At 34.7% G+C, this 121,381-nt stretch overlaps 6 protein-coding genes across 9 annotated transcripts; 4 read left to right on the top strand and 2 right to left on the bottom strand.

The window, feature by feature from the left end:
• Positions 1–2,007: 2,007 nt before the first annotated feature.
• Positions 2,008–10,046, top strand: LOC126830018 (uncharacterized). The gene is made up of 2 exons (XM_050560221.2): positions 2,008–2,087; positions 2,952–10,046. Exon 2 carries the CDS (start codon positions 2,987–2,989, stop codon positions 8,846–8,848), a length of 5,862 nt encoding a protein of 1,953 aa, XP_050416178.1. The 5' UTR covers positions 2,008–2,087; positions 2,952–2,986; the 3' UTR covers positions 8,849–10,046.
• A 1,804-nt stretch (positions 10,047–11,850) lies between these two features.
• LOC126829709 (TBC1 domain family member 23) lies at positions 11,851–35,958 on the bottom strand. 2 transcript variants are annotated; one of them, XM_050559799.1, is made up of 16 exons: positions 35,916–35,958; positions 33,462–33,570; positions 32,745–32,850; positions 32,063–32,267; positions 31,362–31,485; positions 27,917–28,085; positions 26,616–26,719; positions 25,540–25,668; positions 25,265–25,360; positions 24,282–24,357; positions 22,961–23,098; positions 22,169–22,314; positions 21,354–21,466; positions 20,466–20,545; positions 19,898–20,036; positions 11,851–15,540 (listed from the first exon to the last, which is right to left on the bottom strand). In XM_050559799.1, the coding sequence occupies exons 1-16, from the start codon at positions 35,921–35,923 to the stop codon at positions 15,264–15,266; spliced, it is 2,019 nt and encodes a 672-aa protein (XP_050415756.1). In that variant the 5' UTR covers positions 35,924–35,958; the 3' UTR covers positions 11,851–15,263. The 2 variants fall into 2 exon arrangements, with proteins under 2 accessions (XP_050415756.1, XP_050415755.1); XM_050559798.1 differs by lacking the exon at positions 35,916–35,958 and adding an exon at positions 34,865–35,011.
• Positions 35,203–74,702, top strand: LOC126829708 (E3 ubiquitin-protein ligase CBL-B). Of its 3 annotated transcripts, none has more exons than XM_050559796.2 (12): positions 35,203–35,788; positions 48,999–49,145; positions 50,381–50,512; positions 58,403–58,540; positions 58,712–58,931; positions 59,938–60,063; positions 60,439–60,489; positions 61,165–61,286; positions 62,454–62,560; positions 65,668–65,841; positions 72,597–72,696; positions 73,373–74,702. In XM_050559796.2, exons 1-12 carry the CDS (start codon positions 35,250–35,252, stop codon positions 73,590–73,592), a joined length of 2,076 nt encoding a protein of 691 aa, XP_050415753.1. In that variant the 5' UTR covers positions 35,203–35,249; the 3' UTR covers positions 73,593–74,702. The 3 variants fall into 3 exon arrangements, with proteins under 3 accessions (XP_050415753.1, XP_050415752.1, XP_055958715.1); XM_050559795.2 differs by having other exon boundaries at positions 72,576–72,696; XM_056102740.1 differs by lacking the exons at positions 65,668–65,841; positions 72,597–72,696; positions 73,373–74,702 and having other exon boundaries at positions 62,454–62,789.
• Positions 74,703–88,159: 13,457 nt separating this feature from the next.
• On the bottom strand, positions 88,160–96,384 carry LOC126829705 (zinc finger protein Xfin). The gene is made up of 2 exons (XM_050559793.1): positions 96,248–96,384; positions 88,160–93,840 (listed from the first exon to the last, which is right to left on the bottom strand). Exon 2 carries the CDS (start codon positions 93,760–93,762, stop codon positions 88,621–88,623), a length of 5,142 nt encoding a protein of 1,713 aa, XP_050415750.1. The 5' UTR covers positions 93,763–93,840; positions 96,248–96,384; the 3' UTR covers positions 88,160–88,620.
• Positions 96,385–96,605: 221 nt separating this feature from the next.
• LOC126829707 (zinc finger protein 11) lies at positions 96,606–106,726 on the top strand. The gene is made up of 2 exons (XM_050559794.2): positions 96,606–96,717; positions 99,667–106,726. The coding sequence occupies exon 2, from the start codon at positions 99,772–99,774 to the stop codon at positions 102,364–102,366; it is 2,595 nt and encodes an 864-aa protein (XP_050415751.1). The 5' UTR covers positions 96,606–96,717; positions 99,667–99,771; the 3' UTR covers positions 102,367–106,726.
• Positions 106,727–114,136: 7,410 nt separating this feature from the next.
• LOC126829713 (serine/threonine-protein kinase OSR1) lies at positions 114,137–121,172 on the top strand. Its single transcript, XM_050559806.2, has one exon. The coding sequence runs from the start codon at positions 114,239–114,241 to the stop codon at positions 115,829–115,831; it is 1,593 nt and encodes a 530-aa protein (XP_050415763.1). The 5' UTR covers positions 114,137–114,238; the 3' UTR covers positions 115,832–121,172.
• The last annotated feature ends 209 nt before the right edge of the window (positions 121,173–121,381 follow it).

Genomic DNA, 121,381 nt, shown 5'->3' with positions numbered 1-121,381 from the left:
GGATTTCCTGTGTCGGATCTTCGCTTAACTCGGATCCAAATGTTCGGTCCATTTGATCTAATTCGGGCTTTTTTCCTTTGCCTAAGTCGGATCGGCAGTATGTTCAGAATTTGACTAAGTCAGTTTCGTACCGATGGCCTAAAACGCGGTTAGGTATTCCATGTGCAGAGCCCCAAAACGGACAATAACAGACATGATAATTTCATGGGCATTATAATACATGGACTGAATGCATGCTGCACGAGATGGGGAAGATGGCTGTGCTTTTTTACGAGTGATAAACTGCCAATGTAATTTTATAAAATACCGTTTTATGAAGAAGAAAACAATGCTCCAACAATATAATCGAAAGATTCCCTCAGAAATGCCTCCAGTATAAATTAATTTTAAATCCAGTTGTTATTTATTATTGAATTCACAATCAGAATGTGTACGAGACAACGAATAACAGAGTTCCTGACATTACCAGTCAGGAGGATCTTCTATTCACCCCCCTCGGAATATGTTGCCGCCTGTTTTAAATGACACATGTTTTTTTTTCTATTTGTACCGTCTTCTGCTGTTGTACTAGTGAATTGTAATCTATTGCCGGTATTGGATTTTTAATTAGCAGTTAAAGCTGTAGGGGTAAGACAGAACACGGGAATGTCTTACTCAGCTCAGTTATATATACAATCAGATATTCAGTGTTCACGCATCATTTTTCATTTTATAATTTACTTATCAACAAACAATCACAAGAAAAAAACTCGGAACGCAGTACAGATATTGACATTATAGAATTTTTACGGCATCCGATTAATTACTTGAATCAGTTATTATCCGACTCTTGCAGTTTATTTCTAATGAAGCTAAGACTGAATTTCTGTCTTCGGCTAACTCGGATCTTCGCTTAGATCTAACTTATGCGATGTTTACTGTATTTCATAAAAAATGTCTTCATATGGACAATTAAGATAAAACAGAAAAAAACTACAACGTACCCACCCCAACTTGTACATGGCAAATCTTGTTATACAGGGTGGGGGGGGTCAAATGATTAGTACGTGCCATAAGATCGGTCATTTGAATCAATCAACTTGCGTAGTTTCAATTCCACGGTTGTATGTGACAAAAAAGGGTCGCCTGTTCAACCTCGTGGGTTTTCTCTGGGTCATCCGGTTTCCTTCCACTGCTAAAGACCCCTACACGCAAGCAAATTAGGGAAATAAAATTGAACCATAAGTCTCGAAATGATCTAGTTTGTATCGAGTGGACATTAAACCCCATTTCTATCTCTCTTCCCTATTATATTGTTGTTTAAGTCATGGGCTTGATCCATTAATTGTGTGTAGAGGAGTAGGGGGTAATGTTGCTTTTATACCTAACTTTGTGGGCTTTCCCCAGGTACTTCGGTTCCCTCACACTTCTAATGATCTCTGTGCTCAAGCGAATTATCGATACTGTAAAAAATATAATAAATGTTATGTTGATCTGAAAATGGCCCATTGAGTATTTAGTGGGCATTTAGCCCATCCCATTTACAGAAAGAAACTTTTAGTTCTCTTAGCGATAGAATGGGATCCACTTCACATCTGGTTCAAATGAATCAAGCCCAAACGAAATGTAATGCAAAGCAACACAGATGTAGAAAGAAACAAGGGGTTAGATCGCCCGCCAGCAGGAATACCTTATGTACGAAACGACTATATTGTGGTACGAAATAACACTTGGGAACAGTTGGTATGAAACGACTATTGTGTATTCTAATTCTCGTTCGACAGCCATTTTTATTAATTTAGCGCAGCCCTTGGATTTAGGAAAAGGAACTAATCAATTTGAGGTACAAATCTCGTGCATATTCTAATTCTGGTTCGGCATATTTAATTTGTTTCAACTGATTTCAACAACATAGGAAAAGGTACGAATCAATTTGAGGTACGAATGAACTTAGTAACGAAACATCCAGGTTACGAAACAACTTGCACCCGGGGAGATAACTCGAATGAATAAATTTCCTTGTAACCGGAAGTTTAATGGACGACAAATTTATGTTGTTATCGAATTAAGCACGTTTGCTTGTGTTAAACAGGGGTTATTTTTTCAAGGTAGTTACTTATTACGTAGTTTATGTACACTAATTTGTTGCAAAGATAGTATTAATTCTGATTTCGAAGTCAGTTGGGTTGTCAGTTTCATTTTGTGGTATAATTCTTCCAAAAGATGCAGGTGTGAAGCGAAGGTTATTTTAATTAATGATGTCATACTTAAATGTTACTTTCAATTTCCGGAGTGTGGACCTATTATTTGTTTGTTTTGCGGCATGGTTTTGCTGTTTAAGACTTTAACTTTCTTTATGTAGCCAGTAGTCCTAGGCATTATTATTTTCAAGAAGAAAATTAACAGAAGTGTCAGACGTTACACTCCTTTCTCTTACTTCCTGATCCTTTTCTAAGTATTGCAAGGAATGAGGATTTCTTAACATCACTCACTCACTGTATGATGTCAGATAGCATAATTCTTGACACAGTAATAGAGTGTGAAAACTACAAAATTATTGCGCTTGACAATCCATTTACTGTAATTTAATCTGATGAATTCTATGTTAGACCGTCAATTTAATGACAAAAGTTAACAACAATCTGAAAATTGGACGGCTATTAACGGTATCAAATGCAAAATAGACCTAGAATAACCTATATGGTGTGGTATTTCAAGTTTGTTGAACTGTTTGTAACAAGGAGGAGGTTTGGTGAATGAGTAGTCTTACATGTAGTCGACTCTTGTTTATGATTCCATTTTTTGGGCAGGACTGTTTGCCCAACTTTCAGGGTTTTCCCTGTATTCCTTGTCACTTTTCCTATCACTCCTAAAAAAGACAAGCTTACATTAACAAGCAAATAAACACTTGTATTACCCTCTCTCAAATTGAATGATTTTATTTACCATGTATTCTTGTCTTTTTTTACTAGATGGATGGTTGATCTGAACTGAATGGAGAACAATTATGGATGAAGATCCAGGATTTCAGTTCAGCATTGATCCACTCGGCGATGGACTGGGTTGTCAAGGATGTGACAAGTTACAGAAACTTGTTGATAAACACCAAGAAGAAAAACAGGTCAATTATAAAACCCTGAAACAGAAAATAGTATCAACAGATCAGCTGATTAAAAGATTTCGTTCTAAATGCGAAGAATATGATCAGCAGAGTAAAATGTTGGAAGATGTCACAAGAAAATTAGAGAGAAGCAAACGCAACACAGAAACAGTAAATAGCCAACTACAGACATCCCTTCAACAGCTCGAACCCCTTAAAAAACAAGCAGAGAATCTGACCACCTCCTTACGGAGAAAAGATTCCACAATACAAACTCTAGAAGATAAACTGCAAGCAGCTGAGAAGCTTCGAGCACAGTTTGAGGCAGCCAGTCGCGTTCACGACTCTGAAAAACTGAAAATGGGAAAAGAAGAAAAGGAGCGGAAAGCTTTAACTAAAAAAATTGATTCGCTAGAAGCACTGAAACTAAAACATGAGAAAGAAATAACCACATTAAAAGAGTCAAATAAAAATTTAAAAAATGAAAATAAAACTTTAGAGAAAAAATTAGAAAAAGCTTCACAAATGAACTCGGGCTATCTTAGTGATGTACATTCTAAACCAAAGAAAAGCAGCAAAAAATCAAACACTAAAAATAAAACTCTCCTCACTGTTGATGATGTTTCTACGAACAAAAACATTCCCTTTACATCAAGCGATAATACTGATAATGAATTGAACGAACCGGTTGGTTTCATGGAACAAGATTCTTCAAGTGAAGAAGAAATAGATCTGGATCATGATTTTGCCATAAGCCCCTTAACTGTACTTTTATCCCCCCTCCCACCCACACCCCAAACCTTTAATTCCACAGATGAAGATGATTGGGATGATGGATTCGGTACAAATGATGTCGAAAATCTGTCAGATTCAGAAACTGAAGAAAATGCTAGTAAAAATATTGGAAGTCTAGAAGCTGAGAGAACAGAACATCCACAAGATCCCTCTTCTGACACAAATAGTAGTAAAATTATCGATACCCCTGGTGGAAATCTAGATGTTGAGAGAATGGAACATCCACCAGAGACCGATCATGGCAGTACAATACAATTTAAACCAGATGATAAAAAGATTTCAATTTATGGGGAGCCAGATAGTAGTCCGTCTTCTACCCAGAAAGATGAAATTATTTACGACCTTCCAAGTACTTCACGATTAACAACACAATGTAGCAGTCAACAAAATGAATGCTTAAATATTCCGAAGGACGACACGTCTAATCATATTAACAAAACAGAAATTTATGAAAATTCTATGAAACAAGATAAAGAGGACAGTGAGCAAGACATACATGTAAAACCTCTTAAGGATGTTCTGACTACTTCTTCAAATCATATTGACATCGATGGCCAATCAGACTTTAAAAAATGCACTGTATCAGATGCTTCCGTAATGAACAAAAATTTTAATTCTGAATCATTGTTAGAAAGTAATGTAAGTGACGTGAAAAACTCTTCAATTAGTTTTATAGATAGAAAATCCTTAGTTTTATCAGAAACAATGAAGCAAACATCATATACCAATGAACACAACCTTTCCTGTGATATTATAGACTCTAGTCCAGTTAATGATGATAAAAACACCATGAATAGTCCAACAGACATTCAGTCTTCAGTTATATCATCTAATATGAAACTGTCATCAGAGTTTGATAATACAAGTAAAGTTAATGAAGTTAACAATATGAACAGTGTAAAGAATGTTTCTTTGGTTCAGTCTGATTTACATAATTCAGAACATGCAGTAAACCCAGCTTTAAACAATAAGATTATCAATTCTTCAGAAATTAAGAGTAACATCACAAAAAAGATGTCAGCAGAAGCAGATAAGACAAATGTCACAATAGAATCTGTACCGAAAGCTGCACTCATTGATACTACAGTGACTGCCACTCCTCCAGGAATAAACAATCCTGATCCATCTACTTCAGAACACAGCACCAGTTCTTCTCTGGAACCTAGTAATGCATTCACTACCTTTCCAACTACCATATCAAACAGAATATCTGCACCAGCTACTAATTCCATTTCAGATTCTAGATCGATTACCAAACCAGTGTCCAACATCATATCTGCTCCAGCTTCTAACACAACTTCTTCCCTTGAACCTAGCACAGATTCAGTTTCAGAACTTATTTCAGCTAAAAAGCCTAGCAACATTACTGGTCTTACTCCAGATTCTTACAGCTTACCTTTTCCAGAGTCTAGTGCTAGATCTGCTAAAGCCACTAGCCCAATGTCTACTCCAAATCCTGGATCCGTGTTTGTGGCTGAGACTAGCAACAGATCTGCTAAAGACACTTACCCAACTTCAACCACAGAGCCTAGATCCACACCTGTTGCTGAAACTAGCATCATATCTGCTAAAGACATTTACCCAACTTCTGCTCCAAAGCCTAAATCCACATCTGTTGCTGAGACTAGCATCATATCTGCTAAAGATATAATCCCAACTTCTTCCCCAGAGGGCAGAGCCACACCTGTTGCTGAGACTAGCATATCTGCTAAAGATACTAACCCAACTTCTAACTCAGAGCCTAGATCCACATCTGTTGCTGAAACTAGCATCATATCTGCTAAAGAGATTAAACTAACTTCTGCTCCAGAGTCTAAATCCACATCCGTTGCAGAGACTAGCATCATATCTGCTAAAGATATAATCCCAACTTCTTCCCCAGATGGTAGAGTCTCCCCTGTTGCTGAGACTAGCATATCTGCTAAAGATTGTAACCCAACTTGTATACCAGAGCCTAAACCCACGTCTGTTGCTGAGACTAACACCAAACCCGCTAAAGACATTAACTCAACTTCTACTCCAGAGCGTAGATCCATATCTGTTCCTGGGACTAACACCAGAATTGCTAAAGATGTTGCCCCAAGTTATATTCTAGAGTCTAGATCCACATCGGCTGCTGAGACTAACACCAGATCTGCAAAAGGCAGCATCGCAACTTCTGCTACAGAGCCTAGATTCTCACTTACTGAGACTAGCACCAGATCTGCTAAAAATATTTGCCTAATTTCTACCCCAAAGCATAGATCCTTATTTGTTTCTGAGACTAGCACCATATCTAATCAAATGGTCACCGGCAGTTCAGAATCTTCTGCTGTAAGCAACCCTGCAACAGGTGATTTTTCTAAAGAGGACATTTCTCCTGAAATGACAACTTTAAATAATTATAATAATAATAATATCAAGACTGTTGTTAATGTGAAGGACATTGATGATTTTAAGAAGGGGAACATTACTGACATAGATGTAGACTTTAAAAAAGTTGATGACATTCCAATTAGCTGTGATAATGTTATTTTCAATGATTTGAAAGATAGTGAAAATAAAAGAATTCTTCCTGATAAAAATTTAGTCATGGAAACTAAACATGTAGATGATAAATCTTCTGAAAAAATGTTTGTGTCTGTCAGCAACATCGAAGATACACATTCAACTGAACATCTTGAAGACGAAATCATGACAACAGACACAACTCTCCGAACTGGACGGAAGAGACGAAAAGCTTCTAAACGTAAAATGAAAGATGAATTCACTAAAATAGTTGATAAAACAAAGCCTAGTGATATGGTTAATACCATCAATAAGGAGACTGAAGGACATAACCAACATCAAAATATTCTCAAGGGCAGAAACAAGAAGGTAACAGTTCCCAAATTCTGTCCAAATGATGATGAGACTGAATCAAAGAAAATATTTAAGCCTATCATAGTCACTCAGAAATCAACAGGATTTTTACTCAGTGGACAAGACTTGACAGATAATCTTACAAAAGGACAATCAAGTAAAACAAAAGGGAAGCAAGGTTTGTCTAAATCGTCTGATGTTAATGACGAGAAACCGACAACCAGTGATATCTTTGATGACATGTTTCAATGTTTGTCTCGGCCTATATCCCCTTTTGACCTTCTGCAGGTTCACAATCCCATCTCTCCCCTTCCACCATCACCTGCTATAACTACAGAAGAATGGATGGACAGTGAGCTTGCAGGTTTCGATGATGCAAACGTTGATGATACAGCTGTTATTGATGAGATGGACAGATCTAATATTACACTGCCCAGCTCCCTTCCTAAGACTAAAGATTTGGACAAACTTTCTGTTGAAACTGCTGATGGTTCTCATCCACCAACTGATAAAATCGCAGATGATGCCAATGTTAAAAATGTCACAAAAACCAGTATCTCTAACACGGAAAACACTTTGCAAACTACAGACAATGAATTAACATGCAATAGTGAGGTAAAGAACAAAAATCTGCCACAAATTTCACAAGAAGACGAAGAAGTCGAAAACATAAACGCTGATGTTAAAAGTGAACAATCAGAAACCAACAAATCTAGACCACAGAAAAACAAAAAACAAACCATTCTGATTTCAACTACAGAAATGAAAAATATGTCTCTCAAGAAAATAATCAAGCGAAAAAGCACAGAAGTTGATGACACAGGTTTGAATAAAATACTGAAACCGGAACCGTTTGAATCCGTGACTGGAAATTCTTCAAATCTTGGAGATACACTGCCTTCAGTTCAGCAAATGTCAGTGATCAGTCCGGAAACAAAACAAAGTATGAAGAATGATTTGGAAACATTAATGTCAGCTGGGCAACCAGAAATTATGACATTTCTGCATAAATATTTCCCTAACAATAGTTCATATTCGTCGTCATGGCATCATTTAGTGTTGGTTATTCATCAAGTTTTAAAGAACATTAACACCGAAATGGTGTATAATTGTTCACAGGGAGATAACTCTTTCAATACCCCCTTGATGTTAGACTGTGAACATCATTTAATACAACTCCTTCAGCATATCTCTAGTAAATTTCCTATGTGCAATTTACATTTCTTCTTAGACATTCTATGGACGAGTGCGATCATAGAGAGCGATGACGTGTGTTCAACAGCATCGATTTGTCGTGTTTATACGGCTATATGTAGATTAAATGGTGACCTAGAACAAGCGCGTGTGTTGATTTATCAAATAGTATATTCTACAAAGAATAGAAGTAATTTAGTGTTACGTTTATTAGCAATTGTTGGCGTGTGGCCGTTAATCTTAGATCGTGATTTTCCGAAAAACAGCATTATGCCCTCTGTGATTGAACATGTTGTGGTCAAATATAGTGGACAATATAAACAGAATCAGCCACAGATTTTCGCAAAGTTTTGTCAACTCTGTGGCTGGTCATGTGATCTCCCTGCCAATAACAATAAAAAACTATTATCTAACTTAATCCAACTGCTGAAGGATCATGAGAAACATCCAGATAAAGTGTATGAGATTATGGCTGGTCTGAAACTTTTATTACAAAAAGAGGACTGGTTGTTTTTATACACAGACTTTATTAATGTTCACATATCATCAGGATGTCAAAAATGGTGTTACAGTAAAACGACGCCGTGGGGCATAGATCCGGTGTATCTCGTATCCATTTTAAAAGTACTCGGTGACGTGCTGGTTCCTGAAAATTCAGAATACTTTAAGATTAAAAATCAGAATATCCAGAGTTTGTTGACGACTTTTCTAATACCGACGCTGCTTAAACAAACCCCAGTGACTATTGTACCGGACTGTGCTGTTGACGTTATAATGAAGTTATCTCCCTATGCCCCACAGTTTTCAATGACCAATTTGTATCGTTGGTACAAAAAGATAAAAGCTGTTATACCCCAGCAGATAAAACTTAGGTTACAACAGACGCGGCATCATTTACTAGAACATCTGCCTAAATTTCAGTGTGCAGAATTTGTTTAACAACCCACTAGTTGATACTCTTCTTTAATATATAAAGAGCTGCTGTTATTCAGGGATGTATATTAGGAATTTTAAGACTAAATCTTGCTAGTCATGTTACTCATTTAAACCATCTTTCTCTACAGTGTCAGATGAATTGTGGCTTGAATTATTTTAAATTTAGCATATCTGTTTATTTAATTCAGTTCAAAGTTGAGATGATTTGATGCTTTTTTTCAGAAAAATGTGATTATGTATAAATTGAGACCCAAATTTTTTGTTGTAGTTTATTGTACATTCAGTGTACATTTAAATCACAATATCTTCAAAATATATTTTGATGAAATTGCAAAATTCTAAATTTTGAAAATATAGGGTGGGGGGGTGGGTCTCTTTTTTTTTACATTTACATGACATACGCTTATATGTAGAATCTTTCTATTAGAAAGCAAAGACCCAACACTTAAGATCCATTTACAAATAATGATTCAATAATTATCAACTAAAAAAAATAGGCTTTCAACCTTTCGTCTATCTTTTACCCATGCCTAATCAGTTCTGTGTTCATTACCCTTGTATGAAATGAAATGGAGTTTAACATCCTACTGTTCTGCTCGGACTGGGCTAATGAATACAGGCATAAGCCATACAGTTTGCTACAATGGAAATTTTGCCCAGACAGTGGTGCTACGGCCCATTCTTATATTGAATTCAGTTTTTCCTCCCCAAACTTGTATAAAGTTGAATCTAGTCATTTCTAGGAATTCATAATCACAGATTGTAAAACCTGTTATATCATTAAAAAATTCACAACAGTTCTTATGGAAGACAATTATTACTAAATTTAATCAATCTACTATGATTCTCTTGTTATTTTCAAGCATAATACTGATAGTCAGAAAGAACATTGGTGGAATCACTTAAACAATTTGAATAGTTAAAATCACTTAAATAAACTTTTCATTGGTTTAAAGATTATGAAATCCTAATGTGTTACATGTATATCATGGACCTAATTTGTCCATGGTAATATCATCTTTTTGTTCAAATTATATTGTTGTGCGTGTATTTAAATTAGAGCAGTAGATCTACTATTTAATTCCTAGAGCATGTGAGTCCAAGGAAACGGAATAATAATTAATATTTTTGTAAATATTTTGTACCATGCATGGTAGACCTATGTTTGTTGTTATCGTTATATTTTGTTATGTATAGAAAATATCACTCAGATTGTATTAAAATATGTTTAAAATATATTTATAATATACACTCATTACAGTATTAATTGGTTGTATGGCTGATTGGTCTAATTAGGTTTGAATGCCCAAATTTGTATATTTCCCTGGTTTCATGCTTCTTTCCACATTTAAAGAATTGAAATGGGGTTTAACGTCCTATTTTTCTGCACCGACTGGGCTAATTAAGATGGGCGTTGCCATACAGTGTGCTATGAGGGAAATTTTGCACGGAGAGCAGCGCTATGGCCTACTCTTATCTTGAATTCCATCTGCCAGTGGTTCTTTTATGTGCATGCCAATGTGTATACAGGACCTAGGTTGTTTTGCCTCTCCGCCCTTCACCCACTGACAAGGGGAAGCCATGTTGGAAAATGTGAGGAATTTCTCGACCAACCCTGGGATCGAACCCCGGACCTCTTGTTTACTGTGCCAACTCCTGAGCCACCGAGGCTTACTCCATATTTAAAGACCATCGAGTGCAAGTGAGTTATTGCAATGGAAATATACCATGTTTTTTTGTCCCTAAATGACTTCTGCTTCTCACACTCTTTGGTTATTGTTTAAACAGATGTTCATCCAATTGGTCCACTATGCCAGGGATGTAACATAATATATGACGATTTATAACTATCACTATGAACACAGGTGGACCTTGCTTTGTCGTCACATCGGAACAACTAGTCTCACTTTGCTTGTTAGCCATGAAAAGTGAAGTCCAGACTTGAAAAACCCTGAAGTTTCTTCTAAGCCCTGTCTGCTCAACCACCACAACCCGAATGGTTAGCATGTGCGTGCTGTATCATATGGTCTGTCATTGAGTCGGCTGGCATGGTTTCGATTCCCCAGTTGTACGTGACAAGGAATAGGTTTTCTCCGGGTCTTCCCACTGCTAAAGATCTCTATGCGCAAGTAAATTATTGAAATAAAATTGAACCCTAATTTGTGTCGAGTGGACATTTAACCTCATTTCTCTCTCTCCCCTTCTCCAGAAGTTAGTGCTTGTTAGGCAATTAAATGATGTTTACTTCTTGGAAAATGAAATGAGGTTTAATGTCCTTCTCTTCTACATCAACCAGGCTGATGAAGACAGGCATATGCCATGCAGTGTGCTATGAGGTAAATTTAGTCCAGACAGTGACATTTCCACCTATCTGTCAAGTGTTCTTTTTATGTGCACACCATTGTGAACATGGGGGGAGGGAGTATCATTTTATCATTTCATCCAAATGACTACTACTCACTGATCCTTTCCAGGTCCTCTGTCCTACTTCACCGACAGGGAGAAACTGTGCTGAAAAACCTTGAGGAACTTTTTCGGTCAACACCGGGATCAAACCTAGGACTTGCTTAGTCAACCAGCTGGTGCTGGGTATTGCCATTGCAGTCACGATATGATACTTAGGCTATTGTGATTTGGGTACTGCGATACGATTCACATAACGATTTATAAGCAGGTCAATATTTACCAAGAAAAAGGAAAGATAAATTAATAATTGATATTTTTAGTCCTGCTGATCTCGAAGAAATAAGACTTGTTTTATATCGCTATTGATGTGGATCAAAATGAGGACCAAAACAATTTAAGAGTGTTTGTGTACCTATGGGTAATTAGGAGTGACAGGTTACTTACTGAAGCAACAAAACAACATAAGAAAGAATCGTGTAAAATCTATTCAGCATCTCGCGATTCAATACGCAAATCATGAGAAGGTGAATTCACGATACATCAATATATGGTACCAGTGCTATATTCACTGACCCGAACATAAACTAAATACAAGCAAATAAAAATTTGATATATATCTTTAATAATTATTTATATTTGATACAGATTAATTTAATACAAGTGTATAATTTAATAACATTTATACAATTACAAGATGATATAACAATAAATAACAGATTAATGTTCCTTCAGGGCTTTCACTTCAAAACTTTGGCAGTCGGTCAATTTTTTATATATTTCTTTACCTCAGTTTTTAACAAGGTATTTTTTTCAAAGAATATGACAACTGGCTAGCATAGACTAGGACATCAAGACATATGATAGCAACATGTTTCAAACAGATGTCCTGTCCTGATGACTAATACAAAGTAAACAGTAGCTTGACTGGATAAATAAGACTACACTATTAATGTTTGACTGAAACAAGTTTATAGAAGTTAGAAATGGTCATCATTACTATAAAAAGTAATTGTAAGTGTTATAGAAATGTAATAGTCAGCACCATGCATTTATATTTGCTCTTTTCATAATCATTTACTTGATAATGTTACCTTCTTCAGTTCTTGTGTTTCTAAACAACTAGAAGTCGGTATTATCCAGACACCTGTTACTGGTGTGTTAATAAAATATCTTATATTACAAATATGTAAATAATTTATTATTTACACGAAGACTATAATAACAGTTGCCCCCAATGCTAGAATAAAATTAATATGATAGATTATTTTTAAATACACATTCTTTCATCAACATATTGCTCTAGTATATGATAATATATCTATAAGAATTTTCTTTCGTTTGATGTCAGCATAACAGAACTTTTGGCATTGATTAGATCATTGGTGACCAATCTTCTCCCACTTACATTTTAAAATCACCCTGGCTTTTTCACGGACCCCCTATTTCCCCCTTGGACTACCTTCACCTTCCGAACTTCAGGTTAGGAAACACTGGACCAGTCTGCCATTTTAATTTAGGAGATACTACATGTAGTTCTCTTTGTTCATCAACAATCAAAGCGGTCACCCATCGACAGTTTACATATTTCATAACAATCTAGATAAAATCAGGATAGAAATGTCATTTAAAGATAAATATGCATCAGAGTACTGTAGTAGGTGATAAACGAGTTTCAAAATATGAAACACTGAATAAGTTATCAGTAATGTGACCTCATTATTACCAAGTAATATTGTACCAATTTGGTAGGAAAAATATACACCCAGTATTTATATTAAGAGATGTGTAAAAATAAAACTGAATCCAGTAGATAATGGGTAGCCTTCACAGGACATCCAAAACATTAATATTCAAAATGTGTTGGTCCTCATTATGAAATTTTTGTGTGTAAAATCCTGATGTCCAATTTCTTATAATAATTGATCTCTATCATTATTAACTTTTTTATCAATGTACCATAATAAAACACCACACTTAGTATTCTTTCTTTAATCAAGCGAATTCTTGACATAAAATTGAACCATACATGTATGTTAGTCCCGAAAAGACCTGGTTTGTGTCAAGTGGACATATTAGACTCCTGGAACTAAAAATAAATAATGTCTACATAATATACATCTCTATAAAACCCTCTTACTTTACCTAAAGTTATACTTTGAAGTTGTCAATCCCAATTGTGCATTTTCAGGTAAAATCTAATATTTTACAGCTTAATGTACCAAAATAAACAAAACCAAAATATCAACAGTAATCTCCTGCACTGGATTCAATCATCAAAGGCCCATCAAAAAAATTTTACCAAACATTTAAATGTGGCGCTGGGTAATTTATTTGTCTTCAGTCGATTCTTAATGTTGTGATGATCAAATTCCATTATTGGTGTTGAATTAACAGCCACCAAAAAGAAGAAGACTTAAACTAAACCAAAATATCAGCTTTACATGTAATAGCATTAAAAAACTATTTTATAGATAATTTTTGTGTAATTACTACTAAACTTGCAATAAAATACAACCATATCTAAACTAATGGGGTGAAGACAGCCCTTTTAATTAAACAACAACCCTCATTGATAAAATACAAAAACCTTGGCAAAAACTTAGTGCTAGGCTATATTTAGGTTTTTTGATAAAAAACCATGATATAAATTAGTTATATTGTTTTATATTCAAAATAGGTTTATTAGAGTATATATGGATATGGTACCAACATCGCAATAATATATTTTAATTTGTTCAGAGCTCTTATTACATGTACATGTACGTTATTAAAATCTAAAGTATATGTATTATCCCAGGTCCAAAAGAAAGTTAAATGAGTTATATTGAAACAGGCTCTATCTGTAGGTCCTGGTTTTGTTTCCGGAGCATAAACATTCCAAGATATCTGTAGAAAACTCAACACACATCGACCTATTAGCCTTTTGGTAATTATAAATGTCTTGGATTTAATCATTTTTTTTAACTATGGAACAAATTTGATTTGGTACATGTATAAAAAAACAAAACAGGATGTTTCATTTATTTCTTTCTCTTATAAGAAACAAAATCTTATAAAAACAGAAAATATTAACAGTATGGTATATTTTAAATTGTCAAGGAGTTAAGTAAAATATTAGAATTTTCTAAACTGATAACATCCCTTTCAATTTCTGAATAAATTATTGTTTTAAAAAAACATAGATTTCGCAGCCAAACATTTATGATAATAATTGCAAAATAGCTAAAAAAAAGAGCCTTCATTTAGTGAAATTTGAATAAGAACTAATTGAAATCTTTTTACGTCTGGAATTTCCAGCATGACTGCAGATATAGTTAAATCTTGTTAGTTTGAAAGTCAAGGGTTTTGGATTTACAGTACATAGGACTCCACAGTCAAATATTTTAACAAACTCAACAAACATATATTGATAATGTGTCAAAAACACTTTCACTTTTCATATAGATTGACGCATACATGTATACTTTTCTCTGTGTCATGGAAAAAACTCATAAATTATTTTCCCTCCAAATTTTAGGTAGTTGATTTATCTTCCTTGGTTGATTAACATGTATATATTAATGGGTGCAGAAAGAACACAAATGATTCAATATGTTTATTATAAAATAAAGTTCTGGAAGTGAATCATAGGATGATTGTGTCTTTCATCGCCTAATAACATCAAATTTTATTTATTCTTAATATCCTTTATCACTGAAATTAATTCAACAGTAATCCATCTTTTCTTCTAGAGATAATCACTAGCGGAGATCTGTATTTATAACATTGTCAATAAATATACAGTTAATCACATTTCATTTTCTTAAAATCAGTTCACTGATAAAATAATTTAACATAAATTGCATTTTTAGTAAATGGATTATAGAAAGCAGTTTGGTAAAACAATATTCTCTGATTCTTTGTGAATCTGACGGGAAATAAAAAGTCACGCATTTTGTAGAAATGTCATCACATCGTGCCGAGTATGTACATATGTCTATCTCTGTTAAAGAATCTTGATGCGATAAACATTTTAACTGTCTAACGCATCCAAAACTTTCATAATTTGTTGTTTCACGATTCTCATAGCATCTCCTGCTGTTGGAATTAAATATTTGTCCATATCCGTGATATTTAAGCCGTCATCTTCACTTGTTCCATATTTGAATGTGATTAATTCTGGATGTTTTTTCTTGGAAGTTATTTTAACGATGCTACCCAGTGCTCGGCGGGACTGTATATACACCATATTTTTCTGTTTAGGAATTTCTCGTAAAACATAAAGATGTGAACTGGTTATTAACATGTAGCTGAAATGTATAATAATGATAAAGATGTGAACTGGTTATTAACATGAAGCTGAAATATATAATAATGATAAAGATGTGAACTGGTTATTAACATGAAGCTGAAATATATAATAATGATAAAGATGTGAACTGGTTATTAACATGAAGCTGAAATATATACTATTCAAAAAAAGTAGGGGATATTTGATTTTGGGGGCATAATACTAAAATATGCAAATGACTACGAAAAAAGTCACTATAGAACCTAACAGAAGAAACATTTCCAGTTACATGTGACGCCCAAACGCACCAATAGCTACCGCATGGAATGCAGGTGATGCTTGGGATCATCATGGGGGTCCAACCCAAGATTTGCACGACTCTGACTTTGAATGTTACAGTCATTGTGGCATTGAATTCCAGGGTGGAAACATCAGTTTAATTGTTTTAGTGACCAGAAAACAAATTTTGATATGCGTCGGCTTACCCAAAATGAAAGGTTACGTGCCCTTGGCATGCTACAGATCGGCACAACACAGGCGGTTGTGGCGCGGACGATGAATGTTTCTCAGTCTGTCATAAGCAGGCTATGGTCCAGATACCGTGATACACAATCTGTACAGGACAGACCACGCTCAGGTCGACCAAGGGCGACAACTCAAGCCCAGGATCGATTTATCCGTACCTTGGCCTTGAGAAATCGTGTCATCACAGCAAATCAGATCAGCGCTCGTCTTCAAACAGACACTGGTGTGAGAGTGAGTGGCCAGACGATTCGGAATCGACTGCATAGGGGTCACCTTCGCGCCCGACGTCCTCGCGTGATCCCTTGTTTGAGAGATCATCACATTCAGGCAAGACGTCGTTGGTGTAGGGATCGTCAACACTGGGATAATCGACGCTGGAGCAATGTGATGTTTTCAGATGAGTCAAGGTTCACTGTTTTTGGACAGACGTAGGAGGGTGTGGCGTCGTCGAAACGAGCGCTTCCAAGACGTTAACGTCATCAGACATGATCGATTTGGGGGTGGTTCTGTTATGGTGTGGGGAGGCATCACTGTTGCTGGAAGAACGGCTTTACATGTTGTTGCAGGGCGTGTTACAGGCCAGTACTACCGGGACAACATCTTGGCAGTCCATGTTGTGCCGTTCGCACGACGTCATGGCCGCCGTTTCATCTTCCAGGATGACAACGCAAGATGTCACAGGGCCAGGATCGTTACAGGTTACCTCCAACAACAGAACATCACCACATTACCTTGGCCAGCACTGAGTCCCGACCTCTCCCCCATCGAGCATGTCTGGGACATGCTTGGACAGAGGTTACGTCAACGTCAACAACGTCCTGCCAATGTCCAAGAACTTGCTGCTGCGTTGCAACAGGAATGGGACAATCTGGACCAAAATGACCTTAGACGTCTCATTAGGAGTATGCCACGTCGGATCAATGCTTGTTTGGCAAACAGAGGAGGATTTACCCGTTACTGACTTGGTTGTGATGCTGTGGTAACTTTGCTGTTTGACCCCGGGTATCATTTTACCCTTATAATGGTCAGTCTGTGCCTTACTTAGTCTAACGATCATTTGGAATAAATCGATGAATGTGAACTTCATTTCATTTTGTCATTTGTTTCTTCGTCAGTTTCATTAGGTGACTTTAATAACACTTAAAAATCAAATATCCCCTACTTTTTTTGAATAGTATATAATAATGATAAAGATGTGAACTGGTTATTAACATGAAGCTGAAATATATAATAATGATAAAGATGTGAACTGGTTATTAACATGAAGCTGAAATATATAATAATGATAAAGATGTGAACTGGTTATTAACATGAAGCTGAAATATATAATAATGATAAAGATGTGAACTGGTTATTAACATGAAGCTGAAATATACAAGCCAACAGTGAGGCTGATGTCCCCCGCCGAAATAGGAAAATAATTAGAGGACACATATAAATTTATCACAAATTATCTTTTACAAAGTATTGAACAATCAAACAGTATATCTTTACTTATAGTCTAAGCATACAATGTTTTTGATGGAATAATTATAGCATATTAAGGGGAAAACATGCTCTATGCCTACAGATCTAGAGTTTGGTTGTATCAACGGGTCTATTTTCCATCTTGCTGCAAGTTGTGCAAAGTTCACTGTTTTCTTTCTGTCATTAAATGTCAATTCATTATTGCATACTACATATTTAATTAATTTATAATAGTTTCTTTTTCAATTTGTTTTTTCCATTTATTTGTTTATTTACTATAAAGCGGAACGGACAGACAGACAAACAGACAGACGGACGAACCCATTTTAATAGTTCCCTGCTTTCTTCGAAAGGCGGGGGACAATCAAAGTAGGAGAGTTATTGTTTTCCAAAGTCTCGACCAATCAAATTGCGTATCGCTCTGCTTACCCTGAGCAGAAAATGCTCATTATCAAACTTAGTCAAGGTATTACTGTAATGAAACTATACACCAAGTTTCATCAATCTCACTTAATTAGAACTAAAGTTATCGTGTCCCAAAGCATCAACCAATCAAATTGCTTATCTCTGCTTACCCTAAGCGGAAAATGCTCATCTTCGAACTCCATCAAGGCATTGACCTAATCAACACATACACCAAGTTTGAACATTCTAGCTCAATTAGGAAGAGAGTTATCGTGCCCCAAAGTATCAACCAATCAAATTGCTTATCTCTGCTTACCCTAAGCGGAAAATGCTCATCTTCGAACTCCATCAAGGCATTGACCTAATAAACACATACACCAAGTTTGAACATTCTAGCTCAATTAAAAGTTATCGTGTCCCAAAGCATCAACCAATCAAATTGCTTATCTCTGCTTACCCTAAGCGGAAAATGCTCATCTTCGAACTCCATCAAGGCATTGACCTAATCAACACATACACCAAGTTTGAACATTCTAGCCCAATAAGGAAGAGAGTTATCGTGTCCCAAAGCATCAACCAATCAAATTGCTTATCTCTGCTTACCCTAAGCGGAAAATGCTCATCTTCGAACTCCATCAAGGCATTGACCTAATAAACACATACACCAAGTTTGAACATTCTAGCTCAATTAGGAAGAGAGTTATTGTGTCCCAAAAAGTGTGACGGACAGACAGACAGACAGACAGACGGACAGACAGATGGACGAACCCATTTTAATAGTCCCCTGCTTTCTTCGAAAGGCGGGGGACAATAATAATGATAAAGATGTGAACTGGTTATTAACATGAAGCTGAAATATATAATAATGATAAAGATGTGAACTGGTTATTAACATGAAGCTGAAATATATAATAATGATAAAGATGTGAACTGGTTATTAACATGAAGCTGAAATATATAATAGAGGTAGAGCGAAATAGGGTTTAACATCCACTCGACACAAACTATGTCATTTTGGGACTAACATGGTTCAATTTTATTTCAATAAACCACTTTAGGGGTCTTTAGCAGTGGGAGGAAACCGGAGGACCCAAAGAAAAACCCACAAGGTTGGACAGGCGACTATACTTCTTGTCATGTACGAGCGGAGAATCAAAACCACCCCACTGGACTCACGTTTAACCATTCGGCACACAACACACATGTTAAATGGGGTTTAACGCTAACCATTCGGCCATTCAACCACCCCACCCCCTTCCCGAAATATATAATAAGAAACAAACATGTATGACTATGTCAGTGGAGAAGAGAAGAACATCGTGTTTAACTCAATATGTCAGGAGTAACATGCATTCTAGTATTTAGTTAGTTCATGCTACATGAATGATTCCCTGATCATGGAAATCGAAAAAAAGAGTACTTTATTTCACTGCTGTCGCGACGGAATTTCCCTGATAGCACCCTGCATGTTGCATGCCCTTCTTCATTAGTCTGTTTAATGCAGATACCCCGTATCATTAGTCTAATCACTCTACTATCAACCTAATATGATTGATTTAAATTGAGGTTTTGAATGTATAGATACCAAATATTTATCATACATGGTGCTATATAAAAATCCATAATAATAATGAAATGAAATGAAATGGGGTTCAATGTCCTGCTGCTCTGCTTCAACTGGGCTAATGAAGACTAGCATGCGCCATACAGTGCGCATTAAAGGAAATTTTGTCCCGGCAGAGGCACTATGATCTACTCTATATTGAATTCCAACCGCCAATGTATACACGGGACCTCGGTTTTTTGTCACATCCAAACAACAAGAGAGCTGTCCATGTCAGGCCCTCCCCGTCCTGCACCACTAGGGGAAACCATGTTGGAAAAAAACAATAATAAACCACATTTCATATGTTAATAGTAGAGCATACTATTAAATGATCAATTTTAATCTAGAAGTAGATAATCAATATATATCCTACCTGTTGTGCATAAAGCCAGTTGTTTTTATTTCTTTACATTTACAATGATAAATAACATCTGGTTTATTTAACCAGGTATCTAGACTAACAATCTCACGTGGTTCATCATCTGATGATACTCCACCATAACCATCTTCACCTACAATAATAACATTATAATATTAATATAACATCAGTCTCTACCATAACAATCTTCACCTAAAATAACCGTATTTATATAGATATTCAAATAAAATCAGTAATAATAAATGGATAGGGATCTAAAAAATATCAGTATACTGTAATACAAGTTTTCTACAATGTGCACCACAATATTGAATTCAGTTTATCTATTTTCAAATAGACTATTTGATGGGTTTTTTTTTTAAATCTAACTTTAAAATACACCATCTTCATTTTATACATTAAAATTTATGTAAACAATGGCAGACCAGGATTTTTATAAAATAATGGTGACTTTAGACTTTTATTTACTGTACTGAAATTTAGTTTCGCATTTTTCATATCTTTCACACTTGTCATTTCCTTAATGTTTTATATACAGGTGTAAATAAAGTATTAATCCTACCTTCATCTTCATCACCTATTGTAAAAACAGATGCCATATTTCTGTATCTTTTACCTACTTTATCTGTATTACTCACATGTCTGTAAAAAAACAGTATACCCACATATCACTTTAATACCAACTAACAAACACAAATCAACCATAGAAAATTTGCAAATCTGATTTGCAAGTACTTTTATTTATCATGGATAAGAAATGAATTAATATACATTTTTTTCTTATGAATAAAGATTGTCTAGTTTGTAGTCTATATAAGGTAGTTAAACTGCACAACTAAAGAAGGACAGAACAAACAATACTAAATATAGTAGAGAAGAAACAATTAGATGCATATTTCTTTATGTGCAGCTGTCACTTTTACTAAAGTGTTCATGAATGATTTTGTATTCCTCAATTTTAATCTTTCATGATTGTCTGTAAAGGGGAGCCAGAGTGGCTCAGTAAGTAAGACATCTCGCTAACATGGAAGGTCCCATGTTCGATCCCGGGTGGGCTAAGAAAGTTCACTGGGATTCTCCAGTGTGGTTCCAAGTATTGGTTGAGAAATTTCCTCAGGATTTTCTGGAGTGGTTTCCCCTTGTCAGTATTGCAGGACGGAGGGCCTGGCAAGGGACAACATATATGTTTGGATTGGACGAAAAACCAAAGTCTGGTGTACTTATTGGCACATAATTGGAAACTGAATTAATAGTAGACTAGTGCCGCTGTCGGGGCAAAATTTTCCTCATAGCACACTGTATGGCATATTAGCCCAGTCCATGCAGAACAGTGGACTTTAAAGCCAATTCATTTCATTTCTGTCTGTAAAGAAAGTATTCAACAATATACTTGAATTTAGCTAAAGTAAAAGCAGTGTTATAAAGTGTATTAAAACTATGTTTTTCAAACCTTTCTGGTGCCATTTGATCGTTTTTAATATAATTTGTTAACTTCTCTTTCACTTCAGCTGATTTACTTTTCATTACTGTTGATAATTTACCAAATAAAGAATCCACAGATGACTGCAATAAAATAACAAATATTTCTTAGATGATCAACTTCATTTTCTAGGCCTGATAACTGGGGTATGACAGTCAGAAAACTCATTATTTGAGTTCAGGGGAAAGTTTGCTTACTCTTCCCAAGACACATGATACCACTTGTCAAATATGACAGAAAAGAATTAATGTTAGGAGTCCTAACTTAGGACTTCAGATGCCGATTGGAAACATTATTGACAGGCCCATAGGGGGAATAACCAAGGTCAGTTTTAGTGAAATGACCAGAAATTCCTATTTTTTTTATTATTGAAAACGTACATTCTTCCTGAAGTATGAAGTCAATTTTACCTAGCGCAGGAACTGCTTCAGAGCAACTATTTTAATTGGCCCAAAGTCAGACCTCTGTGGGAAGTTATATGGCTGAGTATATTTATTGTACTATAATAGTTTTATTGAAGAAAAGCTGAAACTTTGGGTTCAAAGGGTTAATGAGAGAGAGAGAGAGAAATGGGGTTTAACGTCCACTCGACGCAAACTAGGTCATTTCGGGACTAACATATGGTTTAATTTTATTTCAATAATTCGCTTGCGCGTAGGGGTCTTTAGCAGTGGGAGGAAACCGGAGGACCCGGAGAAAACCCACGAGGTGGGACAGGCGACCCTACTCCTTGCCACGTACAACCGGGGATTCAATGGGTTAATGGATAGAATATATATTTTTACCTCTTTACTGATTCTAAAATCGTCTGTATTATCTAAATCTGAACAACTACTGGTGCCTGTTGTATCTGGACTACATACAATACAATATTTAACATTGTGATCTGATAAACCATCTGTTAAATTATCTTTTAAAACATCATGTAGAGCTGAAATATTATAGTACGCATCAAAATCTATTTCACATTTAAAATATCAGTTAACCCTTTTAGCACTGAGGATGCCCTTAACTACTACTCCCTTTAACACCTCAAACTGCCCAAGTCACATGTATATTTGTTTAGTATTTAAGGACTGTATACAAGATCTGTTACTCAAATTGTTTGAGACAGTCTAAAGAGTAGTAGTTTTGGGTTGTTTCAAAAATGAGATAAAAAACCTATATTTAAAACCAAATTATCTTTGATATAAATAAAATCAAACATGTCTGTGTGTGTGTTCGCCCATCACGCTTTGTCGCCTCGATCCACTACCACATATGTGGTATCACATTAACCAGCATTACCTCCTGAATGTTTTAGGCCATTGAATATGGGCCCCAGCCGATATGGGCCTGGGCCCTTAGCCCATCAAAATTGGGCCCCTGGTAAATTGGGCCCCGGACAATATTGTGCTCCAGGCATATTCACATGTGCCAAGTGCTAAAGGGTTAAACTGGTTTAAGTTAGATTTATCTAATGTGTTATTTAGGATCCTAATACCACAATGTAACTGTTTATTGAAAAATATCAACGTCAATATAGAAATTAACTATTCTCTTTCTAGATAAGGAAAGATAATTCTAGTATAACTGACCTGTATAACCACCTCTAGTTGAACTGATATATTGATGACCTTTCTGTAGGAAATTAGCTACAACCATATTTACATATTGATCTTCTTCTTCTCTTCCACTTCCCATAAAACACAGATGTTCTCCTCCTGCTACAGATTCTGCGTATGGAAGAGAGAAATAGTGTTTAACGCTCACTCAATACAAACTAGGTACTTCTTTATTTCATAAATTTGTTTGTGAAGGATCTTTTCTTCAGTCGGGTGAGGAAACAGGTGAATCCATGCATCAGACCACTGGGCAACATCCTGCTTTGATATATGATCAATGAGATTCCTGTTAGACTTAATTCGTTTGCATGTCAAATTAGTACACTTATAAAACTCATTTTTTTGTCAATCCAAATGACTCAACCTGTCAATGGCAGCCCATCAGGCATAATCCTTCCTTACATGTGGGAACGTGACTTAAAAATTAATGATTTGACATGTCTCGGCATCAACAGTTCTCTAATCTCTAAACTACAATATTTCCTCAAACCTTTTTACATGTACATCAATCATAGCCTGTAGAATGTTTAAGGGGAGGCAAGGGTCGACAAATGTCAATTTTGACTCAAATTATCGATTTTTTATATTTGCATATTTGTGATGTTCATTCATTTTTATTTCACTTGTAATTAAAGAAAATGCATATAAAGTGGTTTATGATAGAAAAAATGCACTTTTGAACACTCTTGCAATTCAAATTTTGCTGTTTTACCTCTTTATGTCTTAATTTCTCAAAAAGTAAAATATCAACAGTCGACAACCTTACAAAAAATCGTTCTTGAAAAGTTTACAACAGATATGTCTGAAACTTACACACATACTTAAGTAATGTTAGTTCCATGCAAATAAGGATTTTCAGTACTCTAAATGAATTTTTAGTGTAGTAAATTGGCATTTGAAATCTCTCATTGAAAACAACATTTTTCATATTTTTTGTTTTGTTGAATAGAATGACATGTAAGGACACAATAACAACACCATATTGATAATTGCACAGAGAAATGTCCTAGGAACAGTTTAAAAAAAGTTCCAGGCTTCTACCTTTGATACTTTCAGAGAACGATTTTTTTTAAGCAGTAAAAATTAATTTTTTTGTTTCCATGGTAACCAGTAAAGCAGATTCCCCCAAAACTGCCGATTAGCCTATTTTGTCGATGTGAACAATTCCTGAAAATTTCAAGTTGATAGCATTATTAGAAGCCAGTTATTTTAAAATTCATATTTGTCGAGCAGTGCCTCCCCTTAAACAAGAGTAAACGAAATGTTTAATTTGTAAAATAAGAAGGTTTCTTACCTGCAGCGATGGCCATTTGTTGAGCAGCAAAGAGACCATGTACAGCTGTATTAAACTCCACAGGGTTCTGTAACATCTGTCAAAATTACAATAATTCATATAGGGTGGTAAAGAGAAACTTTAACAGGTAAAATATTCATTAAGTTTAAGATGACAAAATGAAATGAAATGGGGTTTAACGTCCTACTCTTCTGCACCTAACCTGGGCTAATTGAAGACGGGCATACGCCATACAGTGTGCTATGAGGGAAATTTTGCCCGGGTAGCGGCACTACGGCCTACTCTTATATCAAATTCCAACTGCCAAGGGATCTTTTACGTGCATGCCAATGTGTACACGGGGCCTCGGTTTTTCATCCCATCCGAACGACTAGGCAGCTGTCCTTGTCAGGCCCTTCATTCTGCATCACTGACAAGATGAACTTTCTCGGCCAATGCAGGGATCGAACATCCGACCTCCAGGCTAGCGAGCCAGCGCCTTTAAGATGACAATACAGAACCATTCCATGGTTCCATAATTTATGTAATTTAGGGGAATATATTCATTAAAAGTGACACAAACTATAAGATCTACTAACAAATAGCAAATATAAAAAATCTTCTTGTTTTGTTTTGCATATGAAGTGTAACATAATATTGTAATTGTACTTTGTAATATATTTAATATATTTATTAATAAACATATTACAAAGTACAATTGCAATATGTAGTACACTTCATATGAAAAAAGGCTCCTTATGTCCGAAACGTTTGATTATTAATAAACCTCTTGATCACACCTATTCAGTTCATCTGACTGGTTACGGGGGTTGTGTCTCATCTCACATATTTATTAATATGGAGACGAATTCATGTGAGCCTTTTGCTTGTTATTGAATCCTTACTTTATGACAATGTGTGTATTTAACATCAATCTTATATGAACAAATATTGTTTTAATATCCTGACCGAGTTCAATAATTACATGTATTCATAAAACTTACCAGATTAGCATCTAAATGAAAAGCTGTGGGAAGATGTCCACTGTTGTACTGTTCAGCAGGTCGACAATCAACCAAAAAATATCGAACACAATCTTCCTTTTAAAGACAAAAAAACAATAAAAAAATTTCAAAACATCACCAGTTATTACTAATTTTGTATGTCCCATGCCTTCTAACTTTTCACATCAGCAAATATTTTTTTTTAATTTTTACCCAAATAGGCAATAGACATACTTAAACTTACTATTGTATGTTTAATATTTAGAGTTACTCACCCCTGTTTGTTGATTAGCTTGTAATAATTCTCCAACAGAAACGGGTAAACATAAAGCCTGTGCTACTTGTTCATCAAAACTTGTTCGTGTTTGAACTAACTGGGTACCAAATAATGGCATCTGATAATCCTACAACACATACCGGTTCATAACTATTTCATAAATAAACTGGTTTTTGGATAGATGGGAAAAATATCTATTATTAATTAAAATTTTGTTTTGTGCAATCTTTCTCTAAGAAGTACTCAGGCTTACTTTATAATTATGATCCAAGAGTAATGTATGAAAAAAGTAAAAATAAAATACACAATAATGAAATACACAACAAAACAGAAAGTCTAGATAAAATAATTAAACAACACACTGTTCAAATATGAATGTGACACATACAGACTGCTCCTAGAGTTTGGATCTAACAAATCCCTAAGTGTGCCAATTCGCGGTGGATCACGGTGAACCACTTGTGTGACGATATCGTTCCGATTCTAGTGTGTTGAAGGAAAATGTACTTTATTTAAGTTGAATATATGTATGTTAATTTTGAGCGAGGAAGCAAGAGTTGAACTAATATAGCGTGAATAATGTCCAGCACGAAAATTTTAGGCCATAGTTAAATGTGACGATTTTGTGATACTTCAAGAACTAACTCAATTAGTAAGTGAGGAGCTTATGGAAAGGAATTGGGTTCCAGACATCTGGTGCCTGAAAGCTGAAAGATCTTTCACTATATACTACAAGGTTAGCTGATTTTGGATTATTGAACAATTGGCTGCTAATTAAGGCACTGATATATTTATAAGCCAGCAGACACATTTCGTACAGAGTGGATATAATATTAGGGTAATGTGATCATGTTTCAGAGTTTGCGTTGCAATTGAAGATTATCAAGAATGCTTTGTTGAAGGTCAATTAGAAGTGAACTGAAATTGTCTAATCTTGGAGATGAGAATGTGAACCACGATTTTTACAGCATTCATGATTAGAATTAATCAGTATATACTGGGATATATTGAAATGTTATCATTGATGATGTAAGTGATAACTGCTTTTGTTAATAAGTAAAAAAATAATCTTACTCGTTTAAACGATTGTGGTGTTTTGTTGGAGTAATACTGAGAAAGAGCACAAAAATCTTCAATATCCTCAGCTTCTAATCCCGATGGGAAAACAGACATAGATTCTATAAATAAACAAATAACCAATTATGATATACAAACAAATCTGATGAAGACATTTTGATCTCAAGTTCTGTGAAATATATACAAGGATAAAGCAAGGTGTGAAATAGTTTTAAAAAAAAAAAATAGCTTTGTAGCTTTGAAAGTACTTTCTGTCCAACAACAACACAAACAGTCAAGACAAATCCAATATGACAAAGTGAGTGGCAAAGCTCCAAGTGAAAAAATTTAACTAGTCACTGGATATCATTTCTATCATAGATGACTAAAGTAACAGATGGTATCAGGTGTTCTGAAAACAGTAAGCATACACTGGCTCATGCATAACACACCTAGAGTTTGAGTTGAATATTTCAAGGAAGTTTTTGTTCAGAAACTGGCACATTCCATTGATTAGTGTTTCCATAGGCATCACACTAACACCTTATAACCTAACCCTACTTTCTGTCACATACAGGAGCCATGGACATTGGCTCGCTAACATGGAGGTCCAGTGTTCGATCCCTGCGTTGGCCGAGAAAGTTCAACAGGATTTTCCAGTGTGGTTCCATCTTGTCAGTTGTGTAGGACTGAGGACCTGGTAAGAGACAACGTAAAGTCATTTGGATGGGATGAAAAACAGAGGTCCGTAAAAGAACTGTCGCTGAGTAGGCCATAGCGCCGCTGTCCGGGCAAAATTTCTCTTATAGTACTATCTTCATTAGCCCAGTCGGAGCAGAACGTAGGACATTAAACCCCATTTCATTTCTGTAACTTACAAACCTGGGATAATACCAAGGCTATGCATAGATAACAGGTCTCATGATCTACAGAGAGGGAGAGAGAAATGGGGTTTAACGTTCACTTGAAACAAATTAGGTCATTTTGGGATTAACATATGGATCAATTTTATACCAATCTATCGATTGCTCATAGGGGTTATTAGCAGTGGGAGGAAACCGGAGCACCCAGAGAAAACCCACAAGGTTGGACAGGCAACCCTACTCCTTGTCATGTACGAGCGGGGAATCGAAACCATGCCACTTGACTTAATGACAGACCTTATGATGCAACGCGCACACGTTTAACCATTTGGTCACCCCCAACCCCCACCCTTATGATCTACAGCACACAAGTTAAACCACTCAGCTTCCCAACCCCTCTTCAAAGCAAAAGAAAACATAACACCGGATTGTAGAGGCACTTTAATTATAACTCACCTATTAATGTTTCCTTTGGTTCATCTGATAGAAGAATCATATCTCTAGAGTTGACTAATATAACTAACGCCATAAAAAACACCAGAAATGGATCCGAATGTTGAAAATAGACATCCCACATTATTGTTATCACTTTCAAATCACAAGTAGCAGCAAACAAACTTAAAAACTGAAATAAATAATAACACATGATTATTCACTGTTAAAGATGAGAGAAACTGGACACCTGTTTATTCAACAAAAATAGGTTACTTCTCAACTAACTGATTTAAAGAGGCAATATTGGAGATAAAATAAAGAGCTAACAGTTCTCGCTATAATAGTTAAGAATTAGATAACATAAAGAGAATATGCTGAAAATTTCAGTCAAATTGATCCACTCTGATCCAAGACATTAGCCATTCAATATTAGGCTAGCCTCGTTCATCATTACTAACATCTGTACGATAATTGACAAAGTCTCAATTATCTATTTTTACGTTAAAGATACATTCAGACCTAAAGAAAATACTGCAATAGGCAGATTTTACATTTTTGGGAAAGTATCTTTACGTTAAATTATCCATCACAAAATATCGCAGGCTAACGATGGCATTGAGGGTTGATTATGGTCTGGATAAGTTAATCAATGTCTAATTAATAATTTACATAACATTTCAGACCTACATGTAAAGAAAAACCTGCAATAGGCAGATTTAGCTTTTGCATAATGTATGTTATATCATTTGCCTATTTTAATTAGCCATGTTAATGCAGAAATGTTGGAAGTTTAAACTCTATTTCATTTCAGTTTTGTGCAGAACTCTCCAGTTTGGTCGTTTTGTTATAATTTCTTCTAGTCGTCGTTTCACTTACAAAGTACACATAGGACTAGACAAAAAAAACAACAGATGTAAAAATTTGTAATGTGGAACAAATTAAAAAGGCACAGACTAAAAAACTAATACAGACTATACACAACCAAAAGTTGTCATATCAAAAAATATATACTCATAGGTCGAAATTATTAAAATCATGTTATGGCTATCTAAAGTTTACATTACATAAGTGCAGGATGGAGGGCCTGGCAAAGGACAATGTATAGTTGTTTGGATGGGACTAAAAACCAAAGTCCTGTGTACACATTGGTGTGAACGTAAAAGAACCCTTGACACTTGGAATTTGATGTAAGAAAAGCTGTAGTGCCGCTGTCTGGACCAAATTTTCCTCATAGCACACTGTACGGCGTATACCTGTCTTCATTAGCCCATTAGGTGCATTTCATTTTAATAACATTACTTGAAATTGATTTCACTATGATATCTTTATTGTTTACTGAACGTCTAAAAGATAATTCATTTGTGTCCAGAACAACCAGCTGAAGATGTTATCTAACCTAAGATGAGTATTATAATCCTCCAGAATACTATCTAATGAACACTCTGAAGACTAATTTTTGTTTTAATTTAAATAAGGAAAATGAACAGTTTTCGCATTTTTTTTTTTTTTAATTTAAATAAGGAAAATGAACAGTTTCCGCATTTATTTTTGTTTTAATTTAAATAAGGAAAATGCTGATTGACCTTCTTGATCATTCAGGCTTTAACACATAACAATTATAAAATCTAATCAAATAAACACTTCCTGTTATAAATTTGCTCTCTCCTCCCTCCATCCACACTCTCTCTTTATATCAAAGGATAGCTTTAATGCAGTAATTGTAACTATTAAAGTTCTCAAGTTAATAATTAATACTTAGCTGTAATCAAACACTAGGCAAATGTACTTGTTCGAAAAAGCAATCATGCTTTTTCCTTAAAAAATCAAGAAACATTGCATAATTACACGCTCATCAGTTCAACTCTACTTAACTTATTTTTTCCTGGTAGTATAATATTCTTAATGACCACAAAAAATGAAATTTATACTCAAATAATGTATTCAACCCACAATAAATTACAGAGTATCAACAAAGCAATCTGCTGTTGATATCTTTGCCTGTGCCTTACTCCAAGTTTGCCTGGTAACGCCTGCACTCATCCATTCAGCATCTTGTGTATTACATAATGGTGGGTATATTAAAAATTGTAAAAAGTTTATACAGCGATTACATTTTGGTTAAATGAAATGAAATTGGGTTCAAAATCTCTTTTTTTTTCTGCATGAATCGGGTTAATAAAGACAGGCATACACCATGTAGTGTGCTATTAGCGAAATATTTCTTAGATAGCTGCGCTAAAGCCTACTTTTAATTTTGATTTCCAACTGTTGGGGATCTAATGATCAATGGAATAAGACAGGAAACTAGGCTGGAAAAGCTGGAGGACTTTTTTCGGCCAATGCTGGGAAGATAGTCTGGGATCTCCTGGTTAATGAGCCAGGGGCACAACACCCAATCTTATTTTTACACCTGTTAGGATACCGACATTCAACAAGCAGCTGCCAGGCAGGATACCTCCACATTTTGCAAGAGATGGATAGAGGGCAAGCTAAGAACATAATTGAATTTTGTACAATCAAGGGCTATAATCCAGAAAGTTATGGTCTGAAATACGCAAATATCAAACGGGAGTGAGATTTTTGGAATAGAAAGATATGTTTTAAGTTTCATCAAAATCGGATAAAAATTGTGGCATCTAGAGGGTCCACAATCTTGATATACCATATTTTTACACTATTTGCATACAAGGGGCAGCTATTATGTCCGTCAGTTTTAGTCCGATTTTCACAAAATTCGAACTCAACCATTATTAGTGTATAACTGTGATATATTCACACATATTTTTTTTTAAATCAGATAAAAATTGCGACCTCTATTGGGACCACAAGCTTAAACATGATTTTTCGTACAATCAAGGGCCATAATTCAGGAAGTTACAATCTGATATGCACGAATATCGAAAGGAACCAAGATCTTTTGGTTATAAACATGTATTTCAAGTTTCATCAAAATCAAATCAAAATTGTGACCTCTACAATCAGGGGCCATAATCCATGAAGTTATGGTCTAATAGATGCAAATATTGAAAGGAACTGAGATCTTTGGGTGATAAGACCTATATTTCAAGTTTCGTCAAAATCGCATAAAAATTGTGACCTGTAGAGTGTCCACAAACAAATTGTGGACAGACGGAATGACAGGAGAACGTCCGAATGGACAGTGGCGACAACAATATACGTCCACATGAAAATGTGGGCGTATAAAAATAATACACATTATTAAAAACCTTTAACAGGCAAAGGGCGGTTGGGTGGTCGAATGGTTATTTTGTGCAAGTTTGATCATAAGGTCTGTTATTGAGTCAAGTGGCATGGTTTCGATTCCCCGCTTGTATGTGATAAGGAGTAGGGTTGCCTGTCCAAAGATCAATACATGCTTGCGAAATAAGAAAATAAAATTGAACCATATGTTAGTCCAGAAATAACCTAGTTTGTTCTAGACTTATTCATTTATAAACAAGCTTACCCAATCATGTGCATATAAATCTGGTGTTATTCGTTTGGTATCAAGGAAGGAAGATAACTCTGGATCATGGTATTGTAATAGCAGACGGAATAAATGGAATGGTTTACCATTCTTCACACAATCTCTATAAAAATAAACATAAATCAATTTAAAAAATACAACTGGTACAGCCGGCGATGTGAGCTTTGCAACTAAAGGGAATATCCCAATAATGGAACATTAACATAATCTTCAATAATAGACCTTAACCTTCAATAATGGTATCAAGTCTGATTTAAACTTTCAACATTCTTGCTCTAATACAGCAAGATGTACATGTAAGACAAAAAATGGATAAATTAGAAATGACCAAAAGACTTTACCTAGGTCATTTTAAAACTAATATGTATATCATTTTATTTCCAAATGTATAAATCTGTGGATCTATTAAAAAGAAGGCAGTACTTTTGGATAAAGTTTCCATATTCTTATTGTAACTTACCAAGGTATATATAATATTTTCTCTTGACTTAACAAGGTATACTGTATCTTGACTTACCAACATATTTAAATTTCTCTTGACTTACCAACATATACAATTTCTCTTCACTTCCCAGCATATATAATTTCTCTTGACTTAACAAGGTATATTGTTTCTCTTGACTTATCAAGGTATGTTGTTTCCCTTGACTTATCAACATATATATTTTCTCTTGACTTACCGAGGTATATATTTTCCAACTATTGCATAAAAACAGTTATAAAGTTCAGCTTTCTGTAGTTTCTGGGAGAGTAAAGGTTGTAGGATATCAAGCCAGCCATTATTAGATGTATATTTTATATTCCGTGATTTACAGTAAAATGTGATGATGGATTCTAAGTCACTGACTATAGACACTTTATCTTCTTCTTCATTTCCAAGTTTATCTGAAAAAGAAAATCCCACAATTTTACACTAATTACAAAATGTACAATTATAAAAATAACATATTACAAATCAATGACGTCATTTCAAAAATAATATGGAATCAGGGTATTACACACAGGACACAAGCCAGAAATTTTTTTATTTTTTTATTTTAGTTGTACCTGAAAAAAAGGTCAGACAGACAAAATGACAGGCACCAGAGGGATTGTGCCTAACAAAGCTTGCATTTGTGTCTGACAGTATTTGTGACAGGTGCCTCATTACACACTTGTTGGGAAACTGGTTATCACATTATCTGCTCTCGTCACTGACTGTACACATCAACCTCAACTCCAATTAACCATCTCTATCCCATTGCTGTTCCATTGCTTCTCAACATTCTCTTGCATATTTGGCATAAAAAATACTTCAATGCTAATTGCTAAACAGAATCTTATGGAAAGAAATTAAGCAACAGAAAGGACCAATTCTCTCACCTACTAATGTTGAACAGTCATCTCGTAACACACTCTGTTCTTCCATATCATAAAAGCCATCAAATGAAGACATAGCATCCCCTTTACCCTCCACATTCAAACATATCTAAAGTATTTACAATAATTTACATAATATACACACATCCTAAATTACTGTATCACAAATTAGTAAAAATATTGATTTACAAATATTCTTTTCATGGAAAAACAAAAAGAACCATTCCGTTTAATTTTATACCAGATTTGCGGTGTGAGTGGTTTAATTTGCATGTTTAAGATCATAAGGTCTGTCATTGAGTCAAGTGTGGTTGATAATGACAAGAGAATCATTGTTGAAACGTAGCTTTAATAGAAATACAGTAATTGTTATCCATAGAACTGTGTTTATTTTGGTGTCGTTTTGATCCCAAGCTTATATGTGACAAGGAGTAGGGTTGAATGCCCAACCCCACTTGTTTTCTCCAGTCCTCCAGTTTCCTCCCAGTGCTAAGACCACTATGTGCAAGCAAATTACTGAAATAAAAGTGTAACATATGTTAGTCCCAAAATGGGCTCGCTTGGGATTAGTGAATGTTAAACCTCTTCTCTCTGTCTTTCTATTTAAAACAGATTCTATATATCTGATTAGAAAGAAGAGATTCAACACCAATTGTATCTCACAAATGCAGTTATAGTTTTAGAATGCAAAACGAAAATTATTTGCATAAAATGTTATACCTGCCATATTTCAGCTCGCAAATGTTCAGGTACAGGTCGCCCTTTACAGATATTTCTTAATGAACCAAAATCACAATCTTCTACCAAGGCTGTTTCTAACTCTGTTATCCTGTGAATATAACAGCATGTATTAAATAAACATGGACCACACAAATATTTACAAGCTTCCTCGCTGTCTGTTATTTTGAAAGGAAAATCTGCCTGAAAAAATGCAGCCAGTTAAAGATACCATGTGTACAAAAAAATACCAAAATACCAATGCTATAGTCTACCTTCTGATGCCCAATTACATGTATAGTTTTTATATGAATTTATTTTGAACATTTCAGACTTCAGATAATGTTGCATGACACAGAATATAAATCTTTAATATTTTGTAGTCTTGTTTTTCCAAGAATAATGATAACAAGCTCTTACTCAATGTCTATAATTTTATGATCTACTTATCTAATGTATCGGTACCTTAATCTATTTATTTACTTACAGTGTGAGGGATGTACCGTACATGTAGTATATGTAGTACATGTAGCAACAAATTAATTGTTTATGCCCATAACAGATTCAGTTAATAATGTAGATCTAAGTGTGCATTTCTCTTAAATCTCCCTGGATACCACCCCCCCACCCCCCGCCTCTCACACCAGCATTCACATACGGAGTATTACTATTAATCTGGTTTCTATGGTGGCTGTTAGCGGCCATCTAAATCGTCGCCTTATGAAGAAGGCGACAAGTCGATGAAATCAACCAGCCGACACGACAAAATGAAGGCGACGATCGTCGGGTTATTTTGTCGTGTTGGTGGGTTGATTTTGTCGACAAGTCGACAAAATACAATTATTTCGACTTGTCGTGCGGTGGCCTGATAATACAGATATGTTGGGCTCATTGACAAAAGGAATTAAGTTAAATTTAGCAACAGAAAATTTATTACAAACAAATTCAGAACATTGACAGTACTGTATTTACTACAAGTAGCCTACGGCTACATATTCCCATTCACTGCCTTGCTACATTACGACAAACGCGTAGATGAAGAAGGATGCAATTTATTTACATAAAAATAAAGGCAAGCATTTTTGTCACCACCTGATAATTATCAAAAAAGTTTTACTTTATTATTTTGTGGCCTGGATTTTTGGCTGGCCCTAAGGCACGTGCCTTATTTGCCTTATGGTTAATCCAGCACTGCATGGACCTAAGGTCCATGGTACATGTCAGTGCTGAAACTCGCATGTCAAAAAGATGGCAAGATGGCAAGTTGTAAACAGTATATTTAGTCTTGTAGTTTTTCTTTGGGATTTGGAAGGATCTCAACATACAGAATGGGCTTAAATACAACGGGATTTGTATAATAAATGTTACAAATGAATCCCAGACATTAAATAAATACATTTTTTTACCATTCAGTGTCGTCTGCATTTTCCAACGCCGCCATCTTTGTTGACGATTGACGTGTTGAACCGTAAATTGGTCGCATTTATTGTGAGTGTGGTGTATGTCGTTATCAATTAAAGCAGACGATAATGAACGCTTGAAAGCGTTGTAAAATCTATTTATTGGATTATTTGTTAATTGACTATGAATCTATATGATCTGCGATCAATTGGATTACAAAAGTGTAATAAATCGATAATAATCACTTTGGTTTGGTGTGAAATGACGGTGTCCCGAAATGACACCCCCGCATTTACCCCAATCGCTGTAGGTTTACTTGTAGCTGAAGTCCGTTGTGGTGAGAATGCGGTAAATTAGGCTACACTCTACCAGGAACTAGAGAAATGCGAAATGGCTCAGAGCAGCCGTGGAAAAAACAGTCAAGGAAAAAACCTAGGCAACATGTTTACCCGTGTACAGGAATTCTTGGCGCCTCCAAAGCCAATCGTAGTTGATAAAAGGACCATCGAAAAATCGTGGAAAATGATGGACAAAGTGGTCAAACTTTGTCAACACCCGAGGATGAACTTGAGGAATAGCCCTCCATTTATTCTCGATATTTTGCCTGACACTTATCAACATTTACGATTAATTTACTCGAAACACGATGATAAACTTAATACATTGAACGAAAATGAATATTTTAGAATATTTATTGAGAATCTGATGGCAAAATGTAAGAATACCATTAAAGTTTTCAGAGATGGAGGTCAAAAAATGTTCGATGAAAATTCTCATTGTCGACGAAATTTGATAAAACTGTCATTGGTATTTTCACACATGTTGGCAGAATTGAAGGCAATTTATCCTACAGGGACATACGCCGGTGAAAATTACAGGATTACTAAAGGTGACGCCTCTGATTGGTGGAAACGATCATTCGGGGACAAGTAAGTATAAAATTATTCCTATTTCCTGACATGTTTCATGCAGTCCTGTAGAAAATTTGAACAAATCATGTAGGTGCTTCATTACAGAGGCAAGTCGTTTTTCATAACAATTCCAATCGCAACTTACATGACCATTATCAGCTACATCCATGTCCTGCATTGATATGGAAACCTCAATACAAATTACAATACATTAGGATTTGGCCTACATAGTCATAGGCCATGGCAACAACTGTAGAGAGCAATTGCAAATGTAGGCCTACATGTACTAATACATGTAGATGAAGATTATAAGTTCACGTTGCAAGGTACATTGTTAAACTTCAAAGAATTGAAATCGGGTTAACATTATTTTACTTTTCTGCATCAAGCAGGCTAATAATAAATAAGATAGGCATAATGATAACGTACTGTACGGTACATGTACCTCTTGTGTGCTATGACTATGAAGAACCATTTGCCGAGAGAGTGGCATTACAGTCTACTGAATTTCCAAATGTCAGGGGATCTTTAACTTTATGTCTTGGGTACATGTCATGTGCATTAGTTACCGTACACATACTCCTGTTTTAATCCCATCCAAGCAACTAGACTCTTTTCCTTGCTAGGCCTTCCATCATGCACTACTGGGAAAACCAGACTGGAAAATCATGAGGAACTTTATCGGCCAAGACCAGGATCAAACCCAGGACTCTTGGTTAGTGTGACAATGCCATTCTCACAGAGTCACCCTGGCTCCAAAATTCAAATAGATGGAATATAGTTTTGATCATTGATAGAAGAAGGGTGTGTAGCAGGGCTTCCACTTCAAAATTTTCACTGCTGGTCAATTTTGATAACGCACGAAAACTTTGCAAAGTAAATTCATATTTCATGTTGTTTTATTCATGGTAGGGTTTTGTGAATTCACGTGTCTATACCACTTTGTCAGCATGGGGTACACAAAAAATTATATATTGTGTAGCCTACAGAGTAATTTAATCTTTATATAAACACACAAACGAAAAGAAGTGTAGGCCTATTTGCTATATGTACTAATACATGTACATGGTTACACACATGTATTTGTGTACATATTACAATATCAGTGACCGTCATGGCTCCGAAAGGCCTTTTTCATCAAAGATAAACATGTCAAATTTGACATTTCCATGTTTTCCAAGAAAAGGGTTAGTACTGCTTGTACAAACTGTACTTACATGTACTATATGTAATTCCTCTGTGAAGCCCTTTTGACTTGTAGAATTAATACAATAAGGTTTGCCTCATTTATCTTCAAAACAGAAAAAGATGATTAAATGCAGCCTGTAAAACAAACGCATGGTTGTATCATATTTGGAGCTAGAGCGGGTTGATAAAAGGCACTGGCTTTCTCAGAAGGTCCCGGGTTCAATCCTGGTGTTGGGCGTGAATGTTCCTTGGTATATTCCAACATGGTTTCTCCACGTTAGCAGTGCATATTTGAAGGCCTGGTAGGGCACAGTGTCTAGTCATTCAAAATAACATGGTCCCTTTGTATGCACGACACATATACATCGATCTGTGCAAAATTTATTTCATAGCATACTGTGGGTGTGGTGTACATGTATGCTCATCTTCGTTGGCCCAGGGGGGGGGGGGTAGAATAGATGGCCGAATGGTTAGCATGTGCACGCTTTATCATAAGGCCTGTCATTGAGTCAACTCTCATGGTTTCGAATCCCTGGTTGTACGTGGCAAGGAGTAGGGTCGCCTGTCCAACCTCGTGTGTTTTCTCCAGGTCCTCCGGTTTCCTTCCACTGCTAAAGACCCCTACGCGCAAGCGAATTATTGAAATAAAATTAAACCATATGTTCGTCCCGAAATGACCTAGTTTATGTCAAGTGGACATTAAACCCCATTTCTCTCTCTCTCTCTCCCCCCATATTATTTTATTTTTGCAGAAGATACAAATGTATATATATGTACTACATGTACAGTGTACCTACCCTACCGTATATATTCAGTAGTTTTCCACACTGAAATGTGTAAGTGAATTAAGTGTGTGATATTTATTAAATTAAATGGTAATACTTATCAATTTTTATTTCCTTGGGTAAATATTCCCCAAAATATGACAAATAAAATATTTTGGTGTTGAATATGTTAGTCTATTATGAACTGTCAACTGCATGTATTTAGTGAAATATAAACAAGGAAATAGTCTAATTGTAAGGGCAACATTTTAATTACAAATGTTTGGTTCAGTCCTATTTTGATTATTTGGGATTGGTTATCTTGGTGTGCTTGTATGCGGAAATTTTTCTTAAATTTATTTCAGTTTTCAGAACAATGAGTGAACGAAATTATTCTAAATATACAGCCTTCCTTTTACACCTTGTGGGCAATGGCAGGCTGGTTTCGAGTATAATGATTTTTATAATTAATACAAACATGAAGAACAGTCTTGTATTTTGTTAATGTTCAATAGCTCAATAGAAAGACAAATCCTTTCTCACCAAAATCTAATCCATAGTAGTAAAATGGGTGACTGTCAATTGACAGTCATTATTTTTGCTAATGAGAAAATTTGACAAATTTAATGAAAAGCATACGTGATTCTTATGACTGTGATATGAAGAGTTCGATCGTAATCAAAACACAACAAAGTACTGTATGAGTTTTGTCACGGTCATTTACATGTAGTTTCTATTTTGTATTGCCATTATGCTGCTACTGTACATGTACATGTAAAACGTAGGTTCAGCAGTGCCTGATGTCTGCATTACATTTACATAACATAAATTTCTATCGATGTCAGTATCAGTGGGTTGATTTTTTGTCCCCCGCCTTTCGAAGAAAGCAGGGGACTATTAAAATGGGTTCGTCCGTCTGTCTGTCTGTCTGTCCGTCTGTCCGTCCGTCTGTCTGTCCGTCACACTTTTTGGGACACAATAACTCTCTTCCTAATTGAGCTAGAATGTTCAAACTTGGTGTATGTGTTTATTAGGTCAATGCCTTGATGGAGTTCGAAGATGAGCATTTTCCGCTTAGGGTAAGCAGAGATAAGCAATTTGATTGGTTGATGCTTTGGGACACGATAACTCTCTTCCTAATTGGGCTAGAATGTTCAAACTTGGTGTATGTGTTGATTAGGTCAATGCCTTGATGGAGTTCGAAGATGAGCATTTTCCGCTTAGGGTAAGCAGAGATAAGCAATTTGATTGGTTGATGCTTTGGGACACGATAACTTTTAATTGAGCTAGAATGTTCAAACTTGGTGTATGCCTTTCGAAGAAAGCAGGGGACTATTAAAATGGGTTCGTCCGTCTGTCTGTCTGTCTGTCTGTCTGTCTGTCTGTCCGTCACACTTTTTGGGACACAATAACTCTGTCTGTCTGTCCGTCTGTCTGTCCGTCCGTCTGTCTGTCCGTCTGTCCGTCACACTTTTTGGGACACAATAACTCTCTTCCTAATTGAGCTAGAATGTTCAAACTTGGTGTATGTGTTTATTAGGTCAATGCCTTGATGGAGTTCGAAGATGAGCATTTTCCACTTAGGGTAAGCAGAGATAAGCAATTTGATTGGTTGATGCTTTGGGACACGATAACTCTCTTCCTAATTGGGCTAGAATGTTCAAACTTGGTGTATGTGTTGATTAGGTCAATGCCTTGATGGAGTTCGAAGATGAGCATTTTCCGCTTAGGGTAAGCAGAGATAAGCAATTTGATTGGTTGATGCTTTGGGACACGATAACTTTTAATTGAGCTAGAATGTTCAAACTTGGTGTATGTGTTTATTAGGTCAATGCCTTGATGGAGTTCGAAGATGAGCATTTTCCGCTTAGGGTAAGCAGAGATAAGCAATTTGATTGGTTGATACTTTGGGGCACGATAACTCTCTTCCTAATTGAGCTAGAATGTTCAAACTTGGTGTATGTGTTGATTAGGTCAATGCCTTGATGGAGTTCGAAGATGAGCATTTTCCGCTTAGGGTAAGCAGAGATAAGCAATTTGATTGGTTGATGCTTTGGGACACGATAACTTTAGTTCTAATTAAGTGAGATTGATGAAACTTGGTGTATAGTTTCATTACAGTAATACCTTGACTAAGTTTGATAATGAGCATTTTCTGCTCAGGGTAAGCAGAGCGATACGCAATTTGATTGGTCGAGACTTTGGAAAACAATAACTCTCCTACTTTGATTGTTAGACTATAAGTAAAGATATACTGTTTGATTGTTCAATACTTTGTAAAAGATAATTTGTGATAAATTTATATGTGTCCTCTAATTATTTTCCTATTTCGGCGGGGGACATCAGGCTCACTGTTGGCTTGTAAATAATTGATAAAAGTCTTTAAATGTTTGTCAGGATTACTCGCAAATCTGAACCAAACAAGTTTTTATTTTAGGCCTAGCCATAAATTGTGACGCATCAAAACAGTGTATATTCATATGATTGTGACACACTGCCTTTCATTTCAAACACTGAAATAATATTTTTTACTACCGGTATGAAGTCTTTATGTACTTATGTAGTCAGAAAATTTATTGATAATTTCTGTTGTGTTGCAGGAAGTAGTTAATAGTAAAGGGACATAGTACCAAAATGCAAATATAATGTGATTTTCCCTTTAATGTCTTATATCTAAAAGGGATATCAGTCCAAAAATGGTTTAGTTCCATTCAACATACAAAGATATGATGAACTGAAAATTTATCAACATTCGGCATCCACTGCAGACGATATAAACTAGATTAATGCAAAACAACTAGCTCCACCTACAATGTAAAAACTCGTACCATTTCCTGTGTCAAATGTTGAAGAGTATGAAAAATGAGATCCAATGATTCAGATCTTTCAACACAAAGACGTTTTCTTAAATATTGGTACTACAAGCCCCTGAGTTCGCAAATTATTCTTAACCAGTTTTAAATACATGTACTGGTACTAGTTTTATGCCATGTCTTTTATTATTTTATTTTTTTAAAGATTATGTCGGGTATTGCTTTAGAATATTTCAACTGCCAGAGGTTCTGAAATTTTTAAAAAATTTAATGTTTGTAAAAAAAAAAACTTGTACAACATTGAACTATTTTTGGACTGATATTCCTTTAAAAGAGTCAACTTCAATAATATTGTAGTTTCCAGGGGATTCAAAATGAAGGACGTCTTTAAAACTCCATACATACATGTACATGTATGTATGTGTTTCTGTCCCATTTTAAAATATTGGAGTTCAATTCAAAAGCATTTTTCTACCACTAATTTGTCCTCCAGCATTACAATTTCCAGTGGAAATTTTTTCGTTGAATCATCACTCAAAGGTTTTTTTAATGAGTCTGGCAAGTTTTCTGCATAATAAAACAGATCATTGTTCAGAGAGAAAAGAAAATGTGTGCAGTGATGCATGATGGTGCAGTTTATTGTCCTGGAATGCACTCAATCTTGTTGGCAGTCATTTAATAATCAATAATTTGCGCACATGCATGGCTTCAACTCACAAACTCACACACACACATGACCAATAACACGTGTAGCTGACTTTAATTATAATGTTTCTCAAACAGACAAGCTCTCTGTTCAACTATCAGACAAAAAAATCCTGGTCTGGAATACTAATTTGTGAAATTATGAATCATAGAATGAGATTAGAGAATTAATCCCAGGGGGGACTTAACTTCACTTACATGTGTATCATCTGCCCATGTCATAGAAAACTGTGCTTTAAAAAATTGATGCTTTTCTGTTTGATGGAAGTGAGACACGCAAATTACTTTTATCTCTAGTCATATTTTTTTTTAAAAAAAAGATTTGAACCCATTTTTTTAAATGTGTTGTGGAATTATTCAGGAGCTAAACCTGCCCATTGCAGGTCTTTCGTTTGGGCCTTAGATGTTATATAAATTAGACATTTTATAAACATGACAGGACCATAATCGGCTTTCGATGCCATCGGATAGCTCTGATTTTAAGTCAATTAGAACGGTTCAGCCATTTAATGATTTAATTTTAAAATGAAAAAGCAAGGCTAAGACTCGAATAACCAGTGGTTAAGATAATAATCAATGCACACATCTTTTCAGAACTACAAACAGTGATAACATGTACATGTCGCTCAGAATAGAGTAATTTGAATGAAATTTTCTGTATTTATTTTGAATTGTCTATTTTTGAACTATTATATAGCAAGAACCAGCAGTTCTTTATCAAAATCTTACATACATGTATGCACATGGTACAGATAATTTAATTGAATCTGTTAACTTTATTTGATAGTTCTCTATTATTGGTTTGGTTAGATTTGAACTTATTTTTGTCTGGTCCTGAACCTTGCATTTGTTTCTTGATGATGCAGTTCTCTTGTGGTAGGTTCCCCATGCAACCCTAATGACAATTAGTGGCATGGTTTGTTGGTTTAGTAGAATTCAGCCTAAGCATACATGTTCATTGTACATGTACCTTACCTCATGCACAAGACTGCTTGGATTTGAATCTGTTGTTGTCAGTGACACTTGACATACACGTTCATGCACATTTTAATTTCCAGTCTTACATAAAACTGATATGGAATATTTGGGACCTTGACAACAGTAATATCTGTTAATTAGTTGTTGGTTCAATGATCGTTAAACCAAAGTTCAAACTTCAAAGCATTATAATTAGATATATTGTCTGTCAGCTTCTTTGCCAAGAAAAATGTGTAGTTTTGAATCTACCCCAAAAGATCACATTATATCATGATATTTTATTGAAAGATACCGGGCGACACCAAAAAAGCGTTCATCACCTAAACTTGGTCGACGAAGAGGGGTCGTCAGGGACCTCCAGTGGTTCCAGCAAGATGGAGCCAACCCCCCCCCCCCCCGACACCTCAAACGAATCATTGGCATGGCTACAGCAGCGTTTCCCTGACCGACTGATCAGCCGAAGGTGTGACCCGGAGTGGTCGCCGCATTCACCGGACTTGAACGCCCCAGATTTTTATCTGTGGGGATACCTTAAGGACAGGGTGTATGGCAACAACCCCCAGACTATCACTGATCTGAATGCAGCAATCACAGCAGCAATAAAAGCGATCCCAAGGGAAGAATGTGGGAAGGTCATCGAGAACTTTGCCCGCCGGATCCAAATGTGCTTGCAGCACCGGGGAGGTCATTTAGAGCACATTTTTTTAGCGCCAGTTAAACAAAGAGTTTTTGTGGTACTGACTTGAAACTTTGGAGATGTCTGCAACATAGACTTAACCTAATGTAGCTGAATTTTTGTGTTAATCTAAATAAAATTTTGGAAGTTATTCGATTTGTATTGATGAACGTATTTTTTGTGTCACCCTGTACATGTATCTAGTCCTTTAAATTGTACATGTATGTTTTGTAGTTTGTATGCACAAAGTAAGTTTAGTCGATTAAAGTACTTCCTGTTTCAAAGACCTGTAAGATGATCTCACTTGTCAAATTCAGCAATACTTGTATGAACAAGCTCACACTAGCCCTACAAAATATAGTGATTGCATTAGTATTCAATTATTTCACAATTCTTAAAAATCGTTTAAAATCACCAAAAATTATCTAATTTGTACTTTTATCCTGTTTAAAGCTGACTGATTAATTTTCATAATGAGTGTCCAATTTACAACTATTATTCAAAAATTAATCATAATACATGTACTGTACATCAATAATCAATTGGGTTGTTTATTTTCTAACAGTGATAGAAAAATTAAACAGTTGTATATTGGACACTCATCAAAATTGAATGGTCAGCTTTAAACTTGGAAACAAATATAAATTAGATGATTTTGGGTGATTTTAACTGATTTTTTTTTTTATGAATTTTTAAACAAGGATTTGATACCCAGATTACAGTGTGTGTACTCCACTAACTATACTGTCAAGATGTAAATACTGCATATCAAGGCTGTTATTTATGAATGTGTTATTAAAATTGTCATTTATTTTATATTGTCCTGATCATGGCCATTACATATATTTTTAAGATGGTTATTTATTTAACATTACTCCACCTCTCGATTATTAGTAAAAAATTCTGTATACATGTATATGCAGGCCTCAGATATTCAAAATTCAAATTGTTCAATATGGAAGCAAGACAAAGCATAAAACAGCAATTTTGTTAATCTTAGGTGAATGGTTGATTTTGATGTTCAACAAGCCCTCCAAAAAGGCAGCAATCAATCGTATAAACTTGTCATAGCTTTGAGCTAATTATAAAAAATTGTTTAAGCTCAAATGGCAATGTTGTTGCAATTTATGGAGATTGTAACCAAACTATGATACATTCACGAAACAATAAAGTGATGAAACTTTGATATGATTAGAAAACTAATTGTGACAGTGTATAGCAATATAATTGTCATAAAGTATGTTGATAAATGGGTCATTGTAGAAAGTAGTGTGAATGGGTAGAATAGAATGTTATTTGAAAGTTTTTATCACAATAATGAATTGTAATTTTTATAAAGTAGTGAAAATAATGCCAGTACCCTTTGTCCCAGTTGTTTTCTTTATACAAAATAAATGTACTCTACAGGATTCAACAAGTCACATGTCTAATACTGGGGGGGGGGGGGACAAGCTGCTGTGGCTCAGTGATTGTGACACTGGCTCACTATCCAGGAGATGGCAGTGTTGGCCGAGAAAGTTCCTCAGGATTTTCGAGCATGGTTTCCTCATGTCAGTGGTTGAGTTGAAAATCCAAAATCTAGTATATATACATGTTAGTATGTTAGCGTGCACAACCCTTGATAGAATTAATAAAAAAGAGTATGACATATATGTACATGTAGAGCCACTGTCTGGGTGAAATTTCCCTCACAGACTGTAAACATGGTATATATGCCCATCTACATGTACATGTACACTAACCCAGTTAGTGCAGAAAAGTAGAACTTTAAAACTCAATTTCATTTCCAATATGTATAGTTGATTGAGATGAATGTACATGTATTAGGGACTAACAATACAGATGATTCAACATGCCTTATATTTTATTAAACAATATACTATATTATATAGATTTAGAAAGCCTGCCTGTTGTCATGGTAATATCACAGTTTTAATGTCTTGTGTTTGTAAAATTATTAATATTTTAGAATTTAAAAATTGAACAATATTGTATGTCTATATACATGTAGGTATTTGTTTACAATCCACTTCTAAAATAACTTTTAAAGCAAAATGGATATCTAATATAGATTTTGGATTCATGTGTGTGAAGAAGGCTGTGACGTACACATGTAAAAAAAGGTTCAAATTGCTCCTGTCACATCTTCGCTTCTCGCCCACACCCTGCTACGTCAATGTAGATTTTGCAACTTGTAATCAATATCAGGAAGTTAAATATTTGATTTTATCATATCATTTATAATTTTGTCTAAAATCTGGTTCCATTATCGCCTTTATAATTGACAGCAGCAGAGATATTTCTGAAACTCAACTCCAGTAACTTGTGAGAAGGAATGGAAACGGAGAACCCTATAATAATGTAGTTTCTGACAGATTGTCTCCTTGCGAGCAGGACTGGAAGCGGAAAATCTCATAATAATATAGTTTCTGACAGAATGGCTGGAAACTTACAGCCCCATTATAAATAGTTTCTTGCAGAATGTGAGTAGGACTAGAACAGGAAAACCCCATAATAAAATAGTTTCTCTTGTGCACATCACTTTAAAGTTATTAATACATTGAGAATGATTTTATGGAATCAGATACAAGAACAGTATATTTAGCTATGTACATGTTTTAAGTGTATATTTTATCTAGATGATATCTCACTTCAACTCTCAGCACCAAACTACCATATTATATTACTTCATCATCCTTATTATATCTACAACAAATTAATGACCCCTGAACTCGCGACAACATGGCTTCTTAATTATATCATACAGGAGTTAAAACACTCAAACACTGTGATGTATTAGCCTCCACACACATCCACATGTACATTTGTACTGAAGGAATTTTGACTTATTAAAAAAAGTTCAATCATTCCGGTTCCCAACCCACAAAAGTGTTTAAAGAGGTATTTGTACTGAAGGAATTTTGACTTATTAAAAAAAGTTCAATCATCCCAGTTCCCAACCCACAAAAGTGGTTAAAGACGTATCATCATTTTATACAAGAAAATAAATGTAATTTTGTCAAATTTAAAAAAAACAACACATCAACTTGTACTAAAACAGCATACTGCTAAACAAAACATAATTTCCATGAATCAGTATTAAAATTTTTAAAAAATCATGTGATTTCATTCAAAGGGGGTATACATACATGTATCACTTTCGACAAGAAAATAAATGTAATTTTGTTTAATGTCATATTTAAAGAAAAGCATATACTAAAACTAAAAGACCGAATACTGCAAAACAAAAACATAAACACCGCTATGTGATTTCAAATAGTTCAAAATCTCTGTGTTTGAATGTTGCTCTTCAGTATGATTTGTAATGGTCCATTGCAGTACATGTCATGTATCTTAATTTGCTAAACATTTGTTTATTGATATGAAAAACAGCAGCTACACAATTTTATTTGTTTACTTGAATCACTGTGAAGTCATCGGCAATACTATATACTGGAAAACAACCGGGTAACCCGGAGACTGGCACCCTAAAAAGGTAACCGGGAGCCTGGTCCTCTGTGTGCCTGGGTTAGGGTTAGGTTTAAGAATTTGGGGGAGAGGTTAAGTCTCTCGGGAGAGAGCCACATTAGTGTGTTTCCTACTACGGATTGGATTTTCTAAAAAATCGTGTTTGTTCCACATCACCGGGTTAAGGCTAGGGATTCTTATATCTAGTTGATTTTATTTACTAACGGTTAGGGATAGGATTTGATATATGGTTTGTTTTGGGTTAGGGTGGAGACTGGTCTTATTTAATCTAATTTACTGTGCACTAGGATGTCATTCAGATTTTTATTTTTAGAATATGCAATTATAAGTTTCTGTGTGAATATTTTCGGGTGATTTTCTTGGAGATCAGTATAGTGTTTTCTGATGGTTTTGGATGCACTTGCTGTTGTTGCGCTAAATGGAACTACAAAAGGGGCTGTTGCGCTAGCCGTATGAATATTCAAACCTAGGGGGGCTGTTGTTTTCAATTTGTCAATCCAGAACTTTTCTCTTGTTAGCCTAAATGTTTTAATTTCTTCTGTAGTTTCAAAGTCGCTCTTGGTCTTTTCTATTGGCGTGAGTTAGTTTCCGGTTTATAGTATAGCCCTTCTCCAGGTTACCTATTTAGGGTGGTTTCCGGTATTTAGTGTGTTTTCCGGTATTTAGTGTTTTTCCGGTGTTTTCCGGTATTCAGTTTAACATGGTGTTTTCCGGTCTTTTCCAGTATATAGTATAGCCCTGAAGCCATTAGTCATTACCTACATGTGCATATACAGGTACTAAGATTAAGGGATTCTATCTGAGCATCTACATGTACTTAACTTTAGAAAACCACTATAGGCTGTAATGTATATTTGTAATGAACTTAAAATCTATCTAAATGTACTTAACTTTAGAAAACCACTATAGGCTGTAAGGTATATTTGTAATGAACTTAAAATCTATATGCTGTAATGTATATTCGTAATAAATTAAAATTTATTTATCAATCAGCACTGGATCAATCCAAGATTTGTCATACAATCTAATCAAAACATTTGTTTTAATCAAATTGAAAATTATTTTTTATTAACCGGCAAATAGGTTTGAATATGCCACATCCCAGGAATATAGAGACAAAGACCATACCCAATCATCTGTACCTGAGTTTTCCTCCCTTTGTTTTGAAATCTTTAAAGCACTCTAGAAGCTATTGATTTTCAACAATACACTGTACATGTACATGTATTAAATAGATTATTAAAAGCAATATGACAGATCTGTGTTGAACAAATTGGCAGTGGCAGGTGGCTTAATTCAGGGCATGTTACAAAAGCATATTGATAAAGCCCAGATATCCTTATTTTTACAAAAAAATAGTAATTTGTCTGACAAGTAAATACATGTACATGTAACAACAGAGAATTAAAACATTGTTGTGAGGGGATCTTTAAAACATCCTGTCAGTGCAGGTACTGCTACTGTAAATGTAATGTATACACAGGTCCGCCATCCATTCTGCAGACTAGAACTTTCTTGACAAACACCAGATCGAATCTTGGACCTCCTGGGTGGTGAGCCAACATCATATTCATCAAGCTACAATGGCTCTCTGTACTCAATTTAAGTTGAAAGGTTCTTGCCTACTGATCATGCACTAATGTTTTTTTAAAAAGACAATTTCTGATAATGCCCAACTTATTGCACTCTGATCAATTCAATGTTCATTAGAATTTAACGGCAACTAAACTATTCCAACAGATCCATCATATCAACAGTTTTATGTCCCTGTGTGTAGTACAGATAGTAATATTTCCGTTTGATATTTGAATCGTTTATGCACCATTTTGTCTGCCCTATCGTTTAATGTATTAATTTGAATACAGGTAGTATTAATGTTGCAGTGTAGCCCTGCTTTAATTGGAATTCAAGACATAAAGGAAATTTCCATATAGAATTATTATTTTTATTGTATTGTTAGTACACTGTTTCATCAGTCACATTAAAATAAATGTCTGCATAAATCATTAATTGCACAAATTTAATTTCTGGTGTAGGCCTACATGAATTTGTAATATAATATTTATGTAAACAAGAGTAAAAAGACATTTTCATAAATGATTTTACACTATAATTATTCACTACTTCAAAATTTGAAAAGGGGAATTTTTAAATTTAAATCCTAGGAAGTGGTATACAATGTTTTGGAAACAGTATTACTATAACCTGCCAACCATACGGGCTTGATATTGGGACCAATTTAAGGGTTAAAGCATACCCTTACTGCTGCACTAGAGCTTGGTAACATGAACATTTTAAGTGTATTATCACCATTTGTTGTGTGCAGTATACGTGTAGTCAGGGTGGTGCTGACATGCCATAAAACACCATTTATATACCTGGGGCCTGTTTCTCGAAATCTTAACTAAAGATAAAATCCAAATTTTAGTAGATACTTTAATTTTGATTGGCTAAGCACTAAAATCAATCTAATATTATCCAATCAAATTACTAAAATTTGGTTTTATCTTAGTTAAAATTTCGTGAAATAGGCCCCAGTTTGAATTTGGAACATTTTTCATTTTATCCATCTGATATACATGTACAGTGTAGCATATTAATATTTTTACTTTCAGGATCACAGTTCCATGGAAAGAATTCCGTGATACATTACATGAATCTCATCCAATTGGTTCACCTTTAGAGGCCATGGCGTTAAAAACGACCTTAGATTTAACATGTAATGATCATATTTCAGTTTTTGAATTTGATGTTTTTACACGGTACGTTGTATACTTTTCATTTACTGAAAAAAAATTCCCTTAGCTTCTGATCATACTTTACATATGTCTGTCATCTATGCAATTGCGTATTTAATCCCACATGTTTACATCAGTGTTTATTCAACTTTCTAGAAATCTGAAATGCACCAAAAGCATTCTAGTATAAATTGATCATTTAATTTGAATACAAAATTCAAATAACACAAGGTACAATTTTATGGATACACAATTACTGAGTTTAATACTAAGCGACGTTTCGACGAGGATACTGTCGTATTTGCTTGATATTAAACTCAGTAATTGTGTACCCATAAAATTGTACCTTGTGTTAATATGTTCAATTACTAAATGCCAATCAAAGAAGAAATATTCAAATAACATTTGATTTAATGACTTAACATGTATTTGAATAGCATTTAAATATTCAAAAAGTGAACTTAACATGTAGCATTCAATGTGACAGCTAATTTTGATAGGACTCCACCTCCAAGATATGAACATTGCATTTTAATATAATCAAACCACACATCTCTTTGTAAGATATAGGTCACCAGTTGAGTTTCATTTTTCATTTCCGGGAGGTTATCATTCATCATCATGATAGAACAGACGTTTTACAATCCCAGTATATAGTCAGAAAATACTGAAAAATAACACATTGTTTAAAACATAAAAATAGATTATCATTATGATATGAAAGATGCATTGTGTAAGAGCTAAATCTGCCTATTGTAGATCTTTCTTCTGGCCTAAAAGAGTCAAATGTTATTTTATTATTAATTAGAGTCTCTAGATATCGGATGGTTGTGATTTTGAACGGATTGAAGCATCAATGCCATTTAATTAAAAAACAGATAATCGATACTTTGTTATTTTATCGACGGCAGTAATGAAGCATTCACAATTTTGCTCAGAATGAAGAATTTTAAGAATTTTACTTAAATTTTCAATATATTCCTTTCTCATTATCTATTTTTCAAGAACGACCAGCAGTTTATCTAAATCTTACATAGTATGTAATGCATCTTTAATATTTAGTGCTTGTTGGAGATAAAATGGACTATGTGACCAGTTATCCCTTTTTATCAGCAACTAGTTCCGTTCGTTTTGAATTCTTCAGACTGATTAGACTCTATTTATACTATTCTGAATCATTATAGGGCTGACACTAACCCTCTCACTACTGGTGCTCCATCTCTGCATCCCCATATTTATATCTTTTTTGATAATTACAGGTTATTTCAACCCTGGAACAACTTGCTCCGTAATTGGAATGTCTTGGCCGTAACCCACCCAGGCTATGTAGCATTCCTCACCTACGATGAAGTGAAAGCAAGGCTTCAGAAATACATAAGTAAACCCGGAAGGTATGGATATTGATATTTTTAATATGAAATATGATCGTATCTGTCAGTCATTTGTTTCAGGATAAAATCTCATTAGGACAGGACAGTTACCATGTAGACAGAAAAATACAATGGTGTCATATATTATCACAACAGTCTGGTTGGAGATCGGGTCGTTTGGGTAGGAATGTCAGGCCAGTTGGGGAGGAGATCCAGTTGGTTGGGCTGGAGATCGGGCAGGTTGGGAAGGAAATCAGGTCTTTTAGCAACTTGTGTCCAAAACAATACCACCATTCTGGAGGGTCAGTGCTGGGGGTTGTCCATCAAATGGGCACAAAAACAGATTCAACTTTTCTAGAGTAAAATTTTGCCATGTTAGAATTTTGTTCTGAAATGAAATTTAAAGCATAAAAATACAAATCAGAAAGTGTAATTATTACCATGGAAAATGATCACGATTATTAAAGTTTGTAACATGAACAGCCTATTTTCCTTTGAACTTTCATTTATTGCAATATAATGTAAATCTGATAGTCTCCAATTTTGAATTTTTAACTGACAACAAACCCTATTGAAACTTCTCTAATTTAAACATTCACATCTTTATTTCTTTAAGTCATATTATACATTGTATTTGTATACATATTAAATTTACATATAAAGTTCCACACACACACACATGCACACGCAGGCCTCGAAATGTTTAAAAAAAAGCTACCCGTTGCTTGCGACAGGTAGCTTTTCTTCATACCTGTCGCTTCAGTAAATAACCTGTAATTCTCAATTATCAAAGACCAATCACATGACACATATCCATACATGTAGGTAAATTGTTTAGGTCTTGACGTACATTGCTCCTGTAAGATGAAAAAATCACCCTTCAAAAAATAATTATGTGTAAGTGAGGGTAAAACTATAAATAAATTGGATAAATAAACAAATCGACAGGGTTTAATTTAGATCAAAATAAAATATTAGATGAGTTTTTAATCTGATTTTTTTTTTTTTTTAAGTTAATAATGATTACGTTTTTGTTCAGTAGGAATTTTACTTGGTGTTAAAACATGGTGTATTAATATCTACATACATAATAAACCTTGACAAACCTGCATATTTCCCAAATAAATAGAACTTTTGAAAACTCTTGTTCTTAAATTGGCTGGCATTGGCTACCAGAATAATGTCTGTTTACCTAGAGAGAGAGAAAAATGGGGTTTAACTTCCACTTGACACAAACTAGGTCATTTCGGGATTAACACATGGTTCAATTTTATTTCTATAATTTGCTTGCGCGTAGGGATTTTTAGCAGTGGGAGGAAACCGAAGGACCCAGAGAAAACCCACAAGGTTGGACAGGTGACGGTGTGACCCTACTCTTGTCACGTACAACGGGGTAATCGAAACTACACCAGTTGACTCAATGACAGACCTTATGATACAGCACACACATGCTAACCATTCAGCCATCCAACCCCCCTACCCAAAGTAAGATTATTTACAGATAAACAATGGACAATATTCGAAAATGTTACAAATACCAGAACTTAAACCATTACAATTTCTAAATTTAAATGCATATTCAAAAATCAGCATGATATAAGGCTGATTGATGACTACATATTATTCTCACTTACTTTACATTATTATTATTGCCTCTTTACATTTCAACTTTCGAACTTAAACACTTATATTTTGACCCAAAAGAGATTGTATCATATTAAAGGATCTAAACCTCTTTGATTTACATAATAAAGTGTTGAATTCAGTTCATGTGATGTGTTATTTCCTGTTATAAAGGGACAAGATCTAGACCATTACATTTTCATTTTGAGATATTCAAGTGGAATTCAGTCTGCTTACTTATATTAATTTCACGTTGATTAAATGCCCACGTGGTCGCCTCTGTCTGTCAATCTGTCATCAATAATTGCTTGTGAACGCTCTATAGACTACATGTGAACGACCTAGCAAGACAAGTTACATGTATCATCCAATCTGCTTTAAATTATATATACTATTCAGAATCGTGAAATCCTGTCGTTTTTTCTGCCATTTCCATTACGTACTTATAGAGTTATTGCCCTTGCTCATATTGTGGAATCTTAAAATGTATGAACGATCCGTCAACATTGTCCAGACTAGTGAAACAAAGAATTGAGTTGAATTTCAACAGTTTCTGATCCTTTGATCATGTCATAGAATCTTGTCATATTGCAACTACTTTTGTGGACTACTATGGTAACTTAATTAGCTGCTGGAGGTTTGTGTTTTGTTGCCTAGAAACTGATCTTTGGCTTGAATTGTTGTTATTGAAACACACTCATTTTTTATACGCCCACATTGAAATGTGGTCATATATTGTCATCGCCCCCGTCCGTCGGTCCGGCGTCCACAATTGCTTGTGGACACTCTAGAGGCTAAAGTTTATATCCGATTGACTTTAGATTTATACACAGTGTTTAAAGTCATAAGACGAAGAAGCCTATTGATTTTCAGCGATTTCCGATAATTACTGCCAGAGTTATGGCCCTTGATAACTTTAAAAAATCTAGTGGACATTCTAGAAGCTAAAGTTAATATCCGATTGAGTGTAAATTTACACACAGTGTTTAAGGTCATGAGACGAAGAAGCCTATTGATTTTCAGGGATTTCTGATAATTACTGCCAGAGTTATGGCCCTTGATCACTTCAAAAAATATTGTGGACGCTCTAGAGGCCAAAGTTATTATCCAATTGACGTTAAATTTACACACAGTTTAAGGTCATGGGACGAAGAATTCTATTGATTTTCAATGATTTCTGATAATTACTGCCAGAGTTATGGCCCTTGATCACTTCAAAAAATATTGTGGACACTCTCTAGAGGCCAAAGTTAATATCCGATTGACGTTAAATTTATACACAGTGTTTACGGTCATGAGACGAAAAAACCTATTGATTTTCAGCAATTTCCGATTATTACTGCCAGAGTTATGGCCTTTGATCACTTCAAAATTTCCTGTGGACGCTTTAGAGGCCAACTTTAAATTTATACACAGTGTTTAAGGTCATGCGACGAAGAAGCCTATTGATTTTCAATGATTTCTGATAATTACTGCCAGAGTTATGGACCTTGATCACTTCAAAAAATATTGTGGACACTCTAGAGGCCAAAGATAATATCCGATTGACGTTAAATTTATACACAGTGTTTACGGTCATGAGACGAAGAAGCCTATTGATTTTCAGCAGTTTCCCATAATTACTGCTAGAGTTATGTCCCTTGATCACTTCAAAATATCTTGTGGATGGTCTAGAGGCTAAAGTTATCATCTGATTGACTTCAGATTGATAAACAGAGTTTAAGGTCTTGAGACGAACAAGTATATTGATTTTCAATGAATTTTAATAACTTGAACAGCTAAATCCAAGATATTAAATATTTCGTATACTAAACGTTAGCATGGGGCAGAACTTTATAAAAACCAAACAAATTCTAATGATTTTCTGATAATTACTGAATGAGTTGTTACTCTTAATCAGATTTTAGTCTATTATAAATGTTTCATTACCAAAAAAAGTAAAAATATGCGACAATTCTTGTTGACTGCCCGGACAATTTAGCTCCTGTGGCCGTATGTTTCGTTGCCTGACAACCTATCTTACATATTAGCTATAATGGATCGCTGCAAAATTTCAACACTTGCTTGTAAACAAATAACCCACGAAAAGACACCCATCCACTCCAACGGGGTAAGAAAATGGTTGACATATTTCTGTTCATGATTCAACATTAAATAACAGATGTTTAATTTATCATTTTCTATGTTCAACCCGCCCACCATGTGGGGGGGGGGGGGGTATTGGATTTGACACAAGTGTTGAAATGTGGTTACAGTTCCTTTGTTTTTATAAATGTAGGCATACATTATGGCCAATGCATATGAACTTAATTAAGTTGACACTTTGATCACTTAAAGTGTTACAGAACAGTGTCTGTTTAAAGTATAATAGTAATAATAATACTAGTGGTGGATAATTGGATATAATAACGGAATGATTGAGTGAGAAGGGAATGGTGATACAGGGAAAGGTCATGTGATGTCAATTATTTGTTTCCTGTCATTAGATTGTGTAGTGGTGTGATGTGGTATACTATAAAGTCTATATAGGTCACTAGGTAGAAATGTAAACTATTACTACATGTAAACTCTTATACTAGAGACATCTGAGATATATTTCCATGAATAAAACTGACTAATCAGACATCTATTAGAACCCTTTTGTTTTTGATCTTCAAGCAGATATAATACATTTAAAAAGAAATACCAAGATGGGATTAGCGGCAAGCTTCGTGATCTAGCAATCAACTTGTAGCTGGAAAACTGTCTATAAGTAATGCACAGTATACAGCACTTGCACAGTAACATTGCCCCATGGTTCATTCAAATTTGGTCATTTTCCAGTGGATGTTATTTCAATTTCAGTTAATTTTGCCTGTCTTTTTATGAATCTTTTTAACGGGCCAATCCCGATAATATTTTGGAGAATAAAACTACTTAATTTTGTGTTAAAATTCCTTAAAATCTTCTCCCTTAGGGCCGAGCAACTAACTCAATATATGTGATACGTTTTAAAACAACTTAAACCTGTCAGTCTTCATCTGGAAATGGAGACTGGTGTATTATGCTGTGTCTGCATAAAACCAGACTTTTATTTTATAAAAATAATGTGTAGGTGAAATTTACCTTTAATTATCAAGTACAGCACATGGGCCATTCACTGTATAGACCTCTAAAGGAACGGGAATCGATTATCAGGTTACCCAATAAAAAAAATTGACCCGAAATCTTAGAAAGGTTACGTGTCCAGATAAGCTGTCTTGAGGTTCACGTCCAAGCGACTTAATATTTTGAGCTGAAATTTTGAGGCAAGGTAAAATACACCATTCCTCTATATTTTGGCACTTAAATTTCATACGTACTCAGACTTTTATTTTTGGGACCACTTTTACTCAATGCCAGACCTTTTAATCTAAAGCATACACATTAGGCTTTTTCCATTAGTCAACCCCTATCGCTGTATAACAAAAATCATAATAGCTTAAAGCCAGGTTATTTGGTTGTGTAATATTAATATTTACAGGTACCAATATTAAGAAATTCACAATTTTTAATCTTGATGAATTAACTAGATTTTTTTTATTGTCAATAGGGTGGAAAACTGACCCTCATTTCCTGTATCTCGAAATTTCCTCATATGTAGTAACTTTAGCCTTTAAAATGTTGTAAAGGAGCTAAACGGCTTTGAGTTCTGTCGACAGGAAGTATTAAATTAAGTTCATTTTATATCTTATATCGATTAATGATCAGACAAACTGGTTAAAATTTCTATTTCAAAAATTGATATCTGAGCTAATTTTAATTTTGGTGTAAACTGTCAACTATACTTGCAACAACCTATGAAAGGCTCTGGCCTACTCATGATCAACCCCCTCAAAATTATTGATATTAAAATTTTAATTTCCAGTTTTATTGAAACTAATTTGTTTATAACTTATAACAACACATTAAAACTTTGCTTGTTTAACCCATTCAGAATATTGAAAAAAAGATTTCTAATTTTATTGATACTAATTAGTTATAACTTATGGAATCTTCAATGGAAGGCTTGATCTCGCTTTAAGACCTTCATGTACTACCCTGCATTTTTCGTCACTAATTTCGTGACCTCTCAGATTCCTTGATAGAAATAAAAATGAATAAAAAGTCTTGTACTATCCAACTGAAATTTCTAGGTTTGTTCAATGTCAAGGTTCCACATGAAACTCGGCTTTCAATGGCTGTAAACCCATCTATCCCTTTATGTGATTGTATCACGTGTCTGTGGTAAAGGGAGATAATGTACCTAAAAGTTTGGGAAATTAAGACTAATCTAGCAACAGCTAGATGTTGTAAAGCTCGCAGTCATTGCTTCAGGAACAGGGACTTATGGTAGCTCTGATACACAAATTGAACACACTAACAGCTTACGACTTACTTTAGCCGATAAAAGGGAAATCCTTATTCCTGTTGATGGTATGTATGTCATCATTATATTAAACACTTGACATAACTGATGCCATTTTACTGGTTTAAACTAACTCCTGGTTACAATAATAAATATTTACATTACAATCAGATTGGTCTGGTAAAGTCAATGACATTGAAGACATAGAAGGTAGAGGTTATAATTGTGACTTCAGACTCATTTTGATGTCATTTCCATGTTTACTGTGAACTGATTCGTGCCACCAGATCAACAATATTTATGACATAAATTGACATATTTAACGAAAATAACATGCTATATCAAATACGTAAATGTTTCAAGTGACTTTTTGGTAAATATAAGGACTGTGTTTGAGTTTTCCCAATATATTGTGTTGTATGTAATTTGCCAAATGTTGCATATGAGTAGTATGATCCATTAGCCGGTTTGGTGCAGAAAACGGAGAAAAGTAAAAAATTAAAACACTTCATCCCTGTATCGCAGTCTGTCCAAATGTTAACCAGGCAGATGGTGTATGTATTTACACAAAAATCTGTTTGGGTGGCATGAGATTGAACCCATCCCTTAGTCATGTGGATTAAGGTGCATTATAACTATTTTTATATTATCATTATTAGATATTAAATTACATGAAGTATCTGTTACATGTACCGGTACTCTATATTTTCTAATATAGAATATGTAATTACATCAATCTGATTAAAACCCAATCCTATGTTTTGTTTCGTATTTTTTAATACTTTCGATGGCCTATTTTTATATTATTATTAGATATTATATTACATGGCGTATCTGTTACCGGTACTCTATATTTTCTAATATAGAATATGTAATTACATCAATCTAATTAAAACCCAAATCTATGTTTCGTTTCTTTTTATACGCCCACATTTTCATGTGGGCGTATATTGTCGTCGCCCCTGTCCGTCCGTCCACAATTGTTTGTGAACAGTCTACAGGTCACAATTTTTATCCGACTTCAATGAAACTTGAAATATAGGTTTATCACCCTAAGATCTCGGTTCCTTTCGATATTGGCATGTATCTGACTGTAACTTCATGGATTATGGCCCCTGATTGTACGAAAAATCACGTTTTTAGTTTGTGAACACTGTAGAGGTCACAATTTTTAACCGATTCGGTTTAAACTTGAAATGTATGCTTATAACCCAAAGATCTCGGTTCCTTTCGATATTCGCGCATATCGGAACGTAACTTCCTGATTATGACCCCTGATTGTACGAAAAATCGTGTTTTTAGCTTGTGGACCCTATATTATTATATCACCGTTACACACTAAGGACGGTTGAGTTCGAATTTCGTGAAAATCGGCCCAAAACTGACAGACAAAATGGCCGCTGTTCGTTCTCAAATAGCGTAAAAATATGATATATCAAGGTTGTGGACCCTATAGAGGTCACAATTTTTATCTGATGTTGTTGAAACTTGAAATGTAAGTTTATAACCCAAAGATCTTGGTTCCTTTCGATATTCGCGCATATCGGACCGTAACTTCCTGAATTATGGCCCCTGATTGTAGGAAAAATCACTTTCTTTTTAGCTGGTTCTCTATCCATGGTTATCTTGTACTCTGGCCATCTCTTGCAAAATGTATGCGTATGTTGCATGGCAACCACTTGTTTATTTTAGTCCTGTATAAAATATTTACTTATGTTGATATTTATCAACTAATATTAAAAAGATATAAAACAGATCAAAAAATAATAATTTATAATTTAGATATAAAAAAACAAACGTGTGCCTGACTTCTAATCTAGAAATTCAACTTCCACAGTATTGTTATTTTGCAAGGGATTCAAAAACCCTCAAGTGACTTTAATAAAATTCTGAAAGCTTATCTCGGACATTGTTTTTTTCAGTTATGTGTTCAGATTAAGTTGTACAAGATTAGGTCAGTGGGCGATTGGTTATGTTACATCAGATGCTCAAATATTACAGACAATACCACAGAATAAATCGCTGTGTCAAGCTTTACTGGATGGACAAAGAGAAGGATTGTAAGTAACAATTAATAATGAACACTTTGTAATTGAACTGAAGGTAGATTTATTTATCATACTATATAGTTATAGTAGTTATGTCTTGCTAATTAAAAAAATTAACATAAGGGTTTTTTTTAGTATATGGGCGTGTTATGTTGAAGATCGAGTCTTCTTCTTATATTCTAGTTTTCTGTATCCAGATGGTCGAAGTGCCAATCCTGATTTAAGTTATTTAGTACAGGATAGTTTAGAAGATCATATACGTGTTACACAAGAACAGTATGAGTTATATTGTGAGATGGGCTCAACCTTTCAACTGTGTAAGATCTGTGCAGAGAATGATAAAGATATTCGTATTGAACCCTGTGGTCATCTACTGTGTACACCTTGTCTTTCACAGTGGCAGGTAAGTTTTTTAATTTAGAAAACATTAGGGAGCCTCTGTGAGTATATGGCACAGACTCACTAACTAGTTCCTCTGTGAGTATATGGCACTGACTCAATAACAAGTTCCCCGGTGGGTATATGGCACTGATATGACACACTAACTAGTTCCCCAGTGAGTATATGTCACTGACTCACTAACCAGTTCCTTAGTGAGTATATGGCACTGACTCACTAACTAGTTTCTTAGTAAGTATATGGCTCTGACTCACTAACTAGTTACTCAGTAAGTATATGGTGCTGACTCACTAACCAGTTTCTCAGTGAGTATATGTCACTGCCTAACTAGTTCCTCGGTGAGTATATGGCACTGACCCACTAACTAGTTCCCCGGTGAGTATATGGCACCGACTCACTAACTAGTTACTCAGTAAGTATATGGCACTGACTCACTAACCAGTTTCTCAATGAGTATATGTCACTGACTAACTAGTTCCTCGGTGAGTATATGGCACTGACTCACTAACCAGTTTCTCAGTGAGTATATGGCACTGACTCACTAACAAGTTTCTCAGTGAGTATATGACACTGACTCACTAACTCGTTCCTAAGTGAGTATATGGCATTAACTCACTACCTAGGTCCTCGGTGAGTATATGGTGCTGGTTCACTAACTAGTTCCTCGGTGAGTATATGGCACCGACTCACTAACTAGTTCCAGTCTGGTTTCTGCTTGTCAATGCTTTTTTTTATGATGGAGTACCTGGAAAGAAAAAATGTCTGGTTTCTCCTGGTCAGTATCCAGGGTGATATTAATATCATGGGATCTGTTCTGAACATATGTTACATCTTACAAAGTATAGAAATCATAACCATAAAAATAATGATATGGAGATATACATGTAGGCTACGTGTAATCATAATTTGATTGTAAATGGAGAAAAGGTATAGAGGAGATTTTCGAATGTGAAGGTTTTAACGGTAATATACCTTGTCCACTTTGTAAATTTTTTTTTTATTATTTGTAGGATTCTGATGGACAAGGGTGTCCATTTTGTAGATGTGAGATTAAAGGAACAGAACAGGTTGTCGTGGATCCATTTGATCAGACACACCCAAAATCATCCAGACATGCTCATGATGACGATGAAGAGGTACATGTAGGTCTACTTAATTTTAACCAATCATTTAGAGTAGCGGTAGGCAAGCTCTTAGAGGGCTTGCCAAAATCGCCCAAATCTTTTTTTAAAACGAGTCTGGAGTCATTAGTGTGCCATGGGTTGTCCATCCCTACTAGAGCTGAAATGAAACGATGTTAAACATCCTACTGTTCTGCTCTGACTGGGTAATGAAGACGGGCCCTGCTAAAACTAATACTAGTCTAAATCAACCAAAAGCATCAAACTGATAAGAGAAGCTGGCGACTTTCCCATGTTGGATGAGGGTTCTGGTATGTCTTTAAGGCCTGAGGTATGTTAACTGCCTTAATACAGGTAGTATTATAGTAATTTGTTTGTTCTGTATTCTAGGATGGCTATACAAACAATCTACATGCTTTAGCTGTTAGTCCCAGAGATAGGGTAAAATTTAACTTTTTTTTCTAGCCCACATATTAATGTACAATTGCAAAAAGCCAAATGTACAAAAAGCATGCTCAAAAATAATTATATACACAGTTTGTAGTATTTACAAAATAAGCGAATCTTGAGCTGTGATTTGAAAGTAGTCAGGGATAAATCATTCCTCAATTTAGGAGAAACTACAATTTCTGTATATGTGGATCGATGTGTGAATTCAGGGGATTAGGAGGGTCAAGTGGTACATGTAGAATGTCCGCTGTAAATTACAAGACCTATTTTCTCTGAGTTCAATCATGGCAATCTGTCTTAGAACGTTTTTGCTTTTGTTAAGTTTAGCTTGGATTGTTGTAATATTGTAATTTTGAAGGGTTCAACAACCCATCAGATGATGATCAAAGATTTTTATTGTAAATTGTTTGGCATCCTTATTACAATTAAAGACGATCCAAAAAAATGTAGAATGTCCGCTGTAAATTATAAGACCTATTTTCTCTGAGTTCAATCATGGCAATCTGTCTTAGAACGTTTTTGCTTTTGTTAAGTTTAGCTTGGATTGTTGTAATATTGTAATTTTGAAGGGTTCAACAACCCATCAGATGATGATCAAAGATTTTTATTGTAAATTGTTTGGCATCCTTATTACAATTAAAGACGATCCCAAAAAATTTTTTTCAGTCTCGAGATAGAAGTTCACCATTTGAATCACCACATACAAATAAAAGAGACTTGCCGCCACCTGTCCCCCCACGTACCTCCTCCCCTGTCCCCTCGCCTGCATCATCCCCTAAACCAGTCGGGTAAGTTTTCACATACAGAAAATATGTATAGCTGAATTCATTTTCGTAGAAGTTAAAGGACAATGTCAATTTCCACAGATTTTACACATAGATTGAAATGATTAAACAGATTCCAATTATAACTTTAGTATAGAGATCACTACTATGGTTGATCCATAACAGTGGTTTGAAGATTCTGGATGTTACACAAGAAAAAGAAAGAAAATCAGTTAACAGCTACACATATAATCTTCTGCTTACTAACAGTTTTGCTAAAGACGAAGAATGTTATTTGAGACTGTGAAGCTGACTATCTTATTTGGGATCTATTTAAACTTTTCTATCATATTATGTAAAATCTACGAATCGTCTGCTATTTTCAGTAATCTGGGGGTTTTTCTGTTGTGTTTTCTATGATGGCCGATAGAAGTCAAATAAAATTGTCTGCTATTTTCAGTAATCTGGGGGTTTTTTTCTGTTGTGTTTTCTATGATGGCCGATAGAAGTCAAATAAAATCTTGTCTCTTGATAACCTGACATCTCGACCATATTAGAACAAAAACATGATAAAGAAAACATACAGTACTGCTGGCTGGCGACATTATTTATTTTTGTGTCTGGTAGAAAGAGACTAATGCAGTAACACAATGTTACAAGAATAATCTCTCAATAGTATAAGTTTACTTTGTTGTGTTGTCACGTGATGAAATGGGTGAGATTTTAAATGGCCACTATCAGCTACCATAGCTGTCTGTTCTCCTATTGATTCATCAAAGGATCTGGCCCACCTCGATCAATAAATGTAATCCCCTTCAACTCTCTGAGGATCTGTGATAATTTAACAGAAAAAATATGGATAACATCTTATTATATTATTAAGTTTTCAAACTGATAGCTACAGTATTATCTGGATACTAATGTATATAAGTTTGTCACTCGAATTACGTAACTCTAGATCTGATAAAAAAAAAAAAACGACTCAATATTTTGAGCTGAAATTTTCCCACTAAGTAATTAAGTTATTTATTTTGGCATTTTGATTTGCATATTGGAATCAGCAAATATCTTGTAAAATATGGAACTGCTCTCTTTAATGGTGTATTTCTTTAAATTCCATTTTTTCTTGTAATTCTATTAGGGCTGAACTTGCTCATTACCTTAATTTTATTCTTGCTTTGATTTTTACAGACGTCGTCAGCTTCCGCCAACACCCCCTATTGAAGACAGGGCCCATAACTCTAACAAACCGACACCACCAGTTAGAAGTCAGCATACACCAGTTGAAAAAGATCAGGGTTTGTTTTATTTTGAATAAAAGTGTTACACTTGCTTTCTATAGCATGGTTTTCCCAAGATAAGATACCTCATCTCTCTCTCTCTCTCTCTCTCTCTCTCCCCTGCAAATCACATCATAATTCAATATGTAAAACTGTCAGTTTTTTTCTTCAAAACAACCATTGATTATTGTTATTTAACACATTTAAGCATATAATCCTACCTGACACAGACAAAAATCATCTCTTTTATATCGGTTAAAAACTGGCTTTGCCTGGCATTTTAAAGTAGATTTTACAACTTAATGTCATGATGGCGGGGCTTAATATATGTTTTGTACAACAGCCAATCAAAATACGCTACTTTGGTAATTTAAAGTCGTAAGTAGAAAACCTTTATGGATCATACATGTCTAATGCACGGTAATTATGCGTGGTAGTTCCAATTCTGTTAAAAACACCACTTGGTTAACTTGACGGACAATATTTGCAGATAAACGAAAGTATGTCACTACATTGGGCAGGGTGTATTTAATTAGTCCTAATAGTATCAAATAAACCTATGTTTAAGATATGACATGCATTAATAAAGAAATTAAGTTTTCCGGGTGAAACTAAAGGCATCCAATCGTAGCTTAAAACAAACCCATCAGTATATCTCAACGTTTTAAGCTACTTTCTCGTAGCTGGGTTTCCCCCTTGTCAGTGGTGGAGAACAGAGAGCCTGTTGATGAGTAAGCCGTGGCACAGCATATGAGCAAAATTTCTACACAGCACATTGCATGGTATTTTAGTTACATTGAGAAAATGATATTTTTATACTAAAGAATGGAGTGGAGTTTAATGTCATCTTTCAGACTAACATGTGGGCCTCTACAGGGTTGTTTCCACATTTTCTTCATGTAACCAAAATAAACCTAAAGGTCAAAGATTTATATCCCTTTGAGCTGACGTATATCACAGTTGATATACCATACCTACATCTCATATTCAGTATACTGTATCATAATTAAACATTGTTTGATATTTGATCTCTTATTATGTGTTGATATCTAGATTACAAAACACTTTCAGAATGGTATATATATTACCAGAATATAAAACCCTTCCACTAGGGTATACATTAACAGAATACAAAACAGTTCCACAAGAGTACACTTTACCAGAATACAAAACCCATCCACTAGGTATACATTAACTGTACAAAAACCCTTCACTTAGGGTATATATTGCCAGAATACAAAACAGCTCCACTGAGTGTGCAAATTACCAGAATACAAAACTCTTCCACTGAGTGTATACATTACCAGAATGCAAAACCCTTAAAGATACATTCCCACGTACAAAACTGGGTGATTTGATGTTATATTTGGACAAAAAACATTCAAACCAATTTTGCTTCAAATCCTTCTCAAAACATTGTATTCGCAAGGGAATACCCCTGCTATAAAAATATATATTAAAAGAGGTCATGGTTGTGTATCTTAGGCAACACAAATAAAATAAGTTGTTTCTCGGGCACCGCCCGCACGCAAAATTGGTTGCGCGTGCGACCTATTTATTAGTCTTGATGAAAAAAAAAAAATATGTAACGCCCGCCCGAACATCGATAAGCAAGTCATAAAAAAAATATGCCGCATGTATCTACATGCCCCATACGTGAATATCCATTCAAATGTATTAAACTGATTCAGATGTAAACGCTCATTTACGGGTCTTTTTTATTGATATCGAAAGAACCTCCATTTTTGTATCACGTGATTATAATTACCTCCCCTTGTGAACTGGAATTTGAATCGTGTTAAACACCGAAAGTCATTGACAACAACGCAATGTATTTCAATCATTCGATCTTAATCGGCTCATTATTGCCGGCTTCAGTCGGTCCATGTTTAAAAAAATCCTACTTATAAAACAATGAATCGTAGAACAGGTTAATTATTATAACTTGTGGCTACGAATACGATACGATGATAGTCACCATACCTTAGTCAGAATCTGGGTCATTAGCACATTTAACGGTAGTTTTGATAATCCGGAAAATAACAATTGGATTACACATTTGATGGTTTTACTGACGAGTTGTTAGTTAAATTTAAATAGTCATTCGATATAAACCCCAGATAGAACACCGAATATCCTGAGAAACACATCGAATAACCTGAGAAACAGTCATATCCCGATGACACGTGACATTGGTTGGAATTAGGTCAATCATTATAAACCAGCAATACTAGATTTAGATCGAAGTGTCGTTTACCGTGATGATGATGATACACATGCTGACAGAGGCTTACTCTTTAAAATATTGTCGTTATTATGGACGGCTATTAATAGTCGTACGGAATTTTATTTTAAACCAATTTCAATTATGGTTGTCACTATTACCATTAGTAAGCTACATTTACGTGAATTAAATATGGAAAATTATTTTCCTTTCAGTCAGTGTTCAGTGTTTGAGTAGACTTGATTTTTGGGTTTATGTTCTAAGTATGTATAATATATAACTGAAAGCAAAACCGTAGACAAGTAATTCTTATTAAAAAAAAAAAAAAAATACAAGGCCGCCCTCCCGCCCCAACAATTTTCAACAATAGGTAAATTTTATTTTGCACCATCCTCTAGCCAGAAATGAGATAAAAAAAAAAATAAACCGCCCTCCCCCCCTACAGTTTCAGCTGTCAGTTGCCCGAGAAACAAGACATTTATTTTGTGTAGCCTTACATAGCAACTGCTTGGCTTATTTATTGTAAAGCGCCTTTCAGCACTCTTTGTGGAATTAGCACTATTTACAAATCTTTAACAATAATTAATAATAAAAAAATGTTTATTTGGTAGCCTACTAATATTGGACTTAAAAGTTTTCAATCATTTTATAGCTTAAATAAGTTTTTACATGATCATAAGTGAAACATAAAGATTACGGTTGTCTTAGTTACATGTAGATAGGAAGCATCGTCGATTGATAGAATTTCTATTCATCATATTGTAAATACTGAAAGGAATTAAATCATTTCTGGGCTGATATTTCCATTGCAAACAACCAAAGAATAAAACGAATCGAAATGTTTCTGTAATATTAATTCGAGTGATATATACTAGCCTTGTTTTACTGACATATATGATAGGTGTTTCATATGCCGAGTTACGATACGACTCTACAACACAACAGCCAAAGACTAATAACACCAACACCTCCACCAGTACCAGTAGTAGTGGCGTGGGCGGTAATGATTTTATTTACGACAAACCAACACCAGGCATTCATCCAGTTATCAACACCAGTCAAAGAACAGAAGGAGGTTAGTCACATGATGTCTATATGGCATTTTATTGGCTCACATCAAACATTTGTACAAAAAGTGAAAGTAAAAAAGATGTTACTAAGTTGTTGATTGGCTACTATTAATAGTAACTTCAACATCTAGAAATGCATAACACAAGAGTTTGGCAATGAAAACTTGAGAAAATTAGCTCCCACCTCGCATCATTAGAGATTAAAATTATTTTGTTTTATTCTCTAAATCACATGGAAGGTTGTGATGTTCAAGTGATCTAAAGTGTACACTTTAGATTATAAGATCTGTCATTGAGTCAAGTGGTGTGGTTTTAATCCCAGCTTGTAAAGCATAATAATTTAAAACATATCAATGTATATTTTGTAATTTCTTCATTGGTTAGAATAACTCTGTCAGCTTGTCTTGTTGTAACTGTGTGATATTAATGCATGGCTTACGGTATCTTACATCTTTTAGAATGACACTTTGTTGCAGCTTTCATTTTAATTTGTGTAGTTTCATGGTTTTTTTTTCATGTAAATAGTGCTTGTCTGAGCTTCGATAATCAATCAGTGGCTTTATTTTGACTGATCTGCAAATTGCACACAATTGTAAGCTTCTAACTGTTGTGCTATATTGTTGCATTCATATATAATGCGTGCTGCTGGTTGCTTGGCATGACAGACTGGCCCCATTTCATACTTCATAATTATAGACCCAATATATATATAACAAAGTCAGGATCAGGATAATACTACTTGTATTATAGGAAATAACTAAATATACAAAACTAGGTAAGCATATCAACGTAGCATAATGACAGACGACCTACTCTCATGAGACCCAGAACTCTACTGTCCCTAATTGACCACCACACGTGCAGACTCACTATAGTCTCTTTCAACATTACGTCATAACGTCTGTATCAAATTAGTGGTTATACTAAATCACTCAACATCTCCCCCTTTTATATAATTAACATTCAAAATTGAATTTCTTAAAACTGTAAGACACTAATTTGACATGTTTGAATACAATATAGATGTAGGCCTACTATTATAATAATGAACTAAATATTAATGCTATTTACTTAATAACCTAATAAACTTTGTTCAAATTCCAATTTACTGCTTTACTAATCTAAATTTTTAATATCTTACAAAGTCTTTGAATCGTGCAGGTGGTACAATATTACGACCTGAATATCAGGCGGATCCGGTGGATTCACATTCTGACGATAATCATCGTTTTCATTTGGCAAATTGAAATCAATTTCAACATCATTAGGCTTATCAAAAGCATTAGCAGAAAATCGTACTTTGTTAGCAATGTGTAAGTGGCGACGATTACGTCTATATAAACCAAACTTATTTTCAATTATGTATGATCTAGGTTGAATACATTTCTTAATAACAACACTGGGTGTACCCAACTTTTCTCCATCGAGTTTGGAAATAACTTTATCACCCGGTTTCAGTTCTTCTAATTCGCGTGTGTTGTGATGTCTATTAAAATTTCTACGCGTTTGAAACTTTCTATTGTCATCTCTTCTCCTCACATTTTTAAAATTAGGCCATTTCGGTTTTAAAGTACTTGGTAAAGTTGGTAGAGTTGTACGAATTTGTCGTCCCATCAGTAATTGAGTAGGACTCACACCTGTAACTTGTAACGGGGTTGATCTGTAGACCATTAAAGCTAATGTTGGATCAGGTTGATTTAATATCTTTTTCGCGGTTTGTACAGCTCTCTCTGCTTCACCATTCGCGGACGCAAAGTAAGGGCTTGTTGTGACATGATTAATTCCAAAGTCACAACAAAAATTAGAAAATTCCCTAGACGCAAACTGAGGTCCGTTGTCAGTAGTTAGTAACTCTGGTATTCCGAATCTCGCGAAACTATCTTTAAATTTATAAATAACATTTCGGCTTGTGGTAGTACTTAAATAAACAATTTCAATGTATCGCGAAAAATAATCCACAATTACCATATATTCCTTGCCCTTGAAAGTCAATAAATCTGCGCCTAAATGTTTCCAAGGACGATCTGGTAGTGGTGTTGGTAATAAAGGTTCTTTATATTGATTCGGTCTTTGACTTTGACAAAATTCACACGATTGAACACGATGATCAATATCTTTAACAATTCTAGGCCACCAAATGCTCATATTTAATCGTTCTCGACACTTGTTGATGCCTAGATGTCCTGCATGAATTCGCTCTATCATCTCTTCACGCATAGACACAGGAATGACAATTCTACTACAGTATACTAATAATCCGTTAACTTCTGTAAGTCTCTCGCGAACAGAATAATAATCATATAATCTCGGATTAACATCGCGTTTATATTGTGGCCAACCATCGCGTACAAAACGTAAAACATCTTGTGACGTTTCATCCTTTAAAGTAGCTAGACGAAAATTATTTAACTGTTTATCAGAAGCTGGCCATGAACTCACAATTGGGCTCATATACATATTTACGTCACTTTCAAGTTCATTTATGAAATTTTCCCGTTGTGGACTTCTTGACAATGTATCGCTGATAAGCATTGTTTTTCCCGGTGATTAATCGGCGATTGGATTGTAACGCATAAGGCGCATTATCATTCTTTGACAGCGAATAGGAATTTGGTCAATATCTTTCCTATTTATTAGAGGAATTAAAGGTTTATGATCCGTAACTAGTCGATAAGAATTTAATCCCCAAAGGTATTTGTCAAATTTTTCACATGCCCACACTAGCGATAAGCACTCCTTTTCGATTTGGGCGTAACGTTTTTCTGCGTCAGTCAAAGTTCGTGAGCAAAATGCTACGGGTTTCCAAATACCATCATGCTCTTGCATGATACAGCCTCCTAATCCATAGGAACTTGCGTCCCCACTAACCATTGTTGGTTTATGAATGTCAAATACAGCTAGCACAGGTTTCGAAGTTAAAATATCCTTAATTTTATTGAAAGCTAAGTCTTGGGCTTTATCCCATCTCCAAGCAACATCTTTGTGTAATAACTCGTTTAACGGTTGCATAACACTCGAAAGGTTTGGTATATAACATCCTAAATAGTTGATCATACCGATAATACGGCGCAATTCTGGAACGTTTTTCGGCACTTCAATGTTATTGATAGCAGATACTTTATTAGGATGGGGAATTACCCCATTCGGCGTAATTTTATGTCCCAGAAAATCAATGTCCGTTTTCCGAAATATACACTTTTCTCTATTGAGTTTTAAACCACTTTCGTTTAACCTTATTAACACAGCTTGAAGATTTCTATCATGTTCCTCGAGGTTTGATCCAAAAATATAAATATCATCCATGTAAGTGGCGGTTCCTTGTAAATTCACTGAAATCTGATGCATTATACGCATAAAAATTTCGGGAGCGCTTGAAATACCAAACGGTAGTCTCTTAAACCTATATCGTCCCGATGATGTTATAAACGTTGTCAATTTCCGACTCTCCTCGTCAAGAGGTACCTGGTTAAATCCACCTGAAGCGTCTAACCGACTTATGTAACGCGCATTTGCTAACTTATGTAAAATGTCTTCAAACGTTGGTAAGACGTATCTTTCACGTTTAACAGCTTTATTTAACTGTCTTAAATCGACGCACAGTCGCACTTGACCCGAAGGTTTCAAAATAGGTGTTATGGGCGCACACCAATCTGATGGTTCTGTTACAGATTCGATAATGTCATTCTCAACTAATCTCTTGATTTCGTCCTTTGGTTTCTCTTGTAACGGTATCGCGACTCGTCTTGCCGTGTAAACAGCATAAGGAACAGCATCGTCCTTTAACGTAATATGAACGGGTTGACAATTTAATAATCCTACTGGTCCAAAAACTTCATCATTCACCGTTTCGATTCGTTTTATTAATCCCATTTTAACAGCAGTTGCACGACCTAATAAATTACGTAAACATCAAAACTATACCACTGATTTTTATACAAAGTTTTTACGCTAAAGCATCCTAAACACATTAATTTTCCTCCTGGACTACTTAAAACAATTTCACACGGTTTTAATTTCGGTTTCGGATTTAATTGACTATATGTTTCTTCACAAAATACTGTGGTATCCGCACCTGAATCAATTTTAAAGTCAATAAGCTTTCCAAAAATTGGCAAACTCACATGCCACGGTGGTTCTGATTTATCATTACATTTGTTTACGTCACTATAAACACTTCCAAGAAATGAGGACGAATTTTGACACAAATTATTCGAAGGCACTACTTTCTGTTCTAAAGATACATTCTGAATTGAGGCATTTTCAAATTCTTGACACATTTGTCCGAATTCTCTATCTTGATTATAATACCGCTTATTATGAGAACTATTAACTTCACTTATTCTTTTTGAATGACATCTGACAGCAAAATGTCCTAAGTTTCCACACTTTCTACAATGTTCACGTGAAGCTGGGCAATTATTATAACTATGACGTCGATTACACGATGAACAGTTGTTATGTCTATACCGATTCCTTTGATGTTCATATTGTACACGATTACTGTTAAATTTATATAAACATTGTTTATTATTGTATCCTTTATTAAAGAGATGTTGTGGATTTGATGTCTTTTGCGGAGACAAGTATTTACGCGGTACCCATGGTGACGACGCGTTCTGAGGGCTATAGCGTTTGAAACTGTCTCGATTTCTGTGACCTTGTCTACTCATCGAATTAATGTCTAGTCTAGAATCTTCCGTTTCAAATTTATTTTGCGTTTTCACCAGTTCTGTATTTCGCGCGATTTCTATAGCTCTATCCAAAGTTAAAGTATTTGATTCAATTTGTAGTTTTAATGACACTGATTTATCCTTTAATCCAACGACAAGTCTATCCAAAATTCTCCTGTCAACGTCATCAAAATCACAATGTTCACTGGCTTCATATAATCTCCTGATAAATAATTCTACACTTTCATCGTCTTCTTGGGTCATTGTATTAAAAACACTTCTGTCAAATATGACGTTTCTCTTCGGCACAAAATAATTGTCAAATTTCTTTAAAACTTTATCATAATTTTCCTTGTCTTCATCCTCGTCGAATGTGAACATATTAAAAATTTTCTCAGCAGTTTCACCCATACAGAAGATAAGAGCACTGACCTGAATATCTCCGTCTTCTTCGTGTAATTTGCATCCTTTGCGATAACGACAAAATGACTGCTTCCAAACTGGCCATTCATTGGGCTTGTCAAACTGGAACTTTTCTGGTTGTCTCAATTTCGCCATTGTATTTTGTCAGCTTTATGAACATAGTTGATGTCCCAACACAACTGTGCTACGATCCTCTTCTCAGTTGATGAACAAATTTAATGTCCTAACATAACTTTAAGGTAAACCTGTTTACTTCTGACACCATGTTGCATTCATATATAATGCGTGCTGCTGGTTGCTTGGCATGACAGACTGGCCCCATTTCATACTTCATAATTATAGACCCAATATAATATAATAAAGTCAGGATCAGGATAATACTACTTGTATTATAGGAAATAACTAAATATACAAAACTAGGTAAGCATATCAACGTAGCATAATGACAGACGACCTACTCTCATGAGACCCAGAACTCTACTGTCCCTAACTGACCACCACACGTGCAGACTCACTATAGTCTCTTTCAACATTACGTCATAACGTCTGTATCAAATTAGTGGTTATACTAAATCACTCAACATATATGTTAAATAATGTTATTATTAGTGTGTGTTGCCAATATGCCATGTCCCTAATCTGTCACTCAGTTGAAACTTTTTACAATTTTGACTTCGTGTTTATAGGGATTTAACTATTTGATCGATTCAACTAGCATGTGCTGCATGTTTGCCGCCAGTTCAAGTTTTATTTGGCTTTGTCAAAGATCATTGGCAACTTCTATACAAAAGACATAATACTGAAAGTACCAGTACTGAGAATAAAGCGTGGTTGAGACAAATGTGTAATATTTAACATAATTCTGATAATAAAAGCGTAGTTAAGACGAATCTTTAATATTTCTGTGACAAATATTCTCCGACTTGACCATTGTGACTGCATGGAAATGGACGATCACTCAACTGATATAAATAGGGTTATTTGTTGTATAATTTTGTGACTGTTATGGAAGAAATATGAATAAATGAGCAAGACAGCTATTTTACATTTACAGAGTTAGGCCGACTGAAAAAAATATTCTGATTCACAGATAATCCTTCATCACTGAAAAAGAGACGCGTGATCCGTTTTTTATTTCATAAAAATAAAAACAATCTCATTAATTAATTAATTACCGCACAAAAATGTTTCATAGCTGTATAAGATTATTTTTTTTAAATGAATCAAAAAATGTGGCTCATTTATCAAGTACACAACCCTTCTAAATGTTATTGACAATCACATGATACTGGATAGTCATACATTCTTATAAACAACATGATAAGTTAAATTTAATGCCTTGAAAAGTGATGTTTGTGAGAAGTCTTTTAGCCCAGTAATGATACTTTAACAACAAAAAAAAATACTCCTATAACCTCAGATTTTTTATAAGGATTGTCTTGAGAACTAGAATATTTTTTTTGTATAGCTTGGACCGGGAAGTAACATAGAATTGACATGCCTTGAAGAAGGATATGAATGTTATACAGTTATTCCTCTAGGTTAATTTGTTTGTTTGTTTATTTGTTTGTTTATTATCAGTTGTTAGCATGTACTTCACGCTTTCTGTCTGTCGCTTACTCGTAGCACCAACACTTTACTTACAGGAACTATTTTCTCCGTAACAGGAAACGAAAAACCACCAATGTTCCGAATCCCAAGTGAGTATGCTGTACCACAACGTTTTAATAGAAATGAAGAAATTCCTGCAGAAGATGAAACAAAAGTGTAAGATATTATTTAAATTTTTATTTTATTCTGCATTGGTACACATATCCCGCAATTTCAAATCCACATCGTTCTTTTCATAAACTCTCGAGTTATTTCCATTATTAAGTATTGACTCTTTTAAAGTTTGTGAACAATAATACAGGTAGAATTCAATTCATAATGGAAGTTACCGTAGTCAGATTTTTTTTAAACATACTTAGAAGAATTTGTTGATATTGATTTAACTCTTTCGCTACTGTTCACTATTGTCACAGCTACCTGAGCCAATGTCTACTATAGCTATTTTAATAATAACGTATGTCCTTGTAACCAGGCCTGAAGAATTATTAATTAGTGTATGATAACCCAGTGACAGTATTCCACATAATTACAATTTCGCAATTGATCAATGTAGTCTCTTGTTCACTGTGGTCATTGATAAAAGCCAAGTAAAATGAGGTTCAGTTAATGCCATTGGCTGTATGTTCGACATCAAAAAAAGAGGGGGGCATAGCACTGCTGTCAGGGTAAAATTTCTCTTATAGTGCATGCGTGGTTCATATCCATCTTCATTAGCCCTTTATGTCTAATTTCTTTGATTAGCCCTTCTCAGGGATCTTGTCTCAGATTGATGGGAATGATTTTTCATAGATTTTCTTAAATTTTTATCAGAGTGAACTTATTTGTATTTCAGACCAGATCAACCACCTCCTAGAAATATTGGTTTACGTGAAAATCAGGACATAAACAAAGAAAATAACGATACTCTTTCTAGTATCAATGACGATTATGTTGAACTTCTTGTTGGTCGTGGATTTGAAAAATTAAATGTGCTTGATGCTTTACGCGTTTCTCGTAACAACTTGAAAATGGCGGAAGAAATTTTAGAGACATTTGTTAAAAATAGCCGATGATAATGAACTGTCAGATGGTTATTTTTTTCTTTCAAGGATTTGCGGCAGTGGGGATTAAACATGACCGACATACTGTAACCAAGGTGATGAGGAAATGTCAGTAGATAATTCTGTGACTTTAAATTTTTTTAGATGTTGAATGATGTTTTTGTTGCGTTGCGTTGCCTTGTCGTATGTCGTGTGCATTTTGTGGAAATGATGTTTCTGACAAATAATATTTGACCCTTATTGTTTAATTTCCATCGTTTTTGTGATGTACCACAGAAATGCGATTTTATAACATCAAAACAACTTCATCGAAGACTAGTTGGTCCATTTCTTAACCACGATTTCCTCGTCAATTCTGATTGGATGGAGCGAAAACCCTAACGATCAGTCATGTGACCAAATTCCTTGCTTAAATTATTTTCAGAATGGTGACTGTTATTTGTTCCATGAACTACAGCACAATAATATGAGATATGAGACATCTTCTTTGCGTGTACAATGTTCCAGTACACGTTCTTACAGCATATTCATGTAAATCATATTTAATATTCAGCATGTGGGATTTTTTTTACGTTCGTGGTAACCATTCATCTCATGTTAACATAGTGACTCTCAAAATCTCTGAATCAAAACCTTTTTCTCTAGTGCTCACATTAATATTCAAATATTCAATTTAAACTAATGAAATTTGATCAGTATTTACTTATTTGAATTCAAATAGTTTTTCAACTCTATTCCAACTGATCAGTTTTAGTTTCCAATGAAATATATAATTTTACTAATTAAAATTAAAGTCTGTATGGCTCTATTTTTTTTAACCTTGAAATAAACAAAAATGGTTCTAAAAGCACATATTAAAGATACATTATGGGAGATTGGATAACAAGTTGACAGTCCTTACTATAATAGTTAAAAACTCGATCATCATTACTAATGTCGGTACAACAAAAATCATAGTCTCAATTATCCATTTAATTGTTAACTCGAGAAGGAAAGTTATGCAGCGAATCAATCATAATCCAACAAATATCGCATTCTAGCCTTGACATCGAGAGTTGATTTTGGTCTGGATACGTTAATTAATGTCTAATTAATAGTTTATATAAAATTTCAGGCCTAAAGAAAGACCTACAATATACAGGTCACAATTCTATGGAATACAATTACTGCTTTTTACTGAGCGACGTTTCGACTAGGCTTCTCTAGTCATTATCAAGCTCATCATAGCTTGATAATGACTAGAGAAGCCTAGTCGAAACGTCGCTCAGTAAAAAGCAGTAATTGTATTCCATAGAATTGTGACCTGTATACTCTAGTTCAATTACTAAATGCCATTGAAACAGACCTACAATAGGCAGATTTAGCTCTTGCATAATGTATGTTTAATGTAATGTGATTTGTATTCAATTTTTAAAAATAATATTGTAATTTCCAATCAATTATGTTTGGTGAAATACATGAACAGTTCAAATTGAACGAAAGTCATTTACGCCTGCTTACTGTATTACTGCACATTTTTTAAATTATTATTTTGTCGTTTGTGAATCAGCCTTTACTCATTACATCCACATTGTGTTGTAGGATATATTTAAATTTGTTCATTACAAAATGGAACCCGAAACCAAAGGGTACACGACTCGTGTACAGATTATAAAGTGTTAATTGTGTCTTAAATATTGGATATTAGGATCCTATAGTTTCGCGGCAAGATAACATCAATATTAATTGAAATTGATCAATATTGAATTCTAATTCGTGTTTTTGATTTCGAATATTACGGAAAATATTGAGTTACAGACTTAGCTCCTTTAATAATGGAATATATACATGTATTGATTTGAAGAATTTAGTTTCTAGAATTCTGAAAAATCACCAAAAGCATTCGTATAATGTCTATTCAAATGGTAATATCAGCATTCAAAGGTACAATAGAAATGATTAGCTACATTGAATATAAAATTGTCAAATACATGAGAAGTTGTACTAGGTGCTCTAGAAAAGATAATCATTCCCTACCTTAGGCAAACAACCCACTTATGCGATGCATTAAATGGAGTTTTATGTACCTGTTGAATACATGAGAAGTTATATATAACTAACGTGCTTTAAAAAGGGTAATCATACGCTGCCTCATCCACATCACCCGCCACACTTTTAGCTACATTAAATGGACCTAGTGTGGATTTCAGATGCCAAATCTATTTTGATCTTAATGTATGTGATGTAAAGGGTGCAAACATCAATTTCTTTCTCATATTGAGACTGAAGTGTTATACTTCTGTTTTAGTCACTGGAAACTGTTACTCAAAACGTAATAAAGTGAATATTTTGGTTCTGAAATCACCGGAGTCACCATGTTAACAAACTGATGCTGGATTACATACTAAGACAATGTTTTGCCAGTGTGTGATTTTTTAAGCCATGATCATGAATCAGTGCCGATTAGAGATAATTATTGAATTTATATTTCATGAATTTTTTTTTATGAAAGATAAATTAATGTTGCTGACTGTAGTGTTCCTGTTATTCATTGTTATTGTCATGTGTTCTATGTATCTTTGTCAATATTTATTTTGCATTATGAATTATATTGATTTACTTAAGAAAATTAGTATACAGCATTAAAATGTTGCTCTCGATGACAAACATCAAACACAGATGATGCAGATTTTCATTTTTCTCAAAAGTACCAAAGGTTAAAATAAAGAGACATATAATATATACCCCTTAATTATTTAATACAATCTAAATATTTAATACAATCTAAAATCATGCTGCCTATGGTCTGTATTAATATAAAAGTGAATGAAAAATATTTTGTTAGGCTAAAGCAAAAATTGTTGAACGTGTTTATAACAAATTTTAAGCAAAAAATGGATGCATTTTAAAAACTTTGATGTAATTCCTCTTTAAGGCCCCAATACTCCAGACAGAATAGTAAATAAAGACTTTCAGTATATATAATGGTCCAAAAATTATGAAAATAAAACAGTGCTGACATAAATTATGATCTTCTGAAGTTCACATTATTTCTCATTATTTCACACTGTTATCTTGTTTGCTAAAGGATTTCTGTGGATTAACATCAAGGCAAAGATGGTATTTTCTTTTAAATGTCAAAATTTGTTTTATTAAATTTAAATAAGGAAAAGATTTGTTAGTTCTCTGTCTCATCACAGCTTTAATATTGACAAAATTCAGGAAGTAAATCAGATCTACAATATATTTCTGAACAAAATTCTTGGCAATATTTGCTTTAGCCTGAAGATATTGAATATGAACTGTGATATTACTATGCTATATATAATATATCTGTATTTATAAACTTGATTATATTATTGTTATCTTTAATATATAATGATATCTGTACATTATATATATAATCATCATTATATATACATGTTATTACACAGTATGTGGGCTGGCTATCAAACCTTCTTTTGCTCAACTTGTGTTTAGTCTAAGTTTCTTGCACCTGTGGTTTGCACTGAAATATTAACACAAAAATGTATTAATAATTATACTGAAAATACTGCCAATTCAAACAACTGAGGATTTAGCAAGCATTTATTAAACTGTGCTTTCTGTGTTTGAACCAATAGTTCATTCTCTTGAGTGATATTTGAGAGACTATTGTACTACAGGGACAGTCTCACTACAATTCATTAAGTGAATTTCAAAGTGGAGTAATAAAACGTTTTATGGCCCCCAGCAAGAAGACAGAAAATTGAAACAATTTTTTATATCCTTATTTACCTTGCATGGACATAAACTTGGGTGCATATAATTACCATCAATTACCTCTGTTAACCACAGCTTGAAAATTTTAAAATTTGTCAGCCATATATTTTAACACTCCTCAGATACAACAGTCACATCTGAATATCTTTTCTGAAAATATATCTCTCTTGATTTTAAGAAGAAAAAAAACAAACTTTTGTTTATGAAAAGATAGGGGGTGTAAAATTATATGGTATACCTGACTGTAATTAATTATTTATTCAAATTTTGTCAGGCAGGTTTAGGGCGAGTATTCTCGAAAACTGATTTTGTCTAATCTCTAAATCAATACATGTCATCATTTTGTATCTCTGATGTCACATCTATGATTTTTATTTTTCCAATTAGTCATCTGCTATACCATTGTAATCGTGTAGAAATTTTTTACATACTTGTTAGCGTAATTTAATCCAAATCAGATTTATTATTATTGATACGGCGGGGCCAACACAACATAACCATGTCACTCTTTATAACCAATCAACTGCTGGCAGTAATACTAATCTAGTCTAGTCACACTCTTCCAGACTTGTATATTATATAAGTAGTCTTGGTTAATTATAATAGATGACATCTGGTATATTATCTTGTTACGGGAATGGACATTAAGATAACTATATTTTACCCACATGCATAACTACTGATAATATTACAAGTCTGGATGAGAGTGGCTAGTACTAATCACATTTTGTAGATGAATTTATTGTTAATTGAATTATTTTAATATTTTTTGCAATCATGATGCTTATTATGATAGATAGAAGAAATATAATATATAAAAAATATTTATTACTAGATTGAACAGATATTCATGTTCTGCCACATTGATGAGATTTTTTTTTTATCTCTCAATACATGTATTTTCTCCCTAATTTAATCATTCTATACATTATCATCATGCTCTTCCAGATTGAATCTAAGAACTATTTCACAACACTACAAAAGGAGAATAATTATTGTAGATAATCTGGACTACCATAAAATTATGTAAATAAGAAAATAGTGAAGTTGACTTTTAGATGGGAAAGTACAAACCATAAAAAGACATTTTCACCTTAAACTATGAAAATAAATGTAATTTAATCTTACATATTATCAAATCAATGTGTGCGACATGTACAGTGGCGGCGTGTACAGTGAAGCAGCATCATCCAGTGGTGACCAGTTTGAACATCCCCAATGTAACTATAAATGTTGCTCTGTTTATCTTGTTATTAACACGATCCTGTTATTACATTGGATTTACAGCTGACAAGCACTGGTTGATAATTCTATGGTAGTGTGGAACATCAACAACTCATCCTCCACCTCTCTTCTTCATTCCGTGCCTTGATACTATAGACTAAAAGTAAAGACTTGTTGATAGAGATTACATTATTATTAGGACGTATTGGTGAATATTTTAAATTTTCCAGAAGAGTTTAATGCAGATACAGGTGAATTGCAACTTGAATTAACTGAACCTGAAATGCATCATCAGAAAATGTCCTATAAAATCAAGCCTACATTAAGTTCTGGATGTTTTAGTCTATGTATCACATTCACTTCCTATAGTTATGAATTGGTTAATCATTGGTTGGTTTGTGTGTTGATATGTTTGCTTGTTATGCGAGTGCTGATTGGCTTATATGTTTTTGACATTTTTTGACTATTATATATTATAAATATTTCAAGCTTATTTTTTTTTATTAAATCCAATTAGTGTTACGTTTAATTATGAATATGTAATTTTGATACGTTTGTGTAAAATGACATCTAAAGTCGTAACTAAAGGGTGTGGACCAATGAAATTCCAAGCGTAGGGTTAGGAACATCAAGTCTGTTTAATTTATTCCTGCAGCAGTGGTTGCAAGCTTTATCAGCTCATGAACATTGCTACACCAGATAGAAATTATGATTAATTTTATTATTAATCTACCAAGTTCGTTCACCAACTAATCAAAACTTCAAGCCACAGGAATCGGTGAAACAAAAAAAAATGTTATTGGCCAGTATTTTTCTTGCCTCGTTATTTAGGCCAATTGTCATCAGATGTAGAAATTGTTTATGAACTTTTGTTCAGGAATGTATTCTTGTATATACCCTGTTTTCAGACGTCTTTTAGATGTCATTTGTCAACAACTGAAAGTTGTCCTGTATGTCACCTTGATACTGTTTGTGTTAATATGATTTTTCTAATTATGTGATAGATATAAGATTTTTAAATAATATATTATTATTATAGTGCTTTATTTGTGAGATAGTATGATGATCCATGTTTTAATCGTTTGATCTGGTTCGCTGTTTGTTTGTAAATCTATTTGTTCATCTGTTTATCTTTCTGATTTAATGACCTGCCCAGGGTGTCAACGAACGATTTCTTAATAAGCTGTTCTTATATGCAGGAAGGATGAGTAAGAAAACTATTTCTTGGCATCTGATGATCTATATAAAATCTTATGTTCAGATTTATTTATTTGAGCATCCAACATTTTAAATGGGAATGGAATTTAGCTTAAAACAAAGTTACATGTAGCAACAGTAGTGGTGTTAGAAAGTTGCATACATTGAAAATTATCAAGATTCCCAGATGATATGTCTATAAATCATGTACACATGGGGCTATAAATCGAGAATTAATTAAGACTTTAGGTTTTTTTATCGACTTGCCAAATCGATTTGAATTTAGTGGAGATGTCATGTGACAGTATAGTCGATTTCAAAGTACTTTGGCGAGTTCATTAAATGCTCCGATTAGCTGTAAACAATTGTTGTGGCTGGACACAGTTGAAAAAACATGTGATCACCCGATCAAATCGTCAAATCGCACCCTGAAGTGATTTGGCGATTTGATGTAATCGGTGTCGATAAATTCGTTGATTAGGGTAACCAATTTGAATTAGAAGGACGTTAAAGATGAAAATTTGATTGAATGCAAATCACTTTGGCTAATCAGTGGTCGATAAAAACGCCTTGTGTTATATGATTTACTGTAAACTCTTAAAATAGTTCAACTATATATACACATGTCAAGTTATATGATTTACTGTAAACTCTTAAAATAATTCAACTATACATGTCATAGTATTCATATGTCAACTTATTCTTTTTGAGGTGGAATATGTCCTTGTATAATTATCTTGATTGATTCCTCTTGATCTATATTACCAGAATATATATTGAAACATCAGTTCTAATACTGCAAAAAAGCGAGAGAGGGAGTAACTTATGTTGTTTCCTTGTAAATTATTGTTTATCCCATAAATGTATTTAACCTGCCATTTTAAAACTCTACGCAATGTCAGACAGGATACCTGGGTATTTTATATTAACAATGAAACCATTCAAGTTATTAAAATAAAACAATTTCTGGATTGTACATAGAGTTACTAATGTATTTAGAATGAATATTTATATCTTATCAATCAATTTAAAAATTGACTTTTTGTATAAATGTCACTATATTTTTACATTTTATTAACTTTTGTATCAGTTGATATAAGTCAGCCATTTTATCAAATTAATAGCTGTTTGATATTAAATATTTGAAGCCATGGTAGCTCAGTATGACACTCACTAAACTAAAGGTGTCCATCCCTAGGTTCCATCCAAGTGTTGGCCGAGAAAGTTCTATGTGATTTTTTAAGCCTGATTCCCCCTTCGAGGTGAAGGATGGGGAGGACTTTAGAAAGGAAAAACATTTTTTTCATTTGTATGGCATAAAAAACATAGGTCCATACATGTGCTGATTATAGGTGTATAACGCTGCTGTCTGGGCAAAATGTCCCCTTATAGCACACTTCGTGCTTGTCTTCATTGGTCCAATCAGTGCAGAAAAGTAGGACACTAACCTCCTTTCATTTCATTAAATTGTATACATATTTCTGATCATAATAATTAACTTCCATAATATATTATTACTTCTGTTTTAACATGTACGATTATTTATTTTATTTATTTGTGTTACCGTATATTTTAGGAGTTTACAGTAAATAATTTGAAGGGACATGATCTTTTTGATTTGTGTTAAAACATAGTGTCAGAAATTGATTTGCATGAGTTTTGTTTTGTATCCATTTGGCCAGATTCCCATATCACTATCAGTAGATCGTGTGAATATCACAGAAGTAAACAAAAGTTTAATCATTTAGTATCGTTACATCGAACAAAATTGTCTTTCAATCCCATGAAATTTAATTTTTCATAAAAAACATTCAGGCCTTCAAACGTTTCTGCACACTTTTAGTGATAACTTATTCAAATTTCATTAAATTGCATTGGACTATTGAAAGGAGTAAGTATCAGTCTTACTTGAAAATGTAATAAAATGTTCCCTTCTTCAAATAAAATGGCGATCAAATGACATTCTGTTCGATTGAAATCAAAATTTATACGATTGATGGAAATGGGGACCAGGTTTTAGTGATCAGAAACCTTCCTTCAGTTTAATTTTCAAATTGTTAAACTTGGTGAGTCGGAAAATTAACTTTAGTTTTGTGTTTGACACAAACTGTGAGAGAGAAAACAGGCTTTTATAACTCAACATTAACTCAATGTATAGGTGTAAAGTTTGTCAATGCATATGCCACATTATTCAAAGTTTAGTTGAATATAGAGTTCTGAAAGTAAGTGATGCATTTGTGGCACTAAAAGTAAGTGGGATGTGTATGGCCCATTAAGTAACTTGGACATGTGTAGCCCAAAGAGTAAGTGTGTTTTAAAAGTAAATGTGACCTGTGTGGCCCAAAAAGTATGTGTGACATTTGCAGCCTTAAAAGTAAATGTGACCTGTGTGGCCCTAAAGTCTTAAAAGTAAGTGTGAACTGTGTGATGTATGTCCCTAAAAGTAAGTGTGACATGTATGGTCCATTAAGTAATTGTGTGACATGTAGTCCTAAAAGTGAGACTGGAATTTGTGGCCCTAAAAGTAAGCTTATCTTCATTAGCCCAGTGAGAGCAGAACAGTAGGACGTTAAACCCCATATCATTTCATTTCCTAAAAGTGTGCCCTGTGTGACCCTAAAAGAAAGTGTGGTATATGCTGCCTTTAAGGGTCATTGTGACCTATGCAGCCCAAAGTGTGGCAAATGTGGCCTTAAAAGTAAGTGTGACATTCAGTCTAAAAAATAAGTGTGGCATATGCTATGCATGGACCTAAAAGTAAGTGTGATGTATGTGGACCTAAAAGTAGTTGTGTGGTATTCAGTCTTAATGGATCAGAGTAGCCTATTCAGTCCTGAATGTATTTGTGACACAGGCTACCTTAAAGAGTGAAAGTGGCCCATGCAGCACCCAAAATAGGTGTGACAAATACCATAATTGTGATGTGTGGCCCTAAAAGTATGTATGAGTCATATACAGCCTTAAACTAGCCAATGCAGCTCCTGTGTTACGCGTTTTGAAAGTAAGTATAATATGCATACCTAAACTTAATGTGACATTATTAAGCCCCAAAAAGATCTGAGTGACCAGAAAAGTTTACACCTAGATATTAAAGGTCACCGGAAAAGGTTCATAAATTTTTTAAATAATGCAAGTGATTATGTCAACATATCCTTTCCATAAGTATAAAACGAACCCGAATGTCAATATTACCTGCAACAGGTAAATTTCAACGTTAGCAATTTCCGCCATTCTCCGTGGGTAGTCGTAACTTTCTGTAAATTTGACGTCATTTTAGTCCTTTTCCTCATATTCTAGTCTATATTTCTATGTGCAGAAGGACTAAAATGACGTCACGGATTGCTTACTGACGGAAAGTTCCGACTACAGACGGAGAACGGCGGAAATTACTAATGTTGAAATTTACCTGTTGCAGGTAATATGGACGTTCGGGCTCGGGTTATACTTATGAAAAGGATATGACATAATTACTTGCATTATTTAAAAAAAAAATTGATGCTTTTCCGGTGACCTTTAAGTGAATGTTTAGATATAACAGCCTATAGTTGTTCTAGTTGATATAAGAGACCTATCCACATCAAATTAAATCAGTACTTAAATATTTTACACAAATCCAGGAGGTCTTGGACCACAATATGCATAAAAATACTTAAGTATAAGATTATAAAAATTTGACATACTTCTTAAATATGTTTGACAATATTGCATGTTGGGAGCTGTTTGAACTTATAATTTACCGGTAATCACAAGGTAGTCTGCATCTTGACCTTCTCCTCATACTACTGCTTTAGCAACCCATGGTAAAGATCATTATCGGCATCCCCAGTGCTATCGTTCTATTCTAATCCACTAGGGTCCATTCACGGAGGAGACATTCAAATTATCCGCCCTTGATATTTCTGGGCCCTTATTCACAAAAACTTAAACTAAGATACAATCGAAATTTTAAGAAATACTGCAATTCGATTGGCTGACCAATATGCAAATTGATTTTACTGGTCAGCCAATCGAATTGCAGTATTTCTTAAAATTTCGATTGTATCTTAGTTTAAGTTTTTGTGAATAAGGGCCCTGCTGTTTTTATCAACCAATCGAGTGGACAGAGGAAAGTAATTCGCATTATATTGCAACTAAGATCATTTTGGTGAAAGTAAACAATGATAAACTGGGGCTTTTCATTGGTTCGTAGAAACAAGCCACAATGAAGGGCAGATAATTTGGATTTGTGAAAACTCCGTGGATGGACCCAGGTTTGTGGAATAGATCGCAACAATACCACTGGGGATACAGAGAATGGATAAAGATTGAATTATAATTGTATTATTAGATGAAAGTTTGATAAGAATCTGGAACCAATATCACTTTTGATCCTAGATTTCAATACCATAATCACAGCTCTATTTTTTGTGGGGGATAAAGTACAAAAATAATTTTTTTAATGTGAAATGTTTTCTGGGTTTCTTCAACCTGAAAAAATGGTAGACCAATGTTTTGGATCTAGGGATCTGCCCCTGGGATTTAAAAAAAGATCTGTGGTCAAAATGTGCTAGTCAATATAGTTATTGGAGTTCCATGTCATGTATGAATTAAGGCTTGATATTATGACATCAAATTATTTTTGTTCAAAATCAGGCCTCAACTCACTTGTAGTGGATAAGAGGGGAAGCTTGAGATGTCAGTCCAAAAGTAGGGTTAATATATTTAAGTATACAATGTTATATCAAAAGAACTTTTATAGATACAGGCGCTGGTCCCTTTAAATCTCACCCTATTGTGTATGGTAATTATATATAATCTTGTGTAATTTTTGTAATATACTTTAAAAACTCATTTATTATTATCTACTTTCTCATCCTGTACAGTCAAAATCAGTAAACATTGTCAAATTGTAGCTAGTATTTGTCTTCATTTAACGTTACCTGCAAGAATTTAGAGGGTTTGAGGCATCAGTAAACTTGGCTAAAGGTGTACTTTAGAACGTGTGCAATTAGCCATATTAATTCAATACCTATGGAAATGGCCCACTAGAGATCCTCCCTTCAATCCTGGTGTTTCCAGCTTGAATCCCTCTTGTTAATGGTGCAGAATGGAGAGTCAGTGTTAGCTAAAGTTATATCATAGTTAAAAATGTTTGTAACAAAGACTGCCCTGTGTCTTTTAAAATGTTAATATTTATAATGAACTGTAAAGGATTAAATTAAAAGTCTAGCCTATAGTAGATGGTGCCGGGGGGTGGCTTACTAATCAGGAGGTCCCTGATTCAATCCCAGTGTTTTTACGAGAAAGTTCCATGGGATTTTCCAACCTGGGTCAGAGTGCAAGGTGGAGGGACTGCCATGGTGTATGCTCCCCTTTGATAGCCTCATTGGTTTAGAAAAGTAAGATGGTGAACCCCATTTCATTTCTAACTCCATTGAAATTACTGTATCATTTTCAGCAGAATGTTGTTTGTAATGTTGCAAAACATTACTAAAAAGCCATGGGAACCTTGGCCTAGTAAATTGTTTGAAATAAAAAATAGGAGTTTAACTTGTTATCTACAGCTGACTATTAATTAACACTTATTATATCTTGAATTGGCAGATCAAGTCAATAACTGACACATTTGTGATGTCAATCATTATGGAAATTTCCACTGAAGATGATATTTCGAGTAAACCTATCCTGCAAATATGACATAATACTAGTACTGTATCCCAAGATATCTAGGACCTATATTTCCATAGACTGGTGGCCACTCATCATTGTTTCAAATTTGACAAGAACTAGTGAAGAAGTCACTTTTGGACATCATTTTTAGAAAACACTAAAAATTCATTAGGCTTCTTCATCTTACTCCGGTAAACAACATCCATAAGTGTAAAAATAGATGATATATGTAGTCTATTCACATGAAATCTCGAGACACACACACAATGTCTTTTTGAGACTGACATATGGTACAATTATGTTTCACTAATTTGCTAGCACATAGGGATCTTTAGCAGTAAGAAGATCCTAAGAAATCCTGCGAGGTTGGGTAGGTGATCCTACTGCTTGTCACAAACATACTTGGGATCTAAAAGGCACACACCCAAGCCCTTGGTATAAAATTGAAAGTAGGGTCGAATTTTTATTATTTACAGGAACAAATGTATCTACATACAATTCTAGGAATTTTCACCAGAGTTAGATATTAAACCAAGTATAGACAATACAAAATTTATTCATTTTACATTTCATAATTTTACAATCAAGATCTTTTTTAAAAAAATCAGTAGGACACCAAAACTATTAGATAAACTATTACATGAAAATACATGGTGCCCTTTATTTTTAATGCATTGAAATATTGCTGACACACTTTATCTTTTAAATCTTTAAATAACAAGAAAACAATTTAGGATACTGTATCTCAGGGGCCCTATTCATGAAAGTTTAAAATACAATATTTTAAAAAGACCGATACTTCACTGGCTGAGCACAAAAATCATCACATAAATATTAGCTCTTGGCCCATGAAAAGCAGCTTCCTTAAAATATTTCAGTTGAAGTTTTCTTGAATAAGGTCCCAGGATATTCATACAAACAATAATTAAAGATACATTATTCAAGAGCTAAATTTCCCTATTGCAGGTCTCTTTTAGGCCTTAAATGTTATATAAATTATTAATTAGACATTTATTAACATGACAAGATCATAATCAACTCTTGTTAAGATTAGAGTGCTTCTGCTATTTAATGATTTAATTGAAGAAAGGAGGCTAAGTCTCGAATATACCAGTACCGTGGTTACGATAATAAACAATCAATGCACACATCTTGTCAAAATTACAAACAATGATGAATGGGATCAGAATGAATTAATTGAAATGAAATTTTCAATAAATTAATTTTTAAAAATAATTAATTTAAATGAAATTTTCAATAAATTAATTTAAATGAAATTTTCAATATATTAATTTAAATGAAATTTTCAATATATTAATTTTGCATTATCTATTTTTGAACTATTATAGCAAGGACGGCCAGTTCTTTATCTAAATCTTACATAATGTATCTTTAATGCTTTAAATCACTAGTCACATTATTCCAATTATGCATTTTTTTTTTCTCTAACATAACAAAAAAGTATTTATGCCATCCTCGAATATCAGTAGTAAAACTGTAGTAATGTTAAACTTTACGCCCCTCAAAAGATTAAACCCTACACACCAGACTCGAGAATAAACCTTAGAATGTAAAGCGCAGTTCCTTTACCACAAGACCGCCATCTCCTCATTTTAAAAAGGCTAAGATACATGTACGGCCGGTTACAGTTATTTCAGTATGCATTCCTGTCAGCTCCCTCCTTTTACTATGGTGGTTCATTGAGTATATGGTGCTTGCACTGAAGCTGGCTCACTAACTAGGTCAAGGGTTGGATCCGTGTAATGACAAAGAACATTATTCAGGATTTGCAAGTCTAGCAAGTCAAAGTCATTTGGGTGGAACAAAAAAAAAATGAGGTAAATCCAGGTAAAATGCATGTAAAAGAACCCCTGTTTTCATTAGCATTGTTGGTGCATAGAAAGAAGCAAGACATTAAACCCCATTTCATTACAATTTTATCAACTATGTAAGTATAATTACTGAGAAAATAGTTAAACTATGACATAACATGTAGGCTTATGCATACACGTGGAATGCCAGCTCCCTTCTGGTTGCTTCAATTTTATAACCAATTAACTTAAAACCGAATTTGAATTTACGGAATACAAATACAAAAACATCAAAGTAAATTGCATTCCATATGATAGTGTCAGTTACTAAATCCCTTTAAAGCAACACATTAACTTCTTTACTTGAATTCAGTATGTTAAAAACAAACAAAATGATTGCAAAAAGACAGAGGTTTCAAACTCAAACATTAAACCTTGTACAAGTTAAAATAAATATTAAAAAGATTTCAGTTACTGAGATAAAGCCAATGATCATCATTTGCATTTTTCAGACAAAACTTTATTTTTCATGGCTTAATCCAGACTAAAATGCACTAAAATTGATTATTCAACATTTAATAAAGAAAACAGAATCAAAGTATCAAGGGTAAACGATCTGACGGCTTTGATTCAATTGGATTAAATAGAGACCCATTCAAGGATTTTATCCAACAATTATATACATTATAGGTGGTTCAGACAATTGTATATACCGGTATACTGCAGCTGACATTACAGGATTTTCAATTCATGTTATCTTTGTAAATACATGTACATGTATACCGACCAGAATTAAAGATCACCAGAAAAGCTTCATAAATTTTTTAAATAATGCAAGTAATTATGTCAACCTATCCTTTCCATAAGTATACCACAATCCTGAATGTCAATGTTACTTGCCACAGGTAAATTTCAACCATAGCAATTTCCGCCGTTCTCTGTGAGTAGTTGCAACTTTCCGCCAATAAACAAGCTGTGACATAATTTTATTCCTTTTGCTCATAGAAATATAGACTAGAATATGAGCAGAAGGACTAAAATTACGTCATGCCTTGTATACTGGCGGAAAATTACAACTACTCACAGAGAACAGCGGAAATCTACCTGTTGAAATTTACCAGTGGCAGGTAACAGGGAGAGGGGTTTTACATACATTAAGCCTGTTCCCTAATCCCATTCAGACAACCTGAAACAAAAAAACATTGACATTCAGGATTGTAATTTACTTATAGAAAGGATATGTTGACATAATTCCTTGCATTATTTAAAACAATTATGAAGCTTTTCCAGTGACCTTTAAATCATTTTTGGACTGATATTTCTTTTAGAGATTCACCTTTCATAAGATTATAGTTTGCAAGAATCCCCCAAATGACCATCAGCGACTTTAATTCATTATTGATAAAAGAACCTATTCATCATTCACTTGATGTTTTCTCCAGGTGATTTCTTTTTGTGTGATATTTATAGGCTGTAGCAGTTTTAAATCTCTTAAGACACACACCACACTGATAAGGTTCTACATTAAAATGTCCGCGAAGATGAAGATTTAAATTTCGTTTTGTTGAAAAACATTTGTCACATTCTGAACACTTAAAGGGCTTTAGTCCAGAATGTATCCTCTGCATGTGCTCATTCAAATAATCTTTCTTCGCAAACTTATGATCACACTGCTCGCACTTAAATGGTTTCAGTCCCAAATGAAGGTAAAGATGTTCTTTAAGAAAAACTTTATCTTTTAAAACCATTCCACAAATATGACATTTAATGCATTTTTTAACATCTACAGGTTTTACTCGGCGCTGGGGAATCTGAATAACTCTTTTAGGGCCAGTTTGACTAAGATTAAACACATTTTCCTCAGAATTCGCCCAATTTAACATAGCCTTTATGTGTTCAGGAGAGATCGTGCTCGATGATTCTGCAGTTTGGAATTGTTCCCTTAACATCGGAGTTGGACCAGCCGATGCAGACGGTCCTGGAATTCCTTCTGAATCGTGATTATCAATGCTTTCAGTTTTAATGTGGGATAAATCCATTCTTGAAGTAGCAGATTTAGAAAAATTATTCATATTAATTTCCATACAGTCTGATTCAATAGCTGTGTCTGCAGTTTTGGCGCTTGCACCTCCTTGCTGAAATCTTACTGAACAATTGTCATCAATAGAATTATCAAGCTCACAAGAATAATTAGATGATCCTTCTTCAATTTTTATATCTGTTGTCAATGGATCCAGAATTATTGCTAAGGCATCACAGGGTTTTGTTTTTGGACAAAGAAGTTGATTAGGAGCACCACCTCCCTTGGAACTCCCGGCTGGGTGGGTATCTGCACCAACAACTTTTGGATGAACCATCATATGAAAAGTTAAAGCACTTTGTAAGATGAATTCTGTGTTACATATTTTGCATTTATAGTTCTTCTGACCTGGGTGATTAAGTGACATGTGAGCATAAAAATCTTCTTCAGAATCAAAGTTTATCCAACACAACTTACAGCTGACATCTTCAGTACCTGAAGCTGAGGTTGTTTGCAAAACTTCAGAAGAAGCTGTGTCTTCCTCTGATGACTGGTGAAAATCAGACAACAGACCAGATTCACAATCAGATGTAGTTGTACGAACTCCTGCCAACCCTTGCTGGCTGCTAGATGTTGAAGACGGTTGCTGACTGTTAGGTGCTGGGTACCCTTGCTTGCTGCCAGGAGTTGAAGAAGGGAAACTTCTTCCCAAAGAGCTTTTAGACAAATTGAGAGTATTTCTAGGTACTGATATCAGAGCTCCTGTATTGAATAGTAACTTGGATGGTTTCGAAGATCGTCCATTCATCATTGATACAGCCTGTTGGTGGGTGAATGGACCTGGAGCAAAACCTGGCCCATGCAACTCTGAAGAATTTATGGAATATGCATTAGGGGTTACTCCAAGACTATTCTTTACTATCAAGTTGGCAATACGCTTTCTATTAATTGTTTTCTGACGTTTCTCTTGCTGTGTTAATCGAGGTAACGAGCTGGAAGGCAATTTTAAATGCATGGAACCAGACATTGTTGGCTCTTCAGACTTGTCTTCGTTGGAACTTGATGCACCTGATATTTCATCAAATGCTTTGTTACCAATTGTTTCTGTCAATTTATCAAAGTCAATATAGTCCTTAGTGCATCTTTTCGTAAAATGGTCTTTGGCGCGTCTTTTTGGTGCTGGTTTGAATCCCTCCTTACCACATTGTAAAACAGGTTGGGATGTTGGTCTGATGTCCCCTGAAGGTGATTCTAGCAGAGTGGTCACGATTGTAGCATCTCTATGAAGTGATTCAATATGTCGTGTGATGTAATGCTTATACAAGAACTCCTCAGAACAGATGGGGCATTTGTAAGGATGCTGCTTATGAAGTTTAAAATGTTTGTTTAATTCATGTATATCTTTGACACCATTGTGACAAAATTCACAGATCAGAGCAGCCTGTTCACTGGACTTTTCTGTTGGCAAAAATGGGGCTTTTTCTCCTTCCTTCAACATGAAGTCTTCAGCATTGTGTCTCTTATCTGCTGGATAATAAATGACTCTAGTCATGGGATCTTTTGGATGATGTGTCTCAACATGGTTAACAGCGTTTGTTCTCTGTGTAAATACTGATTTACATTTAGAACACTTGTATGGTTTACGGCCAAAATGTACCCTGACATGAAGCAAGAGATTGCGTGTTTCGCGGAAACCTTTGCCACAAAATTTACACATGAATTTTCCCTGGGCAGCATGACAACGACTTTTATGCGCCTTAATGTACACCTCTCGTGCAAATTCCTTGAAACAAATATCACATTTTAACATCTTTCCTGTCATATGGTTATCCATATGGCGCTCATAATTTTCTTTGTTAACAAATGTAAATCTACAGATCGCACAAAATAAATTGCCTCTATGGTTGAAGATGGAAGTGAATGTTGGTATACTTTGAGTTTCACCTGAATCATCCAGGGACTGGCCAGAAACCTTCACATCATTTGAAGACTTGGCAAAAACATTGCAAATATCCACCGTTTCATTTTTCCTTAATATTTTCAAGCATTCATGGGTTAAAAAATCTCCTGCAGAGAGGAAGTTTATCGTACATGTGCGACATTCTATTACCATTGATTTGTCCATATGTTCTACGAAATGGCCTTGTCGTGCAACGACTGAAAGAGTTTCCTTGCCACATACTGCACAAGAATTTGCTTTCTGTCTGATATGATAGGCGGCATGATTTATTAACTCATATTGTTGTGAAAAAGGTTTACAACATAGATAACAACTATAAAGTTGCTCCTTCGAATCACATCGATTAATTTCTACACACAAATATCTTATTTTTAAAACATCTTGCTCGCAATTATCACAAACTTGATAATATTCTGCATCACCTTCAGAAAACAAATGACGACCTTTGACCTTATCGAACTGAGTTAGTTTCAAACAGATGTCACATTTAATTTTATAATTACCCGTTTGTGGCATCAACTGTGATACGTGTGGATTAAAACCTGCCGACTTTTGTAAAAACGATTTTGACAAACCCAGATCACAATCTGATTCTGAAACAGATTCTGTATCAGAATTGTAGTCTTCCTCATTTGATGATACTTTAAATTTCCCTTCAAGGAGCTTGATTTTAACATTCTGCAATGCTTCCATCTCATCTTCTGTGTATTTGCGGTTATTCTTCCGGCAAGATTTCAGCCGGGCACGGTTTCTGTCGACGTAGTCCGTTATAGAATCTAAAACTGATGTACTTTTTGGAAAACAGGAGAGTAATGCATCATCTACTCTTGGTATAATGTCTGGTATTGCAAGGTGCTTGTTGCATCGCTTAGTTGCTTGTCGAAGTGTGTGATCATCTGCTAGATTGTCTGTCGCTTTTGCTCCAGTGCTATCGCCAGGTAAAACTTTATTTGATATAAAAGTTGACGCAGTGACGTTGATATTATATCCAGGGAATGTTTTAGCAGAAATCTGCACAGGTTCGACTTTGATGTTGTCTAGAAATTTTTTCATGGCTTGGGAAGATGAGTCTTCAATTTTATTCTGGGAATTTGACACTGATGTACTTGTCGCACTCTCAATTTGTTCAGTCGCGTGATTCTTAGAATTGTAATCTTCATTATTAGGTTCAATTTTCATATCTAAAATTAAACTATCTGGATTTTCGATTGGTTCCTTTTTTATATTCTGAACATCCATCATTGGTTGATCATCAACCTCACGACTAGTGGATGGCTGTGGACTCTCAATTTGTTCAGTCACATCACTATCAGAGTTATAATCTTCATTAGGTTCAATTTTGATATCTAAAATTAAACTATCTGGATTTTCAATTGGTTCCTTTTTTATATTCTGAACATCCATCATTAGTTGCTTGATGATATTAACCTCTCGACTAGTGGATGGCTGTGGACTAATGGTTTCAGCATTTGATGATACAGAATCAGTGGATATGGTACCAGCGGTACCACCAGATTGCTTATTTAATAATGCCTTTAGAGTTTTGTCATTAACATCATCCCCTGGGCTACTTATCAGTTTGCTTAACTGTTCCCTTTTGATATCATTCACGGCTGTGTTTGTTGATATATTTGAGTTGATCAACTGTTCTGGTTGATCAACAGCTATGTTATTATGTTCAGATTGTTCTGAGGGGCTGCTACTGGATCCTGTTCCATTACAAATCAAGCTTTTCACAAGAGAAGATGCCCATTTATCATCATATTTAGCAGTTCTATAAGATACCTCTGAATCTACACAATTAAAGTTTTTCACCAGAAGTAATGGTCTTGGTGGTCCTGTATCGACGGGTGGAGTTGTTGTTGTTTCAGGTACTTCCTCATAGTACTTCCTTTCCACAATGTTTTTTGGTTTTGGTGATACAAGCACTACTTTTTTGCCATTCTCACTTCCAACAATCTTTGTCATCGTAGTGCTTCTCTCGCAGCCCGTCATACTCGCTTTATGTGCCATATAATTGGAGCGTTGAGCGAACGCTCGATGACAAGTTGAACATTTATATGGTTTTTCACCAGTATGAATTCTCATGTGTAGACGTAAATTTCTAGTTTGGGCAAAAGCCTTCGGGCAAATTGGACACACATGTGGACGTGATTGGCAGTGGATTCGCTGTTTATGTTCACGAAGATATCCTCCTCTTGCAAAAACTTTATCACATTCATCGCACTTAAAGGTTTCAGTGTTTTTATGATAAGCCATGTGACTTTTCATATTAGCTTCTGAAGAAAATTCACTTCCACACAGCGAACACCATAATATCTTTGGTTTTTGTATTCTTGTTTTAAATCTAGGTAAAAGATCAAAGTCAATCTCTCTATATTTCTTTTTATTAATGTCTGTCACTTCTTGAATTGTGTATTTTACAGAGCGCTTTTTTTCAGGCGGAATTATTGGCTGATTTTTTATAGATTTTAGAAGATCAGGATCCATTGTTACGCTGTCCGATCCTCGCGATTGTGTCGTCAAGTATGAAGACATCTCTATATCAGTTGATTCGACAAATGTCGAACCTGCATCCATTTTTTAATTTTCTGGCTGCCTTTTCACTCCACATAAACTTATGTCATTCTCTTTAGTTTCATCGTTGTCTTTCCTCTTCTGAAATTACATTAATGTATAGATATTTATTAAAGAATGCATAATTTTTGTCATGTGGGGTGGAAGAATCAAACCCCTCCCATTATAAATAAACCCACCACCAGCAAAATCAAGCTAAGATTTGTTAAACACTAGGAATTTAATGCCTATCAGTGTTGATTACTGTTATATAAACCTGGAAAACAAGCTGTTGGCATTTCCATCACAGTATTACAGTAAGTAGAATTAGGTATGGAAGCCAATACTTTCCCCTTTGCCACATGCAAAATAAAGCCATTTCGTTCTCTCATGGTACCGTACTGAAATTTCAGAGTTAAAATTTGTACTGAAATTTCAGAGTTAAAAATTGTCTGCAAAAACCATGTCAAAACACCTGAAATGGTGAAGGCTTTGGCAGCCGCGGATCTAGGATTTTTAGCATGGGGGGGGGGGGTCTAGGTGGGATAATTGCTTAACTAATTGCGGTGGGCTATCACCGCCGCGAGCGCTGAAAGCGCTTAACGTTGTAACGGGGGGTCAAGAGGCCCTCCCCCAGAAAAATTTGGTAAATTAGATTCAATTTGGTGCATTCTGACGTATTTCCTGAGGGTAAATTCCAAAATTACAGGTCTAAAAATCGCAAATAAAATCGCATAAAATGTCCTTAAAATGTTGATGGAGAATGCTCCCATCACAGGTGAGGAACAAAATATCTTCAGATACCATATTATGGTTGTTCTTAACAAGCTTTATTAGCAGTATCAATTTACTATTAGAGTAACCAGTCCATTTAAGTATAGGAAAGTTGGTCGGGGTTTTCCAGAGCACAAACTTTCACAGACGAAAAGTCTATAGACTTGGTTTATTGTTTTTACTTTCAGCGCATAAAAATAAATAATATAGCTTGCAATAGTTGCTTGGTGTACGAGAAAAAGGAGAAACGAAAGGAAGGGAATTCGACGGTTAGGATGCTTGACAATTAGGCTAATTAAATAAATCGATTGATGATGAATTTAGTTTATTGTTAATCTCTAATTACCCGATTTTAAACACACATGGGGTTACGTCTCACGCAGCAATTGTTTTAAATGTGCGTATAAAAAAGTCTTACGAATGACGACCTGTCGGAAGTATTTTACCTGCACTCTCGATCGCTGTAGTAGGCCTACCTTCCACTGTTTCGCGATAAGGGTATGTTCCAAGTTCACCTAATAAGACATTTTCTAAAGGTATAATAATAATAATAATAATAATAATAATTAAATAATAATAATAATAATAATTAAATAATAATAATAATAATAATTAAATAATAATAATAATAATAAAACAAAAGCGGTGAATATGTTATGTATCAAATTTTTAAAAAATCTTATAAATTTCGCTAGCATATTTTTTAAAAAAATTTTTAAATTTGATAAAATAAATGACCAGGTTTTTTTTTCTTATCATCGCTGCCGATAAAATTAAAAAGCAAACAACAATATTCAACGTCAACAGGCGAACAGCGTTAATAAAACTCTTTAAATTTCAATAAACTTATATTTTCATACAGTACGGTATTAAAAAATTGCCGTCGTGAATAGGCGATTTGCTGTGGGGTCAATTAGTCCCGACGGCAATTTATGCTGTCGACGTTTTTGGCTAATTGCCAGAGCTGTATGTGACTATTTGTTTTTGCCCACAATGGAATGAAAGTCATGACTCAACTCAATGTATACAAACTCGCAATTTTTGTGTCAGATTCAGGCTTTTAAATTTAAGTTTCTCGGACCCTTCAAATTTTCAAGCCTGAGCAGGGGGGGGGGGGGGGGGTCGGGACCCGCCTCTGGATCCGCGCCTGTTTGGCGTCAGTAATTGGGTCCCTTAAATTATTTTTGCTACCCTATGCCTATACTAAAAACCTTTTCATTAATTGCTATGTTATTATTTCTCTTCTTTTTTGGGGGGTAATGATCAAGTTTAAATTGCTTAATGACCCTCGTACAATTGCAAAACTATTGTATATTCAGCCACTACGTTGTATATTTGATACAATGTTAATTATAAATCACACATGCTGTGCACTGTATGGCTGACAACATTAATCTAGGTCATTCGGTAAAGCTGTGTAATGCTCTATAGACCAACTGAACTAAACCTTTGCCTCGTCCTTTTAACATGAGCTTTGATCACTTAACTTGAAATTAATATTAATTATCATTTGGTCATGAGCGGGGCTATTCCTTTCGTGTGTCAATCAAATAATACTTTACTGTTTTATTTTTGTGTATTCGGAAGAAAAAATGGCGATACACGTACGAACCAACAGGAAGAAAACCCCGCAATACACAAAGTTATAGACATGCTATCTCCACTAGTGACACGTTTATGTCTTCAGTTTATGACTAAGGTGTATCAGCATATTATACCATTTGAGTTTACTTACATTTAAAAATCCGATCTGTGTAGTTTTAACAGAACGACGGTTATTTCATTACTATAGACGAAATGCAGTACATACAAGTACGAGTGTGTATTCTTTCTTTGTCTTCCAGTCCCCAATTGATGGGCCCACGAATCAACGTTTCAGGGGAGAGAAATCCATTTAATTTGAAAACATAATTAAAAGAAATAATAAAAGTGTGAATTGTAATAAAATAAACTAAACTAAAGAGTAAAACCATTCAAAGGGAAAAGCTATGGATCACTGTACTCACCCTGGATACAACAGCAGACACAAGAAAGGGTGACATGCATAAATTAGTCAAATTATCAATTTTGTAATTACCTCCCCTAGACAATAAATGTGACAAGAAAACTAAAATGTATGGTAGAGGCTGTATAGGAAAGTCCTATAATATTGAGTATTTGACTAAAAATAATTTGAGAAACTGGACATTCCCAGGACTTACGTGGGTAAGCTTTCGTTATATTTCATATAAGTAATTCCATTCTGCATCTTTCTGTATTAATCTAAATATGACCATTTCCGGTTGCAGCATTCTCGAGTCGAAGCCAAAATGGTGAGAAAAATATTTAATGGCTGACGAGAATGTTTAGACATACTGTTCAGTGATAGGTCAAAGGACTACTTATATTATAAGCTGGATTTTATTTGCAAAATTGAAATGGAACTCTTGCATTTTAATATCTTACAAACTAGAACTGAAAATACAAAACCAGAGTGAGAGAAAAATGACCAAGATTAAAAAAAAAAAAAACAAGTGTCAAACCAACATTTTTAATTTATAGCACACAATCTGTATTACTATTAGCCTACACAGTCACAGTGACTTAGTGGACAGTGATGCAGGACGGGGGGGGGGGCAGACAAGGACCTTGGTGTGCACATAAAAGTTCCCTTGACAGTTGTAATTTAATATAAGAGTATCCCTCATAGCACACTGTATGGTATGGCGTATGCCCATCGTCATTAGCCCAGTCGGAGCAGAACAGTAGGACGTTAAATCCCATTTCATTTAATTTTTATGCACCCACATTTTCATGTGATTGTATATTGTTGTCACCCCTGTCTGTCCACAATTGTTTGTGAACACTCTAGAGGTCACAATTTTTATCCAATTTCAACGAAACTTGAAATATAGGTTTGTCACCTTAAGATCTTGGTTCCTTTCGATATAGGCATGTATCTGACTGTAACTTCATGGATTATGGCCCTTGATTGTACAAAAAATCACGTTTTTAGCTTGTGAACACTGTAGAGGTCACAATTTTTATCCGATTTGGTTTAAACTTGAAATATATGTTTATAACCCAAAGATCTCAGTTCCTTTCGATATTCGTGCATATCAGACCATAACTTCCTGAATTATGGCCCCTGATTGTTCAAAAAATCGCGTTTTTAGCTTGTGGACCCTATGGCGGTCATACTTCTTATCCGATTTAAAAAAACGTTTGAATATATATACCCTAAGGATGGTTGAGCTTGAATTTCGTAAAAATTGAACCAAAACTGACAGACAAAATGTCCACGCCTTGTAGTCAAATAGCGTAAAAATATGGTATATCAATGTTGTGGACCCTGTAGAAGTCACAATTTTATTGAAACTTGAAATGCATGTTTATAACCCAAAGATCTTGGTTGCTTTCGATATTCGTGCATATCGGATCATAACTTGCTAAATTATGGCCCCTGATTGTACGAAAAATGGCGTTTTTAGCTTGGGGTCACTCTAGAGGTCACAATTATTATCCAATTTAAAACACCGTTTGAATATATCACCGTTACACTGTAATGAAAGTTGAGTTTGAATTTCGTGAAAATTGGACCAAAACTGCCAGACAAAATGGCTGCCCCTTGTACGCAAATAGTGTAAACATCTGGTATATTAAGGTTGTGGACCCTCTGGTGCTCACAATTTTGGGCCGATTTTGATGAAACTTGCAATGCATTTTTATAACCCAAAGATCTTGGCTGCTTTCGATATTCGTGCAAATCGGATCTTAACTTCCTGATTGTACGAAAAATCGTGTTTTTAGCTTGTGGTCCCTCTAGAGGTCACAATTATTAACCGATTTAAAAAAACGTTGAAATATATCACCGTTACACCATTATGATGGCTGAGTTCGAATTTCGTGGATATCGGACTAAAACTGCCGGACAAAATGGTCGCCTCTTGCACGCAAATAGTGTAAATATATGGTATATCTGGAGTCCACAATTTTGATCTGATTTTGATGAAACTTGAAATACATATTTATAACCCAAAGATCTTGGTTTCTTTCGATATTCGCGCATATTGGATCGTAACTTCCTGAATTATGGCCCTTGATTGTACGAAAAGTCGCGTTTTTAGGATGTGATCCCTCTAGATGACACAATTTTTATCCGATTTAAAAAAACGTTTGAATATATCACTGTTACACCCTTAAGATGGTGGAGTCCTAATATCGTACAAATTGGACCAAAACTGCCTTACAAAATGGCTGCCCCTCGTACGAAATATTGTAAATATATGGTATATCAACCTATATGAACCATATATCAACATATATGGTATATGGACCCTCTAGAGAGAGGACACAATTTTGATCCGATTTTGATGAAACTTGAAATACATGTTTATAACCCAAAGATCTTGGTTCCTTTCAATATTCATGCATATCGGATCGTAACTTCCTGAATTATGGCCCTTGATTGTACGAAAAATCACTTCTTTTTTTGAGCTTATTCTCTGTCCATCTCTTGCAAAATGGGGGCATATCTTGCATGGCAACCGCTTGTTTCTATTAAATGGTGATGTTATCTTACATTGAAAATATGGGCTTCTGATATCAAATGTGAAAACCAGTAGATCTACACACTGACGTTTGCTCTATACCCAAGAGCATGATTTGAAATGCCAAACAGTACTTCTGATGTAGACTGGATTAACCAGGTCCGAGCACTTGCCATTTAATTTGGACTGCTTGCATATTTCAACAAATAAAACTTACTAGAAATTACAATGAAAGTTTTATAAAATTAATGTAAACCGGTTTATTAATATGTGATTTTTGACCCATTTTTGTCCATTTTCAATTCCAAAAAATAACCTTACAATTAGAATATCATATGCAAGTGACTTGATTTTTTTCCTTCAGTTTTGTGTTGAAACAATATTCAGAGACAACTACCCCAGAAACCACTAATTAAATGGGCCTTACCTTAATGATAGAATGAAGTAAACACAAATGTTTGGATTATATAACCATATTTTTTATTTCCAGTATTTAAATTAAAGAAGGGGAGGCTTTTTGGTGTCCAATATAACAGGTACTGTTCTAAAGCATAACTTCCAGTTTTCCACCCAGTTGTATGAATAATGAAATTAGATTTATTATGTTATATTCTATATATTTCAGATGAAACAAGTTTGTTACTTGATGTGAACACTGGAAAATCTAGACTACAATATGTGACCACTTATTCCAGACCCTGATAGAATCAAATTGGGTAAAGTTTTTACAATGGAGGACACATTTTTCTCCATACCACCTCTTTATGAAGGTGACACAGAAGAAGGAGAAATGAACCAAAACACTACTAACGATGTACGTGACATGAACAGTGTTGGTCGTCACTCTGTTGATTACAAAAATAGTTTACAGTTTAGAAACACGGACAATATTATGAACAGTGTTACTTCCACAAGTTGCCATGGTAACATGAATAATGAATTTGTCAACCCTCCTCCAGCTAATAATTGCCATGCCAGAATTTCTGATGTTCACATCACCGATTCATTGAACAATAAGGGAGATAACCCTGATAATGGCAGAACAGCAATTATATTACAAAGCCCAACAAGCCAACAAAATACACACAATGTTCAAATGAAGTGTGTACAGAATCAGCTAGAAAATGAAACCAGCGTTCAGGATGAGAAATTAGTAGATATGTCTGATATTAGTGCCTACACTAAAAAAATGGTGGAAAATGCCCTGAGCCAATCAGAAACAACAGATTCTTCTAATTCGATGTCATATGCACGACAAGAAAAAATGTCAAAAGTTGAGAAAACCAACAAAGGATATTCGGTCAGCTCGTCATCGTCAGCCAAGCCTAATTCCACAAGAAAGTCAGATGAGTTAAAGTCTATGAAGGAAACAAATCTGGATGAAGCAGTGAGACGAGAGACGACCAAAGTGACTGGATCAGACGATGTAACCCTTAAAACGTGCATTCGATGTAAAGCCATGTTTACTAATATAACAGATGAAGGTGTAGCCTTGTCTAAAGATGACAATTTCACCTGTCGGTCGTGCACAGAAAGTTCTGCTGAAGATTGTGCCGTAGGGGACTTTCGCGTTGATTTGAAATATGGAGACAAAACTAATAAATTGAATATGGGTGAAAAACTAAATAAAAATGTTGGTATAAAAATATTAGGGTTAGAAAAATCGAATGAAGGGGATTTAGTATTTGAAATAACGTATGGAAAAAAGACTGAAAAAATCAGTATTTCTCAAGATGATTTGGTGAGTGGTGAAATGACGATAAAATTTAAAACAGAGAAGCAGATAATCAGACCATTTATTCCTGCTAATGTACAGCAGTTTCCATGTTCTGATTGTGGTGATTCTTTTCGTGAAACGCGTACATTAGCCAATCACAAACTAACACATCCATGCATTAAACCCTGGGTGTGTTTAGATTGTGGCAAGGAATTCAAATACAAAAACCTAATGCTACGTCATAAATTATCTCACACAGACATCAAAGACCATGTCTGTAATGTATGCAATAAAGCTTTCCGAACAAAAGCAAACTTAAAACGTCATAGACTAGGTGCTCACAAAGATGCTGTGACAGAAACAAAGACGGAACCTGTGGAAGCGTCAGAAGACATGGAATCAACAGTTAATGAGATTCCGACAGTGGTAAAAACCCGAAAACGGAAAGTAAGTGTGGAATATGATGTTGATAGCGGAAGTGCCGAAGCTCCAGATGATGAAGATGATGACTATTATGAGGAGACTGATGACAAACCATCTCGTCGTAATTCTAGTCCAAGAGCGACTCCAAGTAAGATTCGCTACAATTGTAAGATGTGCGAGAAGGGCTTTACGAACAAGAGCAAATGGAAACGTCACGAATTATATCATTTTCAGATGAGAATGCCAGTGTGTGAAATATGTGAACGTTCATTCGTGGATAAAGATTATCTCATGGAACACATCCGCACACACGAGGATAAATTCGCGGATTATATCTGTAAAATATGCGGCATGGAATTCCCTTTCACAGATGAGTTGCAACACCATGTGGAAGGACATTCCAGTCCGGATGAAAGCACGGTTAATAATTCAGACCTCCAAACAAATTTAACTCAAAATGGCAGTGGTTCACACAACTGTGACGAATGCAACAAAAGTTTCCGATCCAACTATATATTACAGCGCCATCTGGTCACCCATAATCGTGCGACGTGCCAGTGTCAGGAGTGTGGCAAGTTTTATTCTTGTCGCTACAATCTTGCCCAGCATATGATGATACACAACACCCATAGTCAGTACATATGTGATCAGTGTGGAGAATCGTTCAAAGTTAAACAATATCTCAGTCGTCATATGATCAAACATCGAGAACAGAAAACGTGGGCGTGTAATTTATGCGATTTAAAGTTTTATCGTCAAGGTAACCTCCGTCATCACATGAAACAACATGTGGAGGAGAAACCCTTCCAATGTACACACTGTCAGAAAGCTTTCGTACGTGAAAAAACATTAGAGGAGCATATCTTATTGACTCACACAAAAGAACGTCCATTTCAATGTCCAGTTTGTGGGCGTGGTTTCGGTTTACGAAGAATGATCAAACCACATATGAAAATTCATTCGGGTTACAAGGAACATAAGTGTGACGAATGCGGGAAATTATTTACGTATAAATCTAACCTCAACCAACACATGATGGTGCATAGCGGGGAAAAACCCTTTATATGTCAGTATTGTGGTAAAGGTTTCGCGCGCAGTAAATATTTAAATGATCATATGAGAACACATGCGATAACTGTACCTAATTTACCTGATATATCAATAACTACCATACCCTTACAATAATCACCTTATGATAAACTGTCATACCTAGTCAATCAGTGTCATTTCACAACTATAATTGAAATGGGGATTCTCTGTGCCCACTGAGTGATGGAAGGCAGTATGAACACCATGCTGTGTTCTATGAGGAAAATTTTGCCAGAATAGCATCATTCTTGTTTACTGTTCATTGGATTCCAACTGCCAAAGGTTTGGTTTAAGCGAACTTAGCGTTAGCTATCACCTGTATATCGCAAACCAAAAATGAGTAAAGCACTTAATTATCTACACTAGGGCTTTCATTTACATTTTGCAAGACGGCCAAGTTTTGTAGTATTTTGTTTATGAATATGACATTTATCCCATTTTGAAATGACAAGTGTTTCACACAAAAAAACTTTGAATTGAATGGTATTTATTATGTTTTTAGGTTAAAATCTATGAAATACTAATTGTGTGGCATGTTATTTAACTAATAGGAAATTCTCCAGTCATTTTCAGTATTCTTCAGTCATTTTCACTATTTCCCAGTCATTTTCCCACTCATTTAAGATCAGCAAAGACGACTAAAATGAGAACCCTATTCAATCTCAGCTCGCAACAACAAAATAGATTTTAACTTTTAAAAGTTAAAGATGCATTATGTAAGATTGAGATAAAAAGCTGGCCGTTCTTGCTATAATAGTTCAAAAATAGATAATGAAAATATTGAAAGTTTCAGTCAAATTACTTTATTCTTAGCAAAGTGACTGGTGTTTGAAATTTTGACAATAAAGTCTTGATTGTCAATTACCATTGCCGTGATAATAAACAGTCTCAGTTATATATTTTTAAGTTAAATTATTAAATGGCAACAGTGTTTTAATCAATTCAATATCACAACAATCGGATGGTCTAGAGAGTTGAATACAGCCTTGTGATGTGAATAAATGCCTAATTTATCAGTTATAAAACATATGAAACCCCCAAAATGACCTACTTAAAACAGATTTAACTCTTTTATAATACATCTTTAAAATGTCTTTATGCTAGTAGGAATAATTTTTGGTCATATACCATATTAATTGTTTAAAATAGAAATATTAATGGTTTGACCTTTTAGCACTTGGACTGCCCAAAAATACTGCCAAAGTCACCTATTTATTGACTGTATATTACTAGTTCTGTGATTGGATTGTGTAAGGATGAGTCTCAAGAACAGAAGTTTTGAATATTAGCTACAAAACTTAATGTAAAAACACAGGAACAGAAGTTTAGAATATTACCTACAAAACTGTACATACAAGTAAAGGCTAATTTAAGAAACTGACATAAAAATTACCTAACGGTAGGTAAAAATTTGGGTTGTGTAAAAAAAATAAAAGATCTCATAAGGAGGTGATTATGTTTACTGGTAGCATGTAATTTAATAATTGTATACATTTATTACAGGTATTTACATTGTATATGGTGAATACATGTACATGTATCTATAATCTATTGTTAAAGGATTTAACATCGGTGTATAATACATACAGCGATAGGCGCAGTGGGGTTGGGGTGGGGCTCTCCCATCACCCCAAGGAACAAAAGGCTCTAATTTAGAGCAGGCCCATATCTGGATCTGCCACTGTACACATATACGTACATCGTAGACAACTTAATTATAATACTCCTTTATTGTTGAAATTAAAGCTGGATGGTACATTTAAAAACAAACTGTCTTACATTTTAAAGATGCATTATGTACGATTTAGATAAAGAGCTAGCCATTCTTTCTAAAGTAGTTCAAAAACAGATAATGAGTAATGAATATATTGAAAATTTCAGTCCAATTACTTTTGTCTGAGCAAATTTATCAGTGTTTGAAGTTTTGATAAGATGTAGCATTTTTAGTCTTGATTGTCAAACAAGTTTCATTGCTACGATCATAAAGAATGTCTTGATTATCCATTAGAGCGGTTGTTCTAATCAGTTTAATATCTTGTCCATCTGATAGCCTAGATTATGGTCTTGTTATGTGAATAAATGTCTAAATAATTTGAATCAGGGGCGTGCTGGCAGGGAGTTTAGGAGGACGGTGTCCTCCCAGGCCCCCATTAAACAATAAGTCCACCCGTATAAGCGGGCCCCCCTGAGAGCTCTAATTTTCACGCGGAATCCCCTCAAAAAATTGAGAGTGCGCACGCGAAAAATCATACGTACACAACGATTAGTAAAATATATTACGCTGACGTGCAAATGCCTGTCACCTTAAGGTGAAATGGTCTTTGATACATGTATTCATGCCTCGATATGTATAAGATGCAATTTATTATTTGGATAGAAATACATTGTATTAGCATTATATTAAGCAGACCTGTCATGAGTGTCTTGTGTAGTACAGTAGTATGTCTTATAGTCAAAATAGCAGCATAAATTTTGAAAATATGATACCTAGATTTCTCCCAGAAGTGCTTGCAAAACACGTTTCCCGTTGTCAAATTTTGAAAATTTTCAGGGGGGAGAACCACCAGACCCCCCTACCAGCGGCGCGCCTTCGGCGATCCCGGGCCCCTTCGGGGCCAGCACGCCCCTGATTTGAATAACATATAAAGCTAGAAAAAAGACCAGCAATATGCAGATTTAGCTCTTGCATAATGCATCTTTATGTAAATTCTTCCTTTTTTTTTCCTTTGAAAATATAACTGCCATATCTACATCCATTCTGATTCTAGTTTTTGACCATATCAGGTCATCAGCTTAGATAGGTGTGTTGTGATTGTATGCCAACTTTTATTAAATAATCTAAGTAGATTGTTGTTTTATTATAGCTATTTTGGGTGTTAATGAGTTTACTATTGAAAGTAGTTGTATATTGATGAAGAAATATTATTTATTATATATTAATCAAGTATACTGGTACTAATGAATACCATACCTAATATTATTTATTACATTATGTATACCAAATATTTTTAAAACTAATTCTGAATTACTTTAAAGCATTTAGTAATTGGACTTATTAAAAGTACAAATTTATGGATACACTATTACTGAATTTATAACGAGGATACTTCATAAAACGTGCTTGTGATTATATAATGAGAGAGAATGTGGTATAACGTCCCCTTGACACAAACTAAGTCATTTCGGAACAAACATATGGTTCAATATGCTATTGTCACGTACAAGCCAGAATGACAGACCTTATGATATAAAGCGAACGCTGTTATTGAATTCATATGTTAGAAACGAACCAGGATCTGCCACAGGCCAAGTTTAAAACAGTCATCTCCATTTGTTATAATGGACACTGGCATATATAATTTATGATAATGAATGTACTGATTAATCAATAATAGATAAAACCAAGATACAACCTAGGACTGCGTCACTATTGCCCTAAAGAGGTTATGTGACAAAGGGACCATGGAAATTTCATTATTTACATAAAATGAAATGAAATGGGGTTTAACATCCTACTGTTCTGCTCCGAACTGGCCTAATGAAGGCGAGCATATGCTATACAGTGTGGTATGAGAGAAATTTCGCCCAGACACAGAAAGGCACTACGGTCTACTCTTATATCGAATTCCAACTGCCAAGATATCATTAACGTGCACGCCAATGTGTACACGGGACCTAGTGTTTCATCCCATCAGAAAGAATATTGCCTGGCCCTCAGTCCTGCACCACTGACACGTCGAAAAATCCTGAATAACTTTCTTGGCCAACGCAGGAGATCAAACACGGTACCTCCAGGTTAGTGAGCCAACATCGTACTCACTGGGTGGGGGGGGTGGATGGCCGAATGGTTAGCACGTGCGTGCTGTATTATAAGGCCTGTCATTGAATTAACTGGCGTGGTTTCGAATCCCCGGTTGTACGGTACAAGGAGTAGGGTTGCCTGTCCAACCTCGTGGGTTTTTTCTGGGTCCTCCGGTTTGCTCCCACTGCTAAAGACCCCTACGCGCAAGCGAATCATTGAAATAAAATTAAACCATATGTTAGTCCCGAAATGACCAAGTTTGCGTCGAGTGGACGTTAAACCCCATTTCTCTCTCTCTCTTGTACTCACTGAACCACTGTGGCTCCCAGAAATAAAGGCAAGAGAGTATCCTCAACATTGCAATTTTGCATAGTAAGAAATTCAGTAATTGTGTATCCTCAAAATTGTATCTGGTTTCAAATTCTCAATTACATGAATTTTAACGTGTAATTTATATAGTTATCATATTCCTTCTCTCTGAATTCATCTTTACAATGACAGTGGACATGTGTCTCTCTGAATTCATCTTTACAATGTCAGTGGACATGTATGGTGTTTTAGTGGTGTTTCGTTATTGAACTGGAAATACAGACACAATTCTATGGAATACAATGTTTATTACTCAGCAACTTTTCTACTTGAATTTTCTAGTCTTAAGTGTTTATATCATGGGGATACAATTATAAAAAAAATGATGGCACATCATATTATACATGTACGTGTAAACAACAATAACTTAGTTAATGCCGCGGTTTACCAAAATTGAAGAGTAGGCATTTCGGTAGTTCACTGGCATCACATTAAGAAATTGAGATTGTTATAGTATATTAATGTGTTATATGTATATAAAGCTGACTGATATAGTTATTGCACCTGGGGCCTGATAAAATCCAAATTTTAGTAGTTTAATTGGATAATATTAGATTGATTTTAGTGCTTAGCAAATGAAAATTGAAGTATCTACTAAAATTTGGATTTTATCTTTAGTTAAAATTTTGTGAAACAGGGCCCTGAGTGTTATAGTGAAATCCCAGTGTATATATATTTAAACAGAAACATAGTGTAATTTATAGCTAAGACTGATGTTATTATTATATTGTGGATAATATAATTAATTATTGATCATGTTCTTAATGATTTTATAGTCTCAGTAATATAACACTTAACTAAAACAGAACATCTTCTTTATTTTGTACACTGTGTTGTGGCCATACATTGTCTTTATTATACACTTGTGGCAACAATTATAGGATTATTATCTGATTTTAAATTTTCGTAGAATCTTGATTTAAAAGAAATATAAAATAAGGTTTTTGGTACTTTTTCAAATTTGTTCAAATAAGTAGCTCAGGCATATGAGGCTAGAGCCTCTGTTAAAAAAAAGGCAACTGGTCCAAAACGCTCAATAAAGTTTCACCAAATTTGTTATGTATCTTGCTTGGGTGGTGCCTGTTCTAATTTGTTGCTTTGGTCCACAGGGGAAATTTAGGAAATAATTTGTACCATTTCAAAGCTACCTGAAATATATGCAGAAATATATTGAGAGCCAAGGCAAAGAAAAACTAAAAGATAATTTTAAAGTTGAACAGTTACTTTTATTAGAATTGTGACGAAACACATTTATGTGATTTATAATACTTAGGTAATTTAAATGTCTTATCACAGTGTTCACATTTGATTCGTTGTCCATTATTATGTGTAGTCATGTGACATGCTAGATAGCGTTTCTGTGTGAACATCATACCACACTGTGTACATTCAAACTTCTTCGACTCAATGTGAATTTTTAAATGGTCTGCCAGATAACTTTTCTCTTTATAGGATGAACCACAGTAAATACATAAAAAGCGCTCCGCTTCGGTTTTCTTCGGACCATGGACACGTAACAAATGAACCTTTAAATAACGTTTTTGGGTAAACTCTGAATTGCACTCGGGACACACAAATTTTGAGCTATGACCTTGAAGGTGACTATATAAATATCGTTTCTCTTTAAAAGATTTATTACAATCTGGACAGTTAATTCTCGTTTTCTTCTCATGAGTCTTCAGATGTGCATCAAGGTAACGCTTACAAGAGAAAATATGGTTGCATTCAGAACACTTATAATTTTTTCCACTGACATGAGTCTTTACATGTTCTTTTAGATATCTTTTTGTTTTGAAAACTTTTCCACACAGATTGCATGTCAATCTATCATTGTTATCAGTTTTAGTTGTTTTTACTATGTTATTTTTCGTCTCTGTTATTGGTTTTGATTTTAAAAGTGATGAAGCCGTGTTGATAATGTCCTCGCTGTGGATTACGTCTAGTTCAACAACATCCTCTTCATCTTCAATCACACGACTTTCATCACAGGAAAACTGATCGGTAAAATCACTACATTGTAAATCTATATCACTTGCATCGTTCTCAACCTCTTCTATCTCTGCAACAGTCAGTGACATTACACTTATGTTGTCAACCATCTTTGTATGGAATTCTTTATATTCCTCCCTTGTTCTGGCCACAGTCTGCAAAAACAAAAAGTACAGTCATGGAATTGGGTTCAAGGTCTTATCAAAACAATACTTTGGTCATTTTGGGACCAACATGTGATAAATTTCACCTGGACATTCGCATTTCAACCTACTCTTCTTTAAATTCCACTGCTAATATGTTCATTGGTGGACCTATGTTTTTATCTCACTGGAAGGATTAGTCACACTTTCCTTGTCAATCCCACAGAATCCACCTTAATGACAAATGAGAGCTGGGCTTCAATCAAGCAGTAATTGAACCTGAGCCCTTCTGAAAATTTCCCTCATAGCACACTGTATGGCGTATGCCCGTCTTCATTAGCCCAGTAAAGGAGCAGAACAGTAGGACGTTAAACCCCATTTCATTTCATTTCATTTTTGTCACCTTCTCAATTTCATAATAACCTGCAACAGGCCATGGCTAACTGTATATGATTGTGATGCTTATGAAATGAAATGAAATGAAATGGAGTTTAACGTCCTACTGTTCTGCTCCTAACCTGGGCTAATGAAGACGGGCATACGCCATACAGTGTGCTATGAGGGAAATTTTGCCCGGACAGCGGCACTACGGCCTACTCTTATATCGAATTCCAACTGCCAGGGGATCTTTTACGTGCATTCCAATATATACACGGGGCCTCGGTTTTTCGTATCATCCGAAGGACTAGACAGCTGTCCTTGTCAGGCCCTCCGTTCTGCACCACTGACAAGGAGAAACCACGTCGGAAAATCCTGATGAACTTTCTCGGCCAGCGAGATAACGCGCCTCATGGAACTATTTCTATGACGCGTCTAATCAATGACGTCACATATTTTTGAGGTCAATGAAAATAATTCTCACACTTTTTTTTTCTTTTTTTAAAAACAAAATTAATGTATACAATTTAGATCTATTAAATAAAAATAAATTTGGAAAAACTAAATTATTTAACATTTTTTGTATCACTTGAGAAAATTAATTATGAAGGTTTTATATTTGACAATAATCAGCTTCGCTCTACTCAGGCAATGTCTGTTACATATTATTGAATTAGAGTTTAGTAGATCCTTTAAAATACCTACGATTTACTCTATTAGTAGCCCTACTAAATGGTGAAGGTTTTATATTTGACAACAATCAGCTTCGCTCTACTCAGGCAATGTCTGTTACATATTATTGAATTAGAGGTTTAGTAGATCCTTTAAAATACCTACGATTTACTCTATTAGTAGCCCTACTAAATGGTCATCTGCCATTACTTATTAGAAATAGTATTACGACCAATGTCATTAAAATGATTAATACAACGGACAATTTGTTTTGTTTACAAATCAGTGTATATCCTAAGAGGAAGTAACTCTAACAGAAAAATGTCAGCACGTCACTTTTTGAAAATTGCGGATTGACTACGTAACTATAAATCACTATTAAGGTTAATTTAAGGTTAATCTCAAAATTCAAACGTTTACCAGGTTAATTTCATTGGTCACCAACTTTTATTAGGCATCCATACTTACAGAAAATAAATATTTCACTTAGATACTCATAATCAAACATTCACCAAGAAAAGATAATTATGTAGAGTACTTAAATTTATATAATTTCTCTTTTGTTTTTTTTTTTGTTGTTTTAAAAAAAGGACGAGAAACTCCCCAAATTATCAAAAATTCGTTAAATGACTCCCCCCCCACACACACACACACACACACAAAAGAAACAAACAAAAAATCAAAATTCTAATCTGACTCTATAAATATCTCGGGAAGGGATTGTTGTACATGGACGGGCTATACGGACAATGGCCGCTCGGTAAAAAATGGGGCGTTGGGATAGATAAAAATAGTGCCGAAAATCAGTTACCGGTAATGGGCCGACTCTGCAGGGTAAGGATGCGCTTGTCAGATCTGTCACCAAAAATTTAACTTTAAATCGAAAATTATTACCGACAGGTGAAGACGGGCGAATTAAAAAATAAACACCCCAAAGCCTTCCACCAAAATAAAACAAGTGAAACAAGCACAATTGCAAACATCTCAAGAATGGCCCCGTCCAAAGATTTTGTTATAATTTTAAATAATTCTTCCTCTCCAATTCATGTTGACGCATGCTTTATTTGCCCGTTAACCTACCCATACAATTTAGTCTTGGATTGAGGCCCCTTCATTAGTGACGGTACGTCTTGTCTTTCGGATGGGCAAAGAAACGAAGGTCCCGTGTACACGTTGGCATGTACACCGTATTTTCATAAGTCTTTGAAAACTTTGGCTTTGCTCGAGAAATCGTAGGATCTAATACACGTATCTTCAAATATGTTTATCGACAATAAATATCTTCTAATATCTTTAATTCACATCTCCTAATATATGCGTATTGACAGTAAACAACTTCTGACATGTTTATCAGTAACAAACATCAACAATAAAAATCTTAAAATAGGTATATATGTATAAACTATTCAACATATATAAATAAGTCACTGTATATCGCCATCGGTAATACAGGTCGCCTGCATGTAGGGGGTTATAAAAATTGGTGGAAGTTGGTCAATCGTAAATCTTATCACCGTATTATTAATCCGATGTAAGGTAAAAATGTCACACAGACCACCCCACCACCACCGCCATACTCACAAAAAAGAAAATGGGTTTGAGTTTACCAATGAGGTAAAATAGTTCCCTCAAGTAGGGAAATAGTCATTTTATTTGGGAAAAAGGGTGGGGGGGAGGGGACTTGTTTTATTTTGGTGGAAGGCTTTGGGGTGTTTATTTTTTAATTCGCCCGTCTTCACCTGTCGGTAATAATTTTCGATTTAAAGTTAAATTTTTGGTGACAGATCTGACAAGCGCATCCTTACCCTGCAGAGTCGGCCCATTACCGGTAACTGATTTTCGGCACTATTTTTATCTATCCCAACGCCCCATTTTTTACCGAGCGGCCATTGTCCGTATAGCCCGTCCATGTACAACAATCCCTTCCCGAGATATTTATAGAGTCAGATTAGAATTTTGATTTTTTGTTTGTTTCTTTTGTGTGTGTGGGGGGGGGGGAGTCATTTAACGAATTTTTGATAATTTGGGGAGTTTCTCGTCCTTTTTTTAAAAAAACAAAAAAAAAAACAAAAGAGAAATTATATAAATTTAAGTACTCTACATAATTATCTTTTCTTGGTGAATGTTTGATTATGAGTATCTAAGTGAAATATTTATTTTCTGTAAGTATGGATGCCTAATAAAAGTTGGAATTTATTGTGTATGCTCATCTAAATTCTCGCCGTAGTTTTAGCAAAAGGTGTACCATTGTGACACTCTGTGGTCGCTCTGAGAGTTGTAAAAAATACATCGTTAGAGGAGGTGTGGCTCTATTCTTAGAAACTTTAATATGTATGGAAATTGGAAATGTGTCTAAAAGCACATATTAATGTAATATGGATGAAGATATATAAAATGAATTATATTCAATTTTGTTTTTTTTGTTTTTAAATATTGTAATTTCTAATCAAATTGAACGACAGTCGATTGCGTCTGCTTACTGCATTCTACACGTTTTTTAATTATTATTTTGTCGTTTGTGAATCAGCCATTACTCATTATTTTCGCAATTTCTTGTAGGATACGTTTGCCTTTGTTTATTACAAATGGCGCCCATTCTACGTTTTTTTTGTTATTTTTACTATTTTGTCGTCTGTGGATCAACCATTTTTATTTACTTCCGCGTTTGTCTTAGAGGATGCCGGTAGGCCTATGTTTTTCTTTGTTCGTTACAAAATAATTGTAACAATATGGATTGAAATGGACCAATATTGAATTCTAATTTGTGTTTTTATTTTCGAATTTTATTTAAAAATACTGAGTTAGAGGTTTTGCTCCTTTAAATTTAGTGGCTTTTAATTTTGAGTCGAATCATTAAACTTGCAGTTCCTTATATTGTTGTACTGGATTTTATATCAACGCAGTTTAGGTACACACTGGTGTCCGTGGTTTTATATTCATGCCTAATGGTTGAGAGATGGGGTTTCTAATCTAGTACAACTGGGGAATCGAAACCACGCCAGTTGAGCTGACTCAATGACAGACCTTATGACACAACGCGCACGCGCTAACCATCCGCCCCACCCCACCCTCCTCTCGCCCCTCTTTGTAGCCGACTGTATAGAATGTTATTCCAGGTTCGTATACATTTATGTGTGCTCTCATGTAAAAGAATCATTGACAATTGGAATTAAACAAAGAGAAAGTGGAAACGCAACTGCCCAGGCAAAATTATCCCCCCTAGTATTGCACACTTGGTCATAGAAACAATTGCACCCGCACGTTTGTCTAAAAATATCTGCTAAACTTTATTCCTTTCAGATTCACATAAACTTTAATTGTGCTTGTATACTGTAGCTATATCGAGTTACATATGGGTACTTTCAAGCGAGCAATCTGAGAACTTGAGTCACTTGCCTCTCGACTGGAATATTCCGGTTTTGAATCCCGGCATGGACCGAGAAGAACCTTTGGGGTTGCTGCACTGCGAACGAGACAAGGAAGGCGTGTCTAGTCGTTCGTATGAGACGAAAAACAGGTCCATCCGTGGCGTGTACATCGGCATGCACGTAAAAAATCGAAGACGTCACTGTTCAACCTCGCATTGCACACGTACGTAACCTATAGAAAAAAAGACCATGCGCTTTTCTCTAAATGGCCAGCGAATTCTGTTGACGAGACATTAATTTATGATTATGGAATGAAATATATGGGGTTCTGGGTTAACAAAGACTCGCAAATGCCACACAGTGTGCTGTGGGGAACATTTTTTTCCGAACAGCGGCGCGACGACCTACTCTTATTTCGAATTTGAACTGTCAAGGAATCTTTTTCGTGCACGCCAATAAGTACGCCAGACCTTGGGGTTTTTTTTGTAACCATCCGAAGGACTAGACTGCCCTTGCCAAGCCCCCCCCCCCGCCTCCTCCGCATCCTGCACCATGTTGACAAGGCAAACCACACAGAGACATTAAACCATTAATATAATAGACCTACATCCATTATAATATCTATAGTTTAAATCACCCCGTATCACCTCTACAACCCGTGTTTGTATAGAAAATCGTTGGCCTATTCACAAAGTTTGCATATATTTTTCATAAGTAATATATATCCTCCCACTGCTAAAGACCCCTACGCGCAAGCGAATAATGGAAATAAAATTGAACCATATGTTAGTCCCGAAATGACCTAGTTTGTGTCGAGTGGACATTAAACCCATCTCTCTCTCTCTCTCTCTCTCTTCTCTCTCTCTCTCTCTCTCTCATAAGTTATACCAGTGAGTTAAATATCGATGCAGTTTTATCCCATTTATTGTTCATTCTTACACAGCAGCTAATTCTTATCAAAACTAGCTTTCTCTCGTTATGAAACAAATAATTTAGTGAAAAGCTTCTTTTTCTTTTTTTTTCTTTTTTTCTTTTTTTCAATTTTTCTTTTGTTTTTGTATCCGGTTTTTTCTGCCAGGATCCGCCTATGACTGAAACACGTTCTGTAATTCATTGGTCAATCCGTATAACAGTGGTTTCCGGTTAATTCAGCAATTCGACAGAAAATCGAGGTCGCTGTGGTTGTTACAAGTGGAGTACACAATACAATTAACATTTCTTAGATTGGCACAGAAACCCACAGAAATATGGCTGACAGTCAGGCGACGGCAGCGGCTTCCACTGTTCAGCCATGGTCTAATAACAAAGATGATTATGAACTGCATAATGTGCTGGGAGCTGGGGCAACGGCTGTTGTCCAGGCTGCGACATGCAAACCCAGAAACGAAAAGTGTGCTATAAAACGGATTAACCTTGAGAAATGTAATACCACAGTGGAAGAATTGCTGAAAGAAATACAAGCTATGAGCCAGTGTAAACATGAAAACGTTGTGGGCTATCATACATCTTTTGTAGTGAAGGAGGAGTTATGGGTGATTATGAAATTATGTAGCGGAGGGTCCATGCTGGATATCATCAAAAACCGCATGAGATCTGGCAACAATAAAAATGGTGTTCTCGATGAAGTCAGTATTGCCACAATTTTAAAAGAAGTCCTCAAGGGATTGGAGTATTTTCATAGCAATGGTCAAATTCACAGAGATATTAAAGCAGGAAATATTTTACTTGGAGAGGAGGGATCTGTATATATCGCTGATTTTGGTGTCAGCGCATGGTTGGCCACTGGTAAAGATATAACAAGGGATTCCGTCCGCCATACTTTTGTCGGAACACCATGTTGGATGGCACCGGAAGTTATGGAACAAGTTTCTGGATATGACTTTAAAGCTGATATTTGGTCATTAGGAATAACGGCAATAGAACTGGCGACAGGTACTGCTCCCTATCATAAGTATCCACCTATGAAGGTCCTTATGCTGACCTTACAGAATGAGCCCCCGACCCTAGATTCCGGAGCAGACGAAAGGGATCAGTACAAATCATACAGTAAAGTATTTAGGAAAATGTTATCTGAATGTTTGAGGAAAGAACCTGACAAGAGACCAACTGCCAAGCAACTTTTGAAAAATGAATTCTTCAAAAAGGCCAAAGATAAAAACTATATCTACAAAACTCTTCTGTCAGACGGCATGCCATTAAAATCACAGAAAGTGAAGAGAGTTCCCGGTTCAAGTGGACGTCTTCATAAAACTAGAGATGGTGGTTGGGAGTGGTCAGATGACGAACTTGATGAAAATTCAGAAGAAGGAAAACTGGCAGTGACGTCGGAGCGGTCACCGAGACTCAAACCAACAGCTGAAGAATTGTCATTGCCTAGCTCAGAAAACATCCCAATAGATGGTAATCCACCATCATCAGAGCAACCGCCAGTGGCCAGTCCTGTTCCTGCAAATGATCAAGCACCAGCAAGCAGTGTGCCGGCAGATGATCCACCTGCAAAAGAAGAAGCGGAGAAAGCTGCTACAAGTCAGACTGGATCTATAAACCTTGTCTTGAGATTACGGAATGAGAAGAAGGAGTTGAATGACATCAAGTTTGATTTTACTCATGGCCAAGATACGGCTGATAGCGTGTCACGAGAATTAGTGGAAGCTGGTTTAGTTAATGGTAAAGATTTGGTGGTGGTTGCTGCTAACTTACAGAAGATTTTGGACGGCAAGGAGCGAACGAAAACTTTTGGTTTAAATTCTGGTTGTGACGTGAACGAGGTACCATGTGACAAGGCTCTAATAGGTTTCGCCCAGCTTTCATTTAATGATGATAAAATTTCACCCAGTTAGCTTCAAACATCTTACAGTTGTAGCAGGCAGACTAAAGTAATATAAAATTTATTTCAAAATAAGCATAGTTTATGTGGCATAGAAACATTGATCCACAGAGAAAGAATTACATGTATTTGTTAGAATCACCGAGAAAGAATTACATGTACATTTGTATTTGTTAAAATGACAGAGAAAGAATTAGTTATTACATGTATTTGTTAGAAATATTGTTTTTAATTGCAGGAATATTTTGCTCGATATTATAACATTATTATATTGTGTATGGTATAAAAGATGTTGAATGTAATGAGCATATTTAGACTTGTAATGTCACTACTTTCCTGAAAAAAAATACTTACAAAATAATTTATTGTAGGGTCTTGTGTACACAAATTTTTATCCAACTGCAAATACAAACTTTGAAAATATTTGTATGATTTATATTTATATACACAAGGCCCTAAGGTATAAATTATATATAGTATATGGTACATGTATATATAACTTAGTAAAATTGCAAATGACCTGACCTCTTTGATTTGGGAACAGTAGGATGTTAACCCCATTTCTTTAATTTGGGTAAAGAAAAATAAAAGTGATGGGTTTAATTAAATTTAATAGTTTAATGAAGTTGGTAGCTGTGTACATTTTAGAATTTTAGATCCGCAGATAGTCTTTCGAACAAAAATTTAATCATTTAGATTTTGTCACATGATTAATTAGAATTACACATCAGATCAACACAATCCATTACTGTTACTTTATTTGGAACCAAATCAAAGAGGTTTGACTCCTTCAAAGTATTGTGAATGCCAGGCTTAATTGATTTATTATATTAAGTACCAATAGGCTGTCTATATTAACAAATGATTCTATTTTCTGGGGCTACTTCCAATACTGTTACAGTTTAGATGATCCTAGATGTAGAACAAATTAAATCAAAAAGGCCTAGTTAGACCCTTTAAAGTTCTCTTTCAAGTGACAAAATCCTTACTACACGTCCAAAACAGCTAATCATATCATGTGCATGAATGGTTGCATACGTGTCTTTGTACCATATGTTAGTCCTGAGTTGAACTTAATCCTATCATGGGTAGTAATATGTTACGGACAATGTTTCTACCAAAAGGCAGCAGTTGTGATTTGGGTAAGTCTCTTTCACCTATAGCACGCTACTTTAATAGAAAGTAGGAGGCATGGTAGCAGGGCAATGGACTGCATTGGACTCCCGACTATAATTTCCCTGGTTCAAAACCTGGCCTTCAGATAGCAAGGTTGGTGACAGCAGGGTCTAGTGTGCCTGTTCGTTTACACACTGATATGTGTGTAAAATAACCCATGACAGTTAGAAATCAACAAGGAGTAGGCGCAAACATCGCAGTCAAGGGAATGTAACCATAGAAATCATGATCACTATATTTTTGTCTCATAAAGTATTGAATTGACAAGACAATAATCCCCATTCCACTCCATTGAAAGCATGGCATTTTCACTTTAAGTTCCAACAATCATACTACAAACCATCCCTTTAATTCAAACCAACCTATTATGGGTGCATGCCAAGCCATTAAATCACAACCATGATACCATCAACACAAGTGTCACCCTAGTAATAAACTGGATGTATGTTAATAATTAGGTCGACCAACAATATATTTATATACCAAACCAATGGACAATAGAACATGAACTTTTTATATTAAATATACCAACAGTAAGCCTGAAGGTTACATGAATATAGAAAAACTACCCAAATGGAATGTAATATTTTACTTGTGTATACTTGACTGACTAAAAAATATATTATGGTTTCATTGTTATAATAACTCTTTGAGCAAGTCATCTGTCACTGTGCTGTATAAATTGTATTTGTCAGTGGGTCTGTTTGGTTTAGATTAACATGTTCAGTTTATTGCTTAGATAAACTAAAATGTGAGATATGGGATTAAGGAAATAAAATTTGTTGAATTTAGATATGATGTGTTAAGTCTTAAATAAATCACACATAGTCTTCAATACTTTTGAGTCGAGGAAAAATATGTTTTATTTTTAAAATAATTTTTTAAAAAAAAGAATTCTTAATTTCCTTGACACCATGCAGTATGTTCTTTCCTTTCATGTTGCATTTTATTTGTTTATAATAATTTCCTGGATATGTTATGTAGGTTGACTGGTTGAATCATTCTCAAAAGAAGTTTTAATTGTCAGATGTGGTTTGTTGTAGAGGTAGACTGATGTTTTAGCTACAGAGGTTAAAGGTGCTAATACATGTATGAACTAACCAATTGTTGTTAGGTTTAAATACCTCTGTGGTGGAAACGTCGTATATATTTCAATATTTGTTATAGAACTTGATTTTATCTGATTAGCGACTTTGAAATTTGTATCATCAAATATCATCATAACCAAAATATTTATGTGACCTAGATTTGTTATTTATATAATCATACAATAAATAGACTCGGCCTAATATTTTGTCATTTTGCCATTTATTATCTTAATGATATTAAAGTAATTTCTCTTGTACTACAGAATAAGTTTTATTATTTGAACAAGAAAAAAAATCCAGGAGCTTTGATCAAGATGAGAACTTACTGGTATAGGGCCTGTCCGGTATTAAATCTAAATTTATTTCCTTTCTAGTTACATAATAAGAAATCTTAAAATAAAATATTTTAAGAATGTAGCCATTTCATTAATAATCAAGATCCAAAATTCAAGCTATGATTTTAGTGCTCCACCAATGGGCTATCAGTATTCTTAAAATATTTTAGTTCAAGTTTAGTTCATGAATAAGGTCCCAGGCCCCAAGTTCACAAAGCATTCTCAGACTTAAGTTAAGAATTAACTCAACTTTCAATCACTGTTCATGAGAAATATCTTTGATCCAGATACACACAACTTTGCATATAGTTTCTTATTGATGTATTTGATACATTAAAACAACAAATGTATATTTTGAGTAAATTCTTATCTAAAGTCTGAGAATGCTTTAATACCTCTGGGCCAGGTTTCAGATGGTACCAGGACTTGAAAGAATCAACTAATTGTTTTATAATATATAAACAGTATTGTAATGTAGTGTAATGTGTTGTATTATGTTGAAGTTTATGATATAATTGTAATATGATGTTCATCATGGTAATTGTTTATCATGTACCAATTATTTCATCCTTTACCTATTTATAGCAAACAGGGTAGTAGATTGGTAGACAGTCTGTCTCCTACAGCCTTTAATTGTTGGGTTGATTGAAGGATGTATAAGCTGTCATGACAGGGTGTGCTCCCAAACTCAAACATCAAATGTGTTTTTTTATAAACAAAATTTTTTTTTTGTTTTTTGGGTTTTTCTTTTAATTCAAATAGTTTTATCTCGAACAATAACATATTGTGCATTGCACATTTTGTCATTTAACAATATGCTCCCTTGACGTCAATTAGTCTTCGAGTGTAACATGAAATTATTATTTTTTACATCTGAAAAATAAAATTAAAGACTGAAAGCTCACTAAAAATAGGAAAGAAATCCTTGCCCTTTAACCACATGTTGTGTTTGTCAAAGGTCACAGCTAGTTGTTGAACACAGGGACAGATAGACCATGAGGCTATGGTGCAGTATATGGTTGTCACCTTCATCTAGCCTCATGGTCTATCTGTTCCTGTGTTCAACAACTAGCTGTGACCTTTGACAAACACAACATGTGGTTAAAGGGCTAGGATTTCTTTCCAATCCATGGTTATGCAAGTAAGACCATGAATATCAAGAGAAGATATCTTTAAGTGATAAAAGTATGAAGTAACACAATGTTACAGATAGAGAAAATATTACAATCTATCCACTCACACAGGTCATTAACATCTGCAATGAACAGGGTTTATTTTCTTCATATTTAGCGCTAAGGCAACACTAGTTTGATTTTTAATTCTGTATAATCTTGATGAATAGCCTCATATGAATTATGTTTGGGGGGGGGGGGGGGTGTTAGTGTGGTGGGGGGTAATTTTTGAAAAGTTTAAAATTTGAAGCCAAGTGTATTTTTGGTTATAGATTTTTCTTTTCCTTGGAAAAATAAGGAAGCAAAATTTGAAAAGTTGTTCCCAAAGAATTAAAGCTTGTTTGGCCTAAAGAGTAGCGAAATAATTTTGTTCTGATATTAATTGGTGTCTAAAATAGAGATATATTTGTTATGTGTTTTAAAATGTAAACCATACTATATATTATATGTAACAGGAAAGGTTTTGTAAGATATTTGATTTCGTATTATGGTTAATGAGGGGCCTGGTATTTGAGCCAGACAATGTCCTGCTGGCATTGAAAATATCTGTACATGTATATAGGTTATAGTGAGTAATTGATTTATGGAGATATAACATCCTTTAATAAAAATGGGATGGCTAGGCTGCTCAAATATTTAGTGATATTTATCAAATAAAATAAAACTGGCATGCTTCAAATTGCTTTTAAAGCAAAACTAAATGGACAAGATATTTAGTTTTAGAAAAAATATTTACTATTTTCAATGAATAGTTGGTGCCATACCAGCATATATTTTATATGTTTTATTAAGAAGGATAGAATCTATATAAGAAAACTGATTAGCACAAATCTAATCTTGTTAAATAATTCTGAAATGGTTGTTTTGTTTTGTGTTAAAATGGTAAAAACGTATTGTATTTTTAAAAGTTATTTCCCCCTGTATGTGGTGTTTTGTTGATTACCAGAACTAATGACGTCATATTCTTATATCCTTACAATCATGACAGATGTTAAATCGACAAATACATAAAAAGTATATCAGGATGATTAGACAAATTAGTTTTAATTAAAGTATAAAATGTAATAGTCTCTTTAATTTGATAACAAAGAATTCTGTTTTATAGACCCATATGGGTAAAGGGCATTATACAGGAACACCAATACTATGAGTATATACGTACAATAAACAGTTATCTGAACTTCCCAGGATTAACATGGAGAGATAATCTACTAATTAATTGTATTGAAAATGTTCCAATGACATAGTAATGGAAATACACAGGACACAATTTTATGGAATACAATTACTTGAGCAACATTTAGTAATTGATCTGAGACACACAGTACCCAATTTTATGGAATATCATTACTTGATCAAAATTTAGTAATTGAACTGGAGATAGAGTAAACAGTTCTATGGAATACAATTACTGTAATGGTATTCAGTATAAATGTGGCCTGTGTAATATCATAATTAAAGATGACATGTTATTGAGTAAATTTGATTTTTTATTAAGAATGATGAATTTGTTTTGTATTTAATAAGATTGTTGTATTGTAATCCGGTACCTTATAAACTTATATAAAGGTTTGTTAAGCAGACACTACACCATTGTTGTTTTTATTGTCAGTGGGCGGACAGATGCTTTGGGATTGGAAACCCAGCCCCCTCCTTAGCCGGATGGTTGGATGGTGAATGGTTAGCAGGTGCACGCTGTATCATAAGGTCTGTCATTGAGTCAACTGGCGTGGTTTCGATTCCCCTGTTGTACGTGACAAGGAGTAGGGTCGCCTGTCCAACCTTGTGGGTT

This window comes from Patella vulgata, chromosome 8 (genome assembly GCF_932274485.2).
Source record: "Patella vulgata chromosome 8, xgPatVulg1.2, whole genome shotgun sequence".
Lineage (NCBI taxonomy): Eukaryota > Metazoa > Mollusca > Gastropoda > Patellidae > Patella > Patella vulgata.
This window is presented reverse-complemented; position numbering and strand designations above follow the sequence as displayed.

Coding starts and splice junctions, on each gene's coding strand:
- LOC126830018 (XM_050560221.2), top strand. CDS start 2,987: ATGGATGAAGATCCAGGATTTCAGTTCAGCATTGATCCACTCGGCGAT.
- LOC126829709 (XM_050559798.1), bottom strand. CDS start 34,941: ATGCGACCAATTTACGGTTCAACACGTCAATCGTCAACAAAGATGGCG. Junction 28,086..31,361: donor ATTTATATGCACATGATTGG/GTAAGCTTGTTT, acceptor TATTTATTTCAG/TTTTTAAGTTTGTTTGCTGC. Junction 20,037..20,465: donor AATAGGTGATGAAGATGAAG/GTAGGATTAATA, acceptor TTATTATTGTAG/GTGAAGATGGTTATGGTGGA.
- LOC126829708 (XM_050559795.2), top strand. CDS start 35,250: ATGGCTCAGAGCAGCCGTGGAAAAAACAGTCAAGGAAAAAACCTAGGC. Junction 60,490..61,164: donor CTGTTAGTCCCAGAGATAGG/GTAAAATTTAAC, acceptor AATTTTTTTCAG/TCTCGAGATAGAAGTTCACC. Junction 65,842..72,575: donor CAGTCAAAGAACAGAAGGAG/GTTAGTCACATG, acceptor CTTTACTTACAG/GAACTATTTTCTCCGTAACA.
- LOC126829705 (XM_050559793.1), bottom strand. CDS start 93,762: ATGGATGCAGGTTCGACATTTGTCGAATCAACTGATATAGAGATGTCT.
- LOC126829707 (XM_050559794.2), top strand. CDS start 99,772: ATGGAGGACACATTTTTCTCCATACCACCTCTTTATGAAGGTGACACA.
- LOC126829713 (XM_050559806.2), top strand. CDS start 114,239: ATGGCTGACAGTCAGGCGACGGCAGCGGCTTCCACTGTTCAGCCATGG.